Here is a 136340-nt window from a genome sequence, read left to right as displayed (position 1 = left end):
GCCCTGGCTCCACGGGACGGTGACAAATGTCCCTGCCGGGGCCGGCAGCTCTGTGCCCGGGCTCTGGGACATGGCAGTTTCCAGCCACCGCCAGTCAATGAAGAAGAAAAAGGGCTTTTTCCAGACCGTGGTGGGGAGCGGAGGATTTATGGGAAGCAATTTGGTGGCGAGAGTTTATTTTATTTGTTTGCTTTCGCGGCCGGGGCGGCATGAGACCCTGGGCTGCGGCGGCAGCCGGGTCCGGGGAGGGCGCGATTGCTGGCATCCCGAAGGGCCCTTTTGGGATCTCCAAATCGCTCTGGCTCAGCCGGGGTGACATGAGCTGGTGTCACCTATGGGTGCCCAAACCAGGGCTGGCCGACACCCTGTGGCTCCCAAAACAGCATCCTCCTCCCCCTCCCCTGGGACCCAGGAGGGACCCTCCACGCTGTCTCCTGGAGTGGACACCTTGCTCGCGTGCTCCCCCCTGTCCTCCCCATCGCCGGCCTTCAAACCCAAGGGGAAACCACGTAACTGCCCCCCCCCCCCCCCCTCCATTCCCCAGCAGGCTCCCGAGCCAGGCCCTCCCTGTGTTCCCTGTCAGGGGTGCGCTGGGGCGGATGCGGGGATCAGACGCTGCCTTTGATGCTCGTGGCAGGCAGCAGCGCGGCAGCACTTAGCCTGATGGCGGGAGGCAGGCGGGCGCGCGGGGCCGGCGGCGGCGCTTTGAACAGGCATTACAGGGAAAACTCAACAAAATGGCACAGCCGCGGCAGCTCGGCAGCGTCGTGTTTTCCCAAAGCAGGAATAAAACAGACGCACAGACAGTACTTTGCAAACAATTTAATTTGCCTGATGCTTTGATATAGATGAGGATGCGGCGAGGCAGGCGTGGAGATGAAAAACTCTGTCAGATGTGGGGGGGTGTCTGCACGGTGTGCAATGTGCCGGTTCATGGTGTGTGACGTGCTGGTGTGCGATGTGCCGGTGTGTGATGTGCCGGTGCAGGGTGTGAGATGTGCCGGTGTGCAGTGTGCCAGTGCGCAGTGTGCAGCACGAGGTGAGCGACTCTGCCCATCTCCGACCTGACACCAGGGCCGATGCCAGGGTGACCCCAAGCTTTTGCAGGACCAGGGCTGAGCCCGGCTGCACCGCAGGAGGCGATGAGCATCATGTGCTGGCACTGGGGACCCTGCTCCGGTGCCGCTCGGGGACACCCTCTGTGTCACCCAGCCCTGCCCAACACCCACGCTGGGCTGGGGCTGTGGGAAACCTCCTCCCCCAGCAGCCGGGGAGCTAAAGAGACAGGGCTGGGAGAGCGTGAGGAGCGCGGCTGTCAGATATGGGGCACGCTGAAATATTAATGGAACTAACATTTCAATTACCTTTTATCTGTACAGGCTCAGGCTGCGGCGAGGGGGCTGGGGTGCCCCCCCCCGTGCGCTGTCACCCAGACATTCATGCTGTGCTGGTTCTTTTTATTGGTTTTCATCACTTTTGACATTGCCGACAATGAACCTTGAAGTAAATTTTCAGTAGTGACTGTGTCAGTGGAAAACCGTCTCCCCGTCATTTTTCTAAATTAGGCAATGATTCGAGTCCTTGGGGCTGGAGTGGGAGGAGAAGTGATGGGGTTGAGGAGGAGGAAGGGAGGGCCGTGGGTAGCCTCTTCCTGACCCCCCCCGTGCCCAAGACCCAGGACCCTGTCCCCGGTGGGACGAGGGAGCTGCCACCTCCCTGCAACTACGCCTTGCCTCCCTCATGATGCTGCAAAACCTGCCCTGAGCAGCTCCCAGATGTGCCCTGAGCAGTGCCCAGATGTGCCCCAGCAGCGGGGCCAGCAGTGGAGCCATGGTCCGGCCACTGACCCTGGTCCCGGCCCCCACACAGCACCTGCAACCCCCTCCCCACCTCACCGGCAGACGCCGGCAATCAGTCACCCTAATTAAGCGGCACTGCCTTCCCCGTGCGCCTCCCGACGATGGGTGTGCGGCTGCTCCCCGAGCAGGGGCTGGGTCTTGGCTCTCGGCGTTTGCTCGGGCACCCAGCCCACTCTGGCTGCGGTGACTGCTCTGCGATGCTGGGAGGAGGGCTGGCCCCTGGGTACGCCGCCGCGGCAGGGGGACACACAGCCTGGCACCACGTCAGGCCACTGGACGCACTGGGGGTGTTTGACCCCAGACTGGGACCTGTCCCCTCTCCCGTCATCCATCGCCCCCCCACCCGGCTCGTGATGCTCCCGGCCCCTCTCCTGGGCACTCGCTCCTCCCGGGAGCCCCCCGGCACTCGGGGCCAAGTTCCCCCCTCTCCAGCCATACCGAGCTCCACCCCGCACACTGTGGTGGTGCTGGGATCAGCCTTCCAGCATGGCAGAGCTGCTCTGGTTTCCGCACGCGGTGCCGGCACGTGGGCACACCTCCGCTGAACCACAGCCCCTCCTCGCCCCAGGGGGAGACTAAGCAGAACTTTAATTTTAATGTTCATTGAGCATGTAAAGGGGAAAAAAAAAAAATCAATTTAATAACCTCTCTTCACAAACAGTGCCTGGAGGCTGCTCGGCAAACACGGCTTTGAGAACTTCAGAAAGTCTTTTGTGCTGTTATTTATCGCGGGGGATTAAATGGAGCCGTAAGCGGGAGCAGCACTGCCATCACCACAGCTGAGCCAGGTGTGCTCCAGTCCCGCGCCGCCGGCATGAGGCACCGGAGCCGAAGCGCAGCCAGGGCAGAAGGGCACGGAGGGGTGCGAGGGCAAATACGTATAGCCGGCAAAAAATCCTGGCTTGGCTTTTTCCAAGGGGATGCTGCTTCTCCGCCACCTGCTCCCCAAGAGCATCTTCGGGGGGGCTCTGGGGATGCGGCGGGAGCAGGGGGCTCTGGCAGGAGCCACTGACTTTGTGGACACCCAAGGAAGAATTTATTGTTAAACTCAGTGCAATTCGCATGAGAAATTATTCAGCAAACTCTGTTCGACGCAGGGCAGGAGTTCGGCTGCCACCGCCACGATGCTGCGGATGGAGAAGCAGTTTGTTTCCCAAAAAACAGCCCCTGGCAGCAGCAGCTGGGTGTGGGGAGGTGGCAGTGTGGTGGGTGCCATGGTGGTGTGATGGGTGCCGCGGTGCTCTGATGGGTGCCATAGCAGTGTGATGGGTGCTGTGGCATGGGATGGGTGCCGTGGCGGTGTGATGGGTACCGTGGCGGCGTGGTGGGTGCCGTGGTGGTGGGATGGGTGCTGTGGCGAGTTTCCCACCTCCTTGGTGTCAGTGAGGTGTCCTGTTGGGTTTTATCAAAAAATAGGAAAAAAAGAAAAAAACCCACCCAAACCCCCCCAAAGCTGCTAAGAAGAGAACCCCCTGTGGAGGAGCAGCCCACCTGCGAGAGGGGCTGCCGGCGGCACGGCTGCGGGTTCTGGCACAGCAGCCACGGGGCATGGTGGAGCCCTGCGCTAGGGCTGGAGCAGGTGGCCGGGGGCCGGGGGACCCTCCCAGTGGCAGCCGGGACCCTGTGGGGATGGGGACCCTCTGTCGGTGCAGCTCTGCCGAGGAGCCCCACGGCAGGATAAGTGTGGCCGCGGCGGGGCCAGGCAGCCAGCGGGGAGCGGGGTGGGTGACCGTTGCGGCATCGAGCCCCTCTCCCATGCCCCGCCGAGTGCCCGAGCAAAGCAATCAATTCCTCTGGATACGATTTGGGATGATAATGATTTTGCATTTAAATAATTCCTCCCTCTCAGTGCTGGCTCTGCTGAGTCGGGTGGAAATGTTGCATCTTATTTCTGACTCCGGTGCTGCCTCCCCTCTCTGCTCATTAATGCCGCACGCCCGTCACCGGCACAATCCTTGCAGCGCGCCTGCCCCAAGTGCATAGTAACAACTGTTTGCCATCAGCTTTTGATTACATTCCTTTTTATCTTTACATTTCAATATCGTTACAAATCCTAGCGTTATTCAAATTACATCAGTTATTCAATTTCTGCCGCTGGGAGGGTGAAGGGAAGGCGGCGTGACAGCTGAGCAGCACCCACCCAGCCCCCTTGGAGGGATTTACAATTCCCATGGGATCCGTTTGAGCCCCGTTAACCCGTGCTTTTGGCTTCTGTGAAACCAGTGAATTGCTCCAGAACCGCTTTCAAGTTTGTTTCTGGAGACAATTTACAGTGGGAATGATTTGAATAAACTTTCTGGTTATTTGACGGCAATTTTTCCAGCCCGGCGCCTGGCGGCCTTCTTGTTTTGCTGCTCTGACACTGGGAGCGAGTGATGCCCAGGGCCCCGTCCTTTCCGGGACAGGATCTGGCCCCAGCGCGGGGCGATGCTCGGCATGCTGCTGCCTCCAAAGCTTCCCCAACGCTTCAGGGGGAAAACCCGGCTCCCACCTTTGTCGCTCCAAGGGCCTCGACCCCGTGGTGCCGCCGGCAGAGGAGGCTGCCATGGATGCCACCCCCGGCCGCCCCGTGCCGCCCCCTCCCGCCCCTGTTTCTGCCCCGGCAGTTCAGTGCGGGTGACATGCAGATGGATGGTCCCTGTCATCGCCCCCGTCCTGCCCCGAGGAGGTGTCACCGTGATTTATGGCACTATCTGTGGCGGGCCACGGTGCGCGCCGGGGGCCAGCAGCCATGCTGTGCCGCGGGGGATGCCGCCATCCCAGGGACCCCGCTGGGCACCGCTCATCCCTGGGGTCAGGTCCGGGGGCACTGCGGGTGCTGCCAGCTCTTCCCACAGGGTAGAGGATGCTGGGGCCAAAATCCCGCTGGGGGGAGGTAAATAAATCACATTTCTTGGGGAGCTAAGTAAGAAGGATCAGCCCTCCTCACTGCTGCACCCACAGAGACCAGGCAGTGGCTTCTCCAGTGGCTGCTACGGGGCTGAGCCCACAGCGGCTCTCCCTGGGGAGAGGGACAGTCCCTGTCCTCTGTACAGCCCCTCCATCTCACCAGCCTTGTTCTCCACTCTCAGGGCTGAGATTCCCGATGGGACTGAGGAGGAATAGGTGGGAATCGCCCAGGGAGCTGCCAGCTGCAGCGGTTGCCTGAAGGACCCCCAGAGGCTGAAATGTCCCCTTGATGCTTCAGCCCGCAGCCAATCTCGGGGACCTCGCCCGCCACTGCTCCATCCACCTCCCATTTTATTTTATTTTCACGGCTGAAGCCAGGGGCAGGTTTTGCCTGAGATCTCCGATATTGGTTCTTTCCCACTGGGAGAACATTTTGTACAAAATTCAAGAGAAACGGCTGCAGCCGGCGCTGCCAGCCGCAGACCCAGGGCTACTTAGAAATTGCCTCAGTTAAATGAAATTGAAATAAAATCAGGGACGTGTTTGACATGCAAAGGCAAGCGGTGGCGGCACGGGGGACCCCGCCGGCCCCTTCCTGCCCTGCTCCGTCCCCATCCTGCCGCCCAGCCGCGGGGCAATGCCGGGGTCCCGGCGACCCCGACCCCGCTCCCCATGCCTGCTGGCTGCCGCCCCTGTGTTGCCACCTCCCCTGCAAAGTGGGGGCCCAGATTTCTTTGCTTTCAGTGATTTTTGCCAGGCACAAGTATGATTAACACATCAAAAGGCTGTTTTGCTTTGCTTAACAATATTATATGCTTAACCGCTTCATTAATTGAATCATGGCAGTGTTTGTTTGTTCAGGTTGGGTTCATTGTAACATGTCTATTTTATTTTGACTACTTTGTGTTTTATTAGTATTTTTTAATTCTGGCTCTGCCTTGCAGCACGTCAGCAGGGCTGGGCAGGGAAAGCAGCCGCTGATGGACATGAAGCGGGTCCAGCTTTTTAGCTATGAAATCTGAGCTCCCGGGTTTGCTCGGGCATCCATGGATGGGACTGGCCCAGCATGGTGGGGACAGGACTGCTGGTGCAGGCAGAGCCTGCCGGCGCGCTGCCCATACCTGCACTGGCCTCCACATGCGGTGCCATCCCTCCTGTCCTGCAATCGCCAGGTGAGTGCTCCGGCCTCAGGTGCCCTGGGCATACCTGAGCATCCTGCTGCCCTTGATGCCCCCAAGCATCCCACTGCCCTGGGTATCCCCGAGGATCCGACTGCCCTGGGTATCCCTGAGCATCCCACTGCCCTGGGTATCCCTGAGCACCCCATTGCCCTGGGTGCCCCCAGCCCCACTACCCAGGGAATGGGTGGCACCCCCGGTCAGGGAGATCGAGGGACTCACCTCAGCCCCTGTGCCGGGTGCCAAGGTCCTTCTTGCCTTCACAAGTGGCAGATCCCCCTCTGGGGCTGGGAGCAGGGCCAGGCGCGTGGTCACCCACTGGGGACGTGCTGGTTGGGGCCCCTCAGCGGGACATGGGTGGGCTGTGGGGACCGCAGGGACGGCTCAGGGGAGCGCAGGTGCCCTGTAACCCCAGTTCGCTTCCCAGGTTCCCAGCCCCTCTGCAGCCCCTCCATCACAGGGTGGAAACCAAGAAACTCAACTAGATGGGGGAAATGGCGCCGGGGGTCCTCTCTGAAGCCTCTGAGACCACCCCGAGCCTCGCCAGCTTGCTCTCCCCTTCCTTTCCCAAAGCTCCCCTTTGCAGGGTGGTGTTCCCGCCCTGAGCTGCATGAAATCAGATTAAGGGCAGCAGGCAAAGCCCTGTGCAGGAATAAACACGACAGGAACAAGTCAGGACTGCTGGGGAGTGGGAAGAGCCCCGGGAGTGGGGTGGCCACAGCAGAAAAGGAGGTGGTTCAGCCCCGCACCTCCCCGCAGGGTCCCCATCCTGCGCCAGGCAGCATGGGGACACAGGGATAAATGCACGGAAGATGAAGACAGCGTCTTTCTGAGTGGCTAAGCCATTCCTGGAGGGTTTCTGGGCCCTCCTGCCAGCAGGAGAAGATGAAGCGATCTTGCAAGAATGATGGAGATGGGGACACATCCCTCCATGTGGGCATGTCCTGGCTGAGACCCAGGGAGTGCAGCCGGGGACACAGCGTGGGGACAGTGACCCCGGTGTAGGTCACAACGAGCGGGATCACGTCCTCGTACGCCATAGCAAAGCGCTGCAGGCTCAGCCGACACTCTACCAACTGGATGCTTTATCGTTCTCATTGCAACTGGTGCTGTTATGTCACTGCTCTGGTTTTCCTCCCGCCGCTGGCATTTCAGCTGGGTTGGGGCTGGGGACAGGCTGGGACGAGGCACCCAGCCAGGCTGGGCGATGCTGGGATGCGGAGGGAGCCCCAGCTCGGGGAGGAGAGGGATCGCTGGAGCATCCAGACAGCAAATAATCTGGATATGAAAAGAGCTGCTGATGCCCCATTAGCAACTTTGAAAAGCATCCGGTGTAAAAAACGCTCTGCCCTTGTATTTGGTGTTTTCTGCTCATTCCTCCTCTTGTCCTTGATTAATAATGACATTTGCATGTAAATTGGCTCCTGGCTCCTTCAAAACAGCGGCTCCTGTGTCCCCACCTGAAGCTCCCTCGCTCTGCACCCACTGCCCTGGAATGCCTGGGTGCCCATGGCACGGCACGGCACGGCATGGCACAGCATGGCATGGTACGGCATGGCATGGTACAGCATGGCATGGCACAGCATGGTCCAGCATGGTGCGTCAAGCTGGGACACATATCCCCCCTTTGATCTGCAGTGACTGGCTTGAGCCACCGACGTCTGCAGGGCTGGGACACGGGGCAGGGACACGGGACAGGGACACAGGGCTGGGACATGGGGCAGGGACACGGGACAGGGACACAGGGCTGGGACATGGGGCAGGGACACGGGACAGGGACACAGGGCTGGGACATGGGGCAGGGACACGGGACAGGGACACAGGGCTGGGACACGGGGCAGGGACACAGAGCCGGGATATAGGGCAGGGACAAATGGCAGGACAGGGAGCTGGGACATGGGGCAGGGACACGGAGCAGGGACAGGGAGCTGGGACACGGGGCACGCTGGGGAAGCCAGGGAAGCCACCAGCCCCGCGGTGCCCGGGATCCAGTGTGCCGCTGTTGTGTGTCGCACGTCGGCTCTGCAACACTACTCTGTCAGAGTGCGAGCGGCTCTGCGACGCCGACTCCGCTGTTTATCGTACAAAAGCATTTACAATTGTTTGAACAAGTCCCCCGCTCCGCGCCTGCGCTCCCCCGGGACTTCATTTTCAAAAACAAATGCATTTGCTGAATGCGTATGGAGAAGTGCCTCTCAGTCGGGCAATCCGTCTGGCTGTTTGATGTCTCGTTCCCACATCATGTCATTTTAAAAGGTAACATTTTGTTAATGGAAAACATTTCGTGGCTGTTCCATCTCCTCTTTCTCAGCCTCAGTGGATGCGGGACGGGACAGGGGACTGGCCGTGTGCCACCAGGGCTGCCCATGTGCCACCACTGCTGCTGTCCTCACACGCGCCGGGTGCTCGCATGCTGGCTTTGCCGGGCAGTGAGGCGGCTATCTGGGGGGGGGCCGGGGCAGCCGGTGGCACCGCTGTCCCTGCAGACGGCGGGACCCCTGCACCGCGCAGCTCGGGGAACGCTGTCCCTCCCCTCGCCCTACCTGGCAACAAATCAATGGGGGCCGGTAAATGGAGTTTTTTTAAACATGTAACACAGTGAATGGGAGCATAAGTTTCCGATGAGGAGCAGCAGTGCGGGGAGGAGGAGGAGGAGGAGGAGGAGGAGGAGGAGGAGGGGGAAGGGGAAGCACGGCCCTGACCACAGGTGCTGCGGAGAGCCGTGCCTGTCCCCCTAGTTGTGGCGGGGAAGGGGGGTAGCGGGGGCTCCCAGGGGACAGGGTTGTCACCTGCACCCTCCCACCAGAGAAGTACAAGCCCCTGGGGTATGGCCAGGGCACCCTGGGGCAGGAGGCTGCTCCTCTGGGGGTCTCGCAGAGTTGGGGGGTCCCGTACAGGTTGTCCCCCCCCAAGGCATGGCCAGACCCCATCTGCGCCAGCCCAGCCTTGGGGATCCCGCTCCCCCTGGGGCAATGCACCAGGCTGCTGAGAAGGCAAAGCCAAGCCCGTGAGGAGCTGGAGAGCCACTGACCCTGTGACAGTGGTGACAATAGGCGCTGGAGATATTTAAACATCTCCAAACTTGCAGGAGGAGGGGGGGTATTTTTAGCCGGGCACGGTGTGCCGTCGCCGCTGCTGCCTGCCAGCCCCTCGGCAAGGGTGGGAGCTGGCACCAGGCATGGAGCCGCTGGCCGCAGGGATGGCCAGATGCCGGTGCTGCCACGGCTTGGACGATGCTGATTTTAAAAACACAGCATGTAGCAGAGGGCGACGCTCTCCCGGCACAATGAATTCCCCCAGCCCCTGCTAATCAGGAGCGATTGCTTAATTGGCACATTTCTGCCTGGCTGGGGTCTCTGCCAAAGAGGGAGCCTTGCCACTCCCGGCAGCCACAGCCCAAAACCTCCCATGCCCTCGGCCGACAGAGCAGCCTAGGACCGGGGACAGAGCAGGGACACGCGGGGAATAGCAGGGCGACCGGGAGGGCTGGGGCCACCCATGCCGCCTGGCCTTGGTCACATCACTTAGCCTTGGAAGGGTCCCCGTGCTGGCGTCACCACCCCTTGCCCTCCCTGTCCCCCAAATCCACCCATCCAAGAGATTGATTGATGCCAGAGAGCCAGCAGCAGGGTTTGGCATGCTGGAGGTCAGCGGGACAGTTGGGCTGAGAGTACCACGCACGGGGGTGATGCTGTCGCGAGCCCCTGTTTGTGTCGTTCCCAACCTGCCACCGCGAATCAAAGGAGCTGCCACGCACGCTGCAGCCCTTTCTTCTCATATCACTCACACCACTTCCATGCTACATTGTGACAATGGGGTATAATTAAGGTGTCAGCATATCATTTAGCCTTTTCAGTATAAAACTAGGAGACAGGCTGGGAAATCTGTAGTCTTCTTTAATGAGGAATGCAGGGGGAAAAATAGAGAGGAGGAGAAGAGGAGATAGCGGCTTGGCAAGGGCGAGACAAAAGGCCCCTCCATGGTGCGGGGCTTTGGAGGACGTGGTGCTGCCACGGCCCCGATCCGCGGGGCACTGGGCTCGCATGCTGCTGCAGGCGCCTTTGCTCTGACAGGGCCACCCAGTTCCACAGCTGGAGGGCAGGAGGGGAGAGGGGACCCCGCCGGGGTCGGGCACCCCCAGGGCTCTGGGAGCATCCCTGGAGAAGGGAGGGTGGCAGCGGCATGCAGGGCACCGGCGGCTCCTGGCAGCTCCCACCTGGAAGTTGTGCTCGAACGCTGCTCCTGGCCGGCGGGGATCTTGCAGAGACGCGTGGGACATGCAACGAGCTCATGGCACGAATGAGTGCAATCAGCTGCGCGACAAGGGACGGAGCCATGTGTGCCACGAGCTCACGCCGGTGCCGGTGCGGCACCACAAACACGGATGCAGCACCGGTTTGATGGGTGCTGGGTCCACCGCGTTGCCAACGGTTTGCACAACAGCCATCCCGGCCCCATTAATATTTTTCCCCAAACCCCAGCGGCCGATTTCCAGCAGTCGTTACACGGGGCAAGCCCGGCTGCATCGCCGTGCTGAAAGCGGGGTGTCCCAGCTCCCCGCGGGCACCACACTGCAGCGGGGGCTGGTTGCAATTCAGAGGGCAGCGAGGAGTTCAATGCCATCAATAATCCCTGGATGGCCATAGAAAGTGCTTTCCCGAAGAATAAATTCTTGCTGCATCAAAAGGAAGCTACAAATCAATGCGCGAGTCTCCCATTCCTAACGATGGGAACTTGTCTCGGCTACAGTGGGAAGCATTAGCTGGGCGCGGGGGGGATGCAGGCCCGGGGCTGTGCCCCCACACTCGCCACACAGCCGTGAGCATCAGCCCCCTCCATAAGCCAGGGACCAAAATTAATGATGGGGTGAAACGAGAGCAGGATGAGCCGCCCCGGCCAGCGCCGTGGCCACGCTCATCCCTGCTGCTGTGCCAGCCCTCGGAGCCACGTGCCGGAGGACGTGGCTGCAAACTCCTCGTCCTGCTGCTAGCCAGAGCTGGGGGCGGTTAGGGGATTTTTATCTTTGTTTTTATTTTCATTTTCAATTTTTCTTGTATAATTATCCCTGTCAACTTTTCTATACAGTGCATCCCTGCACAGCCAGCCGGGGCAGCTGGGCCCCCTCCAGTGCCTGGCCGTGGTTCAAAGCAGGGCCGTGGTCCTGCCGCCACGGTGGTGGCCCCCACGCAGCCTCCCGCCTCCGTCCCGGCCTTTGTCTGCACCGGCTCCAGCTTTCAGGGCAGTTTCGGCGAGATGGATGTGCGGCCCCGCTGAGGCAGACATGTTCCAGGCAAGATCCCGGGAAGAGGTTTCCTTAGCAACAATAATGAAGTGCGAGCGAGAGAAAAGCTCTCCCGGCTCCGCTCCTCCTCCGGGACTCCTGAGCGGGTTTGGGTACCTCCGATAGCAGAAGTGCATGACAAGTGCCCGGGCTGAGTGCCGGCGCAGGAGCGGAGCCGCCACCGTGGGCCCCGGCAGCTGGATTGGCCCTGGCAGGGTCTGGGCTTTGCTCTCCGGCGCGTGCCGGTGCCATGTGTGCCGGGCGGCCAAACCGTGTGCAAGAGCGGTGGCCCCGGCACCGCCCGAGCATCCCTCCGGCCACAGAGCAGCTCTCGCCTCCCAAATCTCAGAGCTGCCTCTGCTCAGGAGGACGGACATGTGCCGTGCACGGGGCCGGGGAGGAGCCGCGTGCCACGAAAGCAGCTCCTGCAGCCCGGCTCCGGCGGGAAACCCCAAAATGTGACAGGTAACCCTGTCCCCAGGCAATGCACGGCGGCACGACCCACCCGGCAGCTCCTGGCGGGATGCTCGGGGAAGGAACACGTGCTGGAGCATCTCTCCGGCCTCAGGGGCTCTGAGCAGTCCCCACCGCTTGCCACCAGCACGGGACAAGCAGCTGTGATGGAGGGTGCCGGGGCGGTTCCCAGTGAGGATGGCAGCGGGCGCGGGGCAGGCCGGGGCAGCAGGACGGGCACTCCCCTCCGCAGCCCCGGCAGCGCCCGCTGGCAGCACACCGTGCCGCCTGTAATTGCTAATCAGAGTTTTTAATTATCTCATTTGAATTGTATTTCTCCCCATTCACCTCTCCCTTAATGAAATCACAGGTGAGCCGCCCTCCGACAGGATGAATCTGCGGCGGCGGGGGTGTTGGGGCGGCCGGGGGGCTGTGGCTTCACGCAAATCCCCTCCATCGGGCTGGGGAGGTTTAATGGGGCCCAGCCAGCAGCTGCCGAGCCCCAATATTTAGTCTTTCAGGGAAGTCAATCAGCGCCTCATTAGCGCCGTGCTCCCTCCATCCCCCACCCCTCCTTGCAGCATCCCCCGGCTTTTGGGTGAAAAAACCAACCCATTTGGGCTCTTCTTCAGTTTGGCATCACCAGGACAGTCTCCATCCTTTGGGAAACCTCTGCTGGAGCGAGGGACAGGGGGTGGCTCTGCAGGGACAGCCCCTGCCCTGTGCCCCAGGTCCGGTGGGACCCCCTGGATCCCCCTGGGAGCCTTCCCCCCGCCTCGGTTGCGGCAGTTTTCCAGCCTCACCGCGGAGCGGTACCGATGCCCCTTCCTCCCCGGCCCCGCCAGCTCACCGGGCGATGGCACTGTGCCTCGAATCACAATTACAGTAAATAAATCCTATTAGAAGGACTTTTACTACCGCATGCGCCTCATTACAATATGCCCAAACCCCCGGCTCCTGGGATCGCCATTGTAATGAGGCCGGGATGGATGGATGCTGGAAAATTAATGCTTATACAAGTTAATTTGTTTTTATTAGCACGTGTCGGCTGGCAGAGGGGATGGCGGGGGGGTGGGTGACACCCCACCGGAGCGGCGCAGCGATGGGGACCCGCCCCGTGGCCATCCCTGTGAGAGCAGCATCCAGGCAGCGAGCTGGACCATTGCGTGCCACCCGTCCCCCCCAGCCACCACCCGGCTGCCCTTGGCCTTGGGGACACCCCCTCCCATGCCGGGGCGGGACGGGCATCCTCCTGGCAGATGGTGGCGAGGAACCAGCACGCCGGACGAGGTCACATCTCATTAATAAAGGCTAATTAAGAGGAAATCATCAAAAAGAGGGGATGGAGTGGCGCTAAATAATCCACGCCAGTGCTAGCCGGTAATTAACTCATTAGGGCTGCGACAGCTCCAGCACCCGGTGCAGCACCGGGGGGTCGCCGGGAGCATCCCCGTCCCCGTCCTCTGCCCCACGGCCACCGAGCATCCCCTTGCCCAGCCCCATGGCACAAATATTGACAGCCGTACCTGCGGGGACAGCTGGGCCTTCCTCTGGCTTGGAAAATATAGATCACACCGTTAATAATACATACATTTATTAAAATTAAACCACTAGCAGATATTACATCCAGCAGCACTAAATTATGGATAGACCTCATCCCCAACCTTTGTTTTTAATTAAAAAGCCCCTTTCAGTAATTCCATTAAAGCAGCAGCTTATGTTTTCTTTCTCTTCCCCTCTTTCAAAAGCGCGATCCGGCAGCATTTGGGTTGTGCTGATGAAACGTCTTTGAAGTTTCATGAATTGCTGATGTAATTGAATAAAAATAATATTAAGGGGGGGGAGGGAGAGAGAGAGAGAGACTTTTCTCTAAACCTAAATCCTAATGAAATCACCTTACCGCGCCGAGCAGAGTGACAGCGAGATGCTGGATTTGTGCATATTCCCGTAATCCTAAACCCATTAGCCAGGAGGCTCCGTGCGAACCACATGTTGCGGATTACGGCCAGAAAAAAGGCTCCAACAAAAACCTGAACCTCCCTTAATTCCTGCGGGGAGGCGCAAAGATGCGGAACCCCCTGATGGTGGGAGGTGCACCGAGCGCGCCAGGGCTCAGAGCCCTCGACGTCCCACCTCACCCCGCTAACGAGCCCCTCGCAAACACTTCGTTAGCACTTTCCTCGGGAATCAGGCGGCCCACAATTAAGGCGGAGGGCTTTCCAATTATTTTGCCACGCGCCGTTATTAATGGAAATATTAATTTTGCGTAAGTACCTCTTTCCACCCCTAAAAAAAATGACTATTTTAAAAGCAGCTGGAAGGCAGCAGCGGGGCTGCAGTGGGTGGCTGCACAGGGACTGCAACGGTGCTCCCGGCTCCACCGGCACCCGCTGCCCTCCGGCCCCGGCACCCCTCGGCAGCGCCGGGCTGCCTTCCCTCACCTGCTTATTAAAGGCCGATGGAGCCCGAGGCCGGCCGTGCTCTGAGGATGCTCCTGCTAACGGGGAACGTGTCAGGGGGGTTTGGCTCAGTTCCCCCATCAGGTGTAATTGCAGCTTCCACCTTGCGAGGCGACGGCCCAGTGCCTCCCCGGCCTCCTGCTCTTTAATTGTAATCGCTCTTAATGTATTGTACCAGCCGCCGTTAACCAAATGATAATTGCAACATTGATCTTGCAAAAATCACTGCAGGAAACCCAGGCTGCTGCATCCCAGCACCGAGGTGAAGGGCAGTTCAGCCCCCGGCACGGGCCTGCAGCCGGGGCCGGCAGAACCGCGACGCCGTCGGGACCTCGGCTGTGCCCCAGGCCAGGCTCTGCCTGGCTCTGCCCGCCCCGGCTGCCCCTGGGCAGGGATGCCCGGCCGGAGGCGATGCTCAGGCAGGAGCCGGTGCTCCGGCAGCCACCGGTGGCTCCAGCCGGCAGAGCGCAGAGCCCGGGTACCACAGCACGTCCCGCGTGTCCCCACGCCGGGAAGGGGACCACGCTCACCAGGACTGTGAGGACCAAGTCGCCTTTCCTTTCTTCTCTCTCTCCTAATTTCTTTCTTCCCAATTTAAACTCCTCTCCAGGATAATGCAATAAAGACATGAAGCACCTAATTTTCATTGGGGGACAACAGACGCAATGGTATATTTACCCAGTCATACCATTATGAAATCCTACAATTAAGGCTTCAATCAGATAAATGCAATTACATAATACGATCTTATACGATATAATTAAAAACATCTGCAATCAAACTGAAGCCGATGGTACAGTAATCCTTAATCAGAAATTACCCACCAGCAGCTCCAGTGGAGAGGCACCATCCTGGAATCCGGCAGGATGTGGCGGCAGCGTCGCGGTCCCCCTCGTGCACAGCCACCGCAGGAGGATGACGGTTGGCCGTGGGTGACCACGGGGAGTCAACGGGAGCCTTCGGGCCAGCCCGTCCCATCCCAGCCTCACCGTGCCCCAAAAGCCATTCCCAGCTCCCATTTAATCCCATGAGCCCAGAGTCACACGGGCTCAATGTTCCCCACTCTCCAGCTCAGACCCAGACCAAAATCCCACCAGTGCTGCCATGGGGACACCGGGACACAGGATCGGCAGGCACTGTGGCACAGAGAGGTGCAGGCTGTGTGGCAGACGACGGGGTTCACCCACAGGTCCCCCCAGCCCTGCCGGGGTCTCAGGCTGGCAGTCCCACGCCTGCAAAGTGACTGGGGATGCTCCCTGGGATGCACATGTGGGAATGGGCTGGGCATCGTTGACCAGTTTTGGTTGCACCGGCCACACCAATGCCAGCATGCCGGTGTCGGTGCCGGGATGGGCTGAGCCGTGCGGGGCGGGCAGCAGGGCTGCATGCCCGGCCCTGGCTGCGTCCCCGCATGCCGCTGGCTGGCACCAAATGAAGACAAATGGGCTGGGTGACACATTAGCATCCATTAACGAAAGCGCCGCGCCGGGGAGCGCTGGAGAGACGTGCCAGCGCTGGCAGGAGCAGCGGCAGCTCCCAGGACGGTGTGCAGAGCACCACAGCTCCGGTCCCGGCAGCCCCTCCGTGGGGTGCTGAGGGGCTCAGTGGGGCCGGCGCAGCCTTGGGGCTCCTGCACCCACACCTCATCTCTGCCCGCAGCCGGAGCCCACCCGGGGCCGTCGGCAAGGGCAGCGGGAGCTGGATGGGGTCCAGCCCCACATGGGCTCCCCATCCCCTCCGCTCACACCTCGGCATCAGCATCCCGCTAAGTTTTGCTTCTGGAGGCTGAAGCCAGCATTGGCTCCTCATTATTTCAGGGCACAGCACACCTCTTCCCACCCAGGGAGCTGCAGAAATCCCGCGTCTTGCCGGCAGATGTGCACACCATGAGGGGAGGAGTCGATGAACAGAGCCGACCTCGGGAGGAGAGAGCGAGCCAGGGTTTTAAAAAGCCCACGAAGCGAGCATTGCTCTTTTGGCCTTTGCATTGGAGCGTCCCCCACGCAGGAGGATGCCCACGGCCCTGTCCAAGCAGCCATGCTGGCTCCCCTCCGCTCCCCGGCAGCACCGGTCTCAGCCCCGTGCCGGCAGCCTCATGCCCAAACCAGGCTGCCACCCAGCAAAGCTGAGCCCGTGGTGGGTCCAGGGCAGCCGGGGCCGGCATGGCCCCATGGCCCCGGCAGCACGGCCCTGCTGTCTGTCCCCCCCATCACTCTGAGCCCCTCGTCCTCTGCGCCTGGCTGGATGTTAGTCCTGCTAATTTAAAAAAAAAAAAGAGATGGAGAAAGAGCATTATAGCTGTTCCTGCCTAACCACAGCATCAGGGACAGGACGCTTCACATCTCCTCCGACCACTTGCCAAGCTGCCACCCAGCTCTGTTCCCCTGGTGCCGGGCGTAGGAGCTCCCCACTACCCACCTCCTCTCGCCCCAAGACCCCGCAGCACCCACCTGGCGCCTGTGTGGGTGGTGCGGCCATTCGCCCACTGCCACAGTCCCAGCTCCTGCCCTCCGCACCCCGCGTCTCACAGGGACGTTTTCCAGGGGTGCAGATGTGACCCCCCCCTGTGTGTTCCGACCCATTGCTCAGGTGGCTCAGACATCCCCGGGATAGCACGCGGCGCTTCCCAGCGTGCCGGCGCTGGCCGTTGGCAGCCGATATTCAGCTGATGTGGTGTCTGTGCTGCGGCTATCCGGGGGGGTCAGGAGGAGCCGCGGGGCGAGGCGGGAGCACTGACCCTGCCAACCTTTTCCACCCCCTGACCTTTCCCGAGTCCCTCTCAGAAATGCCACGGAGCTCCTTGCCCGGCCGGATTAAATGTCAGGGAAGGTGCATTGAGTATTTCCAGCCGCTGCGCCGGGTGCTTGCAGGTTTGTTTCCCCAGTGCCATGGGCCTCTCCAATGGGTGCACAGGCTATGGTCCAGCCTGTCCCCATCCCCATCCCTGTCCCTATCCTCATCCCTGTGCCACCCCAGTGCAGGGCTGAGCCAGCCGTGCCACCGGGACGATCCGCGCTCGGCTGGCTGCAAGCATTTAAGCAGAATTGAGTGTGTGTTCAGGCACTTTCAAACACAAGTAATCTTCATCTGGGAGACGGAAAGTGAAATATGTTATTGCCGGCCGCAGTAAATTACCCGTGCCAGCCCTCCCGTATAAAACATCGCAGTTGCCGGCCAGTGCACTCACTCACCCGTGCTGTGCTGCCTGCCGCCCCCCATAAATTACAAAATAAATGGCTGGTGGTCAGCCCTGACGTGGTGCTGGGGCTTGCATGTCCACCCCGGCACCGGCACCCACCCCAGCACCGGCTCCAGCACCGTGCAGGCAGCTCCTGCTGGGGCAGGCAGGGCCAGGCAGGACCCTCGCGTTGGGGGACGGATCCCCCCTGGAAAGCACGGGGTCCTGCCAGCAAGGCCAGCGGGAGCGGGGGACGGACCGGTAGCAGCACCGCCACCGACTCCCCGCACCTGCAAACCTGAGGTGCCGGCACCGAGCAACAGCACAGCATGCCGGCTGGCTCATCTCCTGCACCCCGGGAACAGTCCCCAGCAGGGTCCCACGTCGGGGTGTCCTCGGCATCACGGCGATGGTGTGTGCACGCCTGCTTCGTCAAGGCTAACGAGCTGCAGCGGCGGAGGCGCCCGAGGAAGGCAGGAGGAGAGCATGCCGCTCCTGCTCATTTTTTTTTTTCTGGGAAAGGCCTTTGGAAAGCCAAACCCAAACCCATAAAATAAATAAAATAAAATAAATTCCTGCAACTTTAACAATCATTGTGTTGGATTTGGGAGATGTTATTCCTCATGACAGACAAGGGCAATTATCTGCTATCCGCCAGCAGTTTTAGCCTAATTTCATTACTGCTGTGCAATTCTTCCCGAGCCGCTAGTCTATCACTGTCTCACAGAAAGGATTAGCCGGCACTTTCTTCATCTTCAAATGAATTTTAGCTGTCATGCCCTTGATGAATAGAAGAGGGAGGACTGCTAACCCACACGAGCGAGCGTGGCAGCCCGGCTGCACCACAAGCGCCCGCGCCGGCACCGACACCGGTGCTCGCCGATGAGCATCACCCATGCCGGGCACGCCAGAGCCGCCGGGACTCGGCAGACAGGGATGCTGCCTGCTGCTGCTGGCACGTCGTGGCGAGCAGGGCTTTCCTCTGCGCTCGCCTGCCGTGTGCAGGAGGAATCAGCCGCAGGCTGTTCTTTGGAGACTACATTTGGGAAGCGGGCAGGACTTTAAGCTGGTGCCCAGGCGCAGCCTTTCTCCCGGCATCCAGGAGGGATTAAAATGACAGCATCTGTAATACAAGGAAATAATGAACACGCCATCCTTCTCCCTCTCCAGAAGATGCTTATCTGTCAGTCCGGGCCACCGAGGAACAGAGGAAAGCAATTTAAACTTCAGCGCTGAAACCGCAGAGGATGCTGCGGGGAGAGATGTCCAGGCGACAGCGTCCCGTGGGGATCTGCCGCGGCCCCGGAGCCGACGGGCGAATTGATGCTTCGCTCTCCTGGCCAAGCTGGAAAAAGGCATGCGGAGCCCAGCTCGATGGCCCCACACCCGCGCTCGCGTGGCACAGGGACGCCTGCATTGGGGATGCGCCGGGGACTCTTGTCCCCCCCAAATAACGGGGGAAACAGCTGAGCCCATCAGCGTGGCGAGCCCGGGTGCGCCCTGGGATGCCTGGGGCAGGACGGCGGGAGCGGGTCCCCGGGGCCGCCCCGGGATGCGGGACGTCACCTTGCATAAATGAGAAGCTCCGGAGCCAACTGCAGGCACTGGGGGCTGGCGGCAGCCCAGAGGCTCCGTTATTTTTGTAAATGTTAATTCCCAACCGGCGCATCGTCCCGGCGGAATATTTTAGCACCTTTAATGCAATTTCCTACTCTCTCTGAAATATCATTTTAATACAACCCAGCCGCACCGTATACCTGCTCCCTAATAAACCTCTGCGACTTTAATGAACTAAATAGCAAATTACTTTTTTATTCAAGAATGAAATTTCATCATATTCATAATTCATATTTTATTTCAGACATCTGCTGCTGATTACATTACATTTAACTAAAATTAGATGATGCTCAGAATGTAATTAAGCCCCTGCCAAATTCTCTGGCCCACCAATACCAGCCTCGCTCAGCGGGGGCCGCTTGGAACCTAATATGTAATTAGGAGCTATTTTCTAGCTGTTTTTAAAGTCTGAAAATTAGCTGCCTTTATTAATCACACAGACAAATATAAAGCGGAGCCAACGCTTGCTGAAATTTCTAAAAAGGATTTTTTTTTAATTATACACCACATAGTGCTGAGACTCATTTTGAATGTTGATTTGTTGTGCACTGACATTTTGACAACTAGTTCTCAATTTGTCTGTCGTAGTTAGGCAACAACAAAGCAGACGGTAATACTTAACTTTCAAAACCTTCAGCGTGCCGGGAGGGGAGAGGGAAGGGAGAGACGGGGGGGACGGGCTCCCCGCAGGCGCTCGCCTCGCCAGGGTGCAGCTGGGCACCCCACATGGTCGGTGCCGAGTCCCGGCTAGACCCCGGGAAGGAGGGAGCCCCGAAATCCCCGGCACTGGGGCGGCAGAGGGCACAGGGAGCCCTTCTGCAGCGGCACATGCAAGATCTGCAAACTGCCCTTGAAATGGCACTGAGGGGGATCCCGGCTCGCCCAGGAGCCCCTGGTCCTCCTGGGGGCACGGGGCAGCACCCAGAGGGGACCCCCAGATGTCCCGAGCCCTTCAGGCTCCCTGCACAGAGCCAAGCACACAACACACAGCGCTGAGCCCTGCCAGCCACGCAGGAGGGGTCCCCTGGCCCCACTCCCCCCCCTGTCCCCAGGAGGGACCCCGGGAGCAGCAGGGAGCCCTGAGGGTCCCGAACAGCCCCCCGCCCCCACTGTGGCTGCGCGGTGACATTTCCTCTCTCACTGACCCTTTTTCTGTTCTCTCTGTTATCTCAAATAATGTCACTGCCTCTTCAGCATCTATTCACCGGAGCAGAAAGAAGCCGCTGCTGACACGGATTTAAAAGAAAATAATACCATCTCTGCCTGGCAGGGGACGGGCAGCACCCAGCCGGCCCCCACAGGCAGCGAGCGGCACGGTCTCAGGTCAGGGTGGAGACCCACTGGGTGGGGGACGGGAGCTGGCCCAGGGCGGTGAGACGCCCCAGCGCTGCCCGCTCGCTGCGGACACCGCAGCAGCGATGCTGCCCCGTGCACTGGCAGCATCCGCAGGCAGCGAAGGAAAAGAAAGGGTTTGAAAGATTTGTTTTATACAGAGCGTTTCCCTTTTTTCTGGCAAGAAACACCAGTGGCCGCCAGCTATCGCCGGGTCCCGCAGCGAAGGAAAGCCCCCCCGTCTCCCCCGCTGCTGCCGGCCAGGCCGCCTGCAGCCCCACGCTCGCCCACGCCAGCCTGACCCGGGGGGAAGGCACGCTCCCCGGTGCCTTGATGCATCTTTTATTTTATTTTTTTGCAAAAGGATGGAGTGCAGCTTCCCCTCCCTGCTCCTGTGCTGGCTATTAGAGGCAAACCCAGGATCGTTAGTCTTTCTGCAAAGCTCATAATGTGAAAAATGAAGCTCAAGAAAAATTAGCCAAATTACCAGGCTAATCCTTCAGCAGCAATCGCTGCTCCGCTGCACATCTGTAAAACGAGACCAGAGAGAGCAGATGGGGCAGCGCAGACGGGAAAGCACTCGTGTGTTCGTGGTGTGGCTGGGGGAAGAGAAGGGCGAGTCTGTGGGGAGAACACGCTCGCCGGGCTCAATTTGTGCTTCAATTTTGCTCCCAAAACAGCAAACTGCAGGGAGAGACAGGGCTGTGTCTCCTTCTGCACCCACCGTGCCCCTGCAGGGCATGGCCGTCCTGGGGGAGCAGCCGCCCCTGCTGCCCACAGCTGCCCGAGGCGCAGGGATGGGGTCCCCTGCATCCCCCCCCCCATCCCCACTGCAAAGCTCAAGGAATTGCAGGAGGTGGTTGCAAGTTGGTGCAACCAAAGAGGTGATTCCTGTGCAAAAGTTGAGGTTGGGTACGTGCCAAATGCCCCCCCCCCCCCCCCCGTTATCACAGTGCTTCTAGCGAGGCCCCTGCAAAGCCGGGGAGGGAGAACAGAGAAAGGAGGGAGCGGGCGCTCCCATGCTCACAGATGGATGCAAAATCCGTGCTTACTTCTAACAAATTGGGACTGGCTCCAGCTGCTGACTTCGGCAGTTCTGGCCCCCGCGGCACAGGGAAAGCAGAGCCCGGCTCTGGCAAAGCCCCGGCATCAAGTTGGGCAGCATCCTGCCCAGGGGCACTCCCGCTGCCCCCCCTGCCTGCATTGCCCCGGGCCAGGGGCAGCGCGGAGCGGGGCCCTTCCTGCAGCAGAGTCCCACAGACCCCAGCCCAGGGTCACCCTCTGCCCCCCCACGCCAGGATGGGGTAGTTGCTGCCACAAACCCTCACTCAGCCTGGGAATATTGCCCACCTCCACTCTGACAGGGAGCAGAGCAGGACAAGCAGAGGCTAGAGGAAACCTCTGGAGGTAGCCGGAGCCTTCCTGGGAAGGGAAGCTTGCACCTGCTGCGTGTGCCGCAATGCTGCGCCCCACCACAATTCAGATCACTCACACGTCTCAGCCACCATCTTTCTCTCTGTCACTTCTGCACCTCCATCACACCCACAAACAAACCAGAGGCTGGCAAGAGAAGGCTGAAAGTCTGCAGGCAAAAGCGTCCCAGTTTGCAGGATCCTGCAGCGCGTGTTCTGGGTAGAGCCGAGGCCTCCCACTACCGCCCTGCCAGGGCTAGGAGATGAAAAGCGAAGCAGGGACAGCACGCTCGGCATGCTCCGCTCTTCAGTGAAGGGCACGGGCGGCTCAGCGGGATGGTAACAGGAGGCCCCCACACCGATCTGAGCTGGTCAGTTGGTCTATTTAAACCACCAGCTTTAATTATGATTTAAACGAGCAAATCAAAGTTTTTATTCCGTCCTTTTCCTCCGTACTCCTCCAGCACTCGCACTGTGACTGCGAGGCCGTCTTCCAAGGGAAGCAGCTGATGAGCATCAGCCCCAGACACGTTGTTTTGAAGCGAAGTTTTTTTTGCGCTGAATTTGGCATTTCTTTGCGCTAACCGGGAGAAACTACAGACACATTTAAGCGGTTATAGAGTCAACACACTTCCAGATACGCACATTGATTACACTGTATTAGAAAGTGGTAAATTATTTATCAGGTTTTCTGACTTGTGATTAGTGTAAAGCCGTTCTTGGATGCAAACTGCAATTGTAATTAGACATGTAGAAACCCAGCATCTGAAACCTGTTTTTACTGAAGCAGTGTAAGGTACTTTTTTCCTTTTGTATCCAGCATAATTATCAAAGAACACTTTGCACATAAAAAACCCCACCAATTTATTAAAACCAGAGACAGTTTTACATCTGATCAGTGAACTAAAGTTGGTCATCACGATGCCTGGATTTTAGAGCTAGCACATCTCAACTTCTTATACTTGATTTTTTTTATTCCTGCACTGGAAGAGGAAGGCAAGCTCCCCCCCCCCGCCAATTTATTACTCAGCTTTGAACGAAGCACTTCTTGAACAGGGCTACACTTCAAAAAAAAAAAACCAAAACCCCACAAAAAAAAATCCCAGACAAACAAAACAATGATAAAATCTCTTTGGCAGTTATAGAAGAGACCACAGCCACTAAGAGTCAGCTTATTACTTCGAGATACTCTGGCTTCAGACACTTACCTGCCAGTTCCCTTTAGTTCTGTGGTACAACTCATTAAAATTTCAACAGTAAAAACTGCATTTACATTTGCGTAATAAGTTCAAATGCATTTAGGTTTTATAGTTTGCCAATTGCAAGTTAAGGTCAGCTTTTGAGGAGGTGGGCGTTTGGGTTTGTTTTTTTTTTTCTACTTAAAAACAATTGCTTCAAAACTAAAACAAATCTGTGCCTGCTCTGACACTGACCCCCCCCCCCCCTCCACCCCCAGTCTCCCCCCGCCCTGGCAGCGGCATGTTTTACACACCCAACACAACAGGCAGGGTCAAGGACATGCTCGTTTGAGACTGAAGCGTGAGACATCCCAGAACAGCTATCGCAAGTAGAAGTTTTAAGACTTCCCTTGCCCTTTAGCCACCCTCCTTGCAGGTGACAGTTGCTGTTTGAACCAGACCTCGAGCATGTGAACAGAAACCAGAGTCTGGCTATGGGACCCTGCTCACCAGCCCAGGCAGAGATTATGGGAAAGAGTGAGAACAGTGATAATATCACTAAAAATGTGCTGTTTCTTTCATTTTAGTTATCCAACTCTTAATTAGTACCAGGTAAGAGCTGTATTTAAAGGTTTCCTCTCCACCATGAATTGCAGTCCAGGAGAAATGGAGACCCGAGTGTCAAGCCCTGAGCTGCCAAGACACTTTTCACCCAAAAATGTCAAAGCGCTCTGCACATCCACCTTGCCAGCCTCGCTTGCCCGCCCGGGGAGAAGGGAAGAGACACCACATGCATCTGAAGCAGCAGAACCAAGCAAAGTGTCATTATCCACGCTGGAATCCAGCCAAGACCCTCTCCTCCTGCCCCTTGGGATTAGCACAGCAGTTGAGTAAGTAAATTCAAAACAGGATTTTGAGAGCCTGGGTCAAACTCGCACCTAGCCCAAGTGCAAGCAGTTGCTCCGGGGTCCTCATTGTAGCCCCCACTCCCAGTGACACCAGGCCCAAAATTGGCTCTGCACCTGCAACTAGAGGCCCACAGCCACACAGGAGAGCAGGAGAGAAGTTTCCAGGCATCAGGGCATGCACAGCTATCGCTCCGAGGACATGGTGCCAAGAGCTCAGTCTTGCCAGAGGCAGAAGCTTAACTCTCGGAGAGCGTGTGGAGCACTTCAGCGTTTAAAGACGAGGAGGAGTGCAGGGTCACTCCAGGGGCCCCGATATTGGTCTCCCAGCATTCAAATCCACAGGCACATAAGTCTCGCTTGGCTGCTTCCACGGCCAGCGGGGAGGTGTCTGCCAAGAGGAAGGCAAGAGCAGCCAGTTAGTCAGCTAGGCCACTGCAGGGAGACTGAAACGGGCCATCACGTGTTTCAACACATGCCCCCCGGAACAGGGCCAATGCCCTGAAGATCTGACACACATAAATGAACGCACTGAATCGCCCCTGTATGAAACACTGCAAACCACGCTGCCAGGCAGCTTTGCTAGACACCATCCCACGCTTGTGACATGGCTTCACATCCCACCACAGCCACACGAGGGCTAGCATCGTATCCCTCTGCTTCCAAACCTGACCCCACTGGCAGGGCTGCGTGGAACAGGGGAAAGATGCCCAGGGCGAGCAGAGGGTTACTGACCTGGTCTCAGCAGGGTGATGCCACAGCCGCCCCCGCCAGCCCCGGTCAGCTTGCTATGCAGGCCATGGGACGCCGTCACCCGACACAGCCTGTCCAGGGAGGGATGGCCGACTCCGATCACGTTTAAGTGGTGTTGATTTATATCAAAGAGCTCCTAAAAGCAACCGCACACACGAGATGAGCATGCATGGTGACAGAGGCTCTTCACAGCTGTGGCTCCCTCCCAGCAAGGTGCAGGGGAGCTGCCCGGCCTTCCCAGCCACCCGCCCCCACGGCCATCTCATTTCTGCAGGGAGTTTGGCCACCAGCACATCTCGGAGCCCAGCAGCACTAGGCAGCAAGGTAGAGGCCAGGGTCTGAGCCCTGGGCTGCTCATCTGTCTCTGTCCCCCTCACAATTTGTGCTGCTGCTGCCCAGCACAGCGACAGTGGTACAACAGCTTCTGGACCTCCTTGCTCAGGGAGGACAGAGAAAATCCTGATCACCTCAAGCTGCCAACAGGCATTTATTTCAGGCGCTAAATCAGAGCTCCCCAATGCCTCCTGACTGCTTCACCTCTCCCCTGTCACGCGAGTGTTGAGCAGGAGACTGTGCAAGCCCCCTCGCTGGCCGTGGGAAGGGCACTAAGCCAGCATCTCTCATTCCTGGCTGTCACCCTGCCCTGCTCTGCAATCCATCCAGCATAAACTAAATCCAGGGGACTTCTGACACAGCCAAGTCCAAAGCGGCATTGCTGGAGAGGCGACGTGGAGTTACCTCCCCTTGTTTGCATTGTGCAGCACTTCTCCCTCCTCGCGGGCAGGGCCTGGGCTGCAAGCCAACGGGCCTCTCACCAGCACCACGCTGGGAATCTGGCACCCAGCTCAAGTGGGGTCGAGAGGGTCCTCCCTTTGGGGGAGAGCAGCGCAAACCACTCTCCAAGCAAGGCCGCCCTCCAAGCAGGGCTGCCCAGCTCTGGTGAGCTGCAAGTGCATCTCTGGCACACTGTCCCAGCCAGCCACAAACCCTGCTGCTCCTGGAGAAAGCTGCCACAGCAGCAAGTCCAAATGGCCCAAGTGATGGACAACCACATGCAGAGGTGGGAGTTACAGCTTCTCTCTTCCCAGTACTAGAGGTGAGGAATTAAGGAAGAGAGGGAAGGGCTTGGCCCACACTCAGAGCAAGCCTGGAGCAGGGCCAGGAACTGACACCAGGCCCCCAAGCACTGCAGTGCCCTCCCAGCTCATCAGCACAATCAGTGGAAGAAGCTCGTTCTCAACAATACTGGTCTGACACCATGACTCGATCATCTCCCCGGCGTGTGGTGCCTGTTCCCCTTGCTGTCCCAGAGGGTGTCACAAGCAGGGAGCCAGCAAGATGGGACCAGTCCCAGAGAGGCTCCCTAACAGGAGCCCTGTGCTCCTTCCTCCAGCCAGTGCCACCAAGCGCTTCTCTGTCTGCAGCTTGCGGTGAGCTGGCAGGGATGCTGTGCACAGGGAGCAGCGGGAGCCACGCTGCAGTGTGGCAGGTGTCAGTCACATCACCCTCTGTCAGCTCCACAAGGGTCTCCTACCAGCACCACACAGGAGGGGAAGACACAGAAATAATCCCTCTCCCCCGCTCCAGAGCATTTCTGTACTGTGTTTAAACAAATGCAAGGAGATGAATTAGCCAGTCGCATGCAGAGCGCATATATCACAAGTTCTGTGCTGGGTTGGACAGACGTCCATCTAGAGGCCTCTTTATATGCCTGAGTGAGGGCACAGCATTGTCTATGATGATCCAAGACACCTGTCATCTCCTGATCCAAAATCTGCCAGGAATTGGATGACAGCTTATGACACAGTAGACTAGTTCGATGGTTCAAATACAATGCTGTCCAGAACTGCACATTTCAGAAACAGCCAAATATATATATATATATACTGCATATAATCAACTGTGCCTCTGTGGGCAATTCAAGCACAAGACAAAACAACAGATTCAAGACAGAAACCTGCTCACTGCAGTGCTGCTTCCTGGGCATTGTATACAAGGCTGCTTTGGCACCTTTCATGTGAGGATCTCAAAGCACACTTCAAATTAGCCTCCTTCTTCCCCATCTCCCAATACTTCTGACAGTCTGAGCAATACTGCATTAAGGTGGAGAAGAGCTGTCTGAAGTTGCACTGCAAACAGACTCCAGATCTCCCCCAGCCGATGCCAGCTCAGCCCCCATTAGGTCATTAGGGTCAGCCCCCCTGATGGCTACAGAAACCCACCACCCTCTTGGTGCGAAGGGAAAAGAAGGACTTTGCTATGAATCCCATGGGAGACCCTCCCGCATTTGCTGCAGTCCCAGCAGCAGCTCACCCACATGCAGTGAGGTGCAACACAGCCTGAAGCAAAGCGAAGGATGTACCAACCATCTGCTAACAGAGCAGCCCTACGCTGCTGCCACAGGTCGAGCTGGGACAGCAGCTCTCTGTCCCATCCCAGTGCCCCCTCCCGCACCTCCAGAGCACGCTCATGGTTGTGGAGGGGACAACCTACCAGCAAGAGCAAGGACAAGCAGAGGTCCTCACGGGAGAGCCAAGGGGAGGGATCCAGATGCCAACAAGGAACTGCACCACTGGTACCAAATGGTTCTTGACCGTCCAAGAACCCAGGGTCTTGGCACCCAGGGCCAGGCCAGGTTTGCCTCAGCTGGGACGCTGCCACACATCCTTACCCCACGGTTGTATGAATCAGTATTACAGTGCTCTCAGCACTGCAAAAAACTTCTTCCACTTGGAAGCGTGTTTCCCCCCACCACAGCAGCCTCTGCTACTTTGAACGAAGCCAAGACAAACACAGATCTTTGTATGCACCTCATACATCAATGTCAGGTCAGGTCTGGGCACAACTCTGTTTGTTATTCTCTGGAGCCAGGATGAGCGCAGAGCAATGGGAGCTGGCTCGTAACCAGTCCATCACAAACCAGTGGCTGCTGGGCTCTCTGCTCTTCACTCCAGCCTTGGCAATGACAAAGCAGTTGCTTCACAGGCAGCGACTGCCAGAACGAGCGTGGCTGGCCTGCGGCATAGGGAGGCAGCGTCTCGGCCTGAACTCACTCCACATTTCTTAGCAAAGTAAAACAAAACCTCCAGATCTACAGGTCCACAAAGCACCAGGCCCACTCCCTCCCTCCCTGTGCACTGCTGTGGAGAGACACCAGCAGCATTTTCTGTCCCTTGGCTCCAGGAAGGGCATTAAAAGCAGCGCACACAGACCATGGTTTCACTCAGAACTGAACATTTCCTGCTATCAAGTTTTTTCTTAGACCTAATGTTCTTTAAATGACATTTTGATGTTCAACAGTAAGTGTCTAAAAATACTAGCGAACAAGCCCCTTACCTCCAGCACAGGGTAATACTCTGGTGATGGATTTGCAGGCATCGCTTCCAGAACACTTTGGCACTCCTGAGAAATTGCATCGATGGAGTCCAGCACCGGGTTCATTATAGCAGGGAACTGAGAAGGGGGGGAAGGCAAGAAGTGAGAAGACTGCTCGCTAGTCTTCTAATACCACTGTGATAAAACCGGCCCCAGTCCCTTGGAGCTGGACAATTCCTCACCCCACCCGGGGCTACTCATTCACAGACCTCCTCGCCCCTGCAAAGCAGGGCAATGGTAAGTCGCTCTCACCTGCAGAAACTGGGGGAAGAGAGAGAAACAGGCCAGAGGAAGGAACTGGTGATTTTTGTGACAAGCCCTGTTAGTGCTGGAGAGAGGGAGGAGGCAAGCTGAACCCCCATTCCCAGGGCAGCTAGGTGTTAGCTAGCAGCACGTAGGAATGCAGTGACCACAGGAGGGATTCTCCCAAGAGATCCCCATGAGACCTGCAGTCCCGCATGAGGAGATCTGAGCTCATCAGTTATCCCTCCACCCTGCCCCAGCACACATCTCCATCCCCACGACCACGCAGGTGCTGCACCTTCAGGATCTTCTCTTTGACACCAGCCACCAGGACCTTGGTGCTTCGAGGGACTTTTGTGTTGGTCAGCAAGATCCTCAGCGTCGGCACCCTGGAAGAAACAAGAGACATCTCCTTGCCTCTCTCCTTCACGGTCCCCCAGCAGCTCCCAAGGCCCAGACAGCCACAGTTTCTTCTGCCTCAAAAGGCCTATTTGAGCAAGACACCCAAGATAAGGAGTCCCATTAGTTTTAAAAAAGTTAAGCAGGTGCTTAAGTGCTGGCTGGGTTCAGGCTTGTTCCTCTTAGACACAAGAACTGTACTAGTGCTATAAATAGGACTTTAACATATTTACTGAAATCCATGTTTTTCAAGCAAAATTTTCCTTTGAAATGCTATCTGTGAGACTAGCCAGCAGTAGCCATTAACTGCTAATAGAGCAATTTCATGCACTGTGAAAGATTTTAATGGAGTCGGATTATACTTCATTGGCAGAGGGAACATACAGGACCTGGATTTGTCTCTGCAGCCTGGTTTTCACACAGTCCTACCACCAGGTAAGCAAAAAGTTCCCCCTCCCCACAATGTCATTTGCTGCCAGGAGCAGATCCGTTCCTGCTGCCCATAACGCCATGAAATTAATATTGATCCTTTGTGCTGTGTTCATCTAATGTCAGATAATGACCAAACATTTCATTGTTCCCGTCCACCCCAAACCAAGACAACACTCAAGCTACCCACACCCATGGCAAAATCTGGCTACAAAACCCTTCCGCCACACTGTTAGCGATCTCCCATCAATCTCACACCCTACGAGATCCACCCAATGCCTCTTTGACATATTCCACCCACCGTATGTAAGTGTTATTTTTAAACTCGAATATTACCTCTTTAATGGTGTGATTTTTCCTGATTGGTATCTCAGGGCTCCACCTAAAGTAAAATACATGCATTGTCTCAGTACACAGCGAGCTGAGAGATAACACAGTGTCATAAGAGACAGAAGGTCTTTCATCTTTAGAACCTCACTCAGAGCATGTGACAGTAATTGCAAGAAACACCAGCTAAATGAACCATGTTCTCAGACAGCATGAATCTGCCTAACCCTGCTGACTTAATGAGAGGGTCTGACTGGACATAGTTAACCCAGTGCCTTTCCCTTTGCTCTCCTTTACTTCGGGATCACATTAAATATTTTTTAAAAGGCAAAGAGTTTGGCCAGCATTAAATCTTTACTGGAAAAAAAAAAAAAAAAAGAGTCAAGCAGTGATTCCCCGGGGCAGAGCCAAGCACGCAGGTTTCAAACTAGACTGAGTGTTTGCACTCATGTCAGCAGCCGTCCTTCAGCATGGGATTTCATTGTCCAGAAGGAATGTCTCACTTGGCTCCTACTTTTACAGAGGCATTGCGATTAGGTCTCATTAAAAAGATTATTAAAAGTCTCCAAGGACACTTCCAAAACACTTGGAATTCTCTGCTAATTGAAACTAAATGACAGCTGTCCAACTGCATTTTCTACTGCATTATCCTTGGGACAGGATTAGGTTTCTTTGTTCACGCCAGAATGTTTAAGTTTCAGTCATTTGCAGCAGGGTCTCTGCCCCGCGGCACTTGCCTGGGGGACACAGATCTCTGGTGTTACTGCAGCCAGTCCCCAACAGCCCAGCTGGCTCCAGTCCCAGCTTACAGCTGGGGCAAACCAAGACAGGGAAGGATTCCCTCTACTCGGGTCAAAACGGGGACATGAATTTGGGAGTTTCTGGTCCCTTTGCTGCACTTCAGTGCAGTGAGGCAACCTGCTGATCCAGTGTCTCTGCAGCAACCCCAACCAAGCCTTATCGTTTGGAGAAATGCAATTTGTGTCATCTGCTCACCACCTTCCCACAGCTGATGCACGCTCCGCAGCAGAGAATGGAAACATGTCTGCTGCTCTGCCACGCCATCAGCCCCCCATCAGCACCCATATTCAGTGCTGGGGAGCAGCCAACACACACATACCCCAGGTACCAACAGCATTATCCACACCCGAGGGATTGCCATGGATCACCCGCTCCCCTTGGAAGGCCCAGCTGTTAATCAAATTCAGCTCTTCTTCTGTCCACCTGAAAGGCAAGAAAATGACTCCAACACACAACCAAAACCAGCACGTGCAGAGTGACAGAGAAAGCACCAGAGGCTGCAGGAGATACAAAAGCAGCAGGAACCATACAAGGCACCCAGTTGCTGTGGGAAGCCCCAGCACTGCAAATTCCCTCTGTGCGCTGCATTCTTTCAGCAGAGAGTGGGCATCACTGTTTACAGCACCTAACTGGCACTCGGCACTTTTCTGCACGGCAGCATGTAGAACACATTCAGCCCCCTGAGGAGAACCGGCGCTGCTCCACGGACAGAGACAGCATGAAGGGCACAACTGCCACTCAGTGCTCCCGCTGCAGGCCAGCGGCGAGGGAGGGAGCAGATTCAGGGAGAAGATCCTAGCCCTGGCCTAGTGAAGATCAAATTTAACTGAATGCAAGTCCAGACCTATCCCCACCTCCCCGACACTGCGTGTTACCACACGTCTTGGCCTGAGATCCTTCTCACCAACAGGCAGGATGGTGCATTTATAGACGCAGAAGGCACAATGTGAGAAGAGAACAGTGAAAGTTGCATTTCACACATGCAACTTCAGCCTCTAATTGCCAGCTGCTCAGCTGCAGAAGCCTCACAAATTGGGTCAAAAGGTGTAGTTAGAACTGATTTACTATCTCCAGCAAAGACTTTGATTTTTAGGGATTAACTCCTAACACTACTTCAAGCTGCGCTGAGTGCTGGCACTTAGAGCACAGAAGGGAACCAAATGTAGATCCAGAAGGTGTTATGCTAAAAACACAAAACCAGGTCTTTCTGTTGTCTTAAAAGCAGTCACATAAATTGGTAAGTGCTTTGAGAGTTTAAATGCTGGCACAAAGTTTGGTGCTGGGTCAGGCTCAGCAAGGATCAAGGCCCCTGACTGAACATACTAATTAATGGGCTGTAGCAATACAAAAAGCAAACGGAGAGCTGCCAGTTACAAAGCAATTGCTGGCTGCAACATCACCGCAATTCCACCACAGTGATTTCTCCCCCAGCACCTCTCAATACCCCACTGCTCTGGGCCTGCTTCTGCAAGGCATGCACCCACACAACCACCTTCAGAACTCACCAGTCTATTTCAAACCCACTCACTCACTCCATGCTGAAGGGCTGTCTCAAACACTGGCACCCCGAGGGAAGCTCAATGCCCACAGGGAGCCAGCTAGCCCTCCTGCACCCCGCTGTAACACACTTAGACTGACACAGGCACACAAATACATATCTCTGACCCTCCCCTGGAACACAGCGCTGCCCGCTCTGCAGTCCAGACACACAGCACACGTCCCAAGCCACCGTTCAAATGGTCTAATGAACAGTGGTATCAGATAGCCCAGCGTCAGTGATGTTCTGCAGAGATCAGAGCTGGCCTTTGGTGCAGCAAGAACGTCCAACGGTTGGACTCGATGATCTTAGAATCATTGAGGTTGGAAAAGACCTCTATGATTCTATGATTCCATTCGACAGGTTTTTAAAATATGGGGCCCAGAACAGGTATTACACGATGGAGCAGAGGCACAAACATGGATTTTGGAAAAGCATCACACAGTCTTAAATGAAATAATGAGAATGGTCACTGACTGCTGCTAAGGCAAGGCAGAAATTCTGAGAGCCACCTGCTATCTGGAAGCTGCTTCCTTTAACTCCCCACTTCCCTAGGCCTCAGCTGAATGTCTTTATCCATCTCCACACACCTTTCATTTCGCTTGCCAATATTTAATCTGTGAAGCATTCAGGAAAACAGCTCACACCACTGCTACTCAAAATAGAAGCGCAGTTTGCTGTAAACCACTTGTTTTTAATCCTCTTTGAGAGGCTGCGATTCTTCTCTACACAAGAGTCATTATATCACGCTGTTCTTTTCTTGCGACGTTAAGCAAAAACCTTCTGAAGTCTGACACCCCCATCTCTCACTTACCCCTCTGCATGCCAGCTGGAAGAAAAGAATTACGCTGTATTCAAGCTGAAGCTAAGACATGCGAGCAGGGAATGAAGACATCCTCACTGCTCGCTGCCTGGTTTAGAACTGGCCTTTCATTTCTCATGCCGTGTGACTATTGGGGAGATTTGCCTGAGCACGGCGTACGTACTGCTCCGCTCTAGGAACGTGTTTCTGGGTCAGGCTGCAAACTCTGTTTTTGAAGCAGAACAGAGTCACCCCCTCTTGCTGTCTCACTTTCAGTCCCACACAAAATCCACAGAAGCCAACCATAAAAGGTTGCACCTGGCACCAAATGAACAATAGAGGGTTCTGCCACTCCAGCTGCGATATGCATCTTTAAACAGAGCCTCCTCAGACACACAGCAGAGCAGACCAGTTTTTCAAGACTGAACTTCAAGGGAAAGCAACCCAAGGGCAGAAGGAAAGAAACTCCTTTTCACCAGACACTGATAAAGGGGAAACTCAGACAGGAGATCAGAAGGAAGCGTACCACATGCAGAAAAACATTCATGTGAAAATGCAGAAAAACCAAAAAGGATCCTTGACTCCTTGAGGACTCAAAGCAAAACCTGGAAGATGCTCAGGGACAGAGAGCAAATAGAGGTTAAAAAAAATTCACCACATTAAATTGTGTGTTTTATTTGCTTGGTGAAATAAAGCTGGGGTTTTTTTTTTGGTATGTATATCTTACACTAGATGAGGGAAATGGTGCAAGTTTTACCAAGTCTCTGCATCCAGTTGCTTTTATCAGGAGAAGCGAATTGTAAACACCTGATTCACAGGTCAGAGCCTTGGGACAGGGCACATCTCTGCTGCTGGAAACGCAGGGCAGCGATAGGAGAGAAAGGGAAAGGAGTTGGACTCAGGGTGTCACTGCTGCGGCCACAGCCACAGCCCAGGAGTTGGCCAGAGAGACCAAGAGAGATGCCAGTGCCAGAATTTGTGCAGGTAAAAGGAAAGACAGGGGCACAGAGAGCAGAGCTGCCCTGGGCCGTGCATCCAAAGCAGGAGGCTTCCCAGACGCGTTACCTGGCTGTGGACTCTCCCTCCTTCAGAGGGCACGAGATGGCTCCGCACGCCGTCAGCAGGGCCGCCGCCAAGCAAACAGCATAGGCGGCACTTGAACCCAGCCCAGCTCCCGTGGGCAGCTCAGACCACACCAGTATGTCCACACTCGGAACATCTCTGAAACACAAACACAGAGGATGTAACACAACCACCTTGAATTCCATCTTGAGACAACATTTCAAAGGCAAAAGATGCCAATTAGGACTGATCACAGGAAAAGCTGGTTGAAAACTGGCAACATCAGCACACATCCGACATACACGGGCTTCAGAGTGCTCAGTTAGCACAGCTGAGTAGCCTTGCTAAGCCATTGTACTAGAACAAAGCCTTGCTGAATTGGATCTATGATTAGCACAGCTTGTCAAGCTGCTAGCAGGGGCACTTAGTAACTAAATACTTGAGTAGCACCATAAAGAGACCCTTCAAAGATTGTCGTAAACATTAAACGTATTTCTAAATAAAGCCTAAATATCCCAAATCCATAACTGCATAGTTACATCCCACTGGAGCGACAAGCTGATGGGGAAGATGAAAAATGCACGTATCTGTGCCCACATGCCCCTTTTCTCCACTGAACGCATCTGGGTTGTGTTACAGACCCTAACATCAAACCCAGGAGCTTTTCACTTGCTGGTGAGTGACATGAACTATGAACTGATGGTTTCGGAGCAGGCTGATGACAGCCCCAGTGCTATCACCCAGCAACTCAGAGACTGCAAAGCAAAACACGATGCAGCTACACATCATAATTCTTTAACCTTTGATTCCTTTGCTATGAATATTGGAGTCAGGTTCTGACTTGGTTTAAAATAGCAAGCAGTGCTGCATCAGACATTGCCCTGAGCACCTGTCCAGCAACTTACACCGATATCATCAACAGTGTTGGTCAAGTTCAGAAACTGGAAGAGCCCTGAGCCGCGGTTACCCCATGTTCTCACATTTTCAGGGAGATTCAGCACACAAGAGGGATCAGACTTAGCTCAGACAATGAATTCACAGCTCCTTTCTGTAGCAGTTTTTCTAACCCAAGCCAGGATGAAATGAGCTGCCTGCTGGAGGGAGGGATGTCTGTCTCTGCTGCTGTTGACTGCGCAGGAAGGGCGGGATGAACTGTTCTGACTTAAGCACCTCAAAGCTAGATGCCTAAATGAGAGCAGATGATTCCCAGCCCACCTGCTTGGGGCACCCCACCCACCAAACAGCTCAGCTTTGAAGAGTGTCTCCTGAGGTGCTCAGAACCTAAATGAAGTGAGATTCCTTGCAACTTATTTTGCCTCAAAGATTTGGTTTCTTCCTGTGACCTTGTAGAAGCAATTAATGGTGAACAACACTCAAAACAGCATGTTTATTTTGGGGCAGGAAGATAGCCTTACCCATACTTAGCCGAAATAGCCAGGCACATATACAGAAAGGCAAGTGTAGCAAGGCTCTCAGGAGCTGAGGCTCCGGCAGCGATTCCAGCAAACTCTTTCAGTGTATCCAGCTGTTCTACGCTGGGGGACTTAGATTCATCAAAGTCAGCTATGGAAGCAAGCAGGGGAGAATTTAAACACTTAGAAGCCAGGGAATTGTTAAACTTGAAAGCAGTATTTACAAGAACAACGTCTCCTGTTACAGTAGGCAGAAACAGATCGAGCCAATTTCAGATTTCACCTACAAACTTTCTACCTGAGGATTCCTGATAAAATAAAAGCAAAATCTCCACCAGCCACTCTGAAAACCCAGTGCTTCCACACCCCACACCTGCATTGTATTACAGCAACTGTCTCCTTGCCTACACTTCCCAGTGCACCCATCCATCACTATGAAGAACCTGGCAAGTCACAAACTCTTTATTAAAGAACGTGGATATTCTGATGCGCTTCACACGATTCTGGACTCCACGTGGCCAGGAGCAGGCATCAGTGTAAGAGAACTTTTGGTCGGTGCTGAGAGAGGTTACCAATACTCTGACTCAGCACACTTTGTTCTGCTTTCTGCTACGCAAACAGTGCTCATGAGGGTCACAGGAATCAACACCAGGTCCTCCAGAGGGAAATGGCACAACCACCAGTCAGGGGCTCCACCCAGAACAAGACGCTGCAGAAATTCCAGTGAGGGCTGGCATGGGGCAGAGAGGCAGGAAAACAGGCCCCATATCCCTGCCTTCCCCAAGAGCCATCAACTCAGACCAGCTTCAGAGAGACTCCTTTTTGGCCCACCATCAGTAGTACACCTGGATGTGGTCCCTGGCTGGCTTCTGTATGTATTGCGACACCAGCTGAGCAGCAGCACTAGAACAAGCCCCTGGGAACCTGAAATGGGAGGACACAGCCACAGGAAGGGCCACTCACAGACACCGGAGCATCAGGCAAGTCGCAAGAGGCACACAGAGGGAGTGCGGGTGCCTGAGCTGGGAGTGTGCAGGGACACGTTAGTTAAGCAGGCGCTGATCGTGGTCACAGATGACAGAGCCCAGCAACACTCTGCGGGGGGGGGGCGGAGGGGGGGGGCAAATAACCCCGCGGGGATCCCAGCGCACTCGCTGGGCAGAAGGCACCGAGCAGGACCGAGAGCCCCACACGACGCACGGGCAGCGGCTTCCTCCTCCCAGCGCTTGCCTGCAAACCGCCTCCGCAGGGCCTGGAGGCGAGGGGCGTCCCAGCTCCTCACGACGCCGACGCCGGGCAGGCGGACGCGCACCCTGCCCTCACCGCAGGGCCGCAGGCGGAGGAAGGTCCTCAGGTCCAGCGCCACGGCCAAGGCCGCCTGCGAGCGAGGAGAAGCGACGTCAGGGAAGGTGAGGGGAGCCGAGCCGGGCCGGAGCCCCGGGAGCCCCCGGCGGCGAGAGGCTCCTTACCTTGCCGTGCACCACGGCGTGCTCCCCGTGGAGGATCGCCTTCCCCGGGGCGGACAGCACCAGGCTCCGCTCCCACATCTCCCGCAGCAGGACGCGGCCCGAGGAATCCCGCGCCGCCGCCTCAGCTGCTCAACTCCAATCGCGCGGACTGACAGCGCCGCTCACCAATAGGAGCCGCGCTCTGCCCCGCCCTCCCGGCTCTTAAACCAATAGCCGGGATCCTCGCGGGGGCGGGACTTCGGGAAGGCCAATCGGAAGGCGGCGGCGCGGAGTGGTGCGGCGCTGGGGTGACAGCGGGCGTGGGCGAAGGGAGGGGCGGCGGCGGCGGAGGGTCAGGGGGCGGCGGCGGCCGGCGGCTACGGCGGCCGGGAGGGATGCTGCGGCGAGCGGCGGCGGCGGCGGCTGGCCGGGGCCTGCGGGGGCCGCTGGGGGCGGCGGGGCGGCGGCAGCGGAGCGGGGCGGGCAGGTGAGCGCGGGGGTGGGGCCGGGGGTAGGGCCCGGCAGGGCCCGGCGCCCCCTCTCACGGCCTGTGCCTCCGCAGCCCCGACGGCGGCCCCCCCGACCGCGGCCCCCGCAGCGACCGGGCCCCGAAGATCTACACGAGGACGGGAGACGCAGGTAGTGCCTGGGGGCGGCGGCACCGAGGGAGCGCGGGGCAGAGCCCGGCCCGACCCCCGCGGCTCCGCTGGGCCCGGCCCGGCCTCTGAGCGCCTCCCCCGGGCCTTTCCCAAAGGCTTCTCCAGCACCTTCACCGGGGAGCGGAGGCCGAAGGGTGACCGGATCTTCGAAGCCCTGGGAGCCACCGACGAACTGAGCTCGGCCATCGGGTAACCCCCTGCCCCAGGACCCCCTCCCGCTGCCGGGCGGAGGGGCCGCGGAGGCCCAGCCATGTCCTGCCAGGGTGGCCGTGCTCTCCGGGGAACTCGCCGCCAGCCCGGGGAGCTCTGGCCCCGGGCAGGCCGAAGCCAGGCCCTCCGCCTGCACAAAGGCCTCGCGACACCGTCCCAACCCCCTTCTGTGGGGGTCTTCGGGGCGTCCTCTTCCGTTAAGAACCGCTCTCCCAGCCCCGCCACCCAGCAGGAGGGAAGGGGATACGCTCTGGACCAAACTTCTCCGGAGGGCTGCACCGACAAACAGCCAGGAGTGTCCAAATCCTGTGGTTTTCATACGGAAAAACACATATGCACAATCGTGGTAATTTTTTCATTTCTAGCTAACTCTGCTGTTTTGTTTTTTTTAACCTAGGCTTGCGGGTGAATTTAGCAGTGAAAAGGGCCACACATTTGTTGAACAACTTCACAAAGTGAGTATTAATGCTAATCCTCCCCCAGTGCAGTCACTTCGTCTGTGCTATTGAAACTTAAACTCTTTAATTTTAGACACAGTGCTCCCACGGACACACAGGAATTTAATACATTTGGTATTAAAATAAATAAATACTTCAGACTCTGGCCCTTGATTACTCTCTAAAGAAATAGATTTCTTTAACCAAGAAGGGAACTGGTAGATCAAGTGATTAGTTATGGGCAGACAAACATATCTCTAGACTTATTCAGACCTGTTACTGTACACGGTTGTGGACACAGGTCTTGTTGTCACATAGCATCAGATTTGAAATCGGGGTAAAGTAACCACGTGGGCACGATGGTGGGAGACAGGTCCTGCCATGGCAGTCTGTGAGTTTCGCTAATTAGCTTCACTGTGCACAAGAACACAGAAGGAGCTAATCAGAGACTTTAAAAAGCTTTACCAGACTGCCTCTCAAGTATCCTGGGCTGTGGAGAGATGCCCCTCTTGGAAGTGGACGTGACATCAAGCCAGTGCTGCCTGCAGCTGTTTGTCACTGCCTTTCTTCCAGAGGTTACTGGTTCGGTGTCCTACCAGCAAAGTGATTATGTGAGCACCCCCCAGTCTGCTTTCTGCAAAGTCAGCCAGGGTGGTTTAATGTGCCAGTGAAAACAAGTACATGCGCTAATCTGGCTTCTCATAAAGCAATTAGGGAGCACTTATCTGATCCCCCCTGCCAGCAGGCTGGGGGATGATGAACAACAAGGGTAGGATCTTCTTTAATCAGCACAACCAGCTGTCGCCTCCCAGAGCTTGCTGCAGTTGTACCGGAGCATCAAAGCCTGGTTAATGAAAGCGCTTCTTATTTTTGTCCTGATTGCCACATCTAGGTCCAGTGTATGCTGCAGGATGTGGGCTCCAACATCGCGACACCTCTCTCCTCAGCCAGGGAGGCTCACTTAAGTAAGCCCCACAGTACCTTTCCCGGGATAACGGTTCTTGAATCACAGCTCTCCTTCTAGACTGGTGCTGGGGAGGCTGTTCCGGTACGTGGTAGTTAGAGCTGCCCAAGGGCTGCTCTGCAGTGTGTGTCTGGCGCTGAATGAAGTCACCCACGGTCCCACAAGCAGCTGCTGCCGCCTGTGTGTGACTCAAGCGATGTAAGCTGGCCTGGGGCGCTGCCCCAACACTGACACCCGGCCACAGCTGCTGAATGGGGAGCCACCCCTGCTCTAGCAGGAGGATTCTTTTGGGATGCTTGCTTAGGACTTACTGATCCAAGAAATATGAAAGTAGAGCTCTATCTGTAGACTGAATCAATTCTGCATTTCTTTTAGCTGATTCTTCTTTTCCCTCTGTAGAACGAACATCTTTCAGTGAGAAGCCAGTTCTGGAGCTGGAGCAGTGGATTGACAGTTATTCAGAGCAGCTTCCTCCGCTCAGAGCTTTCATCTTGCCAGTAGGTACTGCTTATGCCTCTCACTGACTGGAGGAGGCTTGCTTTGTTAGGGTAAATCTGCTCTACTACTTGCCGTGGGAAAACATGTTGTGAGGCCATTATTTGCATGGACAAATACCAAGAGAAAAGCAGAGAGAAGGACCCAGTTGAATTAAATTTCCACGTCCTACTGCATTCAGATATCTCTGCCCAGTTGCCTAGCCATAACGTAGGATTCAGTTGCATGTGTGTGCGAGATGTGATAAGCTTTGCTGCAGTTATACAATAAGGTGGATGGCTATATCTGTTGTTAGCAGACATTGATGCGCTGTTTCATTGTTGTTTCAGTCAGGAGGTAAAAGCAGCGCTGCTCTCCATTTTTCCCGAGCTGTCTGCCGCAGAGCTGAAAGGTGGTGAGTGTTGGCTGTAGTGTAACGGAATAAAATTGATAAAAGGCGATCAGAATGCTGCAATGATAGCAAATCGTTGCAGTCAGAGCAATCAACCATAGCTGTATTGCACTCGGCTAAAGCTTGAGTCAAACTTCATGTGTTTGTATTAGTCAAATTCCAGGAGTGCAGTCAGCAAAAAGCAAGTCTCTCTCCCCTCCCCTGAACTGGGTCATCCGAGCTAAGAACTTCAGAAAGAACAGACAGGTTTATGCTGAGATGCATCTACGTGTTCAGCTCGTATCTGGTATTTTGTAGGCTAGCACACGTGGAAGCTGGGGCACTGGCAGGTGCGAGATCCAGGGAAGCTTTAAGATGTTACTGCCCACACCTACCTTGTCCCACTCCTCTATTGGAGACTAAAGCTCCCCTGGTAAGGTCTGAAGGAGAAAACTCTTGTCTGCTCGTTACGTAAATCACTTCTGTGCAAAGTCTCCTGTGTTAGCCTGAACCTGCTCATCAGCAGTTTGAAGTTGCTGGGGGTTCTTTACTGAAGCTGCTGATGTGCAGGAAGATGTTTCTGTGGATGCGCTCTGCTGTGAGGATTGCTGCTCTGACAAGATACGCTGAAGCAGCGCGATCTTCGAAAAACTAACGTCACAGTCAGTGGTTTCTTGTCAAAAGAAAGCTAGAATGAGGGCTGTACACCAGTCAGGAGGAAAGGAACAGCTCTCTTCCCTCAACAAAAGAAGGGTCCCTGTTTACCTGCAGAAAGGGATAACGATCCTTCAGGGTATTAATCGCCTGCAAGCTGCTCCCATTGTTCAGTGATACCCACTGATGAGTAGCCTTTAGAGGAGCGGAGCTGCAGTCCTCCAGAACAGCTACAAAAATGAGTTGCATTATGTAGCCACCACAGATTCTTCTTGGGGAAGTAACCAGCGTTCACACTGTGCTGCGGGGAGTTAGAATGGGGACTCCGGGTGAGGTTGGGGTGTGAGGGTTGGTGTTCCAGCAAATCGCAGCCATTTGTGCATTCAGAGCGAGAAAGTTAAATACACTAAAAGTTTCCTTTTCTTGTTCTAGCGTGGTTCCTTTAGTACAAGCAGGGGAAGCAGATCCAAATGTGGCCAAATACTTAAACAGGTAAAAAAAATAAAATCCCAAACCCTTACCCTGCACTACTAAGCGTGCCTGGTGGTGTTCCCTTAGTCTCGGGATAAAACTGCGGGGTTTACCTCTCAAGAAGCTTCCCTTCTAGAAAAAGATCTTTGACGTTTCAACAAGCAGCTTGTTAAAAAGTATTGTTGCAAGGCTGCAAAGTATGTTTACAGACACTGCTGGGGTGCTGAGGGACCAGTCACTTAACTTCCTTACTGAAGGCCATTTTGGAAATGGCTTCTCATGCGGTCTCTCTTTGCCTTCCTTTACCTGCAGTTCTTGTGCTGTAATCAAACGTGCTTTGCTGTGTAGCTGGGCATTGCTGGATACAAACACAGCCGGTGTGAGAAGTGGTTTCACTGCTTTTCCCTTGGTTTCCAGACTGAGCGACTATCTCTTCGTTTTGGCACGTTACGCTGCAATGAAGGAAGGGAAGGAAGAGAAAATATATGTAAAGCCTGAACCATAACTGGGAGCTGGAATGTTTGTTTCCTTGATCATGGGAAGCTAAATCCAGGAGACTGCTTTCCCCCATCAAGGAAGGGAAAGAGAACAAGCCTGGACTGGAAATGGGAGCTGCCGAGAACTTCCAGCTTAAATAACTAGGACCTCGTCCATAAATACTGTGAGGAACACAGCTGTTGTGTTCACTGGGCCTTGCGCAAATATCCCTTGTGTAACACGGGGGCGATGGCATCAGAGTTACTGTTTGCCCCGGGTTGGAGCTGAGGCAGGAGACTTCAAAGAACTACAGCTGATTTCTAGAGATGTCTTAATTTCCCTGGGCAGTGGCAGGTGCTGTGGAAAGGCTTTGACAGGACTCTGAGGAATGAAGAAGAGAAAACAATCACCTTCTCTTTGTAAGTCATAATGCTCGTACAGAACAGCAACTGTGTAGAGATTCAGGAACTCTGACCACAAGCTTTGAAATAATAAATGTGATTTACTTGTACCAAAGGGCCCCTAACTGTCATACTTCAGTACTGAGCCCAACACGCTTTTCTTTTTTAAGTTCCTTTCAATCCATCAGCCCTGGCTGAAGCTGAGCTGTGTAGATTTCAGGAATGCACTAAGAATTCTTTGGCTCTGGCTGCCTCGCTTTATGCATGTGAAGAACGTCTCCGTGCTGGCAATGCAGTGCATCCTCTGCCAGAAACAGGGCTCACGCAGGATAGAGGGATTAAAGGAGGAAGGGCCAAATCCTACAGGTCATGTGCAGACGAGACGATTCTATGATTCTAAGCTCTGTTTAAGTAGCTGGGGTTAACTCCACGTGGAGCTGCCCCTCCGAGCGCACAGACCCCTCTGAGTTTGGGCACGGCATCCCCCTCTGGCTGCAGGTACCAGCTGAAGGAGTAGAGCCCTTGTTTAGCTCTAGTATCTACCTACTGGGGGCCACTCAAGTCAGTAAGTTTGCAGATAAAGGGGTTGTGATGAGTAGCAGGGGCCTGGCGCCACCTCAGCTGCCGGCTAGAGTGGGAAGAGAGAGGCTAACACGTAAAGGGGTTCGTATCTCACACACGTTAACGTCCGCGTTGACCTCAGGAGTGTCATTGTCACGGAGCCCTCAGCAGAGTAGACCAGAGCATGTCCTAGAGCTTGGAGAACCTGGCTGCAAACGCCACGACAGCAGATCACAGTGCTTCAACCGAGAAGGCATCCTCTTCCAGCTTCCTGATGGCCTGAAAACTGCCAAAAAACCATACTCTGTGTAAACAAGTGCATTGCAGCCAGCCGAATGAGTTAACACCTCGCTACCCACGCTGCATACAGAACACAGACAATTACAGTTTTACAGCTAAGTCCAAGCCACTTACAGCTTGGAAATATAGTTGGGAAGAATACACGTCAGATGCGGTGGTTTAAGTCTTCCCCTCCTTGTATGGAGGAGCATCATGGAAACCTGTGGGCGGTGGGGTGATTACACATCAAGGGTGCTTGTCCTGCACTAAGGGTGCCACTTTTGGTGGTGGGAGCTTTTCAGTCAGTCATGCAGCTTCCTCTGTTTAATTATTTAAGTAGAAACAACCTTAAACTTGCTTCCCAAAACTCTCTGGCTTTTGTGTTAACTTGTTAATCGGAGTGGGGTCCGAGTGAAGAATGCCCAGCACTAATAGACACCGCTGTCTCATTATTCACCCTTTTTTTTTTTTTAAACAGATATTTCACGGCTATTGTTAATGCACATTTTTCACAGAGTAATTTTCCAAGCCTTAGCCTGTAACACATCCCAATGACAAATGCTCTTGATTTGGACTGTACCGTCAGCTGCAATGTCACATCAGACATTTTCTCAATGCCTGCTCCAGACAGGCCATCCAGTTTTATGATAGCTCTGTCTCAGTGATCACTATTGAACCTTAAGAATCTAGAGGCTTTTCAAGTTTAATTGAATAAAATTCTTTGCAATATAAATTCTTCATGAATGCTATATAAATCAGCTCCGGGATGGATTTATAGTATTTTCTTTTTTTCCAGCTGGGGGGAAGAAATCTCACTACTGTTTTGGGACCAAAGCTAGTATTGTTTTGATTGCAAGGAGAAATAAATTTAGCTGCTACACTTTAACATGATATAGAGATTAAATTTATTAGGGTGCACTCAGCTTCCAGCTCCCCCCCCCCCCGCCCTTTCTACCCAAAGATGTCTGTGCAATTGTTTCTGCGGGGCTGAAGCAGAGGGAGGCTGGTGTCTGGGGTGACCCTGTTGTTTCAGTTAAGCAGGCACAGTGGGCCAGGGCTTGAATTTAGGACTGAGCATAGATCAGGCTGAGCGTGGTCCCAGCCCCGCCGGCTGCTGCAGCTCAGCAAAGCAGAGCTCCGCAGGGGCCGCACTTGGCCCTTTGAGAGTTCACAGCGCGCCGTGTTTGTCCTCTGCTTCACCACCTCGTTGTACAGCACTCGGCTGTATAAAAGGGACCTTTCTGTCCTGAATGCTGTCCCCAAGGTACACGGGGGAACTGCTGGCCATTGAGCTGCAGCAGCGCTCAGGTCCTCGGGCCCCAGTGCACCCTCCGCAATGGGCTGGGAGCAGAGGCCAGGGGTGGGGGGACATTGGGGCTGAAGCAGGGACCTTGTGCACCGAGTTCCATGAAGAAGTTCTAGCGTGGCCGAGCTGGTGTCTGCTAACGATCGCGGAGCAGCGTGCAGTAATGCATGAGAGCCTGGCGAGACAGCAGGCAGGAGAGGGGGTAGGAGTGAAGTGTCACTAAAATGAAATGCAGGCTTTAAAACAAATAAAGCTCCGTTGCTCTGGGTTAGCATTTGTTTTTCCGAGTCCTTTGTCCCCACCCAACAAATCCAGCCGTACAGCATAGGGATTCCAGTGCCTGCACCTCATTAATATAATGGGAGGAAGGCAGATGCTTTGTCCGTACTGACCGTATGCAGAGCCCAGATACATTCCTGCCTAGCAGGGTTCCTTATTTATGATTACGTTGGAGCTGCCAGCACAGACATATGTTGCTAAGGGTCGTTTATTCTTGTTTGTAAAATGTATGGCTGCTCCTAGCTTACACGCTGTCAAAACTGGAAGAACTGGCCCCAAAATCTCTTGCTGCATGATTGGATCAGACGCCTGTACATCTGTTAACGCTGTAGGAGCTGTAAAATGAAATAAGTTTCACTATAACTCAACCACCTCTATTACCACCACAATGTGTAAGCAGCAGAGCTGGCTGCTGCTCTTGCAGAAATGACACAAACATATATTTTGCCAAGTCATACGTAAATTTACACAAGGCAGCGTTTCCTCTGCTAATGCACAGAAGGAAGGACTAGTACCTGTGTGCCCCCACCTCGACAAGATGCGCTGCCCCCCCGCCCCAAGCCCGGGGCTTGCCGTGGTGCTGCAGCTGAAGGGCAAGTCTTGGGGTGCACAGCCCCGGCGATGGGGAGCCAGCAGCAGTCCTGCACTCCTCCTCTCAAGCTGGAGGACCAGAAGGGACCGCATCTGCCATCAGATCAAGTCCTCTGCAGTTGCAGGCCCCTGAAATACCCATTTTGCCTGGAAGGGGTCAAAGAAAAACCCTCCTCACCCAAACAGATCGTGCTACAGCAAGGTAAGACCTGGCTAGAAAAGGGCAGGTGTGCAGTTAGGGTGCCCCAGGGCAAGAGCCACCGTCCCTGCATCAGACAGAAGCAGATTCAGCCCATTTGTGTTGAGGAAAGGGCTGTCTTGGTCCCTCAGCTCTACCTCTGCTGCAACCTGGCAGAAAGTGCCCACTTCTGTGCCCTGTACCAGCTTCAGCTGCTCTGTAGGGCGTGCACAGATAGGTAGAGTGCCATAGCTAGTGCTCCAACCACCCCAGGGTAAAGGTGGAGCTGCAGAGGGTCAGTAACAAAGAACTTAACCTTTGAAACAGCCACAAAAGCGCATTTCTGAACAGCCAGTGTAAGTACCACTCACCCAGGAGGTGGTGGGTGGCAGGGCCAAGCCAGTGCCATGTAGGTCTGACCACTCTATCACCCACGCGGGTCACTAACGCGCTGCAGGAGCTGCTGCTGCGTGTCTCAGTAAACATGAGCAAACACAAAAGTAAGCTGCAGGAATACCTTATCTCATTCTGCTCAGGGATGTGGAGACCGGAGCTTGGCATACCCTCCTCCCTCTCTGTCCGAACCTGCAACCAGCCCCGGCACGGAGCACGGGCCAACAGGTTGTGCAAAACAGTGGTATCGAATGGAGAGAATACCAGTCTGTGGCGTGAGTCAGAGCCTTGGGACAGCGTAGGAGCAGAGGAGGAGCAGCGAGAAGAGCTGTCTGCTCCCAAAACGTGCCTGTGCCTGCACTGCAGCAGCGGTGGCGCGCCCCCGGCCAGGGCCTGCCCGCATGGCAGCAGCCACAGTTGGGACACCCCAGCACCGCTCCCTGCCGGCACCGCCGCTGAGGGAGCACCAGCCTCCGGCGATCCCTCCCAGCTCCGCAGCCAGCAGTGCCCAGCGTGTGCGTGGTCCAAGTGCCTCAGCCACGGTCAGACTTCACCTTCGGTCAGCCCCGAGGTGCCGTGGCGTGCGCAGAGCCAGCCCTGGCAAGACTGCGCTGCTCTGGCCCACCACGCGGTGACGGCGAGGCAGGCATTTTGCAGGCCTGGCTGTTTGCTGCCAGCTTTCTGCCTTGACAGCATCTGCTGCGGGGTTTCTTTTTGCTGTTTCTGATGGCGCCATATGCCTCCGTGTCAAAACAATGGCACTTGCACACTGACTGGGAGCCCTCTCCCTCGTTCCCATCAAGCTCCCTCTCCCCCGCGATGCCCAAGCACCCACGGGGCTGGCCCCGAGCACTGTGCTCCCGGGGTGAGTGTGCACCATCGGCACGGCGAGATCGGACAGGGAGGGCTGCAGTGTGGCTCCGAAGCTGGGGGAGCCGGTCAGCGAAGGGCTACGTTGTCATGCACCAAACCTGAACTCGGCAGGGGGGGAAGCTGGAGCAGCAGGCACAGCTCCTCATTCCTACAAGGATGCTCCCAGAGCCAGGCAAGGGGAAAACATGACGCCTATATTATAATAATACTAACAACAAACCCCACGTTGGCTCCAGTACCTGGTCATTAGGGCAGCTTCCAAAATACAAAGTGCAGCCTTGCCCCACAAACCCACATCTCCCTACGACTCTTCTCCCTCTCCAAACCAAGAGGTGTCAGATTCCTTGGTGCAAAGATCCAGAGTTGGCCCCGCTGGCCGTCCCAAACCCGGTCCTGGCTCTTGCAGCAGAGCCTCTGGGAGGCAGACAGCTTTGCCATCAGCCTCCAGCTTCTGCCCGCAGCAGAGCTCCTCACTCACTCAATGGGGCATCTGCACTGAGCGCACAGGGACACGCACTGCCCCGCTCTCCCGCGCTGGGGGATCTTGCCTGGCTTTCCAGTCCGGTTTCCTTTCCACCAGTGGCCCCAGCCACCGTTCCCAGCTGGCCAGACTCGTGCAGAGAGCACTGCTAAGTCCAGCCCCTGCGCTGGGCTGGGCTCACCACCCCCTGCATCCAAGGAGCACCTATGCTCTCATGAAGGTACCAACGACTGAAGTCACAGCACCCTGCAGGACCAAGTAGCACTTCTCCAAGCATATTCCAAGACACAAGAACAAATCCTGCTTCAAACCACCCTGCCAGGTCCCTTCGGGCTCAGAGGCACTCATATCACCATCAGTAGCGCCCCATGGAGTCCATTTCTCAGGGACACCTGAGCACACGCACCAGGAACCAGCCTGACAAAGGGGATTTCCAAGGGACCAGCAGCCTCCATCCCCTGCCTCGCAGCCTCCTGGCAGAGGTACCAGCGCCCCAAAGCTCTGCTCTCCCCTCTGCCCTGTGCTCTGAGCAGGAGCATTACACCCAGGGAAAGGAAAAGCAGACATCCAATCGTCTTACTCATACCAGGTTTATTTTTCTCTTCCCTGCATTTCTGATACAAGGGATATAACCAAGGTCTCCACAGCAGCGAGCCTTCTATAGAAAAAATAGTCATTAATCTCCCATGGCAAAACCATCCCTGCCCGACAAAGAACACCCACGCAGAATACAGCAGTGCAGGCAGGGACCGATACACATTCGCAGCCTTCTGCTCAGGTAAAAATATATTAAAGCCTCCCAGTCATACAGAAATCAGCTACTGACGAGCAATATTATTGTTGCGCACACAGCCACCAGGGCATTTACTAGACAACCACGTTTTATACGCTAGCTACAAAATTGGATGTAGTGTCTCATAGTGCAATATTTCCAGGTTTGGAGGGACCTAGCTAAGTCTGCGTTAAGATCTTTTCTAGGAATTGTACTCCTGAGGAATGAAGGAAAAAAGGGGAGCAAAGATTTTATTTCACCGTGTTCAACAACTCACTTCATTGAACAATCGTTGTGCTCTATTTAGACACTGCATTTTTCTAGAAGAGAAAAAGAGATCTTGTGTGATATTTTAAACTATGATTGGTACAAGTCAGTGCCTAAACCTCTCAACTACACAGTCAACAACTCATTAACGCTGAAATGCTCTATGTGAAGAAAAAAAAAAAATTTACTATCATTTTTAATTTCGCTGGACTCACTTAGTCCAGTATCTTGAATCCTCTGAATGCAGACATTCCTGTCCTCACTAACACTTCCAGTCACTCCTGTTTAATATTACTGAGTTGACATAGAAAAAGGATCCCGACGTTGTTTTCCAGGTGCATTTCCAGGCACTGGTTCTAAAAAAAGGGTTACTTCTCTGAAAATCAGCTGAAGACGACAAAAGAGAAAGATGAAGCAAAGGCCATCTCCATACTCTTGGTTGAATGGTGCCAAGTATTTTCTCATGTTTGAAATGTGCAACATATCGTGGTTAAGAGGGTCTTCCAAAGACCCCAGGGAGCCTTCTCCGTCCGGAGATCTGTGCTACGCTGAGCACGCCTGGGGATGCGAATCCCCGCGAGGTGGACCAAGGCAAGCCAGAGGATGAGGTAGGGTATGGCAGCCTCGCACCAGAGCGGCTGCTGCAAGCTGACTTGTGCAGCAAGGCTCCGAGCCGATCTGCCCATACAGTGCAGAGGGGCCAGAGCACAGGGTGAGGGTCACCAGCGCCACAGGAAAGTAAGGAGGGGAAAGGAAGTCCAGGGGAGATACTAGCAGCCTCTGTGGGAGCTTGTTTTATTAGTGAGCGGCAACAGGGGAAAGGGAGAAGGTGACTGGTTTTTAATCCTGTGCTGAACAGGAGAATACATGGCTTTCCTTCGTGCCAGAAACCCAGCAAGGACAGAGCAGCCCAGGAGACGGCAGTCTCTCCTCTCACCTGGCCTGGGCCGAGGCAGGACTTGCAGCAGCACGAGGGACCAAGGCTGGGAAGCTGCAGAGACACTTTACAAGTCAGGCTCTGGACTTCTTTAGAAATGGCAGGAAGGGTCCACACCTTCCCAACACACACACACGTGCACACCCCCCCACTCACGCCCTCCCTTTCAGAACAACCTGAAAAAGCTGCCTGCTACAGGCAAACATCAACTGTTAAAAATAAGGCCAGAAAGAGACAAAGCAACCAAAATAAATAGTTTGGCAACAAAGCAAATGTGGCTGTTACGCAGAGACCAAGTCCTGGTTCGAAACAGCACATCTCCCTAACAAAAGAGCCTGCAAACAAAGTGAAACTTCTATCCAAGTAAGAGGAATTTTGCCAGCGGAGGTTTCCAGAGGGGCTCTCGGCAGCTCAACCCATTCCCCTTCCGGAAAGCACAGGGGGCACCTGTCCCACTTGAGCACTGTGCTGGGGAGTGAGGGCTGCCCGAGCTGCGTGCCAGCTCCTATCCTCTGGAAACTAAATAAGATTAAACCTTTTCTACTCCTGAGCAAATTCAGACAACAACCACTTTCGTCCAAAGCACAGGCTCTGGCAAGAGCTTGGCAGAGGCACAGCTGGCTCAGCACGCTGACCCCCACGCCTGCTGCTTGAGCTCTTAACCTATAGCACTCTGAAGCCTTCCTGAGAATGGCAGGGTCCATCTGCTTGCGTTTAACCTGCTGCTTCTCGACTCTGGGCCAGTGGTTCATTCTCCAAGACAAACGCAAGGGCCCTGCACAGAGCAAGGGCGTCAGGAAGCCCCCGCACAGTACCTGTCCTGAGTAAACAGTGCTCATTTGTGGCACATCCAATGCTGCAGCCTCGTGCTCGTCTCCTTGTGGGCTCTGTCATGTTTCTGCCTTTGTGCAGCTTCCCACAGACTTGACTTCCACCCACTAAGAAACTGGACCATCTCCTGGGAAAGGAAAAAGAAACACTCCCACAGCAGCAGCTGCCCAGACTGCACAGCCTGCTGGGGGGTATTACGGTCACAAATCTGACTGGCACTTTTAATGTTCCTTTTATGCTCCCCCGGGGTTTGCTTTTAAAGACGATTTACGTGGGTGTCAAGTGAAGTGTATTGGGTCAGGCCCATCACCGCCTTCATCCTGGAGAAGTGCCTAAGAAGAGCCAGCCCTGTCTAGCCCAGAAGCTCTTCCCTGTAAACCTCTATTATCAGCTGCATCTCTCCAGCCCTCGAGTGAGCAGTCAGCTCCCATGGAGCTGATCCATCCTCTGTGCATGAAGGCCTCCACCTCCAGCAGCAGTCAGCAGCTCTGAGAGCGCCCATTGCAGAGTCCGGGGCCATGGCAACTAGGACAGCTCGAAGCCCGTGTTCATGCTGATCGCGTAGCGCAGCTTCTCCCGCAGGATGCTCTTCTTGCTGTAGTTGGGAAGCTTGAGGAGGTTGAAACACGTAGAGGAGGTTGGGAGACGCCCACCTGGCTCTTTCTTGCGGATTGTGAAGAAGCCCCGTAGCACACTGCCCAGCGTGTCACCGGTGTCCTGGAACAGGGCAGAAATGCATCACCCTTGCACCTCTCTGCTGTGCTCCTTCCAAAAGCAGGGTGCCTACACACAGGGCAGAGGTGCTAACACAAAACCTGTCTGCTGGGAACAGGGAGAGTCAAACCTCAAAGCCCTGTCCCCCACAACAGAAAGGAGCTTCTCTTGTAACTGCAACTGCCATTACACACGCAGGGTCCCTTCGCAGGGAGCAGAGGGGAGCAGGATCAGAGGCACGGGGCACAGGGAGGTCCCGAGGAGAAAACACAACCCTGGAGACAGGCAAAAAGAGCCCAAGTGCTGCTGTGTGTGGGAGGAGGTAGGTGCAGCCATATGCATCCTATTAGTGTAAGGTTGTTTTCACCTTGCCCTGTGGAGCATATATTTTCAATGCCTTAGAGTTTCCTGGTCAGACAGAGATGAGGAAGCTGGGCAGGGAAGGAGGCTGCCAGAAGCCTGGCAGGGAATGTGTGAGACACCAGCAAGCAGGGCACCTACCTGATCATCAGAGACTTCCACGCAGCGGATGGAAAAAGGAGGCTTGAGGTAGGCAAAGCCCAAAAGTGGAGGCCTGGAACAGCTGGTAACAAACTGAAAAAGTGACGGACAGTGAAAGACAGCAGCAGCGAGAGCAGCCTGGCTATAACAGACATGCGGCTAACGCAGTCACAGCAGACAGCTGCTTGGACTGGCATTTGAGCACCCCCCCAGTACAATACTGCAGAGCTTTAGCACACAGCTCTGCTAGCCTTTGAAAACAGGACTATTCATGGTGACACAAGAGCATTTATAGGAACTCTGCTTCCACAGCTGCCCCTCTGCAGGGGAGCAGGATGTTGATTTTAAGGCATCAAGCATTCTGACACTCCTTCTATTAGTGCAGAAAGCACCCAGCTAACAGGAGGAGAATAGCACTGGCCCAACCACCCCAAATGGCAGGCTGGGCTGAAATGACTGCATTTACCTTGAGAAACATGGCTCTCTCCTCAGGGCTGAAGTCATTGGCTAGGATGTCCCACAGCCAGATAATGACCCGGTGGCTCCCATGGAAGCCCCCATAGTACACCGTGTGTTTTCTGGGGAGAGAAAGGTTGCGATAGGCTTGTGTCCCACTGCAGCAGGAGGGTCACAGCTGCCGGCTGACAAGTGCTGGAAGGATCAATACCTGCCACGAGTCAGGGTTCACTCTGCCAGTACTGAGCCCCCACCAACGCTTACTGGGCACTTGATCAGAGAAAAGGGAAGGGCAGAGAGAAATTCTGCTCAGGAGCCAGTGGAAGGAAGGACCCTTCCCATTCATTAGTACTTTGTCCAAATTACCTTTAAGGAACATGTTCTTCAGCTCCATTCGTTTCTGTCTGCTCCTCAAATTTCAATTAGGAGAAGCAGAAAGTTGTGAAAGAGTCAGTCCCCTGCAAACCTCCATATAGCTATATAATAAAATGGCTTGGTTTGCTGAGTGAGAAGACCAGCAGACCAAGTTGCTCACTTACTTTAAGTCCTCGAGGTCAATCTCAGCATTGTCACCGGAGATCAGCCGCTGCAACTCTGGTGCAGAAAACATACGAATCCATTCAGGCTTAATGATCGACCTGAATCCACTGATGAGTGCTGCTGTCTGACTCTTGATTTGTGTGTGCATCCGGAAGTGAGCCATGAGATGGATGTAGCTGATCCTGCGTGTGACAGGGAAGGCGGCAGTGAGGGAGCTGGAGCAGCAAGGGACAACCACCTCACCGGTGCAGGAACAAGGTTGCTGACCTGCCTTCTCCAGCCCAAAAGGGACTAGCACTGCCTGGAGATGCATTATACTTTCTCCTTCAGGGCCCTGCTCTTAATCTAAGCAGAAATAGCTGTTCTTCTGCCCAGACTTTGCCCCCCCACCCCCCGCCTCTGGGACTGTCTGCTCATTTCTCAGGGCTTCTTCCCAACCCAGGGACTAGCTGGCTCTAATAATCACTCGATCAACCTTGGCCGGAGAGCAGCTCACAGAGGGGAGCATGCATCCAACTCTTCTTTAAAGGATCAGATCCCCAGTCACAGGCACTCCTCTACGTTTGAAAAACAACTGTCTGGGCTCTGATGTTGCCTGCACTGAAACGCACGGCTGGAGAATCAACACACCAAAAAACACTTAGGAGATTTCCACCTTCATCCCAGGAGTATGGAAGAGGTGCACTGTTTATTAGAGGGAGCACCATCAGGCTTCCTCTTCTCACCAACAGTCAAAACAACCGAACTTGCTGATTCTTCCTCATCAGCTCCTAGGCAGACACCACCACAACCACATTGACCGGGTTTTCAGCTAGGTAACCTCACTCCGCCATTAACAAACAGAACTGTTTCTAGATTGCTTCCACTTACAACGCTTTTCCTGCTCCCTCCCAACTACCAACTTGTGTGCACATCTGCACAAAAGCTTCAAAATTTCTGCTATAAGCGAGTAGAGTAACATACAGGACTTTCAACTTTCTCCCTGAGCTGACTTCTGACAAGCCAGAGCAAGATCCTTTCAAATGCAAACTCCCTGGTCAGAGCTCGAGAAGGGAAAAGACTGGGAACATCAGATTGCAAAGCACGTCTAACAAAGACAAATCCTCAGGTAGAATCCAGCTTTCACTTGCCATTAAAGAGAACAACCCCCAGATTACCAGTTCAAACACACATCTGCTTAATAGATATTTTATCCTGCTTTTACGATCACTGAAGGGTATAGAGAAGAAAAAAAAATGAAGGGAACAAAAAGGTGGGTTTGGTTTTCAGGCTCCGGAGTTGACATTTACGATAACTATCTAAAAGCCGGTTATCTGTGAAAATAGCTACAGGGCTCAGTGTCTCCTCTGATTTCCTGTGTCTAAAGTACGACTGTCGACTACATTTGAATTCACCACTGTCTCTTCTGAAGAAGAGTGCTTTATACAACTGCCACATGTTATCATTCTGAGAAGATCTGTCTGCTCCAAGGTGTCTTTGAGCATCTGTGCCCTCTATGTTCATGACTGTGTGCCTGAATTGCTTTGAATCCATCTGTCTGTATCTATCACCGTCATTAAATCCTGCAGAATCTCACAGGCTGTGTGCCTTTGACCTCAGAAGCGCTGTTTCAAGAAGTAAATTGTCAATTTTTATTTTGCAAATCGAATTTAATACAATTTCTGCCGATGAACTGTAACCAGTAAATTCTATTAAGATATTTATGTGCTCCTTCTACTCCAATCTATCTCAATTCATTCCAGATGCAAGCCCAAGGAACTAGAATAAAGTATTTTGCAGCGGTGACCTTAAAAATCTAATTGCTGTACTTACTTATTTTCATTGGTAACAGGAATGGTCTTCCCTCCAGGAACAAGTTCATGGCAAACAAGCTGAGGGAAGAAATGATTGTATTGCTAATTACTGCCTGGAACCACAATGGAAAGAAATGCCACGCTAAGCTGTTACCTCCCCATAAAACATTTGTTTTTACAATAAAACAGTAGGATTTAAAATTTAAGTAATAATCCTGCTTCTGTCTTGAACCAGTTTCACTTAACTATTAACATAGTAATTGAACAGTAGGGAACTCCGACTCTCCCACCAGTGGAGCCAGCCCCTCTTTGAGGAAGCCTCCTCTCTAGTCTGATCCATCACTGCTGAACTGCACACAAATCAATTCAAAGAGCCCCGGGGGACTGTCGCAATCCCAGAATCCAGAGGCTGAACATGCTCAGAGCCTTCGTATAGCTCAGTCTAACAGCACAATCCAAAACTGTCTGCTCCACAGGTCTCATCTGGGGCCACGTGAGTGACAGAGCTCCCTGGAGTTCACTGTCCCTCAAGCTGGGCACTCAAGGCATGAAACGGAGAGCGCTCAGAAAGCGAGACAGCTGGGAAGTATCTCCTCCCTGCCCTGCCAGGCCAGGGTCTGGTGCTCAGCCGACAGCACTGCTCAGAGACACAGCAGGGACCCTCTGGGTGCTTGCTACAACAACAGAGTCATGACTCATCTTTGCACCAACGCTAAGAGGCAGAAAGTAATTATTCACATATTACAGTGGCCTCTGTGCTTCAGTTCCAGGTGACTTCCAAGGTCAGAAGGGAGCCCAGCACAGGGAATGAGCTCAGCTCCCCTGTGCCCGACACAGAGCCGTACCTAGTGGGGACACACAAGTTCATTCAGGAACCACAGGGTTACCCCACCTGGCTGCTTCAGCATGGCCACAGCACAAGGCAAACAGGAGTCCCCTGGTTTATTTTGAAGTTTTGAGTGCTGCAGCCTTCCATGTCTTACTGCTGGGCTCTCATATGCTGTTTCCTACCTTTATTTTTAAGGTGGAAAAAACCTCAAAGCCGAAACCTCAGCAATCCTGAGGCAGCAGCAAGGTGTTCAGCCCACTGTGCAGTGGCTGCAACCTTTCACCTGCGCGGAGCAGGGCTGTATCAGTACTTAGCTGCTTCCCATTCACCCTCGCAGCTTTGCAGGTGCGTTTACACTGCTATTGCTGCTACCAGATTTATGCAAGCTAGGTCCAAACTAGCCAGCTTAGGAATAAGAAACTGCAGCACGCAAAGCTCTCAAGGACAAGCTGCCCCAGATAAACACCCCGTGACTTAGTGGTCTTTGAGCTCTGTGCCACTGGATCTACACTGCTAACGGTGCTCAGGCTTAGCGCTAGCTGGGGTCTCCCCACAGAATTTGCAGCAACAACAGCATATACAGACAGCAACGGCATTTTTATCTTATCCGTCCATATTTTCCAGCTATGCATACACAGCATCACAGAACCCAAGGCACAAGGGCAACCAAGAACCTTCAAGCCTTCATAAGGGACTGACAAACAGCCTTTTCTCCTCAAGGCCAAGAGATCTCCTGACACGCTTCAAGTTTCTCTGATGGAAACAGCTACGTTTAAAGAAAAGGAATTCCTCCCTACTCACATAGATTCTTCTTTTTAAAAGAGGGGAAAACCAGTTATGCAGGGAAAGCAAAACGCAATGTTTCTCAACTAGAAAAGAAAAAATCCTGGCACTAGAAAAAATTAAGGGTCAGAAGGCAACCTTTTTGTGGAAAAAGCTGTTCTCTGCCCACAGCTAAATATTGAACGAAGCTGCAGAATCCTATGGCTGAGTTCAGAGAACCTCTGAAGCTGAGCCAGCCTTTCAGCACAGGCATTTTTTTGTAAAAGGAGAGCAGAGCTAAGCCCTAACCACAATCAAACACAAGGTCATTTACTAGTCAGTCCCCTCAGGATTCTTGTTCAGATGGGCCACACAGAGCATCCACCTGACATATCCAGAAACACAAGTACCAGAGTAAAAAGCACTTTGTGTAGCACGAACTTGTACAGACTGCCCGACTTTTAGATGCTCAAGAGCAGCTCTCAGAAAGCTCAGCAGAGAATAATAGCTGTCTTCTGCTGGCAAGTCAGACTGCAGGTGTATTTCTCTGCTTTAAGGACACTAATAAAAACTAGGACACCTCTGCTCAGGAGTCAAACCTAGTTCTGCTGCCAACTGTTTATATTCACAATCTGCCACTTCTGGCACCACATGCTTTCCCACAGCAGTGGGCAACAATCCTCAGGATCCCTCTTAGTGCTTCAAAGGCTCTTCCTGGTAGCCTCAGCCAGACAAGTGAGGGAGACGCTCCCATGCGGAGCAGCTAGGATCTAAGCAGGAGAAACAGGGATTGCCTGAGCCAGGGCTGTGGACTCTGACCATCAGTGCCCAGAACTCTGCTCGTCACCACCTAGCACGAGGAGGGTGTTTGGAACAGAGATAAGGTCCAACACAGTCATTGAATAAAAGCCTACCTGACCCATCACATCTTCATCGTAGGACAGTGTTAAGCCCAAGTCACTGATATCACCACCATAACGCTACAGGAACAACAGAGAAAGGGAAAGAAGGTCAGTGTTTAGCAGCAGGATAGCAGCTCTGCATTTTTTTATTACTCTTCCACTAAGCGATCCCCAACAGGCACGAGGCACCAAAGCATAACAAATACACGAGTTGCTCTAGGTTATGGGGAGACTGCACAAGAGCTGAGGCTAAAAATTGGGCTTTCCTGATTGCCAGTTCCAGGTTTACACCTTCAGACTCCTTTCTCATCCCTGCTTGCTCCAGTAAAAACACAGGACAGCTACCTGCCAACCTGCCTCAGAATCACCAATTACTTCCAGGGTGGTTTTAAAGATGATCAGTATCCCAAAGGCATTTGCAGTTCTATTATTTCTAGCAGCAGCCAGTGATAAGGGAGTTGAACCACAGGAAAAGTAATGCTCAAACCTTAATTGAAGTGAGATTTTTATAGAACTCAGAGTCCAAGGAGGGAAGTTCATCTACGGAGCTGTAGAAGACACTGTGGTGGTGCCCAAGTAGCTGACTCAAAAAGAAGGAAGCAAATGGTACATCCACAACTATTCCCTACAGACAACAAGAATGCATAGGTAAGGTCCCGCCGCATACTTGTTATGTGCAACATCTTTGCTTACCTACGAGGCCTGCAGGCAGATCATGTGTTGTGGAACAAGTGCAAAGATGCAAGATGTTGAAATCAGCTAATAAAACCATATCCTCTTAAAATCCAGTAATTAGTGGAGCAGTGCAAAAAGGCAACAGGGGAACCCCACGTTTCCTTTAAAAGAACTACTTTACATGGAGAGGGTCATTCTGTCATCCCATCCTCCTTTTAGCCACATGTCCCTTTAAGTAAGGTATCAACAAATGGATGCTTGTAAGGTGTAACACCAAAATAACAGACTATTCCAGCTAGTGTCCCCAGCACCAAGAATAATAATCAAGGTATATCCCAGGTTTTGCCTCCAAAATTATTTTTAATACATGCCTGAAGAAGTGCCAGACTGCTCCATCATCAGTAACTTTATCCAAGTCATTTTTTCAAACTCACCTCTTCAGTAACACCTCCCCAAGCATGTGACAGATGCTTTCGAAGGCAAAGGGCACCATCACAGAACTGCTTCTGAACAGTGCTATACCAACAGTGCCAATATCCTAGTATGGTACTTTTGGCTCACCTCATATACAGCCTTCCCAAGCATCTTCCCCACAAACTCAAAGAGCTGTAGGTAGTTCTCATGAATGTAGGATGTTGGGGATGGATACAGCCTCTCATCACCACTGGTTGTCTGCACACAAACAGAGATAACAGTACAGTGAGCCAGTCAGTTTCTTTCTGCAGTGGGTCATCATGGTCAGCATCTGCAGCCCTGCATCATACCTTGAACAAGTTGAGTGCGGGGTCAAACACCTTCTTTATTATCTCTTCCAGAAACTCTTTGAAGACACCATCTTGATCAATACCAGCCTCATCGACACCCAGATCATTCACAAACTTCACTCTGATCACTCCCTTCATGGCATTCTGGGAAAGCTGCCGTAGCTGTTCATATCCATCCTACACAGACCAGAAGAGCCAGAGGACAATCATACAGGGAGACATGTGAAACACCCACGCAGACATGTAGCAGAGACAGGAGACAGATACACCACAGAAATCTGCATTCATCATTGAATTTTGTCCAAAAAGACCAGTACTTTTCCTAGCCAAAACTCCAGGTTTATAGCAGTCTGAACTGAACTAAGGTCCAGCATTTTCCTGTAACGTCACTTCATACAAAAGCAGACAGAACTGGCACTGGGTCCCTCAGCATCCACAGAGGATATAAAAACAAAATTCACACCCCATTCTTGTCACATCAAGTTACTGGCTTGTTGGCTGGCTTCTGCAAGCCAAGTCACTCACCTCCAGCATACGTGAGCGGCGGATAGTGATGTGTGTGACATGAGGTGATGCGGAGCTGGTTTCAACCAGCCCAAGCTTCTCCTTCTCCTTTGTAACCATATTTCGGAAAAGCAGCACCCTCTTAAAAAGAAACCAGATATAAGTCTTCATCCACAAGGATCCTTATCCTCCAGTGCAGCAGGGCTTTCAGATGCTCCTGATGCATGCCCAGAACTAGCTCTTGGTTGTCCTGTTCCCAGCTAGGCCCAATGATGCCACTGTCACCTACTCACTAGAAATAGTGGGATCTGCCTCCTTGTTCCCCAGTGGGGCAGAGAAATCCTTGAAGCTCTGCTTTGGGAGGGCCAGGGTACTGACAATACTGAAAACAAAACCACCTTTCCTATCGCCACATAAAAATTGTCATCTCTGCAGATTTGCTACCTGCAAAAAGACACTCTGCTTTCTGCATAAAGACTTTCTCCAAAGCCACTTCATGCACTGCTGGATGACTCTATGCAGCTGCCCACAAAAATAAGCTCTCTCAATGAGAGAAATCAAGACAGTTTAGAGGAAATACATTGGAGGGTGGGGGGAGGAGAAGACTTTTGTTTAACTGGCATTTCAATCACAAGCTCCATGTCACAAAATGCTCAAGACGCGTGTCCCTTCCATCCCATGCCACCCAGGTCACTGGCTTTTCAGCCTCCATCCTCTGCCCCATCCCACTCACGTTCTTGTGGGGAATGACGTGCGGGATATACTGCAGAAGCAGCTGGGCTCGTTTCTTGTCCTTGTCCAGCTCCTGGAAGAGCACGCTGGGTTTGAGGTCCCTTACAAAGAAAGGCACAGATTCAGAGATCCCTGAGAAATGCCCAGGTGTGGTAAATAGCTGGGAGTAGGAGAGAGAGGAAACCTGTAATGATTTCAAAGATGACTTAAGTGCTCAGGTGTACACATCTAAGACGACCAGAGACACTCAAGCTGTTATGTGCTGAGTCAGTTTTCAAAGCATCACCCTCCATGAGCAGCAGCTAATCCTTACACCACAGAAGAGAAGCACAATAGGAGGGGCATCCTTAAATGCAAACATAGGGAGCAATTCTGACCTTGATCTCACAGGCAGAATGAGAGGCACTCAATTTAAAGGAAGGGATCCCAAACCAGCCACCCATAGGGGAGCTGGTGCACTGGGACAAGCACACAGCTGCACACGACCCTTGCCTTGAGCTGAACACTTACTTGCGTAACCAGTGATCCTCAGGAGCAAAACGCCTGCGGCAGTCCCTTTCATACAAGACCATGAGCCAGCCATGGACAGAATGAAACAGCTCCAGGGTCTCCCCTCTGGCGTTTTCTGAACAAAAGGAACAAAGCAGCAATGTCCAGGCACCCTAGGTAACAGGAGTGTCCAAGAGCAACATGTTGATCATCTACCCCCCACTAACAGGGCAGGTGTATTTCTCCTAATATCCACTGCCTTCAGTTGGAAGGGAGAGATTTTGTGCCTCCCGGAAGACAGACAGTCTCTTCTTTGATCAGAGTGAAAAAACTCTTAGCCACATCAAAGCCATCTCAGCCAGCTCCAACTGAGCCATCACAACAGAAACGGACTATCTCATCTAATTGCCAGAATTGAGCTGTACCCAAATTATACCAGCATATAGATCAACGCTACGTATCTACGGAGACCCTAGCAAGCCTGCTCTGCTTTGTCAAAGCACTGTATTACATTCTTGTCCAATACATGGCCCAGTCATGCTAAACTTAGTCTCTGGCAAAAACCAACATGCCCATCATGTCTGTTACACAAATTCTTACTGGAAATAGAAAAGTGCACTGTATTTGGTGCCAAGCACAATAGCGGCATCTGGACACCAAAAGACTGGGACATATTCTCATGCCACACAATGCAGTACGGTTCTTTGTGCAAAGTAATGATTAGCAGAAGCTTCAAATTCCAAAATTAATGCCTTTTGTTATTCTAATAGTAACCTCAACTCAAACTATTAAAAGCACTTACCTACAATTCCATCCCAGATCATCTTAAATACAAAGGAATTCAGAAAAGATGAGATGGTAACAAGCTCTTCCAGTTTGAATGAAATCTGCTCTTCATAGACTTCTATGTCATCAAGAATCCTATCAGAGAAAACAAATGCAAATGCACAAGCGTAAATTTAATTCCCTTTTGAAATTTTCATAAAGGCACATTATCCTTTAGCAGCAGCTCTTATTTCCATGACAAATGACACCCACGAGGATCTAAAGTCATAAACAACTAAACCTTATTTATTGATTTTGATCGATATCTGATCCTAACAGAGACAGTATGAAAGGTCCGAGATACAAGCAAAGCCTGTATTTCATAGTTAAAAGGACCTATGCGCTCATCCCCAAGAAAACTTTTTCATCATTCAAGCTAAGAAAATTGTCTCTGCTGACTAGCAAAGGCAATTTTCCACCCCCTCTCCCATCCTTTGTGTTGTGTAAGTCTATGAGCGAGACAGCAAAGGAGTTGTAAACAGAAGCACGTAAGCTGGGGAGCTTTCTTGCAGCAGTATTATAACATTGTTCCTCAAAGCATGTCTGGACTCATCGAAGCGTTTGCTTTGGACTGACACAACTGTTGCCCATAGCAGCAGAAGAAATATTTCTTCCCCCTCCCTAACCAGCGTTGTAACACTTTGTTACCAGTTCAGCCAGCTGTATATTCCTTAAGCAGCACACGGCTGAGGGGAAAAGTCCTTTTGAAGTCCTTTATTTCTCAGGACTCTACCTGAAAAGCTTGCTGCTTTACTCTGCCTAGTTATCTTTACGCAAAGGCAGCAATACCTTAACTATTCCTCTTGAAACATAAGGAACAACAGCTTCACATCACAAATCTAGAGAGCACCCTCTGCTTGCTACCTACGTGATAAGGTGGCGGGAACAGTCACAGAAGAGCATCAACATGGCCAGCAGCCTCTTGGATTCCTCTGTATCATTATTCAAGCATTCCAAGAAAAGTTTTAACCCGCCCTGTGGTCCCAGCTCACAGATAAAAGCCCATAATTTGGGCAACAGATCATCCAGGTAAGTGAGGCCTAGCAATGGAAAAATATAAAGCACACTCAGTAAAGCTTGTTCTGCCTGCTTGTTCACGCAGACTCAAAGAGACGAACTTGACTTGGAGCTGAAAGATCCTTTTGCAAAGCAACACTTTACGTGAAGGGAACATAAGCATCATATTTGGCTCCCAAGCCTGTCTGCATTAACAGGAGATGTACAATCACCAGAAAAGCAGAAAAAAGCTTTTAACGAGGCATTAATCGTTTGCACATCTGAAGCCCTTTCCCACTAATTATTTTGCAATATTCTTTTTTCTAAAGAGAAAAGATTTAATTCCTGTGATCCAATCACTATTACAGCCATCTTAGAGATGAGAACACAAAGAACGGGGTTGTACCTGTGGTCACCACTATAGCCACAAACAAAGCATCCAAGGCTCTGGACTCATTCCTCTGCTCTAGCCACTAAACCAAAACAGTGCTTATCCATTCGTAAGACAGGTAATTTGTTCTTAAGATGTATGAAAGCATTCAGTGTTTGCACCACATAAAGATTAATATTGCTAGGCTTCTCAAAAACACTGACTCAGTCTTAAGTTTGATATGGAGTAAGCAAGGTTTCATTATAGGAAAACTTGCTTCAATTTGTATTCTGGAGAGTTAATGCTTGATAAAGAAGTGATGAATGTTATTGATCAGATGTATGATTCAGGATGGAACAAGCCTTCCACCCAGCCAGTCGATAAACTGTTGTCAGTAATAAAACTACCAACAAGTCAACAGAATTTAATAAGAAAAATCTATTTTTTCTCCACATTTTAAGTGATTTGAAAAGCACAGATGTGCCCTGACCTGTGAGTATCTGCAGGCGGATCTGCGTTAGCGTTGTGAGAGTGGTTTGGTACAGGACACAGATACTGCACACCTTCTGCACTTCTGCTGAGTCCACTCGCTTGCCCCCAACAGGCTTGAGAATGTTGCGGACAGATGCAGACTTCTGGAAAGCTCTCTTCAAAAGATCTGGTGACAGAGAAGCACATGAGATGTTGGCTCAGGAGACAGAAGTCCTATTCCAAACCATTTCTTATTCTCAGCCACTTGGCAGCCATGCGATAAAGATGATTTTAAGCAGACTACGTCACTCCACAGACAGTAGGCTTTGGTGGACTTTTCTGGTAGAACGCTGTACAGCTGCTAGCAATGCAGAAGAATATTTCCGTGGGGGCGTTACTCTAGAACTTACAACCTTACCAGAACTGCAGTAACTAATGACCACAGGATCTAGTGCTATGGGCAGCAGCTAGAAAATAGCTAGATTACAGCTGTCTTATTCCAAATACTCTTCTGCAGAATCACCATGCATCACAGGTCCACGAGCCAGCTTCACCTTGCTTTTCACCTGGGAAGCTGGCCTCCCATCTTGCCTTGGGAAGTACTAAGTTATGCAGTAAGCACTTCAGCTACTTGAGAAACAATGAAAAAAACTGCTAAAATAAGCAAATATTTTCACAGCACCAAAGTAAGAGACTTGCCCCAGGTCACAGAGGCATTCTGAGCAGGAATTACAAATAGGAGAGACCATATCCCCACCTAAGCAGCAGCAGCTGCTGCAAGTAATTAGTCAAAGCTTTTAGCCTAAGTGGAAAAGTCAAAGCCCTGTGAGTCTGAGAGAGAGACAGACACACGTACACACACACACACACACACACAAAAAGCAACCCTCCAGAACTGACTCTTCATAGGAAGGCTGTTCTGAGGGGAAACTGGCTGTGTTGGCAGCTGAGCTATTTCCTGATTCTCCAGCAATTTCTTGCTGAGCACATCACTGAAGAGGATGCGGATCATATGGACTCCCCAGAGATGCTGCAGTTGCTTTGTCAGCAGAGGCATGGACTCATTCAATCTGAAAGACAAGTCAGAGAGGCATGTTAGAAGGCAGGCTGGAATAAAACACCAGACAGTGATACTTTGATACATTTAGCTCATAGTCAAAATGGAGCATGCACCCACCCTACAGATGGTTCTCACAGGAAGAGCTGATATACAGGTCCTGTATCGAGTGTACCAGTATGGCCACTGTTTACCACTCTAACTATACTAAATTAATTTCCTCATGTAATAGTCTCTGTATGAATGCAGCAGTTCATATTGTGCAGATATAACCTGAAATATCCGAGAAGTTATTCTGAATAGGGTCACACTGTTCATCTCAAAACATAAAACACATCGCAGCATTAAAAAAAAAGGAAAAAAATAAAAAGAGAGGCTTAATCATCTATCACCATAAGGTCCTCCTCACTTACCCATAATCCACAGTCTGTGAAAACCATCCCAGAACAGGATGCCAGTGGGTGAGGTTGGATTTCTTTTGTGAAACGTACTTCTGGCAGTAGGAAAGCATGTGAATGAGCACTCCCACAAAATGGGCTGTCTCCTCCTCAAGAACTTTATCGTTCAAGGAGCCCAAGTACACAAGATTACCTGGCGGAATGACCAGCACAGCAAGACTTAAAAGAGGAACAGATGCTGTGGGACAGTGGTTACAGACATAACAGACGAAATGAACTCACACACCTTTTCAGGTCCAGGAGAGGATTTCTATCAACCACTAAGGTGGCACGTCACTTTGGCCGCCTTCTCAACTGTATCCCACCAACACCTTCTACAAAGTACTATAAGCTACAGATGATCCATGGTTATTCCTGAGTTCCAACTGTTCCTCTTGTTACTTTTACAGAAATGTGAACTTAAATATTTCAGTAGCATATTCATTTAGGAAAGTTAAGATTCAAGTCTGCTACACTGCAAGACTTTCTCAGAGTCCAAGTGAAAAGCTAGTGGAGATAATACTTCACAGTTTAGGTATGATGACATGTATACAAGAAGCCTCTGACTCTTCCTCCATTTGCAAGGGCCTTAAACCATGTTTGCAATATCCCCAAATAAATCTCAATTATTATTTCGAAATCATCTAAATAAGGATACAAAATGATGAGTTGGAGGCAGCTCTGACCCATGGAAAATGAAGATTTGACTCGACTCTCTTCCAAGCACAGTAAAAAAAAAAAAAAGAAGTGTTACAGGTCCTTACCCAACAAACAAAGAGTGTGACTTCCTTCAAGGCACACGCAGACATCTCGGCATTGTGCTTCACGACTTAAAAATAGGATGAACTTGCGGAAAAGATCATGAGATTCTATCACTGCCAGACGCTGAAAGACAGAATTTAACTGCCCGTGAGGCTGAGAAGTGCCACACAGAACAACCACACCTGATCTGCCATCAGCAATTCGGATTGTCTTTTCTTTCCAAATAAAGCAGCAAGTTGAGACTGTTGCACTGAAGAGTAAGTGTTTGACATGAAGCTGGTCTAGGAAATAAAAAACCTTGCAGGTGAACAGGCCATGTTTTAGTTGTAGACAGACCTTTGCAACTGTCTGCCTGTAAGAACACAGAATGCCCATTTGGCACAAAACTTGTCTGTCTGCACCAAGCTACACAGAGGAGCAGTCAAATTAAATTAGATTAGTGGACAGCCTACTAGTTACCATCACAGATCCTTTGCCATGCAACGGACTGATTTTTGCTTTGGCTCTGTCTATGGTTACACAAATGGAAGAATAAGGACATGCAAAAATTCGAGCTGTCACATACGCCTTTATTTTTATTGGTTTTATTTATTTATTTTAAGGCAGTTCAGCCCATCATCCCACTGGTGTTAATAACGCCTGCGGTATTAGAAACCCAGAGTATCCGGAGGGTGTAGGGATCAAGCGCTTCCACAACAGAGAGTTGAAACTGGCAAAGAGAGAAATGCCAATGCTCTGTTCCAAGAGCTGATAAAATGGAATAACAAGTGGTCTTATGTGATATTCAGTGGATTTTTGGTACTATTACATCACCCACTTACCTCAGGTGTTAGCGTAGCAAGATGAGTCATTATAGCAGGCACAGACATGATATGGATCAGAAACAACCTCAACAGATTGTCTGAAAACTGCGCAGCAACCACAGGGCTACAGAGAGAAGAATACTTCAGTGCAAGAAACCTGACCTAGCAAAGTAAGATGCAGTCTTTAACTGAGCCATTCAGAACTGGCTGCCGATTCTACCCTCGTCAAGAAGCATCACTGGAAAAAGAACATTCACTTACACTTCTGTTATCATAGCAAGTTCACAAAATTGCTTACGACTCAAAGGAATATAAGCCAAACAGTTCACAGCATAATGTATTTTTACACAGCACATCCATCCCACCCAGAGCACTGTAAGTGTTATGTGGTTCATCTCTGTCCTGGTTTCGGCTGGGATAGAGTTAATTTCCTTCCTAGTAGCTGGTACAGTGCTGCGTTTTGGATTTAGTATGAGAACAATGTTGATAACACACCGATGGTTTAGCTGTTGCTGAGCAGTGCTTACACTAGTCAAGGACTTTTCAGCTTCCCATGCTCTACCGACTGAGAAGGCTGGAGGTGCACAAGAAGCTGGGAGGGGGCACAGCCAGGACAGCTGACCCCAACTGGCCAGAGGGACATTCCATACCATGGGACGTCATGCTCAGTACAGAAACTGGGGAAAGCTGGTCAAGGGGGGCCGCTGCTCGGGGACTGGCTGGGCATCAGTTGGCGGGTGGTGAGCAATTGCATTGTGCATCACTTGCTTTGTGTATTATTATTATTATTGTTGTTGTTATTTTATTTCAATTATTAAACTGTTTTTATCTCAACCCATGAGTTTTTCCTCACTTCTACTCTCCCAATTCTCTCCCTCATCCCACCGGGGGTGGGGGGGGGCAGGGGGAGTGAGCAAGCAGCTGTGTGGTGCTCAGCCGCTGACTGACTGAGGTTAAGCCACGACAATCTCCTACGTTCCTCTTCTCCCCACTACCACGAAGTCAGTAATTACATAGTTGTTTTCCTTAGGAAGATGTTAAGTGACATATTCAAGGACGTCCACTACTACTCTACTGAACATCACAACCTCACCATCCCAGCAGTGACAGCTATAGAAGGGAAGTGGCACACAATTAACCACTGGAGTCTTAAGAGAATGCTCGTTAGCGGCTGCAGATTTCCAAAGTGAAGAGACACGGGCTCTGCAGAGGTGAGGTCAGGGTAACAGCATACTTTTCTTATTTTTAAGAGAACAGACTGAACTATTAGAAAAATCTGCATCCAACTCTTGTTTCAGGGACAAACTTTGTCCCTGCAAATTGAGTAACGGGTACATCTGCATCAGCAGTTCATCGTGAAGAGGCACAACTATACTTATCTAAAGAACTCCAACCCCTTCTGATGGTTCAACAGAAAGACATACAGATGCTGGACTCTAAACTGGAACGGCACTCCGAAGTCTAGGCTTATACTAACACTAATTACTGACTTAAGAGCATTCTGATTGGAAAAAGGATGACAGGAAAGTGAGCTATTTGCCTAAAGCAGCTTCTTTCATACTCTCAATAGCACAAAGAGACTGGCAGAATGAGAAGTCTTCAAAAACGTAATAAAGACAACTTTGGTTGCATATTATCCCAAGCAGCTCTGGCTGCCTTACCGCAATGCAAGAGAGAAGATGGCAGTTAAAGAGCCTTTGGACAAGGAAGGTCTGGATCTTGCCAAGCCATTAGTTAGCAAAATCTGGAATAAAAGAAAACACACAACAAAAAACAAAAACCCCTGCAGTACTCAGAAAAAGATTATGACTCCTGAAACACTTTGCATTTATTTTCAGAGCAGAGAAAAAGAACACCACCAAAAAAACTTAAAAACCAGTTACTACAAGTCATTTGGCAGAACTAGAAGGGCTTCAGGTTAGTAATGGCATAACAGAGAAACTGAAATCAAGTCAGACACTCTACAGTACTTATTTCTCTGGGACCTGTACTCAGGGTTCCTAGGCCTTCTAAAATTAACAGGTCATAGCTGCCTGGTAATATCGTTCTCATTTCAAAGATTAAGAAAAATTACATCAGTCCCTTTCCCCTACAGAACAGTAAACAAATCAAATCCATACAAAAGGGCAGCAGCAAAGTTTGGAAAAATATTCAAGAGTCCTTCCTGTCCATCTCATTACGAGGTGATTAAGTAGGATTTAGATTCAGCAGTAGTGACAAAAAGGAGACGGTATATTTGGTCTCAGGTGCTTTGAAGAAAAATATGCCCACAGACAAATCACCAGTGCTCCACAACCAGCTTCTCCCTGACACGCCACCAGAGAGATCATAAAAGCCTCCTCAGAACAAGGACCACAGCGCAGGACTGGGGCTTGGTTTGAACAGAGAGAAGACATAACTGTATCAGCCTGAGACTGACCTGCAGCACAGAATAAAATCCCTTCTGATTTAGATGTCCCATGATGTTTGCACAGATGTGGTTCATGGCAGGCCTCAGGGTTTCACCTTCCGGGTTAAAACACTGATGTTACTAAATCAGCATCACAGCTCCACTCTTTACTTCCTTACACACTATAAAATAGTTTGTCAATTCATAAGCCCTTCTTGCACAAAGTCCTTGCCCTTATATGCAAAACCACCATTTAGCAGCATTTCCCACCAAGCCTTGTTTAAGGTATAAGAGTCATATTTCCTCCTGAAACTTGTCTACCTTTTCTATGTGTATTTCCTACAAAAACCCAGAGCTAAAAACTCATTCCATTACCCCCTGAACATTTCTTGTGTGGGGGATTTTGGAGCATTACAAAAATGTTGTAACTGTTGCTGTTCTAAGGGAAATAACCTATCTAATCTGAAGAGAATCCTTGCTGCCCAGTCTATGCTTTGTGCAAGCACAGAAGCATAATGAATCTTTGTGGTAAGCACGGGGAGAAGACAAGGTGCAGAAACAGCGTTCAGTAGATTTTAATAGCAAATCCCAGATCAGTGGCTTGAAGCATTGAATTGGATGCACCAACCTTTTCCCCGAAGGATTTTCCACGTAGAAGTGTCTGTGAAGGTAACAAGCATTGTGAGGTGCAAATTGACCAGTCTGGAGTCTTGTAAGATGTCAGGCTGCGATAACAAACACCAACGTTAATAAATCAAATTAGCCTCGTTGCAAACTACAGAACTGTTAAATGCAGGGAGACAAAACACAAAGAAAATGTTTCTTACCTTAAGCTGCTTGAGAAATTCACAGCAAAACCACAAAATGTCTTTGATCTGTTTGATCCATAAGAGCGTAAGATCCTTGGAGAGTGCCAGTGACACATACCACACCTGAGAAAGGCAGGATACAAATGGGAGCGGTGCTTAGTATTTGTGATACTGACTGGCAGAATACATTACCAGGAAGCTTTGTAACAAAACGACCTCCTCAGTGCCCGACTGAACCCAGCAGCAGAACCAAGTTATTTCTGCCCCCAGAATTCACAGGGCAAAGCATACCACCCACCACAGAAAGAAAGTGCCCTTTAACTCCTATAGCTGTAGAAGCTGTATATAGCAAAAGTATCAGGGGAATCCTAAAGAACTTGTCCAAACATTCACCATGTGAATGAACACTCAGCAGTGTTCAGGGGCTTTTGAAAGCTAAAAATTCAAATATCACCAACCTAAATCCCCACACATAGAATTAAAAAAAACAAACAACCCTCCCACCCCCAAACTAAAAAAAAAACATCCTGCTGACCTTGGGCTCATTCTCAACATCCATACTATTAAGAATACATCGGCACAGCTTTTCAAATCTCTGAGGGAAAAAAAAAAAAGGTGGCATTAGTTCTAACTACAGGAAGGGCTATTCTGGAAAAGCACTAGGAACAGCTCAGCAGAGGGAGCAAGATACCTCCATATCAAAACAACAAATGTTCCAAACGCATTCCCTACAGACAGGGCCGACGGCTCCTTCCCCGAGGGCGCATCTCACACGTCATGCTACAGCTATGCAGAAGAGTTCCCTCCTTGAACACAGTGCTCATCAACAGGAGGAATTTCTCAGCCTTCCCTGCTAAATTGCCTGCCTCAACAGCATGGACTGAAGCCGGGAAAAGCATCTTCCTGTTGGGGTTCAGCTTAAGGCTAACGAGTGCAGCCGTGTGTTCCGAACTCCCAACCCTCACGGCTCTCAGCAGAGCCCGGCCATCACATCCAGAACTCCTTAATTATTATTTCAGTCCAGCTGTATTTGTCACATGCTTGCAAGTTATAAAGCCATTCTGAGCTACAGAATGGGCTGCTGTGGTTATCCTAGCTGAGAGCGGTGTCCAGAAATAGAGTGGAAACGAGCACAGCCTAGTCCTCGGCCCAGCAAGGGACTGACTTGCTGCTGGAAGGGGAAGGAGAAGAGGAAGTAGAACAGACATATTTCAGCAATGCACCCAATTACTGTCCTGCAGAACTTCAAATGGATGCCAGGCACTTAAAGAATTTGTATGTAATATACACATTTTTTTTTTTATGCTGTAAATACAGAAAACTCCATTTGCAGTACTTGCACCATCATCAACGGAAGAGGACTTCGATGGAACAGAGATTAAAAAAAAGTCACCCACTGCTGCTGCAATTTAAATACAGCCTTCCCTTTTCCAATTGTTTTCCTTATAATTAGCCCTCACAGTTTCCTGGGGCAAATACATCATTTCATAGACACTACAGCAAAGAGCTTCACTCTGAAACCACAAGTTCAGGGCACGGTCAGAAAAGCAGTTGCAATACGAACAGCCTGCATGCTACACTCTGCCAGGACAGCTCTTTGTGAGCTTGCCACAACGTACCTGTCTGGGGAACTGGTGCAGCTGACAAAAATCACAAGGCACTGCTCAATTACTGAAGTTGGCACGGTCACCAGGAAAAACATTCGTTAAACTATGCCCTGAATACGGAACCGCTACTAAAACATTCAAGGGTTCTTCTATTTCATTCTTACAGGCAGATCTCTCCGAGAAGGACTAGGAGACAGAGATCACATTTCTGAAGCCAAAATATATTGCAGGAACCTACACCATCACTAGATAACTAATTAAACATATTTCACATGTTGAAATATGTCCTCAAAAGAAGAAAAGCATGTCAGGGTAGCAACCTTACCTCTTTGTCCTCTTTATGATTAAATACAAACAGTAGTTTCCTAGCAATTCTGAAGATAGAAAGAGCACTTCTTTTACTTGAGCCAGACTCATTTGCCCCAAAGAAATCCTCCACTTCTCTCCTACCAAAGTGGGAAAAATGAGCATCGGTAGTTAAAAATCAAGCACACCTCTCCAGATAAGAGCAAAGCGTGGAAGGTAGAATTTCACACACCTTATCTCCCTCTGCAGGCGGCATCGACAGAGAAATCTCCTGATCAAAGCCTGGATCTGGACGGCGGCACGCTCCCTCTCCTTCAGCTCCCTCCGCTCCTCCCGAGCCTGGCGTGCTTTGTCGAGGAACTGGGCTTTGGAGGACTGGCTTGCACTGAACATTTTTATAACCTACCAAAACATAAATTTAAGGAAACAAAGAATCATTGCAGCAAACACCTGGGGGACTAGGAGCAGAGCGGACAAAACGCACAGGCAAAGGTAATTCTTTACACGACTTCTGAACTGACTACCTGCATCCAGCATTCTAACAGGGGAAGGAGAGTACGCAACAGCACAGAAAGAAGTGTGTGCAAAATACAGCCTAGGCAAAGCCAAAGTTACTTGTCCACGGGACCGCAATAAGAAAACACATTGAACTCCGAATCATTCCAGCAAAGCCCGCAACCTAATGCAGGCAAGTAGATTTTAAGAGTAAAAAAAAAAAAAAAAAATCATTGTGTTGTCATTGTGTTCCACTCCCTGTACTCCAACTCCCCGTTCCAGTCTTAGTTGTTTTCATTTTCTTGTTTACAGAGAACATGTAAGAACAATTCTATAGGCGAGGATGAAAGAGAAAGGGCACAAGAGACACTTGGAAGCTAATTTATTGCCACTCAACAACACAAAATGCACAGTCAACAACAGCTTTATAAATACTTAACAATGAACTTACCTGAGGGCTTACTTCTTCAAAAGTGCATGATAATCATTTATACACAAACAGGATCCTCATCCACTGGCTTCAGGCAGCTCCTGCACAGATAAGCACATTACCCGCAGATGATTTGGGGATTTACTCTTTACCTTTGCAGTTCTAAGTTCTTGTGACCAGACTTACCTCTCGCTACACTCTCAAGAAAATATCAAGTCAGAAAAGCTTCAGGAGAGGAGAAGCAGCACCACCGCTCAGCTGTGATCGCTGGCACATGTAGCTCCTGACACTTCAGAGTGGGGAAAAACGATCTGATGCGTGACAAAAGCAAAGGCCAGCCTCAGCCCTGCCAGGGCCCTGGGCATCGGCGAGACCCGAGCGGCAGCTGCCCCACAGTGCGTGTTTCCCGTTTCACCAGAGTTGGGGCAGGACTCACCTTGGGACTTGCCCAGGCCACTATCAGCAGCCAGCGGAGACCCCTCGGCCCCACAGCCCCAGATGCCCGGCCCAGAGCCCTCGCAGCCCCACAGCCCCCCGCAGGCGCCCCCCGCAGTCCGCGGCCCCCCGGACCCGGGCCCTCACCCTCGCCCGCCGTCGCCTGCGCCGCCGACGGAGGCAGAGCAGCGCCGGGCCGGGCCGAGCGGCCCCGGGGCAGCTCCGTCGCCCGCGAGGCCGAGGCCGAGGCCCGCAGCCCCGTTGCCCGGCAGCCCCCGCCTCGTACCCCGTGTCCGCGCTCCGGGTCCGGCCGGCAACCCGCGCTGCCGCTGACGTTCCGCCCGACCGCCCGCTCGCTCGCCCGCCCGCCGGCTCCGCTCGGCTCGGCGCAGAGAGGGCAGCCGGCTCTGGGTCTCGCTGCTGCCTGGTAGGTCGGGCCGGGCCGAGCCGAGCTCGGGAGGCGGGAGCGCAGCGCGGCACCGACCGGGGAGGCCGAGAGGAACATCGGAAGGGTTTGGTGGCGCACCCGGGCCGTGGCCGGAAGTGACGCCCAGGGGCGGAAGTCCCCCCCGCCCCGGCGCTCCCGCTCGCTCGGTCTGTGGGGCTGCGCTGCGCCGTTCATGGTGAGGCGGCGCGGGGGGGCCGGGGGGGCTCTGGGCCGCGGGGGTGGGGGGCTGGGGGTGGGGGTAGGCTGGTCGGCTGAGGTCGGGGTGCGCGGGTGGGGTGAGGATGGCGCGGGTGGCGCAGGATTTGGGGATCCGGCCCCCAGGGTGGGGTGCACGGGGAGTGGGGGCGGTGCGGGGTTTGGGTGTTTTCGGTCCCCAGGGGCGGGGTGCTGGGAAGGGGGGCAGGTTGCGGGGTGTGGGGGTGGTCCAGCCCCCGAGATTGAGGTGCTTAGAGAGCGGGGAGCAGGGAGAGGAGTCCGGCTCCCAAAAGGTGGGGTGCCCGCGGTCTGGTTTTCATGTGTGCGGGGAGGGTCCGGTCCTCCCAGGCTGGCCCTTGGCCACGGGCTGGCATGGTTTGGGGAGGGCAGGCCTGAGGGGGCCCGGGGGGGCAGCCCCGCGGCTCTGTGCCTTGCGAGTGGCAGGGTGCTGGGCTGCGGCCCGGTGCGCTGGGTCGTGCCGCAACGCGGGATCGCGCTCTGGGAGCCCGGGCACGGTTCCTGGCCAAGAGGTGGGGGCGTTCAGCTGCTGGGGGGAGCCTGAGCGTGGGGCTGCACCCCGTGCCTTTGCACTCCAGAGAGCCCTGGGCAGGCCCCCGTGACAGAGGGAATGGTCCCCTGTGGCCACCTCTAGCCGTCCCCCTTCCTCACCTTGTGAAACGCAATCTGGACACGTAACTACATTTCTGAACTTGCGTTCAGATTTGCCATCTGATAGTTCTGCCTTTCATGACAGCGGAGCAAAAATCATTCAGTACAGTAGTCAGCCAGCGTGCTCTCAGAGTTGTAGGACCTGGGTCTGCCTGAGATGGCGGGGCGTTAATCATCCCATCCTGTCACGTTGTGAGGCAAAACAGTTAACCACAGGGACGCAGCTTGATTAAGGATTTATCGTTAGCGGCTCTCAGAGCATTTGCGGTGCTAAGATAACGTGTTCCTGTTACAGCGTGTGACCTTGTTAGCTGACCGGAGTCCACTTTGGGGACTGTGGGCAGTAGTGGGGGATGTTGGATACCGGGTTCTGGTGTGCTGAGAAATGTGGGAGTGCAGGGAAGAGGGTGGGAAGCTTGTGTGTGCTCTCTGTAGAGCCATGTATGCTTTAAGGAAAAAAAGCCTCAAGAAAGTCCGTGGATAGTCTGCATTTTAACACATACGAATCGTCTGCTCAGGCTCTGTGTATTGGGAATTGCCCAGTTACATACCAGATTATTCACCAAGTAAGAACTTAAGCTTTAGAAGTTGTGAAAGAAATGAACGCAGTTTTTGTGGGAAAGCACTGGCTTTCTCAGTGTAAAATGCTGCTCAGCTTTCACAGCGTTCTTCACTGGCTGAGTTGATTTATGTTCTTTCGCTGGTTTATGTCACTGTCAGCAAGAAGACAAAGTTAAACATCTAAAACATTTGAGAACTTTGCAAAGGGGCAGAGAGGAGCCGAGGCTGATAGTGCCCAGCACATCTATGACTACTTCTGTGTAAAATAACTGATGGTAACACAAAGTTGGGTGTCATGCAGTGGAACTGCAGGTCTAACTGGTAACTCCTTGCTTGCAGGAAGAGATGTCGGGAGAAAGTGTGGTGAGCTCAGCAGTGCCGGCGGCTGCGACTCGTACTACCTCCTTCAAAGGGACTAGTCCGAGCTCCAAGTATGTCAAGCTGAACATTGGCGGTGCCCTCTACTACACCACCATGCAGACCCTGACCAAGCAGGACACCATGCTCAAAGCCATGTTCAGTGGCCGAATGGAAGTCCTCACGGACAGCGAAGGTAAGGGGCTGCTCCCCGCGTCCCTCGCACGGGCTTCCTTCCTCCTCAGGGGCTGGAGAAAAATATTAGAGAACAGAGAGGGACATCTAATCATAGGCCCAGATATTTCTACATTTTATTAGTGTTAAAACTCGTAGCTTATACAAGTGAGAAAAGATGTGGAACAAAAGACACGTATGACTTGGATAGTTGTCTAAACAACAGAAGGGCAGTAAGAAGTCCCAAGGCTCCTGTCAGGCCCAGATAGCACAGGCTATCTTTTTCTTTTGAAATACTAATGCTAAAGCTCTTAAGCATATGGAAAATGGTGGGGATAGTGATTAAGAAGCTATGAGTCAGGACTTGCGTATTTACTTTGAAGCTCAGAAGGCAGTTCCCTCATCTCGTTTCCTTACCTCAAATACAAGTATAAAATTTGCTCTGAAGATTGGGTGGGGGTTATGAGCTAAGAGCTGATTTTTTAAATGAAACTATTTTCTTGGGAGAGTACTGATTGTTGGCTTCACTAAAACAAAAGCAGTTGCAAAATCTTTAGAAAATTTGCTATCGTATTACTGACAGTAAAAGGAGAGAGCCACCAAACGGGGGTCTCCACGTGAAATGTGTCTGGAAAGAAGGAATATGCGGTATGTCAAGCTATAGTCTTCTAAAGGAGCAGCGCTCAAATACTTCACTTCCTTACCAGATACGTTGATTTTCTCTTCTGCTGAGATTCTTTAAAACATTTATGTTTAAATTAATAATATAGCTAAAATGTGTTTGTGATAACTGCAACTGGTAGCATAGTTTTATATCAGCATTCTCACATTGTGGGAGTGTCACAGAGTTTAACTGGAAGCACAGCTTTCTATTTATGTGCTGCCATTTTGCCCATAACTATGCTTATGGACTTGGATACCTTGCCTTTAACAATAGCTCCTGCATCACTGAGCCTAAAGGTTAAAAACACCTTTCTTGTGACTAGTTAATTATTTGAAAATTTTGTTTGAACTTGCTGAAAGCATAGAAAATGTAATACATGGTTAGATGAATTGGACTTAGTTTTGAGTGCTTTAGAATAGTCTACATGTAGAGGTCATGTGGAACAAGTGATGGATTTAGTAAGGCTCTTGTGGTAAGCTTTCTTGAGATAGGAAGAAGTGGATTTGGAGGGAAAAAAATGTAAAAAATACAACCTAATTAGCTGAATATTCCTGTTTTAGCTAGAAGTCCTTACATTTAAGCTGGGGAAAAAACGCTGCATTGTTCCGGGTGTTATACCGTGCCTTTTGCAAGTTTCAGCTGCTGTAAAGGGGTAACATTGGCGCTGCGGTTTGTGGGCTCCGGATCAAAGGGTCTCTGGGCTACCTGTCATGGGTCTGTGCAGGTTGCATAAAAAAGCCAGCCTGTGGGTCAAATTGAAAAAAACCTGTCAAATGGGAACCGGCACCCTTACTGGGCAGACTGGAGGGGTGTTCTAGTGGAAAGGTCGTGAACCAGTTCGTTGAAGACCCTTGCTGCTGAACTACAGGCAACTCCAAAAGTATCCTCCCGTCCCTCCCTAAAGCTGCTCTGTGTGTCACAAAATTTGATAATTCGAGACTTCTCAAGTCCTTCAGTTTGGAAATGGATGGGAAATTCCAAATTAATTCTGGGAGCCCACCCTGGCGTGGTCTCAGCGCTTCCTCCGGGCGTCCTGGGCAGGTACCGCGGGAGGGCTGGTACATCGCGTTCCCAAGGCTCGGAGTCCGTGTAAGTGCAGGTACTTTTTGCTGGAGAGCAGCTGACAGCATTACTGCTAATATGAGGGTAACTGGAGTTTAATCTGCTAAAGTATCATGCTTGAGACATAAAATCGCAAGTTTATTTTGCTGAGAATCCCGCAGCAGTGTCTGTGTGGGATTGTTCCATTTAGCCAGTTTGTGTTTTAATAGGAATTTGATACTTCCTGTGTGTTGTAACTGAGACACTCCCATTGCCGTAGTTCTTGCTTTATCTCCCCTTGCCTGGCGTGATGCTGGAAACTGGGACAATAGCATTAGAGCTGTTGAAGGAAACTCTTTTTATCTGAAAGTCTTCAAAATACTGCTAATTGGTCACACCCAAAATCTGGCACAAAACTAAGTGTTTCTTAGGAGAAGAAGCCAGACTTGTGGAGAAACTGGAAGGAGTAAGGTTTTTAAGCAGTCTGTGGAATGTGTCACACGGGGTCCTCCTCTTTGTTTAGATGCATTCTTCTGACCCCAGCACCATCTCCCCAGCTCTTTCTCAAAGCTTAACAATTACAACATGCTGCTAGTTGGGCTGTAGGAGGACAGACAGGAGTTCTCTGTTGGTGGGTGGCAGATGATTATTTTCGGCTTAGAAATTGTTCATGAACTGTAGCAAATCGGCATATTTTGAAAATTTTATTTTTATGGTAATGAGCTGATAGAAGGATGTGAGTTTTCCAGGTGCATCCATCTGTTTCCAATTTTCTCTTCTGCAGCGTGATTTTTTTCCTCACTCCCCACTGCCGTTAACCAGTTGATCGAGATGCAAGTTTTTCATTCAGCTGCTAGTAAGACTGTCGAGCATCAGGCAGTCTTCAGTGCCAGGCTACTAATTTCATCTGTCAAGGGGCTTAGTCAGAAAATGTAGTCTGGTTTAGTTTGAGTTGTTTGGATGCTGTCCCTGAGACTTCTTGTAAAACAAAAGATTAATTTCCTAAAAGTCTAATGTGTGTACATACAGTTCATGGATTATGTATTCCTACCTCAGTAAATGGATCACAGGACATTTTTGTAACGCTGCTATTAAAAAATAGCTTTAAAAGACTATAGCTGAAACCCACTTCTTAGGCTCTGCACAGCCGTGACTGAGTGGCAGCAGGGTCGCTTTCCTGTGAGTCATCTCGCTTTGGCTGTACGCTTGGCTGTTTGGTTAAAACAGAAGGTTTTTTGAAAGCTGTTTTAGCAGTCACTTGTATTTTGCAATGCTGCTTGAAATATTTTCTCATCCCCCCTCCACATGAAAGTGAGCCAGTTCTGCTTTGGTTTCGCCATCTGTAAACATAACGTTGCAGCAGATTTTTACAGCCTACAGAGGGAATCACAGCAGAGATGATAACAAAGAATTTGGGGGATTCTGCTCTCGGCCTGCCCTTTACCTCCCTACGTGTTGGTGTACTCTAGTAAACTCTGTCAACAGCTGCATTTCTGGAATATGGATGTCCTTGTTTATTACCACGTCTTGTGCTCTTCTCTTTAAAATGGGTGATCTTGCTTTACATACCTCTGCATTGACAAATGGGCTTTTTTCTGCTCTGGTTGGTTAGGTGTACTGTATTCATTAGCCTGGATCAGTCTTCTGTTCTTTGATTTCCCTGTCTCTAGTCCTTCTGCCTCCAGCTTTTTCGTTTGTTATTACAGTCTGTAAAATTACAATTGCGAGCATACATTGTGTTTTATGTAGACAGCAGGGTAACGAGGGAGATGGAAAGCCTGTAGTAAACTGCTGGAGAATGTCTCGGTTTTCCACAGAACAGCATGAAAGGGCTGTGTTCACTTTCCAAATTGAACCAAATGTTCAGACTTTACTAGTAATTCCATTCATGCAGAACATACAGGGTCTGCTTTAACCTACTTTCCTTATTTGTCCAAAATATGACTCCTTCCCCACAAGCGTTTCCTCGCTGCATTCCTGAGCTGCAGCCTGTAAGAGTGGCCATCTGTTCATTTATGGAAACTCGAGCCTCAACGTTGCCTAACAATTCTCAGGGTCCGGCCTGATTCAGGCAACAGACTGGCAACAAGAGGTGAAGCGCAGATCCTTTGATCGCCAGCTAACTGGAAAGCATTTCGGTTGTAGCTCTGTTTTCTTTTCTTCACACCGTTGTCAGTACATGGCAGCGCTGGTGAGCTCCAGGGCAGGGGCTGCACATTACATTCTGCTTACGCATGCTGTCGCGTCATGTCTTTCAGCAGCTTAAGACATCGTGCTAATAACCACTTTGTTCTACCAAATTAATGCACTTTGGGAATATAGAGACTGAAACAGTGTTTGCGTGACGCTGCCAAAGTCTGTGCTGCCTTTCTCTTGCCGACCTTTTTGCACATCTGGAGATGGTGGATCACGGTGGGTCCCCGTGTTGTGTTCAGGTGCAACAACCTTTAGACAGTCACGTCTGGCTGGCTCTAGTAAGCTGTCTGTGAGAAACAACCACACATCTATGTAACAGGGCCCTAAGATAGAAGGCAAGAAGATAATAGAACATGTCAGGGCTTCAGGAGTAGAGGAAGAACAGAGCTGGTTAGTTTGAGAATGAGAAGTATTCATTCTTCTGTTTCAGTTAATCATTTGTCAATAACTGGGGAACTATGAGAAACAAGTGAGCTTCCTACCTTACTCCCACATACTCTGCACTTGAAACGCAGAAGGAGACGATAAATTCCCTGTGTTTTCTGCTCCTCTGCTCACCAGCTCAAGCAAGGAACTGGAGTTAGTCTCTCTTGGCAGGAACCTGCTTGGTACAGCAGTCCCAGGCCAGTGTCAAGGCCTTTTGCCGCGTTTGCCTCTGCTTCTTCTGTACTGTGGTCTTCTTCTGTCCCTAGGCTGGATCCTGATTGACCGCTGTGGAAAGCATTTTGGGACAATACTGAACTACCTGCGTGACGGGGCTGTGCCGCTCCCTGAGAGCCGCAGGGAGATAGAAGAGTTGTTGGCTGAAGCAAAGTACTACCTGGTCCAGGGGCTGGTGGACGAGTGCCAAGCAGCCTTGCAGGTAGGTCGCAGAGCTAGGGAGGAGTCAGGTTACTCTGGCTGCAGTGAGGGGTCAGGAAGAGGAGGCTGCTCTGGGCAGAGCAAGATTTTCTGCTAGTTTCCACCTGGTGCCTTTTTGAGGCTGGGATGAAATTGAAATACTTCGTGTCATTGATCTGCTGGAGTCTGGTCACATCCAGAAAAACGTACCGAGTTGTTCTCAACATTTAGTGCTACCCAGTTACAGTGAGGGATAAACAGTTGCTCAGTTTCCCTCCGCTGGCTGCTGGGAGCACGCAAGGAGCAGCAGCCTGGCTCCTCTGCTGTGTTCTCCACTGCCGTCAGGGTCTTACATGCTGAAATGATCCATCATCAACGCGAGCTCTGTGACAGAAGTTAATACTTCCAGCATCAGCCAGAATGGGGTAGGTCCTTTGGCCAGACCAGAGCAGCTGCTTGTATCCGCAGTAGCCACAGGCTGCTGGGAGTCCCGTTTTGTTCTTTGTTTTCCTCTGGGGTGCTCATCTTAGGTTTGAAGCCACTCTTACTGGTGTCCTATTTGAGTGAAGCCACATTCCAGATCCTGTCATTTGAATAGGTACATAACATTCAGTCCCTGTGTTTGCAGAGTGGTAGAGAGTAGAAATGAACATCTCAGGTGGTCCCAGAGGAATGCTGCCTGGTAGCTGGAGTGCCAGCCTGGTTCAGAGCATGGACCAGAAATGGCCACTCAGTGCGGTGTAAGGACGGATTGCAGACTGAACTCTTCAGCACAGAATATGCAGGACCTTCCCAGTTAACAGGAGCGTGCCCTAAGGCCTATTTACATTCAGCTGCTGTTTGATTCTTGTTTCAGCAGAACAAAGATGCATATGAACCGTTCTGCAAGGTACCAGTCATCACGTCTTCCAAAGAAGAGCAAAAACTTATAGCCACTTCTAACAAGGTAAGAGAGGCCAGTCTGTGCCGTGGCTTGGGAGGGTGCTGGCCTGCTGCCCCGGGCTTCCATGGGACCTTGACCAAGTATTCTTTAGAAAATGGTCTTTAGTTTTCAACAATGGCCTTACCCTAAAATACATGCACTTCAACTGCTGAGCTGCAAAGCACTGAAAATCTACAGCAGACTAAACATTTCTTCTGAATTAAAAGTCAAATGTTGCTCAGGCTGGGCCTGGCCACCTATTTCTCCACATAAGGTATTAAAATAGAGGGCGTAGGCAGTAGCAGGCTGATCGAGCAGATCCTCAGGGCTATTAGATCTTCCATTTATTTGTCCACTCTGGTTATTAACAACAGATGCTTCTTTAGCTAAAGTGAATCAATGACTCCTGCTTCTGGAAGCCTGCTCGCTGTGGCAGGTAGAGGGGAGGGTGCTGGTGATAACGATTAGCTTTGGCAAAAAGGCAGAGAGCGGGTGAGAACGGGTTATGGTCTAGTCACAGACGGGGTCAGAAGGGATTGCAGCCCCATTGCCAGCCCGTGCATGACAGTTTTGCAGCAACAACAACAACAAAATCCCACTGGGCTTGGGCCTGATGGCGTCATATCGTATTGCAGCTTCTGTGCTGTGGGGTCTGGGACTGAGCTGAGATTCCAGCTCTTACTGCACTTCCTGTAACTGATCTGTGGTTTGTTTTTTACAGCCAGCAGTGAAGTTGCTATATAACAGAAGCAACAACAAATATTCCTACACCAGGTAAATGACTTCAGCTGGACTTCTTTGAAGTTTTTCACAGACTAAAATCCATGATAAGCATTTGCTTTTTCTTCACTCAGAACCAATGACAGATTGGTGCTGGCAGGCACTCAATTTTTTCCCAGTTAATTTCAAACTTTTGTCAGAAGGGAGCCTACTGTCATCAATGGAAGGCTAAGCATGTGCTACTTCTGTGCCAGAGGAGTTCCTCTAATACTTAGGTGGAGCTGGCAGAGACTCCTGGCCAGCTGCTGGCCTGCGTTCCCCATGGGCTACAGCACATCAGTTGAATACAGGAAGCCTCCCATGGTGCAGTGGTCTCAATAAGTGGCAAAACCATCAAGTCTGGGACCTTGTCCCCCTTTCCTTATGTCTGTGTATGTTTCATGATACAACGCTGCTTCCATCCAGTTGGTGCTGAGCTTGAGCTTAGGAATGGTTTCATTTGGGTGATAGAATTTTGTACACAAATGAAATGGCCTTGGACAGTATTATTCACAGTACTGTTGATGTCGTATTACTGCTTCTTCAGCAGCAGGTTTTCTTGCTTGTACTAGTCAAATGAGTTATCCACTGCAGTCCTGGATACCGACTGTAACGCTACCTTGGTAGAGACACAGTAAGTCAAAGGAAACTGGGCGTATGGGCCTGTAAATGCTCACTGCCTGCACCCCCTTCCATTCTGTGTGCTGTCTTAATTACCCTAACGTGACTGCTGCCTTCCTTCATCTCTCACAGCAACTCTGATGACAACATGCTGAAGAACATTGAGCTATTCGATAAGCTGTCCTTGAGGTTTAATGGGAGAGTGCTCTTTATAAAAGATGTGATTGGAGATGAGATCTGCTGCTGGTCTTTTTACGGGCAGGGGCGGAAGATTGCCGAAGTCTGTTGCACTTCCATTGTTTATGCTACTGAGAAAAAACAGACAAAGGTACGAATAAATCCCTGAATGCTTCCAGCAACAGGCCCAGCTGCTGTCAGACTGGCATCCTGACATCTGTTCCATTTTGAACACTCCTTTCATTGTTTAGCGTCTCTATAGAATAATCAATGCCATTCAAAGTGGGAGCAGCACAGCGGAGCTCATCCTGTGGGTTCGTTAGGGCGGGGACTGCTTGGCTGTTTCACTTAACACAGGGCAATTGTGATACGCCATAATGCAAGCTCAGTCCAGTTCTTTATCTTTAGACAAACTTGCGCATTTAACCAAGTTTGGTTTACATCCCTATGTAAAGAGAGATCCTGCTGAGCCATGGTATGCCTTCCCCGTGCCTTCTTACCTTTCCCAGGAGAAATCTGTCTGAGTCTGCCCTGCGGGCAGGCCAGTTCTGAAAAAAACCCTGGTTGCTGGGTCTCAAAAGCTGAAAGCAAATAATGAAACAGAAACGATTGTGCTAGAGAGGATTTCTGTGGCTCGAGTGCAATTATGAAATTTTAAAAGCAAGAACTTACCAGGAATTAAAAATGAGGTAACCTGGTGCCTGCAGTGACTGGCAATAGGTGAGAGTGACCTTCTCTTTCTTGGGTGGGTAGGTGGAGTTCCCAGAAGCCCGCATTTACGAGGAGACACTGAACATTCTGCTGTACGAGTCCCAGGATGGGAGGGGACCCGACAATGCGCTCTTGGAAGCCACAGGAGGGGCAGCTGGCCGCTCCCATCACTTAGATGAAGATGAGGAGCGAGAGCGCATTGAACGCGTGCGAAGAATTCATATTAAACGTCCGGATGACAGGGCCCATCTGCATCAGTGAGCCGAGCGACAGCCGCAGACTGCGCAGCTCTGTCTGGAAGGTGCTGCCCTTCGTCTGATGGATTATCTGCAGCAGAGGACCAGGCGGTTTAACTTCTGTTCAGCAAAGTCTGTAAATTACGTTTTGTAACAAACTAGATTATTTGGGGTATTTAAATGCAGTAGTTCTAGGACAAGAATAAATAAGGTTACTGGGCATACGATAGATACTGTAAGGACCTATTGAGCATCTGGAGAAATGCCCTGAATTTGTAGCACTCTTGTCTTTGCTATTTTGTGGCTAGAGAGGAAGAGGGCTGGCTTCCTTTGGCTTTAGTAATTATCCTGCACTTTAAAAACAAAACAAAACAAAAAAACAAACACAAAAAATGGTCAGTCAGCCGTATACCTTCCCTCCAGGCACTCATTGACCCTGTCTCCTAGGCGTTCAGGCGTGGGAGAAATGCAGCGATCTAGACACACCAGAGCTACTGCAGAGCTCCCTTTCTCCCAGGCCTTGTAGGTGATAGGGTTGGTAGCTCAGAAATGCCCCGGCGTGACTCCCAGAGGGACAAATGACACGTGCTGACTAGATTCCTGTAGTGCTGTGGGGGGCAGAGGGAGCCCTCTCGGAGCAGTGCGAGGGAGCAGCGGGAGCTGCTTGGGCTCGGCTTGCCGGGTGGCTGGCTGTGGCTCCCTACAGCCCTCGGGACCTGCTCCCTGAAGGGTTCAGTGGAGTTTCTACAGCACTGAACTGTGGAGACCCGCCCCTGCTTTATCCGTGCGGTTCAAGGGTGGAAGATGTCAAATTCCTCCAAAAGGAAAATCAGGAGCAAATTGTATGTGATTGATTGCTTTTCCTTAGGGTGGCGTTGCTACCAGTTAGCGCTTAGAACTTCTGTCTGACCCCAGGTCTCAGCTGGGGAGTTTATTTCCATCAGATCGCAGGTCAGTAAGCTGTGCTTTCTTTACTGCAGGTAAAGCAGTAGTCATCACAGGTCCAAACACTCCATGCCAGCCTAGCATAGGTAGGAGGCCAGCAGCCGTCGTTCAGTTCTGTAACCGATACAGGAGCATTGTCTTGCTTTGAGCGAGGGCAACGCGAGTACCATGGGGAAGAGGAGTAGGCAGCGGCCCAGAGGCGGTTATTCCTTGTTTGACTTTATCCTGAGCATATTCCAAGTCTTTTCAGAAATGGCAGCTGTGTGTGAAAGGGCAGAGCTAAAATGTTGTGTAGAGAAGACCTACGTAGTCTAGTTTTCTAAGAGTACTTTTCTATTATAAATGAATATGTTATCTACCTCCTTGTCTCTTGTTGCCTATTGTGGAGTCAAGTAACAATTATAGTGGAAGATCATGTATTATTCAATAGGACTGGATGCTAAAGGATAATGAGCAGAGCCACAGCTGTAACGGTTAGTGTAACAAATCCTGAGAGGGAGAGAAACCCAATGTAGGAAGTCTTAAACTTGCAATCAGGCAGCAGAGTACTTTGGCCTATTCTAGATTTTTTTGACCCTTCATCTGGAATATCTAGTGCTGGTCTTAATGGGCAGACATCTCATACAGAGCAGCAGCTCCATGTTCCTGTTCCTCAGTGAGGTGGTTATTTGTTTTTGCCTGACTTCTTGCTGCAAGGATTCCTGCTCCTGGCTCAGGGCTGTTAATGGCATGTTAACATTTTAAAAACCAAAGGTGTTGTCAGCATCACCAGCTACGTTACTCCAATACTTCTATTTCAAATAGCAGTTACATCTCAAACTATGTATAGCTTGTCCGTAGAGGCTAAAATAAAGCATTAAGCGTTTGCTCAGTGGTACAATTTTGGATCATCAAGTAAAGCTAAGAAGATTTCAAAGTTAGGCTGAGGTCATCTTTCTAGGAACCAAAGACTTTTCTAAGTTACAGACAGCTGGTGTCTAACTTCTTGTACCTGTCTCCTCTCCTCTTTCTTCTTCAGCTACTGATTTATAAGAGCTCAACAGTAAACAGGTATGTCAGTTATACCATAGTTCGGCAGCTTCAGCTACGTCCTGACAGTTACGGGCTTCTATTTTAAGCTGTACTTAGACATGTTTGCAACACACTGGGTTTGTAGAAGTCCATAGTGCAGATTGTTGTTGTGAAGGACCCAGTGCCTCTCCCTTCTTACCTTCCACCCTCCCCAGCTTATCACATAAGGAAGGAAGGTCCTCTGAATTGCTCTGTTTCTCCAGCACTGTGTACTTTGACACTTACTGGCACGTTACGGGGCTGTTTATGGGTTTCTGAGCCCATAAGCTGTAACAGATCTACTGCCCTGGAAGGGGTCTAGACTCTGCACTCTATAAAGCCATTCTGTCTAACGCCCATGCCTCAACAGTCCCACTGTGCTCCTGCTGGCCATCAGAGGGTGAAAAGGAAACACCAGCTGATTACTGTAGAATATGCTGATAGTCCTGCAGCAAACCCTACTTGCTTCGTTAACACTAGAGAGCTGGCTCCCTCCTGTGAGATTCCTGTCGTTCTGTGCTGAACTACCTTCTTTCCCCATACAGTGCAGGGGAGACTCCAGCAACCCAGCACTGGCTGCTCAAACAAAATCCAGTTGCATCCTATGGTGCAAGAGCAGGTTCAGCTCCAGGAGATGATACGTGTTGACACCAGTGCTAAGCACCTGACAGATGACATCTATGTGATTAACTTCTCTGTAAATAGATTCTTAACTGGCTTCAGGATTTCCTCTTTTAGGTTTTGCAGACTAAGTTCTTAAAAAACAGGGGATGATTATTTTTAATCTTTGTACAGCAGTTTATATAGCTATTGGTTTAGTAAGTCAGTCACTCCAGGAGAGTTTGAGTAAGTTTCCGTTTTGTTACTGCATTTACGGGCAGGCTCTGCCTTAATACACTCCTGACAACCCTCTGTGTGCTGTAGTTGTGTAGTAAAGATGTACTGCTGTCACATTAGAATGTCCTTTACCTACTGGCCACTTGTCCTTGGTCTGTGGAGAGAGACTTAGTTAATGCCATTGCACAAATGCTCTCAGCTCTTGAGCCTTTTTACTGTAAATGGTTTTGCCTCTACAGCTTTCAGGTGAAGATTGGGGTACAGGGCAGCTGGCCTGGTCAGAAGCAGCTCTTTAGATTATCTAGTGCTACCTCGTACTAATGGGGAGTGCAGACCCGTCTGCTTTGATCCTCCAGCACCCCACAGCAGACACTAATAGTGACAGTACAGCAGAGTAGAGCTGACTAAAGTCTTACTTGTGGAAGTGATTTTGTCCATCAGCATAATGCAGAAAAGCTGGACTGAAGTCTGCAGCTTGTAACACAGTTAGGGCTGCACAGTAGAGGCAAGAGTGACCACCGGCCCCTGGCTTAAAGCTCCCTGACGGGGTGTTTACTCCCTGACGGGGTGTTTACTCCCACCTATACCAGTGGAGCTGTAGCACCAAAGCAGCTGCTCCTGTATTTCCATGAGGCAGGTTTTGGATCCCTGCTGCAGGACATCACCTGGTCAGAGCCTTGTAGAAGGCTCCAAGCTCCAGTCTTGCCTTAGAGCAAAGGGTAGGCAGAACCGAAATTTCAGTCTTAATGGAGTTGTTCCATTTCACGGACAATAGCAGCACATTCATCTGTTCTGTACAATCATTCCCTCCCACTTTATACTTATGCACAAAAAAGCTTAAGCTAGATTTCAGTGTATGGTTGATGTTTGCAATATGTATTTTTTTTTAAATATAACACAATAAATTAGAAGATATTTCATATTTACATGTGAGTCGCTTTATTACTTGTTTGAAGCATGCTGTCCTCATGGTCCATGGAGCTGGAAGGAACTTTCAGAAAGAAATACCAGACATCATCCTCCCCCCGGCTGTTAGTTTTACCTCCTGGCACTGCTCATGGCAGAGGCACCAGCGATCTGGCTCTCGGGACTCTGCAGACCCCAGGATTTAAGGGCAGCAAGTCGAGGGTCTTCAAGCTGTAGTTTCAGCCTAGCCAAAGCAAGCTGGAGCAGGCGCTACACAAAGTTTGCCTCAACATGAGGCAGCAGAGTAAGCGCTATGAACAGAGAGCGGCAGTACAGCTGCAGCTTCCAGGCAGGAGGGAGCAGAGGGAATTCCTGCCTTCCACCCCTCTCCCCTTGAACCTGCCCCAATACACCTCAAGGGAACAGCAGTGCCTACCATGCTCTTGAGTGAGTAGGGTCCAGCTCCATAGGGAGAGATGAAGGTTCTTCAGGAGCAGGAGACCGGTTTCTTCTGAACTGGATTGCATCAAGCCAGCACATCCCTCTTTAAGAGGAGGCATTTTGGTCATCTTTTATGGTTTTGCCTCCACTGCGCCATGCACAGCTGCTGCGCAGGGAGAACCAGACAGTGTTACTCTAAAAGCAAAAGATCTTCCCCCATGTCAGAGTAGACAAGAAAGCAGCTTACTGAGATTTCCAGATGAGCAGCTTCATACGCTGATGCGCCAAATAAAAATATCAGCACCAGCCCTACTGCTACATTTAACCATCTCTTCACATGCCAAAGGACTAGCTGCTGGTTTTAAAGGCTTTGCCAGTCTGCCTGAGAGAAAAGGTGTTTTCAGGCCAGAGGTAGCTTCATTGATCTGCACTTGATGCAGTTCTGGTGAGTCATGACTCAAAGTACAGCTAGAGAAGCCTTTTTGCTTCTATCTTAATCCTTCCTGACTGGTCAGCGCCCTCAGCTCTTACCGAGTGCACAGAGACGGACATTTTACATGTGGAACTGCAACTTTTGGTTTAAACATTTCCCTGTGACTGTGTTACGAGCATCTATGCTCACTGGAATGGTACAGCAACATAATGGAATTTATTTAGCAGAGCTGAATAGTTTTAAGCTATAAAAAAAGAGCCTAAAAGATGCAAGCAAACTCTCAAATCACAGCAGCCCTGTGGCATCAAAGATTCCAGGGGAGATGCGAGTGCTGGTCTCATCCTGCAGGCTCCTTTCCGTTCCTAGCCAAGACAGCGACCAGGAACAGGAACTGCTTCTCATCAAGACTTTGCCTGAGTTGACACCTAGGACAAGAAGAGGAAGGAGTCATTAAATCAAGTACAAATGTTATGTCCTTGAGGTGTCCTGGCTGTGGGAAAAGAGGTTGATGTTGTTTCTGTTTAACAATTGACATGTAGAGACAACTCCCTTCGTCTCGGGACTGCAAGGACAGCTAACCAGTGCCCCGAGGGTATTACACCTCAGCAGGCAATTCTTCCTTGGAGCTGTCCGCTAACAGTACCAAACACGCTAGGCTCACCGGTGAAGCAGCGGAGACCCACATCTTTCCTTGTTCCTCCAGCCACACTTGCCATTGACTGCCTTGCAGCCGTGAGCTGATGGAGGCAGGTTTAGCACACCTCCCTGCCTGACCACGAGCAAGGACAGAAGCAAAGCTCCCCCATTTTCCATAGCTGTATACAGAGCCAGAATTCTTTCTCCCTTCAGCGGCAGTTCTGCCAAGACTGCCACTGGGTCAGACAGAGCCTTCCTTCTCAGATAACCTGCTCGGGTGAAAAGAAATGCTTTCCCTCCGTCCCCCAACCGATTTCAGAAATAACCTGGTTGAAGGAGACAACAAGAGGTGGCAAGCTTCACCTGAGTCCTCATTTTGCAGGTGCACATTGAATTTGGGCTCAGGCTAAATTCTCTAAATGACCAAGCCAGGAGAGAGCCTTGCTCCCTCTCCCCTTGCTAGCTTGAGAGAGCAAGTAGCAGCGATGATTCATGTGCAAGGTGCAACTCCCAACAAAGTGATGACGATCTATTATGCCTTATCTCACGTAGGTAGCTACTGACTAGGTAGTTACATCATGCACCTCTCTGCTCTGTAAGAGGAATCAAGTCCTCCTGAACTCATACAAAGGGCCCTTGCTAGAACTTAGCTGTGCTCTCTACAGGGGTTGAGCATCAAAGGAGAAAGCACAAGTCATATTTCCAGTGCTTAGATGAGGCCTTACCACTGTTAGTTGTCCATTTTTGGCTTTAAAGACCTGAGGCTCCTGCCCAACGGTAAACACCATTGTCCCTTCCTTCCCAGAGCCAATGCGAAACTGAAGACTGCAAATACAGACAGAATTACTCATTAGATGCTTTCCTCGCAATAGGCTTTACTCTAAGCCCCCCTTATTTCTGTTCCCTTGGCAAATCTTGTTAGATTAGAAGATCAGAGCCCTCCAGCTTAGGTAAATTTCCTAAACAATTGCATTATACCACACAAGCCAGAAGGGTTTGATGAATGGAGCATGCTTGCCCGGTCTGGGCATTTGAATTTTCCTGGTGCAATTAAGCACTAGAAGATAAGCAGATCTGACCTGGAGAAAACCACTGAACACACAGAATCTAATTACAATTGAAATGCAAAGGCCAGAGAGAAAAGCTGGAGCAGAAGTACAGGTTTCATATGCCAGTTTCAATTCATGTAGAGATTTGAGAGACAGACTGCATCCACCTGCCATTAGCTTGGTGGCGTGACTGAAAATGTTCCTGTGCTCAGCAATCACATTTCAGGGCCTTCTCAATCTTTTAGGGAGAGGAGCATTTATCCTGAAGTGACCCACAGGCTCAGCCCAGCAGGCTTTCCTCAGAGCTGGTGCTAATGAGATCCGTTGTGAAACCACTAAACCCACAACCTCATGCCCAGGTCACATCAGCAGAAGCCTGAAAAACGTGGTTATAGGTGACTGTACTTTAAAAACGAGTTTGGGTTTTAAGCAGATGGATCATGGGCAGGTCTTAGAGCAGAGCAGCACACCTAGCAAGGTGCAACCACAGCCATCATGGAAGCAAGCCTCATTAGCGTGGGAAATAGGTTGTAATGATTTTTAATATATTTTCTCGTTCCCGTGCATCCCATCTTGTTTCCCCTGTGCCTATGAAAGGAAGCCATGAAAACAACTGTGCTACTGCACGACAGCCCTCTAATCATTTTAGGGCACTGTCTGCTGGGGTGATGTTAATAGTTTTGACTTACGTAGTCCAGGCCTAAAAGTTTTTGAAACAGGTTCTTCCATAAAATACAGCCTGCACAATACTACCCATTCAACTTCCTTCCTTACCTCCCCTGCACAACTTTAACGAGGTTTTGTTTATTGGCCAGCATGCAGAGTTTAGTGATCATCTCAAAGATATGCTCACACTGAAGTATCACATCTCCCTGGAAACAAAAGAGAGGCAGAGTGTCACCTGGCGTCACCCCAGCACATAAGCCACACAGCAGTCATGCATTCAGAGAAACTCCTTCCTAATGCCAGAGGAGCGACTGCTGTGCAGAAGGGACCGATAACTACACAGCAATTAAAAGAGTCGTGTAAAAGTTTGGTTTGTTAAACAGCCTTTCCAGGGACTATTGAGGATTTATAGTGACTTTGGCTCTAAAAAAAGGAAAGTGAAAGCTTTCATGGTGAGACAGCAAGAATGTAAAGGTCTAGCTGATTACAAGAATTACTAAACATCAGTAATTGTGTAATCCCAGTATTTCATAGGAAAGTATTAGAACTGTCAGCTACAAGACCTTACTTCTAACAAGCTCACAGTAGCTACATTTCTGTTTTCTACCTTCTGTTTGTTGTCCTCGGGAACATGAATGACTACAATCCCATCGCTCAGGTTACTGGTGGAAATACCTTCAAAAGAAATCCAAGAATTAGAGGAAAAACTACCAAAGACGGTTCCACGCCACCATTATCATCTTCCCAGTTTTCAAAACACCTTCTGAAGATCACTTTCTCTGTCATGCACTTGTCCATAACACATTTCCAACAGTGGTTATTTAAACATGGTGCATTAGTCGTTTGCTCCATACCTTTCCATGCTACCTTTGTTTTGGTAAGGGAAGAGGGAGAAAGTATATATTCTACCCCTGGACTGTAGTTCAGACAATGGCAGGATTAAAAAAATACCTACGAAGTGGGGTAGGAAAGCTTTTTTTTTAATCTACTCTTTCAGCAGAAAGTGATGTCCTCCTGCATTTAAGTATTTCAGAGAACTGTGTCCTCTTACTCATGATTTATACTTCAAGGAACTGCACACTGACACACAGACCCTTTATCCATCCCCCAGGAAAGTGTTCTCAGGTGGATCATTGCTTCAAATATCTTTGAAAGACCAAGTTTCAGAAGTTCATCTTTCCACCCCCAGGTTCACTGGCAGAAAGGGAAGCCCCACGCTGACCTCCACCATTACCTTTCAGAGTGGCGTAGTCTATTTTCTGCTTGATCTTGGCCATTTCCACCACATACGCTGAGGACTGGGTCAGAACAAGTAGTCGGTCTCGTGCTTTGAACCCGTTCCTGTCATATTTTATCACGGGGGTCACATACTGAAAACAACGAGTTGGTATCAGCATTTCTCACTACCGCAGGGTCCTGTGCTGGAAGCAGTTCAGCAAGGAGCAGCACCGCACTGCAGAGCTGCGGATCCCAGCTCACAACAGCTGCTGCCAACCTCTGCTTATAATCATCTCGTTTTTTTATACTTGGAAATTCAGATGGCAGAATCACGCTTTGAGAAAGACGGTTTACCTGTGCCCTCTATGCCATAACCATGGAAGTGCAGTGCTCACACCTGCACTTCTCCTGCCCATTACAGCCCAAACAGGGTTAACGATGCTTTTTAGGATTTTATTAAAAGTAATCTTAAATTTTTTTTTTTGTCTAGGTGAATTTTGAGACCCGTCTCCAATTTAGAAGCAAGGAAATAGTCGCTACACTGCTATTCAGCAGCCTGCCCTGCCACATAGGCATGGCTGCAAGACAGCCTCAGACATCATGGATCACCCAGTCTGCATGACGAGCCAGCTCCAGGACTCCAACACAGCTGGTTCAAGGGCTGCTGAGCTCCAGCTGTCCTTCCCTTACCTTGATCTTCTCACCTTGGATGAGCTGCAGTACTTTGGGGTTTATATCATTCTCTTCTGAGGAGCAAACCAGAAAGACAAACTGAGTGTAGGCGACAGACAGCCACCACTCCCACCAGCAAGACACCAGAGAGCTGCATTAATTGTCTTCATCCCTTTAGTCCTTGTCCCCTTGGTACACTCCCTTCTAAACTGAGGGTGTTCACTTCCAGCTACTCCTAAACCTGTTTCAGTGATTCTTCCTGCCTGACAAGTAATTCACACTGGGAGTTACTGGCTGTTCTTGGTTCAGGCCCTGGCACAGAAGGACTTCTGCCGAGCACCACCCAGAGCGTTCTTCCTTCTGCACAGTGCTCCAGCTGAAGCTCTCTGGGAGCTTCCAATAACGACCCCAGCATCTCACCTACCCACCACTGCTACCGCACCCTACCCAGTCTCCCAGATCCCTCGCCCTGCCACTGCACTACTGGGGCTTTCTTCTCATGCCTTTTATATGCTTAACACCGACTACATGGATTCCCAAGATTCACATCTCTCCTCCCCAGCAGCTCCAGTCCTTGGGACTGGATCCCCACAGCTGGCGATGCTGCACTGCAACATCCACGCTCACCCTCCCTGCTCTATCCAGAACAGGGAGGGTGGGTCCCGATCCATCCCAGCCCACAGGGAATTTTGCTTGGGTTTGTAGCCATCTGTCCCAAGAGGGATTCCAGGTACCCCCAGCTTGAGAGCAGAGTCTGGCAGATTAATTAGCTTAGTGTCACTAGACATGACAGAGGAAGGGAACTCAAATGGTAGGGCCCAAGCACAGCAGGTGATGCTGCCTCTGTCAGATGGGAATTTCTCTTAGAAACTGAGTCTGTTTTGTCAAACAGAATTTTCCTGAGCAAGGAGCACGTGGCTGAGTCCTTCAGGGGTTTGTTGAGTACTCACTTAGTCGGGTGTCCATGAAAGGCTGGTTTATGCTCTGCAGGTAGCCCTCCTTCTTCCCTCTGAAAACAGCACTTGCTACCACTTTTTGCTGTAACTGTTTTGAGAAGGAACAGCCTTTACCCTCTTAGAGTTTTTCCATCAGTAACATCAGCAGTTATAACGTAGGCATCGTTACTGCACAATATCATCCTTTTACTCATGCAGTATCTACCCAACTCATGCTGCATTTCTTTCAACATCTTTAGGTCATTCCTGTATTACACTAAATAAAGGGGTAGGAGGGGCTGAACAGTCCTACAGATCTTTTCTTATTTATGGATCTATCCTAATTATGGCATTAAAACTGCACTTATAAGATTGAGACCCATGCACCTGCAGGAGCACAGGCTCAGGAACATTTGTTCAGCGGAAGGAGCAGTGGTGTGTCAGAAGGTGCAGTTTGTGTTTCATATGGTTCACAGAGAGCAGATATCACACATGCATGGTGTGTTTTAACTCACACATTTACACTCCACATATTAGTTACCTGCACTTTCTTCTCAGCAGTAAAACCTTGGCAGTATTTCCTTACTAGGTTCCTAATGCAGATTTTCTGTAGCATCTCAGACATCTACATGAAGAGAAAAAAGAAAAAGAAAAAAGTAGTGAAGTTGTGCAAACAACTCCTGCTGCAGTCCTAGCAAATACTTTTAACATTTAGTCACAACTCATTTGAGCTCCCCCAGCCCAGAGACCCACCTACCAAAGAGCTTTGCTACCAGAGAAGGGTTAATGCCCAGCAGCAGCTGATGAACGCAGAACACCAAGCGTCTGAGTCATTGCTAGAGTTACTAAAAGCAGCAAACCCCATCTGTCACCCCCAGACGAGACTGCGGCACCACACACGCAGCATACCATTAGCCTTGCTCTTCACCTTACCTTCTGTCCGAGCTTTCTAATTTACTGGGCCCACCTCACCCACCGAGCACTGGCCACAGCTGGCGCGAGAGTGATGTGCTCTGGTCCCGAGCCAGGCTACGGGCAGGATCAGAGGGGCCATACCAAATGTCAGCAGCTGTTTCTGAATGAGAGTTCTGCTGGTAGCAATTAGAGTTTGTCCGATTCATGCACTGAGGCTGCCTGTCCTGCCAAAGCCCAAACAAGATGAAAGGCTTCAAGTCTACCTGTGCTGCAAGCTTAAAACAAATTGCGGGATTAACTTTGTCTTTAATAGGGTTCATGAGTTCGCTTTTCTGTCAGTGCATCTTCCTTGCTATTCCTTAAAACAAGAGCACCAAGCTACCTCCTTTCCCTTGGGAACTTAAACAGCAGCACCATTCCTCCCACTCCCACGCTCCCCCAAATACAGAGGATCTCAGGGTCTTCCAAAGGCTCTGCCGTCATGCCTGAACAGAGGACAAGCCAGCAGGAGGCCACTGCTCTTTTCCTACATGAAGTGTGCACACCCGTGACCACAGAACAGAAGCCATCTTCACCTCTCCCGAAGCCTGCAGCAATCCTCACCTCTTCCAGGATGGAAGGAGGTTGAAGCCAGCTCTTGTCCAAGACATTTTTCGGAACGTGGTCTCTGAGCTTCATCAAATAGTTGTACTGCACAAGCTGCACAAATTCAGTGTTCTCTGGACAAAGGGGTTTCTTCCGATTGATGAAGCCATTTATGAATCTACAGAAGATATCCAAACCAGAATTTACACATTACATTCAGAAATCAGTGGAAATGAAAGGCAAGTCACAGAAGGCACACAACAGGCTAACAGATCATTGATGTTAACTGAGGTGCACTGTCACCTGTGTTACAGCAATGGAAATATTAAGCTTTGTAATATTCCAAACATTAACATTTTTTTCCAAGTTTTGTTGACCAAAATACAGTGCTTTGGAGTTAAAAAGGAGGATCAGCACTACTTTTGATGCAGTATTCAGGAGCTGGGTTTAAGGGAGCGGATAGGGAGGACCATATATGAAGAGAACGGACAGGCTTGCAAAGGATTGGTTTGGAGATCCCTTGTACCAATATAAACTAGCAGAGCAACAGAAATTGGTGCAAGTCAGAATTCCTGAAGAGGTGACAGGCATTTCTGATCAACTCCATCTGGCAACTGTCCTAACTACAATGATAGCTTAGAAATGGGTGTGAAGGAGATAGTTTTGACTCACTCTGTCAGTTCTCTGGACTCATTGTCCAGAGACCATCACCAGGCTGTGACCCACAACCCTCCCCACGACCACCACAGCGATAGTTACTTCCTGATTATCTGAACCGCCCATGTCCTCCTCTTGGCCTCCTTCCGTGCCAGCGCTCCCCGCCAACAAGCCTCCAGCTTGATAGCTGCAAGAATTCATCAGGTCCTTGTATTAGGATCAGAGGTCCTGTGCCATACTATTCTTTAAATTCACATAGCAGAAGTTATAACTGGCTCTTTTGCAGCTCTTCCCATCAGCTGATCTTTAATAAGAAGTTTAGAACATTTTTCTTCTCTGTAATAACTGATCTGGCTCTACCTGCACTGTAGAGCTCAACATCAAGGCAGTGACATACTGTATACAGCAAGCAGCTCATCTCAGAAAGCTAGCCTTTGAGCCTGCAGCGTTATTTATCAGCCTGTCCACTGTGATAAGAGGGTTTGTTTCCCTAGCAGTTAATGAGCAATTCCCTCGGTACCCCGGAACATCCCCGCATGCACACCAGAGGGTGCTGCCGCTGCACAGAGCTGCTCGCACAGCTGATGCCTGGGTGAGGCCAAGAGCTGGGTGAGGCCAAGAGCTAAAAAGAACTGAAGGGACCTGTGTGAATACTCTTCATACAGCTGTCACCTGCATCTGACCCCAACACCCACAGCCCTGCAGGGAAGCTGTGAGTGCAATCTGCAGCAACATGGATTCGTGACCTCCCAAAGCTACATGTCCTACTGGAAAGCATAGCCCTAAGAAGAGAGTCCTCGATTCCAGAGCCCATACCTGCTTCTCTCTTCCTCTTGTACTCTCTCTTTCCAAGGCATCCTTTATATTTGGCCTGTAGTCTTGAAACTAGCGAAAAAAAAAAAGAAAAACCAGAGCCATTGCTCACATCCACAGGATCAGAGCATTCAGGAGCTGTGCTCCCAGCAGACACCATGTGCCGAGACACAGGAGGGTCTGCACAATCACTGAGGAACAAAGGTGGTACAACACCAACAGGACGAAAAGTAGCCTAAACGTGCCTTTAGGCAGCCCCATGCATTTAAGCATTTCAAGCAGGTACAAACAGGTAACACCAGGATGAGACAGGTGGTATCCCAATCCCAGGGGAAAGGTACTTAGTGCACCTCGACAGGGACCAACAGTTACTAGTAGGACCGAGGAGCTCTAAAGGAGATACGTATCCAGAACACAAGCAATGTAGGTAGTGATTTCTCCCCACCCTGGAAGGCAACTACTACGCTTTCCTTGGACTCTCCAGAGCTGTGCAGACCAGGGGTCTCAGCTCTCACCATGGTGCATCTGCTGCATGAACCTGGAGCCCAGAGACATAGTTCACCCAGGCTCTGCTTCTTAGTATGTATAAAGGGAACCGGAACCATACCTAACAGGTGTTTTCTGAATTCAAATGCATCTTCAGTAGCAAACAGAGTCTTTGGGAACCGAATGAATATTTTGGTTCTGAAAAAGAGACCATGAACAACTTATTCACAGTGAGGCATCGTTTCAGCTGCCCTGACCAGGCTCAGAGTCCTCCAACTAGCTGTAATACTGACAAGTTACATCTCCCTCTATAAACACTGTTCATTTGTCCAGCTGGCACATCCTGAAAGGGTGCCAAGGACTTGGCAAAGGGTGGCAGGGAGAGGGGAGGAAGCAAGACACCAGTTACTGCACAAGGTCCCAGGTGCCCTGGAAGGTGCGGTGTGGAGACCTCTGCCTTTACACTACTTGTAATTCTCAACCCTGGGATTCCTGCAAGTTTCCCCAGGAGCTGTGGAGCTCAGGATAAGCAGTGAAACCCAGTGAAAACAGGTTTCCTTGTCTTAACTATTATCCTAGACATTAATTCATGGATTCTGATAGCCACAGGTTGAAGGTGACATTAAAAAGCCCTGCCTTGCCCCACGCCTTGTCTTTAGCAGGGGGGACAAGGTTGTGGTTCAGGAATGGTTGCAAAAGGCAGTTAAAAAAGAACCCAAGCCTAAGAGAGGCAAGTTGCCTCTGGCTGCCCAAGCACACAGGGAGACGTGGAGCTGCAGCAAGGCAGCCCATCCCCCCTAACCCAGAGATGGAAGAAACTCGGCTAGATTCAAGCTTCTATGGAAACAGGAAGGTAAGAAGAGGAAACTTATGAATCTGGGCTTTTTATCTGTCTCCTTGCTCCTGTGCATTGTATACCTTTGGGGAGAGGTTACTTTGGCCTGTTTTAAAGAAGTCACTAGTCAGAAGCTGTCAGGTTTGCAGACCCGGGCAGGTCTGTCCAGTTCACACTGTCAGGCAACAGCCAAGCTAAAGGAATCTGTTCACACCACTACATCTTGCAGCTCTCCAGGAAAGGCCACACAGTGGCTTGCAGTCAGACAATTCAGAGGATCAAATATGGCAAGCACCATGCAGCTGAGCAGCAGAGATCACAGCCAGAGAAAGGAAATTTACCTTCCTAATTTGTATTCCTCAGGCTTGTAACCAATATGCTTGATGAGCCTCTCCACACCCTCAGCTGCAGGCCCATGCCAATGTGGCCAGGTAGCTGGACAGAGGGATTTATACCTGAAACATCAGCAAGACATCAACACAAATGACTTGATGTTGAGGAACCCCTTCCCAAAACTCTCCTCCCCAAATTCCTACTGCTTTATTCAAGGCAGAAGATGCCAAAGCAGATCAAAATGGATACAGGCAAAAGACACATACAAAGGTTATCTTCAGTGCAGGAGAGTGTCTGCTGACACCTCCACATCTCCTATCACTGGGACTTGACATTTAAACAAACCTTGCTCTGAAGCCCTCATAGGAGGGCAGGTTTACCTGGCTAGAGAGCAAACAGTTCCACTCACCTTTGCAAGAAGAGTTCATATTTCCGCCGATATGCGAAGCCAGCTCGTCTCACCCTCAAGTGCTCCATCAGACCCAGGTATTTCACCTGATGTCGGATCAGATAATCATCAAACTTCCCTGTAGTATGAACACACATTCACTGGTAAATACTGTCTGTGGAAGCTCGCTTACTCACTTGTCCATGTGTTGGGACAAATAACGAAGGAATCAAATCCACAGTTACCCAAGGTGATGACTTTGCTGCTAGCTAAACTAAGATTTTTATATACACACACACACACAGAGTGTGCTTATATATGCTGTACCTAGCTACAAGCTAAAGCCTCCCTCACTTCATTCCTTTATCTCAACTGTGTCTTCAGCCCAATGCCTTACCAGGCTCCTTGTTCTCATTTGGTTTAATGCATCGGACATAAGAAGGCTCCTTGGACATCAGGATTTCTATAAGACTCGTCAGACTGTTTTTGAACTGGGTTGCAACCTAAGATGACATTGAAAGAACTTTTAGCTTTGAAACTCAAGCACTGCAGTAATTGAAATAAACTCATTCCCTGCACCCATCTTAAAACTGTAAGTAAAAGGCTGACACATGCATTAGTACCACAAAGCTTCTGAAGCATAGTTAATCATAAGTTACCTGGACAGAGTGCTTGGCTGGAATATTTGAACTGCTGTCATACAGCTGGACACGCAAGGTAGCCCTTCAGAAACTAACTACTGTTGGATGCTAGGCACAGGGCTTGTTTTAGAAGGATGCATTAATAACATTAAGGTATGTCACATTGCTTGCTGCTGTCTCAGCAACATCACTGCTCAACTACCAGGAAGCTAGCAGAGGTGTAACACCAGCAAAAAAAAAAAATTCCACCGAATTCACGACTAAGGACTGGATTCAGTGGTTAAATCAAGACTTGGGAAGTTGAGTTTATGTTCAAAGTTAAGACTAAAGATGAAACTCACAGTCTCTGGTCTCCTCCTGTTGTCTAGTTCTGACAGTAAAAAGCAGTCTCTAATGATGTCATTTTTAGAGTTGCACAGCACCTGAAACAGGGTAAGTGAAAAGCTGCCTTATTCAGCAGGCTTATTCCTACTGTGATGATTCTAAACTTGAGCAGCACAGCTGTAAGGACATGCATGCAAGTGCCTAAGGAACATCGCTAAGTAGAAATATATGTTCTTGTTTGCTACAGAGATTAAATAAGTCTTCTGCAAAACATCTCTGCTTCAAAGCAAGGTAACTTGCATCCCTTTTTTGTTCTTACCTCTTTCAGGTTTCTGTACAGGAGATCATTATTCTTCTCCAGAAATCCTGAAGAAAAAAAAAGGAGAAGGTTTAATTCTTTTTGGAGGCTACACACTTTAACACAAAGTCTGGAAATTTATATCCTCAAAATTCACACTGCATTCATGTTTGACTGTCAAGTAATAATACTTTCAGAGGGCAGTTATTTTGTAGTTCATCTTCACATCAAGTTATCATCTACCACATTGGCTTAAAGCCTCGGGTAACTTCTAGACAGGCACTTTGTTCACACTCACCAACAGCACAGTAAGTGACTTCTCCTGCGTAGTGAAGGAGGCGGAAATCCACCCAGTCAATCGATTTCCGTGTTTTCTGGTCTGCGAGCTTGCGACTGCAGGAAAAAAACCACCAAGAGAAAAAGCAGCAAATAGGCTTCCTCAGCTTGTAGAAAGTCACCTGCACAGAAAGCAGCTGTAGAAGAGCTGGGAGTCTAATGTCTGTTCTATCAACATGGTTCTGACTATACAGTTATGGCCCATAATCAGATGATCATCTATCTGTCCATTTGGAACAGCTAACAGCAAAATTCAGTGCTGGAGAATGGGAGTCAGCTACCAGGAACTCCTCAATATCTGCAACATATCCATTGCCATTTGGCAATGATCACCCTTTCCAGAAGTATTAAGATTTCCTCCTATGACATTCATTTAAATACATTCTCATTACCTACATGAGAAAGATCACCAGCTTCCTCAATTTCAAAGCGAAACCGGGGGGAAAGATTGTTTGAGATATTTTGCCCTAGAAGAAGGACAAATACAAAGGAGGAATCAAAGTTTAAGAATAGCAGGAAAATTTTAGAAAGCAAGGACTCCTGGGGGAGAGGGAGGGAAGAAAAGAGAAAAAAAAAATAAAAGAGCAACTTAACAGTTTAAGTTTCAGCTTTGTAAGCAGTCACTAACAGCGGAGTTGTGTGTCACAACAGCACATTAGTATATCAAAATTTTCTTCCAAGAGTATTGCCAAGTACAGATCCCATTTAAGTAGCTCTAGCACTTCTATTTAAAGCTTTTAATCAGGCAGAACAGTATTAAGGCACATTGTGGTGACAAGGAAGTTGGCTACAAGTTTTCCACTTGGCTGTGATGAACTTCAGAGATGTAGAAACGGTGACAATTCAGTGTGACTGAATTGATGACTTGTCAAAGCCCTTCAGTAAGCTTCTGCTGGGAACTGCCAGAACAGCCCAGCGCCAACACGTTCATCTGCCACCAAAACTGAACCCGAAAATACTACAAATTGAGTATTAACCAAAACGCCGCTCATCTGGGAGATCTGAGCAGGAACATGTTTCTTCCCTCTTCGTACCTAAAGTTCACACATACCCAGATGGACTCTTGAAGAGTATTTATGTACCCCTCACAGCCTGGGGCATTAGGCTCCTCTTCACAATATCTTCAGCTTTCCCTGGAGTCAGTGGGGGACAAAGCCATCTATGGCCAAAGCCATCTAACCTTCATGGGCCAAAGCCATCTAAGTTTAGCCCTAATTTTAGCGTGGAATGAAACCAGACTCAAAGATCAGCATCACACTAGTAAAGAGACAGGAATCCCCGCCGCCACCTCCCCAATCCCCCAGGCCATACTCTACCAGCGTAGCACATTACAACATTATAGACAGTGGGCAGGCTGTTTGACTGACTTTGGTACAAAGCAAAAATTGTTCCCTCCCCAATACTCTGTTATGGGTAAGAGATGGGAAGAGTTTCCTCTGTGATAGGATACAGAGCGTAAATGCGTACGTCACGAAGTGGACATGATCTCCTACTTTCTCTTCCAGCTTTTCCAAGAAGCTCAAATCAGTCGCTTCACCAGGCCGTAAGCATTCTTCATCCTGAAACAGCAGGCACCAGATCAAACGCTGCTCTGAACAGACTACTTCCTCTTGCTAATATTTAGTACAACTTTGTTATGCAAAACCAAAAGAGCTTGGTTACAATTTGAGATGAGCTCTACTTTATACAAGCAATTTCCTAGTTAAGTGTAGAGCTTTGTTTATCTGTTTTCAGTAGAACGGTCAAGATAAGTCAAGCCAAGCCAAATCTGCCTTTTTCTTCCAAATTTGGCAATGCCCTGCCTCATCCTTTATTATTTGTAGTTCATTTAAACAAAAATGAACTTGAAGGACTCTTGGACTGGATGAGTCACAGAGTTGGAGGGGGAAGACAAGCTTACAGATTACCCTTTTCTAGCCCAAGAAACACAACTCTTTCTGCTCCCCAAGTTGTACTATGTGTAGAAAAGTCCTGCTTGAAAGAGCAATCCATTGCAATGTGAAGCTAACGCTGAGCTTCAGCAGCACCTTCTCTGGATTACGACGTACTAATCCTCTGTCTAAAATTAGGGCTATGTGGACATGTCAGAGGTGGTGGCAAGGGACAACTCAAGTTCAAGTTTGGCTACAAGTGTTTACAAGAAGATTACTAGATTTCTTACTAATTAGGGTTTGCGTGCAAGGAAGTATCATCGTAGTAGTTAGCTTGTGTGCTCAGACTCCTCCCCGTGGAACTGCACCCTTATCAAAACAAAAAGCATTACACAGCACTGCAGAACAAGCTCCTCATTAAAGGCTCTGGAGAGAGCTGCCTTCAGCCTCTCCCATTTCTCCTGCCATCCCTATGAAGGCACAAAGAGGATCTTCAGATCAGTATTTTAGGAGCAGTAACAACGAAAGGGCAAGGAAACAAGAGGAAGACCTACAGCTCAGGAGAAGGTAGGCAGCTCTCAGGTTTCTCTCCTAGCTGAGCCCTTCTGAAACATCAGACATCAAGACTAGCAAGTCACGCAAGCAGATAGAATTGTCCTCTTTGACGTTTACAAGAGCCTGGATGTCTGGCTTCAGGTGGCTACAGAGAAGCACTACTGGTGTTCTGTGGTCTCCCTAATAGTACTCAGAAGAAGCCTGGGTCCCATCCCTGTCGCTGGCTATAGCCAGCCAGGTTGCTGCAGGTACCTTCCTTCTATGTATCAGTGACTCCAGGCAAAAAGTGGAGAGAATGGCCTAGGTCTACCTCTTCTCAAGCACTCAGAGTTGCTGTGGAAGCAGCATACCACCTTTAAAACACACAGCTTTCTAGCAAGCAGATCCTCTACCTTAATCTTCTGGGTCTTTGTTTACAAGGTCTATTTGTTTAGATTCTGAATAATGCAGACCCATCACATAATTAGAGGAAAAAATACTATTATGGACCATTGCAATAGGGCACAGGCATGCATTTTAATTTAAGTAGCACAAACTCTGTTCTTACCAGAATGGAGATTATTCCTTTATGCTTCTGCTCAACCAGGTCACAGATGATCTTGTTGTTAAAATATGGAATTGGTTCCCACTGGAAATGAGGGAAAAAAGGAAGAAGAGTTTTAGAGGAAGGTCTTTTCCTTGCAATTTTTTTAAGTTCTTCGGAGCCAGGTTCCAATCCCAGTAAAGATCAGTTTTGTAAATTAGGACCAACCGAGCTGCTGGAGAAACACTGACAGCACATTGATCCACCATCCCACACTACAGTCTTCCTGCTTTCAGCAGCCCTGACCATCCTCCTCCTGTTCTCTGCATTAACGCACTCCATCCAGTGCCTTGCACCGTTGGAGCTCCTTCATTTCTACAGAGACATTGTCACTGCTGACCTTTCGAGTTTTGGGGAATGTCCTACTCCTTTCTTAGATGATGTAAATTAAATCTAAGCTAAATTACACTGAAAAAAAAAGGGTCATAGAATGAGACCTGTGGCTATCTCATAATTCCCACATGAACAATGCAAACTAAAAAAAAGAAAAAACAGGATGTCTTCTTCATTGATGATCAAAAGCATTCAGTGTAATGGCAATTCAAAGAAAAAGAGGGAGGGGGGAAAATAATAAGTTACCTCTATTCCTTCCAGTTCATATTCCTCCTGCTCTGCTTTCAAGGTCATCTCGATCAACAGCTGCTGGAGCTTCTCATTGCAGTAATTAATGCAGAACTGCTCAAAACTTCAGAGTGGTTAAATGAGCATTAGTTTTTATTTATTTCACAGACAGTTTTACTTCTCCCACCACTACCTACTGTTTTCTAGCCAGACAGCCCACTTCTATATAGACCAAACCCATACATTCCTCCCACACTGTTGCACCAATGGCTCAAATCCAGGCAAGCAGTCCAAGCTAAAGCTTTCACCAGGGGGTTCAGCTAACCCAGTGCACTCAGATTTTGCAGTCACCTGTAGCTTGCCTTGCTGGGCTAAGAGTACACTCAAGAAGCCATGCAGGACTTCAGCACATGCCCCCACCAGCATGAGTCATTACCCCATGCCTCAGGAGCTGTTGTTACCTGTTTGTGTCCAGCACTTCAAAGCCATAGATATCCAGCAGGCCAATAACTGTTTTCCGAGTTGAATCCTGTTAAAGACACCATTGCTCTAATTGCTGCTTCAGCTGATGCTTCTTCCCCACATATTTCGTGCTGCTTTCTTCACCTAAATTTTAAACTTTCTCTTTCAGAGCATGTATCACATGCCAACAGAGTAGCCACTTTAAAGCAGGTAATGAACTGCTGAAACTATTAACACACCACCTTTCACACCTAACTAAACAGCTTTCTAGCTCAGTGCTGTGGGATGCCCCTACATCAATTACCAAGCATCCAAGATATTTGGTGATGAGTGCTGCAGGGCCTCACTGGAGAAACCCTGCTCAGTGTGTTAGGAGCACTCAGTGTCTAGGAGGACACTAGACAAGAAACCAACCTTGTTGGCTAGAGAGCCATTAATTTTGTTGACTAGCCAAGTGAAAGTTCGTCCGTAAATCGCCTTTGCTACTGCATCCCGAGCGTAGAATGCCAGATCCACATTCAGTGGGCTTAGGACCTAAAAATAAAGATATGCTGGAGATGATAAACACCACAGATGATCAGAGCAAACTTCTGCAAAGCCAGTTCACACCTGTGGCTTGGAGAACCAGCCACGTTGTTGTATACCTCAGCACAGCGCTCAGCCTATCTGAGCTGTAGCTGCCTACAGCTTTACTCACCATCAGCATTACTTCAGCCTGGTATGTGGCCACGTGCCAGCAGGACTGTGATACTATGTTTTGGAGAATGCTAATTTAGACAAGTGGGGAGATGTACTCTGACTTCCTTTTAGTTTTATTTTATTAAACTTGGTACAAAATGCTCAAAGAACAGTTTTTACCAGTGCTTTTCTTTGTTTCTGTGGCCTGGTTTCCCAGGAAGCACTCCAGGGACTGGACAAAAGGAAATTATTTGGCTCAAACACAGAGCTGCCTGCAAGTCCCTGTTCCTAGCTTTTTAACAGTTACTACCTCATTCAGCAGTAAAACTCCAATACTGGGAATATGTTTTAGTTTAACGTCTCGGTCTAGAAGAAGAAGAAGATAACACGGAGGAGAGAGACAGCTGGAGTGATCTGTTTTTACTGTAACACTGCTAAGAACAAAGCTCCTCCTCTGTCACCACCACTAGCTGGGGTGACTCCCAGCTGCCTGGGATTACACAGGACTACGCCATACCTCTTCGGATCTGGCTTCGATCTTCCGATGGGTGAGAGCTTCCTGCAGAATGGACAAGTGCACACCCAGTAGCTGCAGAAAGAGAAATACTTTCACTCAGGGTATGGCCAGCAGGAGACCGCTTAAACAAGCAATATGGTGTGATCAGTAGGGCATAACCCCCCAGTCCATTCCCATTCATTTCAGGGGGATGCCAGCCTTGGTAGATCTCAGGTATACTCACCTTTGAGCAACAATAAGCAAGGAAGTTTCAGAGAAACATGCTACAGAGAAAAGGGGCCCTACAATTCAAGATAGTTCATAACAAGAGCAATCCTTCTGCTTTTGGGAGCAGATGTTTTTGTCCTTAAGAGGAAAACACAGCAAGGTTAAGGCTTTCTTTGTAGCACTTGTAATACTGACACTATCGCAGAAGAGATACCTTTGAAATCCATTTGATCTGCGTGCCATCGCGAATGATGGCATGTCCATTGCTGTCTTCTTCAAACTGAATGTTCCCGAGGTGCAGCACACTAGCAACAATTCCAAAGAGATGCTAGTGATGAGAAATAGACACCGTTAGAAAACAGGTTCCCACAGCTCCATGGGATGGTGCTAATCTTTGCTATGCATGCTAAAACAGAATATTGGCTAGGCTGAAGGAGGCGAGTCAGACAACCTGCTTCAGAGATATGCTACCACCAGTTGCCATCGTGCTGTACAAAGTGAGAGCGCTCTTCACCCTCCCACTCCCTCAATCCCCCCCCCCCCCCCCCAAATGATGTCCTGTTCCATCCTTAACACCTCTCCCAAGCAAGACTGCTTCCATCACTTTTAAGGGAAGACAGCAGCGCACTCCTTACTTAAATTCCCTTTGGTAGGTCCAGTCCCTTTTAACATGCATACCTCTGTATCTTTTTCAGTAAAGTCAATGATAGTAAAAGCTTTGCGGACTATTTTCCAGTCATTCTTGTCATTAATAGAAAACACTTTGGCACATCGACCCTATACAGTAAAAGAAAGATTAATTAGTACAATTAATTGGCAAAGCAATTTTATTATCAGCAACAAACATAGCATACTACTGGGCATACTACTTTCATTTCCAGTTTCCTCAGCCTGTATAGATGCAGTCTGCCACTAGCTAGCAAGTTTATTTCACTCCTGTTAATCCTGAAAGTGGCTCATTTGATCAAATCTTTCAGCTTATACTTAGAGCTTCAGATAACTTGAAGCATTGAGCTTGGATAGTGATTACCATAAAATCGCTAAGTCTTGTGAAGAGATTGAGCTTACAGCCATCTTCCATTTTTATGGTAATAATACCTTCTGCCCAAGTATTCTTCACTACCAAGGAAGAAAGGAAACAGACTGCTACCACGAAGCGAGCTGTATACTGCATAACCATACCTATGGACCTCTATAATATGAGGTCCGTAAATCCCAAGAAACTCATTTTATACCAGGTCCTGACACAGGAGCATTAGAAGTGATGCCTTTATACAAAGTGTAACTTGCAGACAGATACCCCTCCGCTGTTTAGTACCTCAGACCACTCTTCTCAATGAATCAAGAGTGTCTTGACCATACCAGAGGGAGCAGGGTCATCGAAGGGTTTGGTGACATTTGCTTGAGAGTGTTTACGTTCTCACAGCAGCAGTACAGATGGCAGCAGTAAGCCATTCCACACACACAGAACATGGGGAATACACAGTTGAGAGACCTGGTGAAAGTGACCTTTTTTTTTTTAAAAAACTCTGATGACTTTGCTGTCACTGGGTCATGTTGCCCAAAAGCTTTTTTCTGTCCCCTCAACTATATCAGCTCATCCAATAAGAGATATTATCCCTTATAAACCACTTATCACGTGCATCCTTAGGCCATAACAGCTGGAACAGTTCCTGCCACAAAAGCACCCAGGGTAGAATGGTGTCCGACAACCCCGGAGCAAATATGTTTGCAACCAACCTGCCTGTGAGTTTCACTATGATGTGACACACAGCTGGTTCTCTTAGCAGTTCAGCAGTGCACTTAGTAAGTGAGGAAAGCCGCATTTGCAATCCCTACAGTTCTAGATGCAAGATACAGAGAGAGACATAAGCTCTCACTGACCTGGATGAGATATGCGTACTTTTGGGGGTTGCGCTCCAGCCCAAGCCAGCAAAGAAGATCCTTGTCTCCACCCTCCAATAACTGGTAGAAAATATGGAAATTCCTTTCTCCGTGGTTTTGATGGACAACTCTGGATTTCTCAATTAGGTAACTGAGGATGTGCCCTCCTACTGGAGCTCCCTGGCAGAACAAAGCAGTCAGATCAACACCAACAGATATAAACAACATCATTGTGACGGCTGTTCCTCTGCACCTAGGAACAAGGAGCAGTGTCAGGAGAAGCACGTTTCTGCCGTTACTTATCTGCCATCTTGTGTTTAAGAGTTAGTATCCAACAACAGTACAAACTGTATCTAAAGAGTTTGCTGTCCTTCTAGTGTAACCTGTGCTTTACAACAAGCTGTATTAGCTTTCCACGGAGCATTGGCAGTATTGCCAGTAATGTAGGAAGCTTTCAGGATGCATAACTAGTCACCTTACTCGCAAAATGCAAGACCTGTAAAAATAGGGTCAGAAATCTGCAGTGTAAGTAGGTCTTAATAAATCCTGTGCTGCCTGGTGAGAGTCCAAGAGGTTCACTGATACAGCTTGTTTTAATAGCGGTCCATTAAGTTTGTTCTTACCTTAAAATCAAATTGGATATCCATGTATTTCCCAAATCTACTCGAGTTGTCATTACGCAGAGTTTTTGCATTTCCAAAAGCCTATGGATAAACAGATAAATTAAGTAATTTCTCATCTTGCTGAGAACCTGACACCCATGATAGGACAAAGATTTGCTGCATCAGCTGAGTCCTACTACTGAATTTAGTGGGATTAAAGAAACACCAGCTAATGTATTTCCCTAGCTTTAACGTGGAATTCAGCCAAGCAAATTATCACTCTCTCGTATGAGCTATAACTGAAGCCACAAGGAACTGCTGTACGGTGTACAGTTTCCTGGTACTCCCAGGTTTCAGCTATCCTCCACTATAAAACCCAAGTTTAAATTTCTAAACATTAAGTGATATTAAATCCCAAGCATTCTTTCAGAGGTTGTGCTGCCAAGAGGCTGAGCGTATGTTATTATTTATAACATGCAGATGCAAAATCATGTAAAGCAGGAGGCCACTCCTGGGTGCAGGTGTGAAGACTTGCAGGAAGATCTTGTGGAGTGAGGCCATCTACTCCAACTCTTCTGTATTTTGTACCTTTATTTAGTTTTTACCTCCAGAACAGGATTGGACAGTAGCAGACGATCACGGACAATCTGCAGCTGCTCTGTAGTTGGACAGGTTACTGCGTAGTACTGCAAGATCTTCTTGGATGCTTCTGTCTTCCCAGCTCCGCTCTCCCCAGAGATGAGGATGAAATGGTTGTTGTACTCACTGCACATCACCCGGTAGGCATTGTCAGCTATGGCATATCTGAACAAGGATCACAAGAAATATTCAGAGGAGAAGTATCTGTTAGAAATGCCAACAGGAGGCAGAGTATCAAAGGCTTTTCAGAAGTACTACTCCTCATCTAACATTACAAGTATTGGACATGATGGGAAAGCACAGCTCAAAACATGAGACTGACTTGAGGTCTCATAGTAAAAACCCAGCCTGTATTTGAGGGACAGATAGGGCTTGTTCTTTTTCCCCCACTGTTGCTGTAGGATTTATACAGGTTGCATGTATTGCTGGTGAATACAGTTTATACACAGCAGGGACTCCCTCTTCCAAAGCAGAGGAGACAGTTTTGATTCCACTAAAGGGAAGATCTCAACTCCTGCTGATAGAGACAGATACAAAGATAACCAATAGTGGAGCTTTCACCAATACGTCACTTAAGTAGGTTTTTCTTTTTTCTTTTCCTTCCTTAGCAAGCCACCCAAAAAATTCTGACCATCAAAAAAAATTCCAGCTCAGAGTTCAGAAGTTCGGGTTTCTTCCCCTCCTGGGAAGTCCAAGTGGAGGCTGTGCGTGAGCGCTGTGCTAGTCCTGCAGTTGCCTGCGCTGACACGGGACCTCAGAGGATAAGGCAAGATGACCGGAGTGTTTTAGACAACTGAAAAGATGTTGACTTGCACATGGACACAGTCAGGCAGTGGTCTGACTACACCATGCATAATGAGGAGGACAGACAGCACTGGTCTGGACAGTGATCTTCAAGATAACTCTTCCCCTACAGTTTCCCCAACATCACTTCTGCAATCCTTTTGATCCCCTTTTATTCTCACAGTCAGCTAGAAGACAGAGACAAATACATCCTTACCTCCAGGAAGATAAGAATATCAGCATTCACCAGAGCTAGTGACTGTGGATACACATCCTTGTTGCTAGTACACAGCATTACAGAGAAAACCCAATTTATTGATATAAACTGAAATCCTATGGATTCTACTTACAGATGTGGTGGCAGTTCAAAAAAGTTTACCCCTCGATAAAGCTGCATCTGTGTCACAGTGTAGATATCCAGCTCTTTGTAAGGGTTGACAGATACAAGAAGAGTACCAATATATGTCTGCAGGGAGAAAAGAACGCATACAGGCAGGAAACCTGTTCCATCACTACAGCGACAGCTCCTGAAAGGAGTCAGGTACATCAGGACATTATGCAATAACAACTGGAAAAGATGGTACAGAAATTGTTATGAGAGAAGGAAAAAAACCCACACAAAACACCCCTCCACAGGCATCACTATTTCAAAGCCAATACCAACTTCTTCCAAAACCTACCCAGTTGAGAGTGGAGTTGAACAATAACAGCAAGCTTAGAACCTTACGTTTCGTATACAAGGTCTTGATATCTCATGATGGTTATGGGATTTTTTTTTCCCCTAAAGTTAACATAATAATGCATTTGCTATCCCAGCTCTGTTTCACAAAAATCTCTGCAAATGACGAATAACTAATGCTATGAAGGAGAGCCAAGTAGGATGACTATTCCACAGATAGCTGTTCAACAGAGAAAATTCCTTCTTGACTGTGAAAGGTGATCAAATAACACATTTCAGGACACATTACATTTTCCCTTATTTGTATACATTTTCAGTACATCAAAATGCTCTGTTCAACCTTCTTTTCAATTCTTTCCATTAGTGTTATACAAATATCAGTCCTCATTTGACAGAGGACATGTTTAGATACTACTTGCCACCGCTGTAAGCCAATGTATAACCTTGGGGCTGCTGAGAAAATGGACACGGCTGTGAAGTCAACCTAGCTTGCTCCATGAAGTACTCAGCACTTCTCATACAAGTCAGATACCACGCTCAGCACTGCCTTGCCTTCAAAGGTAGTAAGGGAATAGGAAAGTGAAATGCTATCTACTACATATTGTTTGGATCTTCGTAAGGCAACTCAGAGCAGGCTGAGACTGTATTACTTTCATTAGCTAAAGTAGACAGACTACTACTGGGCGATCACTCTGCTGGGTACTACTAACATCTAGCAATGTGTCTCAGAGCACAATGAAACCAAAGCTGGGAGAGTATTCTCTGTATTGATAGCACCTCCTGCCCCTGCAGTTTCAGTCTGCATCCCATCTAGATGGGCAACAATTTTTTAATATACATACACACACGTATATACATACACACACACGTATATACATACACACACACGTATATACATACACACACGTATATACATACACACACGTATATACATACACACACGTATATACATACACACACGTATATACATACACACACGTATATACATACACACACGTATATACATACACACACGTATATACATACACACACACGTATATACATACACACACACGTATATACATACACACACACGTATATACATATACACACACGTATATACATATACACACACGTATATACATATACACACACGTATATACATATACACACACGTATATACATATACACACACGTATATACCACTCTTAGAGCCATTTCACCTGCTATAGGCTACATGAGTCCACAGCACTTACATAGATGAGGTTCTCTTGGTATCGCTTGCGAAGGTTGTTCAGGAAAGCAGTCTCACTGGTGTGGGAGTCCAGAAGCACAAAGTCCTGCACCCCGACTCTGTCCCGGGCTATCAGAGCCCCTTCCATGTTTGCATCAGTGTTATCTTCCACTTCTTCTTTCTACAACACAAAGGTTGTATGAAACAGATTTAGGAGAGAGCAGACAGGGACCCTAAGGGTCAGCTAAGTCCTTCCCCATACCCCAGGGCCAAATCAACCTTGCCAGAAGATGATTATCCAAGCTGTTATTAACACCTTCCCCAAAGATAGCAATTTCATATCATGTGAGTTTGCGCTCCAAATTCTTTACATCAAGATGTCCGAGACTCATTCCTGTGATCAGAGAGGAAGACCGAGGTTTCCAGGTAGTCCTCACTAACACAACAGTGGTTTGAGACAAACCTAGCTCCACTATGCAGTTATGACCTGGGACGCTCCATTAACTCAGTCTAGACAAAGCAGTTGCAAGCACAAAGTTAGAAGTTAACAGTGGAAGATACCAGACAAATTGTTAGTTTCTAACACCACCTGCAACTGCTTCATACAGATAAAACTATGAAAATAGAGAATCTTCAGAAAAGGCCGCATTTGACTTGACCTTTAGGGGGAGAAGATTAATCTTACAGTACTACTCTGCACAAGATTGCTTCATTATTCCTCGTGCCTTCCGCAAGCAGACCGAAGTCAACTTTCAGGGTTGGGCAGCAGATGTCTCCACACACCAGCGAGAGACCTGGGCAGGGAGCGGTGAGGCCACCAAGCTGATAACACTAATCAAACAGCGATTTGGAGAAACAGTTAAACCTTTACTAGCACGCACACCACCTCTTTCTCAAGAGGCTGAAAGATGCAAAAAGGATGTCACTGACAAAATTTAATTCTTTTGCACACTCCACTTCCCGTTCTTCATCGTGGAAGTTGACCTTACACTGAAAATACTCACTGCTGAGGATCAAGCTCACGTTTCCCAGGCTATAAGAATAAATCATATGCTTTTTATTTAGTTAAAGCAAGCTGATAGTTTCATGCTAGCAAACAGACAAAGAGGATATTACTATAGAATAAAGAATAAGTGTGCCACAGTGGTGCTTTCAGAGTTTCTTTTTTTTTAAGACACCAGGATTACACAGTTCAGAGAAAAATTCCTACCCTAATGCATAAAATACTTCCCTTATGACAGAAATTAAGTTAATACATTTTGAGCAGCTTACCTTTTAAGGTTCCCAGGCTTTGCAAATTAGGAGAGATAAACTGGCTGAGCAGCCATCAGCTGAACACACACAGCAGCTCCTCAGACTCAGGGATGCGCACATAAGCTCAGCACCTTTGCTATTCTCATACTGCCCTTCATGACATTGGTTTTTTACATTTTGCTGCTCCACTGCTCAAGAAGATTGTGTGATTGTGTGTAAGATTTTGAACAAGCATTAAGAGGACAGCGATGGCCTGTTTATGCAGTGCCACATCACTTCTCCCCCCCCTCTTTTTTTTTTTTAAGCAGAAGCTTTACAAATTGTAAATAGGCACAATGTAAAATCTTTCTGCTAAGCTTTGGCAAACCCTGACTCTGGAGGTAGGCTTTCGGGATGAGCCTGCATAGCACTAGCGGAAGATGACAGCACTTTGGACACTAAGGCTTGGTGGATTTAGAAGCAGGTTTTCACTAAAATGAAGAGCAAAGGACCCAACTGCACAATATTCTTTATGACTGAGGGAAGCTCAGAAGAGTCAGCTCTTAAACGGGAATTTTGATGTTAGTCTCATTTTTAGTACAGCCTGTTCTTTACATTCATCTGTTTATTGCACTGAAGGAGCGATCTGAGCTTTGAGATTTATATTCAGCAGTAACATTACCACAATACTCCAGAGAAAAAGATATTCTGGAAGCATACTATTTAAATCATATCATAGTTTAAAAATAAATCATACCTGCACTAACTTCACATACAAGTAATTACTTTTTTGCCTTTTACATCCACTACCTCCAGCTGACTGTGTTACCAGCCCTGGGTTGGCAGGCAGTAGTATTCCTCATTTCTCCTGAGCCATGGCATAATGTGACTGTGATCACTTCTTTCTTCTGCCAGAAAGATACCTACATTTTTTACTTTTAATATTAATAGCCCTTTTTTTTTCCTCCTCTGCACATGACATATCTTATCTATTTGTTGTTCTTGTCCTTAGCTCAGATACCATCAGTTTGGAAGACAATATAAAGGATGACTTAGCTTCTCAAACCGATACCTGTACAGACTCCACTACCTACGCAGGGAGGAACATGGGGGTGGGGGGGAAAGAGTTAAAAAAAAATCTCCTATTCATTGTCCTATTAAACATTTAATTTGATTCTACAAAATTCAAGAACCCAAGAGATATTCAAACCACCATGATTCACCAAATCATGGTGATTACTACTTTCATTCTGAACACTTGCCTCTAAACCAAGTAGCCCGTTCAATGCTTGCTAGTGCTGGTGTTCCCACACCACTAGTCACCCCAGTAGTCGTCACATCTCCCAAAAAGATTATTACAGCTTTGCAAAATCATTGGAAGGCTTGACAGAACGGCTTTTCAGGGTGCAGTATTAAGTGGGATAATAGTAATCATTTCAGTCTCCCTGTTCTGGACTAATGCAGATGACACAACATTCAGTCATACCTAGTTTTGTATTGAGCATCGTTGTCATGGTAATATCCAAATCAAAAATCTATTCTGCAAACGTTTTTAGCAATCTTGTAACTTCACTGTATTGCAAGTGAGACAAATGGGCAGCTATAGTGCAAATTACCAGAGTAATCATTTTTGTTAAGTGTCTATCCCATCCGAGTAGTATTCAATATTATTTGGCAGTGCAATCTACAGATTTTTTGTTACCAAAAGATAGATGTTTCCTTCCTCTAAAAACACTTTATCTGCTCTACATAAGCTGCTGCGAGGTTAATATTTTTAACAAACACAAGTATACATTTCATAAACAAAATGCCAGAGTTTAGAGATAGACATTTATTATTTCTTTTGCCCTAATACTTTCTTCACCATTTAGAAAGGAAACTTTTGTCTTAATCATCTTTACTTTCTTGATCTTGCTACAAGGGCAGCTGAGCTTGGAGCCCAGCCCCTACCATCAGGGCTGACCTACCCAGGCTGGGAGGGCACACAACCTTCTTAAGGCCTCACCAAGCTGGACAAGTGTTTATCAGACTTAACAGAGCAGCTGTTTATTAGCTCCGGGTCAAGAACAGAAGGAATGTACCATCACCCCAGACCAGTAAAGACGCGCATCTCTCAAGTCAAGCGTGTTCAGGCTGTAATAAATCAGTATCCAGTGACAGAGAATTAAAAGCAATCAAACCTATGAAGCCAGGGCTGTTGAATGAGTTCTCAAACTTAAGCATGTCTTACCAGGTAAGAGATGTCTTTGAATTTAATTGCAAATTCATTTTTAAAGCAGAGGCTTTGGCCTGGCTGCAGGAACACGACCTCCCGATACACCCTCTGCTCCACACGTGGTCAGTGCTTCTCTCTAGCAAGCCATCAAGATGCCACACGTGCCAGGGGTAGGTAACTGCTCAGAGTCAGCAGCCTCTAGTACCAGACCACTATCAACACTCCAAAGCTATTACATCCTGAATTAGGCCTACCTAGACATTTCTACCATATCACATGCATGTGCCCATGGTGTCTAACTGCCACACATTCATGTGTCATACAGGAGGAGCAGTCTCGTCTGGAGTATCCCGTACCACCTCTTTTAGGGCTTATGGCGTATGAAGCCTCCTGTCTTTCTTGACTGTTGTTTTCTTTCAGCTGTCAGTTATTTCAAGTTATTTTTGACAGTCTGAGTAAGAAGTCACCTGATTTTTCTCCCAGGGTAAAGCAGCTTTTTGGCAGAATTACTGCAAGCAAAGAGAATATGCGAACAGCTTCACTTTCAAAATATACATGCAGCATTAATCAAAATAATGCCCTGAAACCCACCTGCCTCTACAGATACCCTGGACCAGGCCAAACAAAGAGTTTAAACTGAAAACTTTAGATTGACCTAAGGCAGTACAGAACTCAAACCATATCACAGTCTGAACTATTTCCCCTTATTTTTCCTCCCTAAACAGTTGATACTAATTTTTTCCATTCCAGTTTGGTCATAGCACAGTGGCTGCCTGACAACATTAGAGTTTGTCATTTTTCTAGAAAGACGGACTATAAACAACTTAAGGTGGATTTGTCCTTCTGAGAAAGCACTTAGGACAAGCTGGACAAGAGACTTTTAGCTTCTCTCCAAGCCGGGAAGCATGAAAGAATAAGCCCGAAACCACAGTGGCCATCTACCTGATCAGGTTTCCTTAACCCAATTCTCTCACTCATATGTTAATTGGTAAGTGACACTGTTCCCCATTAGACAAAAATCCCAAACTCTTTTCTGGGCTACTTTGTGCTCAGTTTTTCTCAGTATTTTGCTATTGCTGATGTCAGGCAATTTTATCACCACAGTACCATTTACTGCCCTGTCCCCCACCCCATTTCTGGAAGTTTACTAGAAGTTTTGTGCTTACCTGGTATCACCATCAGTAAGAGATACCCCCCCCAGGGCTCATCAGTGCACATTAAAAAGAGCAGTGTCTTGCTGGGGTAAAGGATTACTTTCCTTTCCTCATCGCTTAGGAGTCAGGAGATTTCTTTCTTGCCCACTGAGACGCAAGCTCTATCACAAAATCTCTCCCTTGCTACAATGAGGGCTTTTTCTTTTCCCACAGGGATTTGTCTATCAACATTGAAACTACAAGGAACTGCAATGGATCGCAACACAAATTCATGAGATGCGCAGCTCTTGAAAAAGGCCTAAATTAAGGTCAGAAGCAACAGACTAGTTTCTTTGACAAAGTTTGTAACAGTTTGTGACAAACAAACAAGACTTGGCAAGGAACAGTTAGAAAGACAACTTTCCTTTTTTAAAAAAAAATTTGCAAAATTACTTATCTTTTCCAGAGGCTCAGAACTTCATTTTTCAACAGGGTCCAAAGTTAATTGTTGCTGTTTCTTTAGTTTAACGCCGTAGAACAGAAGAGATTAATGTATAGGGGAAGAGGAGGATCAGTTATGATGCCACTACTATTTTGGAAGCATTAGAAAAACCCAAACCAACCATGCTACATGCTACCCATGCAGATACAAACAAGAGGTGAGAGCCTCAGGTGGGCACCATCTCACCCAGCATATCTTTCAAGTAGCCTCTTACCCACCTGGTCGGGCAAGCATCCTTATCTGTAGGCAAAACGCCATGCAAGCCACCAGACTCCAGGTTTATTTGGGCCACCCATAAAGCCACAGATTCCCACCACAAGAGTCAGAAAAGTCTTCTCAGGGATCCTCCACACATCCCCAAACCATCCCAACCTGCCAGAGATGCTGATTTCCTTACCACCACCCTACCAATTCAGAAGTGTTTTTATTTCACACGTGCCTCCTTCCTCCTTTACCTGCATCCCCCCAGCCGCAGCATGCCTTCTCCCGTCAACTCCTTCTCCAACCTGCGCTTCCTTCATAAAGAGTTAACAGGGCTGAAGTTAAGGCCCGCTGACACCAAGTATCATGTGTCGGGCTGTTTGCTCACCTCCCTCCTTGGGCAGGGATGTTAACATTCTCCTTGTTTAATGAATTATCTAGCATGCTGTCAGCACTCAAGCTGTGATGAGGTTTATGCCAACAGTACCACTTGATGAGATTTTAGGATCTCACCGAAAGAGTGAAGTCTGAGTTTGAAGACGAAGTGATGGACTCTAACCTTTCTGATGGGTAATTTGAGCAAATCCAGGCAAAAAAAAAAATATCAACCCCTGAACAGGCTCCTCACTCCCTTCCCTCAGCTCCCGGCTTGGCTCCCCACTAGAGGTCACTGCAAAACCCATTTTAAATTTGCAGACTGAAGTTTCCACGGATTATCCCTTTTCTCATATGCAACTGCCAGTTTCTCCCCAGAAAAGTGACTTTTCAGGTGGGACTCCAACTGCTGCCGACTCCCACACGATGCCAGCTCTTTCTCCCCCTCCGCCCAGCTGTCCAAGACAACAACAACAAATATTTTCCCATGATTTCTTCTCTGCCTAAACAACCGTCAACAGAATAAAATCCCTCCGTTTGGGTAGCCAGCGATCCATGAGCAGCAGCAAGTGACCTCTCAGTTCTGTTCAACAATCCTCTAGATGATGCTTTCAATCCTGCAGAGAGCTCTGTATTTAAGAAGCTTCACACCCAAGTCCAATCTCACTGAAAAACGAAGGTGTCCTCCTAAAGGGACTCATAGCAAGGTCAGGGTCCACAGAAGTGGAAGAACCCTTCCTGCACCACAAAATATCTTTGCCTGGCCTTACAGTAACATTTAGAAGTTAGATGTCTTACCTCGTGGCTCAGTCATTGAGGAAAACAGACAAACAGTACGATCTGGGAAGCTGTCGGGCAAAGGCATTTCTGACTTATCCTCAGCTAATAAATACTGATTATGAACAAGAACAGTCAAGACTTAAAATTAAAAAAAAAAAATTATATTTCCATAGAGAAGTGGAAAGAAGCACCTGTTTAACAGTTTACTTAGAAATATCTGTTTCCCAACAGAATTGTTTTTCAGTAACAGATAAGATAATTCCTACCGACAAGAGCACGTTTGGGTTACGATCTCCACAAAAAAGCTTCCTGCTCCCACCCCCCTCCAAAACTCGGAGCCTTATCTAACGCTGGACACAACGATCTTAAAGCACAGTTCAGTCTATTTGTTCAGCTCTGTCTCCCACCAGCATCCTAGGAAATCTGCTGTGATACCAAACTTATGACCTTTTTGCCTGTTCTTCTGTTGTTACACCCCCGAGTTGTAAGCAAATAAAACTTGTGCCAGAGGAATGTAGCACAGTAAGCAGACATCTCCGGAGCCATCCGATTCAAAATAGACATGAGAGTCTCAGGCCTGCTCAGGACAGATGAACTTGGAGCAACACTGCTAATACAGATTCCTTTAGAAACGTCAGAGCTCTGTTTTGGAAATACTCATTTACTGCAAGAGGCAGCGCTCCTTGACCCAGTCCTGCACCCCTTGTGCGCAACAGGAATTTGCTCATTAAGAGTCCTGAAAACTGGATGGCGGCACTGCAAGGATTACAACAGGGAAACCCCTTGGGCTCTGCTCCACCTAAGGCTCTCAAAAGAAGTTGCCCAAAAGGGCAGTGACAGCACTTGACCATCAAAATGGTAAAGAATGATGTTCTGCAAGAGCCTGCTCGGCAAGGTCAGCAGGAGAGCATGGACAGGTCCCAGCAATCACGTCTCTTCCTTCAACTCCGGCAGCGACCTCAAGGTCAAAATTACAGCACGCGGTAGGGCTGCTGGAAGGGGCTACAGGCAGCTGCCTGTGCAGTGTCTGCTCCAGGAGGAGCCGGGACCCCATCCCTTCGTCCCCAAAGGGAACTTGGGCTCGGTGACCATCAAAGAGCTGGTACCGCTGCATGCTTGGCAATAGAACTGGGAGCAATGTTACCACCCAAGAATAACGGCGAGCCCAGGGCGACAGGGAAATACTTTCCTCCTACTGTGGAAACTTTGGCGTGGCTCCTAAGAATTAATCTGTTCAGGGTAATTTTCAGATAAACAAGAACCGCACATAAAACAGATCAAAGCAGACCAGATCTCCACCAAGTAACCAAGCTATGGTTGTCCCATTGCAGCAAAGCCAACAAAAAGACGAGATGATTTTTAGACATTTCGGTGAGACTGGCCCCTATATCTCTGGAAACTTCTTCCACATTTATAATGAAACTGAAATGCTACACACTGACTGTGCTTGGAAATGCAGCGGCAGCACCGCAGAAAAGTGATGTCTTGGGTCTGTATACGAGGCACTTGGGCCGCCTTGCACTACTGTACACGCTTTTCAAGGCAAGAGAATTCATAAATACAGTTATACTGTGGAAAAATTTACACATTGTAACCTAATTTCTTTTCAAAAGAATACAGAATAAGAGGGGTTTAAGGTTAATCAACAGCCTAGGGAAACGCCAACAGTTCTTAAGGCCTCTTGTCTGTCTCCAGGGCATAGTCTGCTATAGACTTGTTAAAGGGTGACTGTCTGTCTTTCTCAATAGTGGAGAGGTCGAGGTGAACCACTTCACTTTCATAAATCAAAAGAAAGAAAAAAGTGAGAAAATCTCCAGAGTTCAAACATTTCTTTAAAACCCAAACTTTAAATACTAAATGGGCTTCATGGCTGCCATTTTGAAAAACATTAGTTTGCCAAAAGACCCTTTTGATTTCTATTTGAAATGCAAGCGCTCACAGATAATCCATTGAGAATCAAACCCCCACAAAAGGCTTCCTGAAACAATCGCGGTGCTGGTGAAGGACAACATTTTTGTGCCCAAAATAAAACATTTTAATGCGCTACAATCCATTACACATATATTCCTACATTTCCTTTCAGTAATTATTCATTAGAAAACATTTAACGTCACTGCAGATTTCACACTGGGCAGTCTGCACACAAAGGAGAAGAGTTGGCCCATTTATAAGGGGCTGAGGCCGCCTTTTCTCATCTGAGAAACTCCAAGGCGGTGGGGGCTGCCGGACACAACGGGCAGGCTAAATTGTGCGGTTAACGGTCAAAGCCCCCCTGCCTACTTTGACACTCATTTAAAGATGACGGGGAACAATAGAGATTTGTTCTTAGCAACTCTTTCTTGTTAGGCGGGGTCTACATGGGCTGCGCCGGGCGGTTCAAGGCATGAAACCGGTGCTGATGTTCGGTTCCACCTGCCATCGCTCGCCCTGCTCGCTCCCCTCCCCGCCCCCCTTCCCCTTTCCCCACTTTAACACAATGAGACAGGTAAAGAATATCATTAAAAAGAGTCCCATTCAGCACGTCAGCTTTAATAAAACAATTGCCTGTCAGGTTAATATGAGCAGCTCAAATTTTGGGTTAGTGCCAGTAAGCCTGCTCTTCTGAACCAGGTTAGTAAAAACAGCCCTTCTCGCCCCAAAATTCCCAGTTCACCTCTGGGATTCCCGTTTGCACCAGTGCTCCCAGGTTACAGCACTGTCAGCGGGCACCAGTGCATTCAGGCACCTGACATATAGCGTAAACCACTTCTTTATCACCTTTTAATTGACAAACCCGTAACAACTGCTAGGAAAGATCCTTTTGCTTTATCAGCTTCTTTTGCACGCCGCAGAGATGCTGCCTGGAACTCTGCTTTTGCCCCCGCACCCCAGACACGCTAGGGGTGCTTGATGAGCAAGGAAAGCAGCACCAACCGCACATCACTTGGGAAGTTTAAGACTATAAAAAAAATCAAGCTACAAATCCTGTCAAGCGAGAACAGAGACACTAACTGCATGCTCTTGCTCTCAGTCATTGCTTTTTAGATATAAGTGCCAGAGGTTTTTTCAGCACAGACATGCTTAAATTTACTGCTGCTGGATCAGAGGCAGCTCCTTAATGAATCCTGGATCTTTATTAATTGCAGAACAGGACATCTTATTAGAAAGCATAAATTGCTGATAAGCTCCATAAAGTGTATTCCCTAGCTAACAGAGCACAGGATTTCCAGCTGGAAAGCTAACATTCAGACTTAAAGCTTCTGGAAATGAGAGAGAATAAATTTATTCAACTTCTAGGAAAGAGAAGGACAGTCCTTGAGTATCTGACAGTCCATACGTTACAGGAAGAGTAGCATTAAACAACAGCAAGCTCATGTATTCAGAAGTCTTGCAGACGAACAGAAGGAGACACCTTGCTAAGATGCCCTCGGTGCTGGTGAGAGCACAGCTCAGACCTTGATTTTGCTCCGATAACTACAGAGAACACACAGCAGGACAGGGCCACCTCCAGAGAATTAAAAACAAACAAACCAACCCCAAACCAACCAAGCTACAGGGAAGATGTAACAGGTGTTTCCTCTGCCTGGATTAGGCTGCAGTCCCTCTGTATTTACAACTACTGCTTGTTTGGTCCCAACCAGGACTTGGGCTGCTCAGAGCCCACCATTATTCCTACTTGGCATAAGAAAGGGAGATAGAGCAACCTCTCCCAGCTGCGTGGTGTTGCAGGCAGGAGGTCCAGCCCTCCGACCAGGTTCTAGATCTACACTAGTCGCACAGAAATCTAGAAAACCGAAGGCACCTTCATCCCCTTTCACAGTTTGAACACTCTGGTTTTCACAGTCACAAGTCTTAATTCTTAAGCTAGAATTCCAGATGGGAAAAAAAAAAAGGAGCAAAAACTCATGACCCCTCAATGCAGCGCTAAATTTTATTAAAGCACAAGTGAACACACTATCATGGCATTTACAAAGCAGGCACAACATTATAGGGGAAAATCTTCAAGACAGTCAGAAGAGAGAACTAGAGGAAAATTGCACCCAAACACACACTTCTGGACACAGCAGGAAGGCCACAGGTAAGATAAGTATTGGTATCACATCTCCCATCGAAGCATTCCAACACAAACCCTGACAAAAAAATCCTTTGGGCATCAGAAAGCAAAGAGAAGCTGGCCTGTGTAATCGCTCCTCTCGAGGGAGGCGACAAGTCAGTGTCAAAACTGAAAGCAGACAAGATGAATAACGTCTGGGACAACAAATTGCTGTCTAAAACAAGATTAGAACTCAAGTTCCCAGAGCAAGAGCCAGTCTTTATCTCTGCACCAGAACCCCCAAAAATCAAGGGCTGCTTTGATACAACTACAAAACAGTAACTTGCAGAGGCTGCAACACAAGGTCTAATTCACATGAATTACAGCAAAGGTCACCCAAATGCTCACATTAATTTAGAACGTGCACTTGCTCCGGGCCCGGCTTGTCAGGCTTGAAGTAGCATCAGATGCCAAGGCAGCAGTTTCGCACACAGGTAGGAGGAACTCGGAGGGTGCATCTGGAGAGGCTGTGAGCACAGACTCATCACCTAGCTGCAAATTTACTGGCAAGTGTAATATTTCAACAGAGCCTGGAGAGACAGCCACAATGGAGCGGGGAACGTTCTTGGGAATAAATAGCAAACCTCCTTCAAATTGATGCAGAAAACATCTTTATCAGACCTTCCTTATTGTTTTAGTTTTCCTGGACCCCCCTGCACACAAAGCGCTTCGCTAACAAGCATTTAAATTCAGAAGTCAAGCACGAAGACATTATCAATAGGCCACATAAATGCTTCATTCTGGAAGCTACCACCTGAAGCCACAGGAGAGCCTCTTGCACCCCACCAACCAGCCAGTCTGACAGGGGGGTCAAGAGACTAGATTTGCTTTACAGCCACCTGCAGCATTAAGCAGCAAACTGCGTGGTGAGACTTAATACAGGAGAAATTTATGTGAAGGAAAGATAGGGTGTTTTCTTCAGAAGACACCCCTTTACTACCCCTCACAATACTTTACAAAGCACAAAAGCTATTTTTGAGGGTAGGAAGGGTCTGGTCACAGTACCCGTGAGGAACTTCCATCCCTGCTTGCAGCTCTGAAACCAAGTGAGAGAAAAGGCGAGCACTCTGACTTGTTACAGAGATGGAGACAGAGAAGAATGAGAAGGAAGAAGCACAGGGATCCCCCTTAGAGCATCCAAGCTATTTTGACTCCATAGCAAGTAGAAAAGAGGGTTGGGGGGGGTGGGGTGTGTGTGTCCTCCAGCATTCTGCATGCAGCAGGACCCACCCATCAGGATCACCAAAGGGCAGTTATCCTGGTTTTGTTTTTTAAATAAAGATCAAGGCTCCTCAAGCAGTCCTAGACAAGTTACCAGGCATTCTGGTGTGCACGTTGCAAACCCCCTTCTCCACTGATCAAAAAAACATCCCTCTCTTCTCCAAGCAGGTGAAAGTCAGCTCCTTCCCTCCTCCTTTGGTCACACCATTCTCTCCAAGACACCCCAGAAACAGTTCTACCTCTCTTCCTTTGACAAGGAAGAAATCATTGCTACCTACACACTGCAAGTCAGGCACCGGTTTGCCAAGACAGTTATCCCTCCTCATTTAGTCAGAAATTCTCATTTTAAAGCACACACTAGCATAAAAACCTTTCAAAGAGCTCTAGAACTTACCCCCACTTCTTCCATATTGCTACAAAAAGGTAGCTTAAAGCAAGCCAAGCAGGCAAGAGAAAAAAAGTAAATCCCCCCCACCTCCTGAAACACAAAACTACCCACTCTAAATATATGATATATTGCCAGAGCAGAGCAGGCTGGGAGCAGGGGTGAGTCAGCTGTTTGCTCTTATGGTTAAAAGGCTACTGAATGGCTGACACCGGGAAACTTAATCATCTGAAACAGGGAAAACCTGTTAAAATAGGTAAAACAGGTAAGCGAAGAGGTATGTTTTAAAGGAGCAACAAAACATTAATCGCTTCTTAGCCTTAATCCTTAACAAAATGACCACTGTGGTGCAGCTGCTGCAAAACCTCCTTCTTTTTCCCCTCATGGGAAGGAAGAAAGGAAGATTTGGTTTAATATACTAGCAGTATTTAAGAATAAAGATTATGTTTTCTATATGAAATTATTTTATTTGTGCTTAATAAGGGTAAAAGAAGAAAGAATATACAGAAATGTGTATTTTGCTACAAGCAAATTTTTGTATATAATGCTTGAATTTTTTAAAAATAAACCCTCACCACACAGTATAGGCAACTGCTGTCAAAAGTTAGATGGTAACTTAATTGCAGGCTAAGAAATGTAAGACCAATATATCAGCAGATGCTTTTGTATTTTACTATATTGCATTGCATATTAGGAGATGATATGAAATTCTTGGATTTAGGTGCATGTTTGAATCAGAAAGTGTTACTATTAAAGTACATATTCCTCATCTTGAAAAATAAGTCTATCTAAAATTAACAATTAAAGAGTTTCGTACAGGGACATAAGTAGCTTTATACATTATTTATCTTGGGTTTTATATTTAGAGCGGAATGTTATTTGAGGAAATAGAAATAACTGCAGTGATTTAGTGTTGTGGTTTAACCTTGGCTGGCAACTGAGCACCACCCAGTCGCTTGCTCACTCCCCCCCCGCAGTGGGATGGGGGAGAGAATCGGAAGGGTAAGAGTGAGAAAACTCATGGGTTGAGATAAAAAGTTTAATCATTGAAATAAAATAATAATAATAATAGTAATAAAAGAATATAGAAATCAAGTGATGCACAATGCAGTTGCTCACCACCCACTGACCGATGCCCAGCCAGTCCCCAAGCAGCGGCCCCCCCGGCCAGCTTTCCCCCAGTTTCTATACTGAGCATGACGTCCCATGGTATGGAATGTCCCTCTGGCCAGTTGGGGTCAGCTGTCCTGGCTGTGCCCCCTCCCAGCTCCTTGTGCACCTCCGGCTTTCTCAGTTGGTAGAGCATGGGGAGCTGAAAAGTCCTTGCCTAGTGTAAGCACTGCTTAGCCACAACTAAACCATCGGTGTGTTATCAACAAAGTTCTCATCCTAAATCCAAAACACAGCACTGTACCAGCTACTAGGAAGGAAATTAACTCTATCCCTGCCGAAACCAGGACATTTAGAAATAAATGCTTTACAAGTGAAAAATTAAAACAGAGGGAGGTTTGGAGGAAAAGAATGTGTCGTCTTTATGAATCCGTAAGTCTTTCCTGTAAGAACTCCTCTTCTCACCGAGGACTATTTACAGTGAATGAAAATTATCCTGGCAATCCGACTGAGTATTTCCTTTCTGCAAGGTGGTGAGCAAAGAGAGGATGTGGAAGAAAAGCAGCGTAAGTGGGGAGAAAGGAGAAGCCAGGAACCACTCTTGCATTCCACCTGCAGCCATCGGTCTGTTCACGTTCGGGGCTCTGTGCAGCGCTCGGCTGTCCCGGCCTCGGAGGAAACGACGACAATTATCACAGTAATGAATGTGCTGGGCCCGTTTGCTGTAATTCTGTCTCGTGTCATTAATACAGTAAATAACTAGATAGGGAGTCCTGTCTAAGGGTAAAAATAAAGGCCGTGCCAAACCCGAACCATATGTAAGTTGCTGTTTGCTTCTCAGCAGCTCACGTTGTAGATAATGTTTTCTTTGTTTTGCCTTTCATTATGTTCGTAAAATCTCCATTTCCACGGCAGGTGGCCACGTCCCCCCTGCTGCTCCCCAAAAAGCCCCGCGTTGCCTGAGCCCAGCCAGAGCAGCGAGCCCAGCGCTCATTGATTCAAGACAGGGAGGAAAGAAAGCTTTATTTTAAATAGGAGAAATTCCTCCACACCTTGCGGCTCTTTTGCAAATCCAGAATTCAATGCTTGTCAAGTAGGAGGATGTTGCTCCTGTCCCCGTCGGATTACGGGCAGTTAATAAACTGTTCTGGGAACGAGGAGCCGGTGGCGTGCCAAGAGGGCTTGGGGACACCCAAGCACTGCCACACCACCGGAGCTCCAGAGTTGGTGAAACACGGGGTGAGGATACACAAAGGCTATTGCCTGAGGAATTACTCACGGATCCTACTAGGATTACTGTGCTGATTTTATGGTCTTTAAAGCTGACCTTCAAAAGGACAAATTGAGAAGAAGGAGCAGGGTAATGCTCCTTTGGGTTTTTTGAAATGAGAAATGCAGGTCCCGGCTGGTTTTTCTTGGGAGGATGAATAAAGAAGGAGCAGGTTTAACATCAGTAGGGCCAAAGAAGCTGCACGGGGTTATCTGACAAGAGCAAATGAGTTTTCCTTTGAGCATTTGGGGTTTTTTTGTCTGATAACCGTAATTTATTTCAAATATCTGTCACGTAGTATAACAGTGGGAAGGAAAACTTTCACAGCAAAGTTGCAAAAGCCCCCAGCTACTAAAAGCTGTTAATAAGTCTGGATCTGTCAAACAAATATACATTAAAAGGGGAAGATAAGAATTAATTTTTTTAAATTGGATAAAATAAAATACTTTTTTTTTCCTGAGGAGGAATTCTTTTTGAGCCTTCTACAACTATTATTAAAAAGAAATTCTCTCATTCCTATATCAGTTTAAAGCCTCAACAGCAAGGTACCTATCTCATCCTGTGGACTATTCTTACATTTATGCTTAAGTTTGGATCACTGAACGGGGGGCTCTGCTGTCTCTGATTCAGCTAGACCATGCACTATCGAGTAGCAACACTGAAAATTGCACACAAAGTAAAAAAACCCTTCAGTGTTGCAATAAGCAAAACTCCAATAGATTTAACAGGATCGTTGCACAGCCAGACACCCACATCATCTCCGAGTTCAGCAGTCAGTACTTCAACTCACTAAAATACATCCCTTTATCTCCCTCTCTGGTACTATGACACAGCGAAGCAAATCCACTATTTGTTCCTTTCACTCTGTCTTCTCACCAGACATAAGATGTGGAAGGAATTAATTATGGCTAATTAAAAATTAAATCCTCTGTCTCGCCTTTGGTCACTGTATTTCTCTCTCTGACTCGGACTTTGCAGCTCAAATGCTCTATTGCATTCTGCCTCTGTCACCTTTTATTTGGGAATAATTTGCTTACTTCTCTTCGGCTTCGGCATCAAGCTCTGTCATTTGGTCTTTGCAGTGCCAGCTGCAGAGCTCCAGTCCAGCTCCCACCTCTGCTCCCTCTGCTCCATGCCGCCGCTGCTGCTCACAGCTGACCACCTTAGCTTCAGCACCTCTCCCCAGCGACTCAGTGTCATTCCTTACTTCAAACCCCCACAGCCAGCAAGGGCCTCCCTCTCCTTATGTGCCGAGCTGACTCTCTCCAGCCCAATCACTTGATGGAGCAGCTCTCCGTGAAGCTTTTCAACCGCGGTTCCTCCGAGGACACCACCTATGCTGCACAACTGACCTTCGTGAAATGCATCGTGAGTGTGAACTCTTGTCCCTGCCAAACACAATTTTCTGTGGGGAAGAGGAGAAAAGGAGGGGCAAAGGAACCACTCTTCCTTTGAGCAGGTCTCAACACACTGATGCTGAATAAATAAATGGAGGATTAACCAAGTTATTTTGCAGCAAGTGGAATGTTTGCTAAGTAGATCATAGAATTTCACCATGTCATTCATTTGCCTATGAGTCAGCTCTGGACCAAGAATGCCAAGGTTACCTGGACGTCTGTCCTACAAAAACTGTCACCAGGTTTTGTGATGAGATTTGACGGAGATTGCCGGAGGCAGAGTGCCATGCCAAGACTGTGACCACTGTCCAAACAGGCCAGCTTCAGAACTTCCTAAGCATTTAGAAAGACTAAACTGGACTATTTAAGAAAACAGTCTGTGTTAGTGACGCAGTACTGCTACAGAGGTCTTGCAGAATTTTCTCTGAAGTTTTGCTGCAGTCTATGGCAAGAGAAAGTCATCAGCAGACACCAAGAAACCTGCACCTTAATTGCAAGAGCTGTTATAAATCTTTGAATTTTAATCTCTTGTTGGAAAAAAGTAGCTGGTTTGATCCTGGAGTTCCATCTGTCCTCTCCTCTGTCAAGACTTCATTAGCATGCAAGTGAGATGTCACCCCAGTCACAGCTTCCAAGAAATTTCTTTGTTGAAGTCCACTAAATTAAATTAGTCAGCAGAGACGGAAAGTGAACATTTATGAATACACAGGTATCAAGGATAAAAGTCGTTCTTACTGCTGAAGGCATATTGTACAAGCTAAACGCAACACACACTTTTGCACCATGAAGTTTTTGAAATTAGTCTAGATATTTGTGACTGAATTATAGCAGTTGTGTGCTTTATAAAAATGTTATTTCAAAATCATTATACCATCCTCTAGCCTATGGAAATGCACTACTCAAATATTTACTAATGCAGTTAATAGAAATGTCATATGGAACTACATCTCTAGCTAGCTGCAATACATCTATCACTATAGCCACTAATAATTAAAGTTACCTGGGTATCCATCTTGAATGCTGTTAAAGTCAGCTGTTAACAATTATTCCAGCTAAACCATTCAAAAGGTGCTTTGAACTTGTTTAAGGTCCTTCGTAACACTGTGCAGCTAGCTAGGAGACTACGTTCTCACCCGAATAGAGTACCATTAATAATTTACTGTGTGAGTCAGGGACTTTGTCCTATGGTACTTGCATACACTTAGTGGCCACTTTTCCAAGATAAGCACTAGAAACTGTATCTTCCTTGAGATTACGTTGCAGGCACCAGTGATCTTTGATGAGTTGGTATAAGCATTATATGTTAATTACGAACTACCGAAATAAGTGAGTGCATCCATCTGCTGTTTTAAAACTGCTCCTGGAGTCAGCCCCATCCAGGACCGTGCCAGTGTTGCAGACCAGGTGGTGGGTGCTCATCTACTTGTTCAGAAACCAGAATGTTAGAGGCTGTAGGAGCTGACTCGAGCTGGAAGCTTTAAGGTTAATAATGTATATTCTCTTGGTTATAGTATCTCTCTTCCCAGGCTGAGGCTAAGACATGCTTAAAAATTAAAAGTGCAGATATCCTACAAAGGAGGAACAGATGCTAAGACTACACATTAATCTTTAATGTGATTCCAACTCACAACTAAATTTTACTAATGTCCCTGCATTGCTGCAACCTCTGCGATCTCTTCACCCCACTGTGCAATGTGCCATCCACTGTGATAGGGCACAGGTGTGGATACAGACTTACCCTAAAGAAAGACTCAAAACAGCGTTATAATGAATGAGTACTCAACTCTCACATTCACATATTGTATTCTCCCTTTTTCTTCTACAGGGTCCTGACGTGTTGTAACCAGATCTAAGGAGAGGCAGTCCTACCTCTGCCGGCACTCTCGCTGCACCGTCCTCACACTCAGTCCCACACACATTAGCTGACGAAAAATTAGACCTCGAGCTTCAAGCGCTTTCTACGGCTGCTTAAATAAAGAGAAGGAGAGAACATTTATTACATTCTTTCAGGTTTATCTAGCAATTCATTCCCCACTACATATCGTGTGGTGCATCTAAAGTGCACGTGCATATTTATGTAGGTGTCCATGAACAAAGCAGCAGAGTGCATAGCTATGCAGAACAAAGAGCGATGAGTACTTACATCAGAAAACTGAGCAGCGGGGAAGGTTCAGGCTAACAGTCCCATAGACTAACTTCTGTAGCTTCTGTGTACGCTTGCATCGTAGGAAATGCTGATAAACACTGCAAAACCACTCAGGTTAGATCTTTAGGCACCTTCCAGGAAAGGGAGAGGAAAATAAAAAAATTAATATAATATCACACAGTATAATACATAGCTGAAAAGCATATGAACGTGTATTATTGACTTCAGTGCAGAAACGCTGAGGAAAATTCATTAGTTTATGTAGGGCTAGACCTGAAAGTGGAGTTGAGTGTATCACCGAGTGTTATAAGAGGTGGAAAACCAAAGCATGCTCATGCTGAATCAAACTCTTGGAAGTAAGCGCTATATTGATCCCTCACAATCACTTTTATTGCTGACAGAAGCTTTTGTGCCCATCCTCATCCCAAAGTCGCTGTCTTTTTACACAGACAAGGCAGTGCATTTTCAGTAAACTGGCCTGGACTGTTTGAGGCACTATGGTGCTGTTACCTTGACCACCAACAAAAGCACTGTTACTCCTTCAGACAGTTACAACTTTGAAATTGCCACCAGATAAACTATCAAACAGATCTTTTCATGCCATCCATTCTCAGTAGGGAATGCTGAGGAATTGTTTCGCTCAGAGTAGGAAAAAACAGACGTGGAATGGAAAGACAGAAGAAAATCATATCCTTTGCTGACAAATGCAAAATGACAATTAATTTTGTACTTGGAGTCAAGGTGCTCTGATGGGCAGATATGAATGGGGCTCTTCAGTCTTTGCAACTCAGGCTTGAGAATTTAACCCAGAATCCTGCTTTACTTCAGCATCCATGTTGGCAAAAACAGAGGTGAGTACCTGGCTACCTGGCCTAATTACAGAAGGAATATTTTAGTGGTTGGAAGTGGCTTCGTGCCGCAGTACCTTTGTGTAGAGAGATCACCTTTAGCGATTATTTATTTCAGGAGTTCAGATTCCTGCCTTCCTGTGACATGATGAATGACTTTTAAGTAACATAATATCTGGTTTCCTCCTCTTTCACACACCCATTTCATTGCCAGTTGTCTTCAATGACCAGATCCGAAAGGATTGTTTGCAGTCAAAAGGGAAAGAGAAATTCTTTACCGCATGCCCAGCCTCCTCTTGTTCATATTTAATTGAATTCTTGCTTGTGTTAAAATGGTTATCAATTATTCACCCCTGAGCTCATTAATTCCAAACATCCCAAGTAATAAATAGGACTGCTCTACTGCTTCAGTAAAAATTCCAAAATACTTTTGTTTTCCTTTTTATTCTGTTGTCCATGTAACTGCAAGCTAGTCAGTGAATTACACGGGGCTTTCCTGTATATATTATTTAAAGAAGAAAGCAGGCTAGCAGACACGGTACAATAGAGGCGCTGTGTCAGAAGGTAGCACGGGGCAGATTCATCAGCTTAGGACCCGAGCCTCTCCCATCACTGCTGGGGCCGGTGATGGCTAAACAGCACTGAGAAAAAAGTCCTCTCCTTTCAAACCAGCAGCTCAGACCTCTCTTTCAGCCTCAGTTTTAACATTTGAAAAGAGTATTTTTTGACTAGCTAAATTAAATCCTCGACATCTTTTGCTTATAACCCACATTCTTTCTCAAGCCAGTTGAGAGGAAACAAACAAAGCAGACAAAAAACCCCAGAGGGAACAGGAGATAATTTGATCCTGGTAAAATACAGCAAAACCGCAACCTGCTCTCTGTGATGCTCTCCAAACCACGCTGCACTTCAGTAATGGTACAGTCACACAAGACCAAATATTTCAAGATGCAAAGACTCTTCTTCTGTCACTTTAAGATTAGAATACATTATTTTCACGTTGCATCTAAGGCCCAGACAGCAATCTCAGCACTGCTGAGCAGGAGATGTGCCATCTATACACGACTCATTGACAGAGCCGGGGCGGTCCCTCTGATAGTCAGCATGCCCTAAGCTTTAAATCCCTGCTGAAAAGAGACTGTTACAAACAGAAGCCTTTTTTTCCTTACAGTTCTTTAATATCAATCCACCGCGGCCATGAAAATCCATGAACCTTATGTAGCGACAAGGTGGTGTTGCACAAGCCATGGAATCGTGAACGTATCCCATTAAAAAGTTCATCTTCAGAAGGCAAATGAGAAATCATGCAAATGTGATACATCCTACTGAACAATTCACTGAATGCCTTGGTTTTCCTACCTGTAAAATTGAACTTGTTTTACATTTGAATTTTTACTGGCATCGCTTAGGATGGTATTTGGAACAGGAATATCCACCTTCCCATGGCCTGGGTCTCATGGTCTTCTCATGGGTTTGGCATTCCAGAAAAAAAACAGAAAAAATCATGTCTGACAAAATGTTGTCTATAGCTTTTTCATTGTGCCATGCAATACAATAAACCCTTGCTCTTCTCACTTACTTCTTTTAAGATGAACGTATCCTTCTGTTTGCACTTGAAATCAGGAGGAGTTTCTTAGAACAAGGATTTAAATTTCACCTTAAACCAGAAAGCATTCAGACAGAAATTTACCGAGCAAGCAATGTTGTGACTTGACTGGAGTACTGGAACATACAGAAGTTAATTAGTACAACAAATATGGAAGTAATATTTTTGATAACTTTGTTCTTCTGCTAACAATAGAGGGGGTGACACGTGAAGCGTTTCAGCTCTGTAGCTGAAAGGGGTCATTATGCTCCCAGAGAAGGTGTCTTTCGTCCCTGGAAGCTTTCTGCCGGCTCCACGCATGTCAGCTTGGGAGCCAGCGGCTCCAGTGTGAACTGCTGTGCGCAAGCTCTCCCGCCTGGCATCCACAGAACGGCTCGGCATGCAAGGCATAGTTCCGTGATGACAGAAACAAAACCAGGTGGCTTAAACAGACCAGCAAGATTTGATTTTCAAATATGTTCCGATAATAACTGGGAATGATAAATCCATTTATTATGATTTAATAAATGAATCTGTAATTTACCCATCTAGGGAGCTTATGTCTGCACAGAAAGAGGACTGATGTGGTAGGTCAGGATTTGTGACACCTGGATGCAGCTCTCTGCTTGGCCACAAGGCTCTGGTGTGAATTTACCCAGCAAATGCTTACTGCACACAGGATAATCCTGTACAAAGCAAGCATGTGTATAAAAAACCTAGAAACTAGCCTGCTTTCCAGGATCCAAGCCACTTAAGCCTACCTCATCTCAACCTTTCCATAGCATTGTACTCCATCACATAAATACACCCTCAAAGCTTCATTTCCACATCTGTAAAATACGGCTAACAATACCTCCTCTCCCTTGCACGGTTGCTGTGAGTATTCAGACATTAATTTTTCTGCAGTGCCCAAATGCTAATGTACAAGAAAGCCATTAAGAATCCCAAACGTAGATACGTGGTTTCTAGGGGCATGGAAAGCTGTAATAAATCTATTTCAATCTCACTTCTCATGCAGGTCACTAAATCTGTGCCTATAATATTAGGAGTGTGCTGGCTAACTGGCCACAAGCTATACAAAAGCCTTTTCTCTCCAAGTTCAATCAAAAGGACAACAGCATATGACAGACCCCTTGTATCTTTTGGTATTTTAGCCTGTCACAGCAGGGACCTCCTGCAGTGCTAGGAAAAGAGGGGTTTTCTGCTGGCCAAGCTAAAGCTAACAAAAATACCTAATGAGTAGAAGAGCTGAGAAGCTTATGCATTTAGCTATGTCTAAAGTAGCATGTGCATACTGAATGTGGGCATGAAAAATTAATTCCAGAGATGCTATCGGATATATCTTCAAGTGACTGGTTGGACTAAGAAAATACTGGTTTTGGTAACTGTTTTTACTTCAATTAAAAATATTTGGGGGAGAAATTATACCACCCCCCCACCCCCCATTTTCTCTCTAGAACAGGGGAAAAGAAATTCTGCCCTACAGCCTGAGCCCTGCCAGTGACTTGTGTCCTGCAAGCTTCTGCTCTGTCTCTTCCCTGCCTCTCTCTAGCACTGGTTTCTCTCCCTGCTAACCTCCATCCCTCTCACCCACACCACAGTTTCCCACCTGTCTAAGCTACTCCCCCTCCAGCTTCCCATCACTGACCCCACTGAATTCAGGAGGGACGAAGAGAGGGTGGTTTGAGGAGCCCTGTGCAATGTGACTACACCTCTGGAGAAGGACACAGTGAGTTAGAGAAGCCCTGCCTTGTCGTGGGAGAGAAGGAACCGAACATGCTGGAAATGCGTATGAGGGTGATGGACTTTAGGACACACTGTACGCTGGGGTTTGGGAATGCGGTGTGTGGCACTGGAGTGGAGGAGCATTCCCTGGAGAGCTGCAGATGGGAGAAGTGTGCAACAGTATGTCACACCAATATTACCCAAGATTGCTATTAGACTTTCAGCATGGAAAATATTCCCTACTGTTCCTCTAAAATATAAAGTGCATCCCTGGAAATTAATAAATGGAAAAAAAAATTAAAATGTCAAATGGTATCTACCAGTTGAAAGTGATAGTCACTCCCCATAGGAAGAATGAAGGTAGAGCAGACCTTTCATCTGTGATGGCACCTTTGTTAAAAAAAAGCAATGCAGGGAGAAAAAGCTAGAGATTCAGTCCAGTATAATAGACAAGAAAGTACTCACCCAGATGTTACTCTATGTTGCAGATGTAACGTGCTTCAGAAGACGCTTTAGAGGCAGCTAGGAGAAGTAAGACATAACTGATGTTTGGTCTGGAAAGGATGCCTATACACAGGCCAAGGAAAGCAGTTAGAAAGGTAGAGTGACTATATAAACATTGGGTAATCCTTGTTCTTTTTCTCCAGGACAATCCTAGCCTATAGGCCTGATGACATATAATTTCCATGATTAAGTATCTGTTAATTAAACACACCACATATAATTACTAAATGCAAGCTGTTTGAGCTCTTAAGAAGACTAGAGTTCCTGCCGTTCCAAACAGAAGGATACTTGTCTTGGATTCCTAAACTTACACATTTTGTGAAAAAAAAAGTCCAGTTTGATTACATGTGTCACATCTCATTAGAGAAGTGGTGTAGTTTATTTATTTGTCCTTCAAGCAAAGCTGAAGAGGGAGCTACAGCAAATGCAAACATATTAAAGGAAATGTCCTTTGACAGAAGTATCTGTTAACCTCACCTGTGTAAAGGGAGACTTGCACCTGAAAATCCAATATTTAATCAAAGCCTTCTGTAATCAGGAAACTTGGTTCCATGATCTGTAATCCAAAGAGGAGTATCACTGATGGATTACCTGCTTCAGTAACTCTGGCAAAGCTAAAGATTCAATAAAAATTGACTTTGTCTTCCAGCCCACTGCTGATTCACTACATGCTGCAAAGAAAGAGGACAGAGAATGATTTTACAAACTCTTGTATGGCTGAAGACTACTAGAGTAAGGATGGTGAGACTGGCTCCTTCATCAGCATGGATTGGTATGTTCCTTCCCAATGAAAATTCAGTACCTGATAATTTATAATATTTAGAGCAACGTGCACCTGTGTAACAGGGTGGTTCAATTCCTTCTTTATTCAGGGGTGGCTTTACCGAAAAGCACCACCTGATAGTGACAAAAATGTTCGCTTCATGACAGAAAAAGGCCAGATGCCCTGTTACGAAGCAGTAAAAATGCCCTTGTTGAGGTATACAGAGGTATCTTAATTTTTAAATTCTGAATAAAACTTCCACTCAGGAATTTTAGGAAAACTTTTGGGAGTTTCTTATATTTGCATGACTAGTGACTGCAAATCTGTTTAAAACTACCTTAACCATTGCATATGAATCTATCACTGACAGTCTGAGCTTACTACAGAATAAAGAGTTGTTCATCACCACCGCATGCCTACATTATGATTTTCAGTATAAAAGCGTATGTGGTAAAAAGGTTCAACAGGTGGATGATCAGGTCAGATTCTAGTTAATGTATGTGTCGTCACGCAATAGGCAAGTTTTAAATAATGCAGAGCTCAAAGCAGTAAAACTATGTAAAAGCAAAGCCTGGAAACAAAACCTGTTGTTTTATTAAACTTAAAATACAATTTGACTCTGTCATACTAATGTATATGAGCTATCTGCATTAAATTGTGTTTAATTTAACTCTAGAACTATAGGGCCCAATTAAAAATAATGAGGCCTGTCTCCAACTGTCAGGCTCAATTAGAGATAATGGGAACTGATAGCTCCTGGAATAGATTCATTTTTGTCTGATAGACGAACTGGGGCAGGGGTCTTGGCAGGGGTCATTGGAATAGACCCGGCAACAAAACATGGGTCATTCAAGCTTAAGGAGTCTTAAGGAACCTAGTTATTAAATAAGGAAGTAGGAAGTAAATCAAATCCAAAAGCACATGAATAACCCCAACAGATTCTTTTTTCTGTTACATACCCGTATATTGCAATTCATCTAACCATTAAACTGCCCATTCTAAACCAACAAAATCTATAATGCATAAAGGTTAAACCTATTTGACAAGACAAAAGAAAAACTAGAAAAATAAGTGCCCAACTTCATATTCCAGTGCCAATTTTCAGGAGTTTAGCAGGATCAAGATTTTTCTTAGGTAATGCTCCAAAGATTGTAGCAAAATCACTGAGCTTTTATTTTACATAAGTGTTATAAAAAATAAATCCAGGAAAGATAATTTGAATGTGTTAAGAAACCTAGCTGTCTTGGTAGACGTTACGTATGATGAACAGATTACTTCCTATTCAGCCTCAGCGATAAAAATAGGAAAAATTTGTCAGCTTTTGCTAAGTACTTTCAAAGATGTAATCGAACAGTCAGACAAATTCAGAAACGCGCCCGACAGAAATGAAACCATTTGTCCTTGACGAAACATGAATGGGCAATACATCGCCTGACAACTTTTAGGCACTAGACAGTAGCTGTCGTTTTAGATGAGTAATTAATCTTGAACTGAGAGGGAGATGTGGAGCCCTGTTGGCTGTTTATTTGGCTAGAATGACAGTCAGTGTCTGTTAGCACCACTTGGACCCTGCCTGGAACTGCTAGCCTCTCCCAGGCAAAGCTTGCCTGTGCATCTATTGTCAACAGCAATGACTCTGAAGTTCGCGTTGGGCAATCCTGACGCGCCGTGCCTCGGCTCGCCTTTTGTTTCTCTGTGAAGACATTTTTTTAATCTAATGATATCTTTCTCAATGTCTAACGATGCTCGTGCAACGTGCCGCCAATGGCATTTTATCCTCTGCTCCCCTCCCCCCTTACGTGTACAGGCCTGCAAAGTCATGCTTTGCATTTTAAATCTGTTCCCTGTGACTTCTGAGGAAAGAAAGAACAGTTGAGCATTTGAGCTTCTCCCCAGCGTGACTTATTCTGAAAGAATGTGCAAATTTATAATTTGACCCATTATTTTTCTTCATACTTCCCTTCTTGTACGCTAAGAACCTCACGAGGGGACTCTCTATGGCCACATTAGAACACCACGAACACGTCATTGCTAAAATACAAGGTAGGGTTACTGGCAATACAAAGGACCGATGTTATTCCCTTCCTCCGGAGTCTTCCCTTGGTTGAAAGCACCGAGAGGCAGTCACCCCAGGCTCTGGGTACAACCTGCTTGACTTGACCCGTACATCTGTTCGCTACTCAATGGCTATACTCAGATGGGAATCAACATAGGCAGGAAGATCTTTGGAGCCTGAGCCATGACTATCTCTGCATCTGTGTAAGACTCAGAAGAACAGGGCATAGATTTCAATTACAATCCTTAGAAATTATAGAGCTTTAAAAAACTAATATAAAATGTATGTATTTCCTCTAGTCTGAAGTATATCCAGCTCATGTCATGAAGCACTTGGGAAAACAGAAGCACTGAGGTTTTGGAGAATTCTGTTATTTGCAGCAGGTGTTACCCGCACTCAGTACAAAAACTGCTCTTAGGATGCACAGCTGTGTGTCTCTGGTGGGAGTTCAGGTGTATGAGTACGAGTACAAGGATGTGTGTACATATCCATATTTCCATGAAGTTTTGACTGTGGAAGATAACTAATAACTTTCAGAGGGATCTCTGTGGCCTTGCACTCGTACACCTGTATATATACACACACACCCCCCCCTGTATCTATATATACATACATATATGTGTATTTTAACCCCCAAAAAGCATTATTGAATACATTAATTGTTGCACCCTTCAGCTGGAAGAATCAAATGTTTTGCTAACTTCATTCTCACTTGAGCCCTATGACTTTGGCCAATGCCAGGAGGTATATTCCATGAAATTTTCATGTCCCTCTGTCTTGATCTCATCCTGTGAGTCTCACAGGTATGTAGCACCTTTGAAAGACAAATGTAAGCATGATGAAAAACTCTAACAATGAAATTCACTTCCTCATGTCAGGAATCTAAAGTGGGTTAGCATATTGAAGATTTAAAATGTGGTTGAATTAAATTCACAACTGTGAAGGCACTCATAACAAAAAGATGCCGCATTTCCTAGACAATTGATCTGGAAGAGGTTGCTTACAGTTCCATTTCTGCAGCTTTTCAAAGTCAGAGCCTATTTTTCTGAACTGTGATCATCAGGATTTGTGGAACTGGGCCAAGCTGAATTCATGTAATTACATCTTTTTCTGTGAGGAAATTTATTTTTTTTTCCTTCATTGCAATAGCAAATGATGATGATATTTTTGCATTTCTACAGCTTCTTCCATCAAAGTATCTGGAAGTTTTATAAAAACTAATGAATGAAGCCCTAGCATAGTAATAGAAAGGGGCATTATCTGTTTTACAGAAGAATTAACCAAGGCACAGATAACCCTATTATGGCACTATCTGTTTAGCAGAACTCACCTAATTAGTCATTTCAGTGGTTAATTCCAAATAATAAATTTTTGAGGAACTGAAGTTTACGTTTTCAACACCATGCAGTAAATTTGGTTGTTTCTAGCTTTGTTGTTTCTAACTTGTATGTCTAGCTCAATTCAGGGCTTGGTATTCAGCAGTTCTTGCAACATGGTGAAAAAATGAGTTACTAACTTACTTAGCAAAGACATCCAGTATTAGTAAA

General features: G+C 48.6%; 5 protein-coding genes and 1 long non-coding RNA gene across 11 annotated transcripts; 3 read left to right on the top strand and 3 right to left on the bottom strand.

The window, feature by feature from the left end:
* Window positions 1-23136: 23136 nt before the first annotated feature.
* MVK (mevalonate kinase) lies at window positions 23137-36473 on the bottom strand. The gene is made up of 10 exons (XM_076353095.1): window positions 36351-36473; window positions 36112-36259; window positions 34885-35032; window positions 33473-33628; window positions 30388-30491; window positions 29277-29322; window positions 28411-28501; window positions 27831-27947; window positions 24477-24630; window positions 23137-24132 (listed from the first exon to the last, which is right to left on the bottom strand). Exons 1-10 carry the CDS (start codon window positions 36426-36428, stop codon window positions 23981-23983), a joined length of 1194 nt encoding a protein of 397 aa, XP_076209210.1. The 5' UTR covers window positions 36429-36473; the 3' UTR covers window positions 23137-23980.
* Window positions 36474-36724: 251 nt separating this feature from the next.
* On the top strand, window positions 36725-43193 carry MMAB (metabolism of cobalamin associated B). Its single transcript, XM_076353157.1, has 9 exons — window positions 36725-36784; window positions 36845-36968; window positions 37084-37177; window positions 37596-37653; window positions 38528-38600; window positions 38999-39096; window positions 39424-39488; window positions 40551-40610; window positions 41007-43193. The coding sequence occupies exons 1-9, from the start codon at window positions 36725-36727 to the stop codon at window positions 41092-41094; spliced, it is 720 nt and encodes a 239-aa protein (XP_076209272.1). The 3' UTR covers window positions 41095-43193.
* Window positions 43194-46979: 3786 nt separating this feature from the next.
* Window positions 46980-71379, bottom strand: UBE3B (ubiquitin protein ligase E3B). 5 transcript variants are annotated; one of them, XM_076353088.1, is made up of 30 exons: window positions 71216-71289; window positions 70820-70922; window positions 70655-70734; window positions 69941-70110; window positions 69728-69848; window positions 68331-68390; window positions 67814-67918; window positions 67615-67711; window positions 67017-67102; window positions 66259-66341; window positions 64616-64721; window positions 63797-63917; window positions 63009-63186; window positions 62439-62608; window positions 61558-61725; window positions 60570-60741; window positions 59679-59797; window positions 58898-59012; window positions 58389-58488; window positions 57677-57796; window positions 57152-57328; window positions 56949-57059; window positions 56200-56337; window positions 55725-55790; window positions 53239-53297; window positions 51426-51608; window positions 51253-51296; window positions 51098-51156; window positions 50897-51008; window positions 50443-50523 (listed from the first exon to the last, which is right to left on the bottom strand). In XM_076353088.1, exons 4-29 carry the CDS (start codon window positions 70099-70101, stop codon window positions 50931-50933), a joined length of 2997 nt encoding a protein of 998 aa, XP_076209203.1. In that variant the 5' UTR covers window positions 70102-70110; window positions 70655-70734; window positions 70820-70922; window positions 71216-71289; the 3' UTR covers window positions 50443-50523; window positions 50897-50930. The 5 variants fall into 5 exon arrangements, with proteins under 5 accessions (XP_076209199.1, XP_076209198.1, XP_076209201.1 ...); XM_076353084.1 differs by lacking the exons at window positions 51098-51156; window positions 51253-51296; window positions 71216-71289 and adding exons at window positions 46980-49932; window positions 71355-71379 and having other exon boundaries at window positions 50431-50523; XM_076353083.1 differs by lacking the exons at window positions 51098-51156; window positions 51253-51296 and adding an exon at window positions 46980-49932 and having other exon boundaries at window positions 50431-50523.
* A 252-nt stretch (window positions 71380-71631) lies between these two features.
* On the top strand, window positions 71632-85030 carry KCTD10 (potassium channel tetramerization domain containing 10). 2 transcript variants are annotated; one of them, XM_076353097.1, is made up of 7 exons: window positions 71632-71691; window positions 73281-73494; window positions 78066-78235; window positions 79073-79159; window positions 79857-79909; window positions 80648-80843; window positions 81446-85030. In XM_076353097.1, exons 1-7 carry the CDS (start codon window positions 71689-71691, stop codon window positions 81662-81664), a joined length of 942 nt encoding a protein of 313 aa, XP_076209212.1. In that variant the 5' UTR covers window positions 71632-71688; the 3' UTR covers window positions 81665-85030. The 2 variants fall into 2 exon arrangements, with proteins under 2 accessions (XP_076209212.1, XP_076209211.1); XM_076353096.1 differs by having other exon boundaries at window positions 79070-79159.
* A 1377-nt stretch (window positions 85031-86407) lies between these two features.
* MYO1H (myosin IH) lies at window positions 86408-121438 on the bottom strand. The gene is made up of 32 exons (XM_076353089.1): window positions 121399-121438; window positions 109295-109453; window positions 107731-107846; window positions 106564-106762; window positions 105980-106060; window positions 105357-105536; window positions 104151-104249; window positions 103687-103800; window positions 103266-103337; window positions 102485-102604; window positions 102070-102137; window positions 101627-101732; window positions 101012-101092; window positions 99506-99597; window positions 98001-98095; window positions 97724-97770; window positions 97422-97502; window positions 96837-96942; window positions 96461-96578; window positions 96060-96173; window positions 95005-95081; window positions 94401-94469; window positions 93687-93771; window positions 92946-93105; window positions 91969-92052; window positions 91443-91536; window positions 90511-90566; window positions 89837-89972; window positions 89210-89277; window positions 88711-88808; window positions 87613-87712; window positions 86408-86676 (listed from the first exon to the last, which is right to left on the bottom strand). Exons 1-32 carry the CDS (start codon window positions 121411-121413, stop codon window positions 86653-86655), a joined length of 3114 nt encoding a protein of 1037 aa, XP_076209204.1. The 5' UTR covers window positions 121414-121438; the 3' UTR covers window positions 86408-86652.
* Window positions 121439-121531: 93 nt separating this feature from the next.
* LOC143167460 (uncharacterized) lies at window positions 121532-123314 on the top strand. Its single transcript, XR_012996552.1, has 2 exons — window positions 121532-121654; window positions 123030-123314. It is a non-coding gene; the product is annotated as an uncharacterized LOC143167460 (long non-coding RNA).
* Window positions 123315-136340: the final 13026 nt, after the last annotated feature.

This window comes from Aptenodytes patagonicus, chromosome 15 (genome assembly GCF_965638725.1).
Source record: "Aptenodytes patagonicus chromosome 15, bAptPat1.pri.cur, whole genome shotgun sequence".
Lineage (NCBI taxonomy): Eukaryota > Metazoa > Chordata > Aves > Sphenisciformes > Spheniscidae > Aptenodytes > Aptenodytes patagonicus.
Note: the sequence above shows the minus strand (reverse complement) of the source record. Positions and strands in the feature narration are given on the sequence as shown.

Coding starts and splice junctions, on each gene's coding strand:
- UBE3B (XM_076353084.1), bottom strand. CDS start 70,101: ATGTTCAGTGCAAGCCAGTCCTCCAAAGCCCAGTTCCTCGACAAAGCA. Junction 57,329..57,676: donor GCCGCTCACGTATGCTGGAG/GTGAGTGACTTG, acceptor TGGTCTGTGTAG/GATGGATATGAACAGCTACG. Junction 53,298..55,724: donor ATGAAGATGTGATGGGTCAG/GTAGGCTTTTAT, acceptor TTCTTCCCTCAG/CTTGTTTGCCATGAACTTGT.
- MMAB (XM_076353157.1), top strand. CDS start 36,725: ATGCTGCGGCGAGCGGCGGCGGCGGCGGCTGGCCGGGGCCTGCGGGGG. Junction 36,969..37,083: donor CACGAGGACGGGAGACGCAG/GTAGTGCCTGGG, acceptor CCTTTCCCAAAG/GCTTCTCCAGCACCTTCACC. Junction 40,611..41,006: donor GTGGCCAAATACTTAAACAG/GTAAAAAAAATA, acceptor CTTGGTTTCCAG/ACTGAGCGACTATCTCTTCG.
- MYO1H (XM_076353089.1), bottom strand. Junction 101,733..102,069: donor GAAGTGCTGGACACAAACAG/GTAACAACAGCT, acceptor ACCACTCTGAAG/TTTTGAGCAGTTCTGCATTA. Junction 95,082..96,059: donor GAGGAATACAAATTAGGAAG/GTAAATTTCCTT, acceptor TCTCTTTTTCAG/AACCAAAATATTCATTCGGT.
- KCTD10 (XM_076353096.1), top strand. Junction 73,495..78,065: donor AGTCCTCACGGACAGCGAAG/GTAAGGGGCTGC, acceptor TTCTGTCCCTAG/GCTGGATCCTGATTGACCGC. Junction 79,160..79,856: donor TTATAGCCACTTCTAACAAG/GTAAGAGAGGCC, acceptor TGTTTTTTACAG/CCAGCAGTGAAGTTGCTATA.
- MVK (XM_076353095.1), bottom strand. CDS start 36,428: ATGTGGGAGCGGAGCCTGGTGCTGTCCGCCCCGGGGAAGGCGATCCTC. Junction 36,260..36,350: donor ACGCCGTGGTGCACGGCAAG/GTAAGGAGCCTC, acceptor CCTCGCTCGCAG/GCGGCCTTGGCCGTGGCGCT. Junction 27,948..28,410: donor TCAAAGAGAAGATCCTGAAG/GTGCAGCACCTG, acceptor CCCCCTTCTCAG/TTCCCTGCTATAATGAACCC.